The sequence below is a fragment of the Podarcis cretensis genome, assembly GCF_951804945.1.
Source record: "Podarcis cretensis genome assembly, chromosome: 6".
Classification (NCBI taxonomy): Eukaryota; Metazoa; Chordata; class Lepidosauria; order Squamata; family Lacertidae; genus Podarcis; species Podarcis cretensis.
Genome location: NC_137175.1, coordinates 2370368 through 2512156, shown reverse-complemented (window position 1 = coordinate 2512156; position 141789 = coordinate 2370368). Strand labels below are relative to the sequence as shown.

The following is a 141789-nucleotide window of genomic DNA, read 5'->3' as shown; positions in this document are numbered from 1 at the left end:
TGCTTATGGGCCGCCGCCTCAGGTCACCGCTCGACCGGCTACACCCGGACTTTGCCGTGGCTGAACCCCCAGGCTGTGCCAACGCGCCACGGTCATTTGTCCCAGGAAACCAGGTCTTTGCCCGGAACTATGTGGGGGACATTCCTTGGGTGCCAGCCACAGTAGTGGGAGTCACTGGACCTCGCTCGTACCAGGTGGCACTCGAAGACGGACGCTTGTGGCGATGGCACATAGACCAGCTTAGGCGCAGGGTTGGGGACTTGGACACTACCGTGGTGCCCCCAACTGCGCTTGCGGCTCAAGAAGAGACACGTACAGATGGCGAGGCCCCACCTACACCTCCCTCGCAAACTGCCAGCGTGGAGCCGAACCAAGCCGCTTCAGAGGGTCTGCCAGACTTACCACAGACTCAGACCACTCCACTTGCGGAGGCTCCACCCACAGCAGCGGATCCAGGGGAGTTGGTTCCAACGCCACCTAGGGTCGCACCACAGCCTCAGCAAGAACTGTGTGGCCCTCTGGACTTGGCTACCAGTCCCCGGCGGTCTGGCAGAGTTCCCAAGCGCCCAACTTATTTAAAGGACTATGTTGTTGGACATGTATCACTGTTGGTCTAAGTATGGGAAATGTAACCGATATGCTTTTGTGCCTAATTGAACCATTACGCGTAGTGCTGTATATAAGGAAACCATTACGATTGTAACTAACGCCTTATCTCGGTGGGGAGGGGTGTTATGTAGTGAAGTTTCACCCTGGGCCAGCAGGGGGATACTGTATATAGTTTTCACTCAGGTCTGTAGATAGTTTTCACTCAGGTCCACGTCAGTTATTTTAGGCGGGAACTCTGGGCTGTTGTTGCTACAATGTTGACAGCCGGCTGCCTATAAAAGCAGGCCGGCTGAGCTGTTTGCAGTCAGTTCTATTCCAGCTTACAAAATAAAGAGCTACTTGGAGAAATCGCTGTGTCGTCTGTCATGTCTACCCACTATTTAACAGTACCTATTTATCTACTTGCACTCTGACGTGCTTTTGAACTACTAGGTGGGCAAGAGCTGGGACTGAACAACAGGAGCTCACCCCATTGTGGGGATTCGAACCGCCGACCTTCTGATCGGCAAGCCCAAGGCTCAGTGGTTTAGACCACAGCACCACCCGCATCCCTGCGATCAGGAACATACCAGAGAGTAAATCCTATTGAAAGTGGGACTTACTTCTGAGTAAACATGCTTAGGATGGCAGTGTAAGGCTGCCCAATCTTTACTCAGTTACCTGGGAGTAAGCTCCATGGAATACAGTGGGACTTACTTCTGAGACAGTGTCAATAAAGGAATCGACTATCCCTGCATTTCCTCAGAAATGGCCAGCTGATGCCATGTGAGCTAGATGAATAAACACCCAGCAATAAAAGATAATGGGAGAGGATTTCCCCCAGCAAATTATTTGTCAAAATTAGAAATACCTAAATACAGATGGTCATTTACCCTCGCTAGATTCAACGTGCTGCCATCTGCCTTATTGCAGGGCAGATTCGAGGGTAAACCGTATGCGGAACGAGTCTGCCCCTGCGACTTGATGGAGGTAGAAACTGTCTCTCATGCCTTGTTACGCTGCTGTTTCTACGGCGATATACGCTCGGTATTTATTACCCCTGCTGTGCAAAAATCTCCAAATGAATCCAAACTTCAATGTCTAAAATCCCTGGTAGAGGACAGGGATCCTGAGATCACGTTACAGGTAGACAAATTCTGTGTGATTGCCATAAAACTTAGGGAACAAGCTGTGCTATTGAGTAAGGCCTTAAATGATAATTTTAGGTTATACGTTAGTGACTAAGTTTTAATTTATATATATTTTTAACTGTTGCTATAACTGTATTGTCCCTGTTATACCTAATTGCAAATTAAAATGCATCCCTATCATGTTTTATGACTTCCTTGATATTGTATGTGGGCTGGAACTGGTCTGTGACCGAAATAATAAAATAAAATAAAATTCATTCATTGCCGGCTGCTGAAGCATTGAAATTAAATAACTTAATGTGGATTGGTGACCTTTCCCTTCCAAAGTAGAGGAAGGGCTTTGTATGCTAGTTTCACCATGTCCTTCATTTGGTGCAGGGATTTTATTTTCTGTATAAACCGGACTCTGTTCTTGCGCCCCTGACTTTTTATGGTTCTCCGAGACATGGAGGGGAGGAAAAAAGAAGACTGGGACATGCCAGGATCAAATCATGAACTGGGATGGCTTCCCTGGAAAATCGGGACACTTGGACAGTATGCTATTCAGATAGGGGCATAGCTGGGCCACCAGCCTAAACTGATGGAAGGCACTCAGGACCACCGAGGCCCCCCGAACCTCAAGCCCTAGCAATGGATCCAAACTGATACCTGCTCCTTCCAAGGTCATGTAACCCCCTCAAGAGCAGGCAACCTCCGATCCATTCAGCTGAGGCAACCACCTACACTGAGAGCAGTGTGGTGTAGTGGTTAAGAGCGATAGACTCGTAATCTGGTGAACCGGGTTCGCTTCCCCGCTCCTCCACATTCATCTGCTGAGTGACCTTGGGCCAGTCACACTTCTCTGAAGTCTCTCAGCCTCACTCACCCCACAGAGTGTTTGTTGTGGGGGAGGAAGGGAAAGGAGAATGTTCGCCGCTTTGAGACTCCTTCGGGTAGTGATAAAGCGGGATACCAAATCCAAACTCTTCTTCTTCTTCTACTACTACTAACAAGGTCTCAGTCTTATCTGAGCTTCACTACCTAATCAGAGCATTTGCTTCGATCGTATTCCTTTGGCTGGTGGACGTCCAGCAATACTGTTTTGGAATTATAAGGATGGTTTTCAGATTTGACAAGGACAACATCCGAAACCTTGTCTATTAAGATGTTTCTGCTCTGGTTCTCCAGTCATTTGAGGCAGCTTATTAATATATTTTGAATTATGGTGCTGGAGGAGACTCCTGAGAGTCCCATGGACTGCAAGAAGATCAAACCTCTCCATTCTGAAGGAAATCAGTCCTGAGTGCTCACTGGAAGGACAGATCCTGAAGCTGAGGCTGCAAGACTTTCACCACCTCATGAGAAGAGAAGACTCCCTGGAAAAGACCCTGATGTTGGGAAAGATGGAGGGCACAAGGAGAAGGGGACAACAGAGGACGAGATGGTGGGACAGGGTTCTCGAAGCTACAAACAGGAGTTTGACCAAACTGTGGGAGGCAGTGGAAGACAGGAGTGCCTGGCGTGCTCTGGTCCAGGGGGGTCACGAAGAGGCGGACACGACTAAATGACTAAACAACAACAACAACATTAATATACAGTGGTACCTTGGTTTTCAAATGTCTCGGAAGTCAAACTTAATCAATGCTTTTCAGAAGTTGAACATGCCACGCAGCTTCCATATTGAGTTATCTGGAAGCAAATGCTTCCAGAAGGGAATGCTTTGGTTTTCAAACGTTTCAGAAGTCGAACGGTCTTCCGGAATGGATTACATTAAAAAACCAAGGTACCACTGTAGTGCAAACCAGGAGCGGCGCTCCTGAGACCTCCATTAGGGAAGATTTTCTGAATGTCACACACAGTCAAGGCCTAAGCCGATTTGCTCTTTGCAAACTGGACTTTGCTACCCTAACTCTTCCAGTTCCTTCTCGTTTCTGATGCCCTTTCTCTCTTTGCCCCTTTCCTCTCTCATGAGATGTTGCCAAAGCAGAGGCAAAGACCTGCTCAAAGAATATGTCAGGAAATTTAAACCACTTTCAAAACGGGCTCATTGTTGCTGCACCAATGCAAAAAAACATGGGAGATGTGAGTTGGTGAGAGATCAGTTTCTCATTTTTCTTAGAATGACAAATGTAGGGGAACTGCACCAGAACACAGCCTCCCTCTCCTGGCTTTCTCAAGACTGGAGGTGTGCTAGACCTCTTCTCCAATTTGTCCCCCCCAACAACAACAAGAAGAAGAGTTTGGATTTGATATCCTGCCTTTCACTCCCTTTAAGGAGTCTCAAAGCATCTAACATTCTCCTTCCCTTCCTCCCCCACAACAAACACTCTGTGAGGCGTGTGGGGCTGAGAGACTTCAGAGAAGTGTGACTGGCCCCAGGTCACCCAGCAGCTGCATGTGGAGGAGCGGAGACGCGAACCCGGTTCACCAGATTACGAGACTACCGCTCTTAACCACTACACTACACAACCTCCATAAACTCCCATCAGTACTGGCCTACAAATTCCTGCTTCTTGCAGATTACACAGAGCGAATCCCCTTTCCTCACCATACTACCTGTTCTTACTCTCTGAGTACATAGACAAAGCCAACAGCTGCAGCCAGGTTTCCATGACACAAGCAAAGCACGCCAAGAACCAGAGATCACTATCGCCTCTGTTGCACCACGCGCTTCCTGTGATGTTATCGTCAATAGTGCACAAGTTCAAAAGCTCCTCGGAAACAATGGGCTCTGATGTGCCACAGGAACTGCAATGCACTTCCATGCACAGATGCGGAAGCTTCATGTGCACTTGGCAGCGCGAGACGCAGACCTCTGGCCTATGATGGGTGCAAAAGATGGACGCTGCAGAGTCAGTGCCCTTGGGCTGTGTGGCTCCATGTGTGGGTTGGCTGTGGCCATTGCCTGTTGTGGATTGTGGCTGTTGCTTGATGCTGGCGGTACTGTGGGCTGCCTCTGTCATGGAGTAAAGCGAAACATTTGAGGGGTGAGGGAAGAAGGCAGGAATGTGCATCTGAGTGGTTCTGCAAGGATTCTTAAAGTGTTGGCCATAGCAAGGGGCTATGATGTTTCGGCTTCATGTTGGGACACACACATGAGCTTAGCATCTTTGAGCAAAGCTCTGTAGCTTATTGGTGGAACATCTGGTTTGCATGTGAAAAGTCTCAGGTTCCAGGAAGGGCTGGCAAGGGGCTCTGCAAGCGGTGAACAGAATGATTTAAAGCAGGATATTATTGTTATTATTTAAATTTGTACATTGTCCTGTACCTGCAGGTCTCAGTACAGTGGTATCTTGGGTTAAGTACTTAATTCATTCCGGAGGTCCGTTCTTAACCTAAAACTGTTTTTAACCTGAAGCACCACTTTAGCTAATGGGGCCTCCTGCTGCTGCTGGAGCACGATTTCTTTTCTCATCCTGAAGCAAAGTTTTTAACCTGAGGTACTATTTCTGGGTTAGCAAAGTCTGTAACCTGAAGCGCATGTAACCTGAAGAGTATGTAACCCGAGGTACCACTGTAGTTGATTTAAGGCAGCCAACTTCTAAAGTCAACCACAATGCATTTTTTACCTGACCCCTGGTCACCACCTTGGCACATTGTATTCAAGGTGCGGCAAAGAGCTAATGGCATGGATAGCCTTGTCTTCCACAGATTAGGTCTTCTTACCCACACGTTTCTGAAATAGTTCCCTGATTAAGAGAAACTGTAGCACCCTGCTTGTGGTTAACGCTTAGCTGGAATGAAATATTCAACGCAGCAATAGAGAAATTAAAATAATAATTTATTTGTCAGACAAATAAATATGAGGCACAGTGGTATATGGTTACCAAGCTCTGGCCTGGCCTCTTGCCATTCTGGCCAGCACTTATATTTCCTTAATCCAGCCCCCTTGCTCCTCCTGTGGCTGCCTCTGTCCAATCAGCCTGGTTGAAATTCCTATTGGCTATTTGCTAGAACCAATCACAAAAGATACACCCATTTCCTCTTGTCCTTTTATGGGAATCAAAAAGCTATATATTCTTCTATCTATAAATGACAAATAAGTAGTAATATATCTTACATGTGTCTCAACAAGGAATCTTAATTACCAGCTCACCTCTTGCCCTCCTTGCCCTATTGCCTTCCAAAACAGATGGTTAATCTTGAATTTTTATCTTAAACATATGTCAAGGATTTTGAGTTCACATCAACATTGAGAGATCTCCTTCATTTGAAGGTTTCTAAACAAAAGGCCTGACAACCATATATCAGGAGTGCTCGATGGCGTCTCCTGTCTGGCAGGAGGCTGGTCTGGTGGCTGACTTAATTTCAGGATAGTTACAACTCTTACAACTATATGAAATAAGAATCTAGCATTTCTTAAAACCTTTGCATAATTATATTTAAACTAATATATTTAATACATAAATAACCTTTTAAAAGGAAAAGAAATCTTAAAAGGATCTTAGTTTAAGAAAGAAACAGCTTTAGAAAAGACTTCCCAAAAATGCTCTCTTTCTGCCAGCCAGACCAATTGCTTTTCAATTTGCTCTTGGCCTTTTTAACCTTAGGAAGAAGATATGGCTCATTTTACTATTTATCAACCCTTAATTTGTAGGGTCAGTGTAACCTTGGCTCTCAGCCTGTAATTCCCTTTTTACGACTTTGAGAATTGTTTTCTGCTATAAATCAGGGGGCCCCCTTGTCTAGGAGAAAAACATTTTGCCAAGGTTCTTAGGCAGCTGCTCTTCTGCCTGGCATGAAACATTTGAAAATCTTTAAGCTCATTTTAAAATACAAGCCCTGATTAAACATATAAGCTTTAATAAAAATGCAGGCTTATGATTAGATGCCTCAAAACAGGAGCTAACTGATGGTTGGTCATAAAGACTGGAAACAATATTATATATACAACTGTTTGCAAAAGGGAAGTTTTTTTATTATGAGTGAGAGAGAGGGCTAAATGGATGTCTGGCGGCCCCCCTCTAGGGCCCGGAGGGGGGATTGGACTGGGTAGATTCCAAAGGCTAATTGCTAACTGTCTGAAATATGGCTACATTGCAAACAGTCTGCTTAAGAATAAATCAACAAGGAGTTGCAGAAGGATGTTTCTTTGATAACATCTAAACGGGAAAGATTAACGATTTGGGAGCTGCCAAAATAACAACTTTCAAAGAGCTGGACAGAAAAGTAAAAAAAGGTACAAAAATACAAACGAAAAATACAAAATACATGAAAAATAAAAAAGAATTAAAAACAAATCATTCTTTTCATGCCTTATATTTCATTTACTTATTTCCCTGACCTCCTCACACCTCCCTTTTTTGTATTCCAGTTCACATGGTTAATTCAGCAAATCCTTACCCTCTTTGTTTTTATCTTAATTCTATATCTTAACATATTATAGCTTTATATTTTCATCAATTATCAATCCATTTTTACATGTTCTTATTAACCTTGTTGCTAAGGACGCTTCATTTCAATCCAACATCATTTTAACATTCATTAATTTTACAATGTTTCTGCAAATAGTCTTTGAATTTCTTCCAGTCATCTTCTACCGACTCTTCTCCCTGGTCTCGGATTCTGCCAGTCATTTCCGCCAATTCCATGTAATCCATCACCTTCATCTGCCATTCTTCCAGAGTGGGTAGATCTTGTGGCTTCCAATACTTTGCGATGAGTATTCTTGCTGCTGTTGTGGCGTACATAAAGAAAGTTCTATTCTTCTTTAACACCAATTGGCCGACCATGCCCAGGAGAAAGGCCTCTGGTTTCTTCAAGAAGGTATATTTAAATACCTTTTTCATTTCATTATATATCATTTCCCAGAAAGCCTTAATCCTTGGGCACGTTCACCAAAGGTGAAAGAATGTACCTTCCTTTTCTTTACATTTCCAACACTTATTATCGGGCAAATGATATATTTTTGCAAGCTTGACTGGTGTCATGTACCACCTGTATATCATTTTCATAATATTCTCTCTTAAGGCATTACATGCCGTAAATTTCATACCTGTGGTCCACAACTGTTCCCAGTCAGCAAACATTATATTATGTCCAACATCTTGTGCTCATTTAATCATAGCAGATTTAACCGTTTCATCCTGCGTATTCCATTTCAACAGCAAGTTATACATCTTTGACAAATTCTTAGTTTTTGGTTCTAACAGTTCTGTTTCCAATTTTGATTTTTCCACCTGGAAGCCAATTTTTCTGTCCAAATTGTAAGCCTCCCTTATTTGATAATAATGAAGCCAGTCTCGCACTTTGTCTTTTAATTTCTCAAAACTCTGCAATTTCAATTTGTCACCTTCCTGTTCCAAAATCTCCCAATATTTCGGCCATTTGGCCTCCATATTGAGCTTTTTCTGAGCCTTCGCTTTCATCAGTGATAACCACCTTGGGGTTTTGTTTTCAAGTAAGTCTTTATATCTTATCCAGACATGTGGAATAATAAAATATAGCCAATAATACTTCCTCCTCTTTCGGTCAAGAAGGTGGGGAAGGCAGTTATTCCGTAATCTTCGCATTAGGCAAAAAGAGAGTTTTTTACACTTACAGCTCAAATGAGGTTGTTGCGACATTGTTGTTTTTAAATCCGCAGAGACCGGAAGAGGTGAAAGGGGATCTCACGATGGCACCAAATCACGCTGAAATGTTCTTGATGTCCTTACTGTACAGAGTGTTGGTGCCCAGGGACTTCCTGTCTTCGCAGAGAAGGATATGGAGTGATTGTATTACATGCCACAAAGTCATCTTTAGTGTTCTACAGAGTTCTCTTAAACCCCCGCTAATTGTGAAATCTTAAAGCCCTATCAGATAAAGGTGGAAATCTTCTAAGGTGGAATTTAAGCCACATGTTGTGCTTAGAGGAGGCAGAATGCAAAAAGTCGTTGCGGTGACTTTGGGGCTAGCAGGTACATTATGCATTGGGAGTTTGTAGGAAAGTGCTTGTTTTATCAGAGGGACAGGCAGAAGGAGGGCAGGAAGAGAGAGAGAGAGAGAGAGAGAGAGAGAGAGAGAGAGAGGAGTTGGAAGTGCAGTGGAGAATAAACCAAGCTAGTGAAAGGAGAGCAAAGGATAAAGTTGTGCAGCAATAAAACTGCAAGCACATTTGCAAAGATAAACAGGGTCTGACATAGTTGCAAATTGGATGAAGGACTGCTTGTTGAGATTCCTGCATTGCAAGGGGTTGACCAGATGACCCTCTGGGTCTCTTCTATGATTCTATGAACAGGAGTGCAGCTATATACAGCTGCAAATAAAACGTTTTGACTGTGTTGTCAAATGCAATATACAATTGTGACATTAGGTGGCAGCTCTGAGCTACAGCAAATTCAATGCATTTTTCAAAACTTTTTTTTTATTCTTTTAAAAAAGCATTTTCACAATGTTTTTAACATGCATGTAGATTCCACCCTAATTGCTGGCATATATACAAATGTGTAACATTTATCTGGGCCGCAGAACCGTCCACCCCCATCGTTCTGCCTGTACACTGAGGTCCAGCGCCGAGGGCCTTCTGGCGGTTCCCTCATTGCGAGAAGCAAAGCTACAGGGAACCAGGCAGGGGGCCTTCTCGGTAGTGGCGCCCACCCTGTGGAATACCTTCCCATCAGATGTCAAAGCGATCAACAATTACCTGACATTCAGAAGACATCTTAATGCAGCCCTGTTCAGGGAAGTTTTTAATGTGTGATTTTAGTGTATTTTTGGTTTCTGTGGAAGCCGCCCAGAGTGGCTGGGGAAACCCAGCCAGATGGGCGGGGTACAAATAATAAATAATAAATAATTAATAATTAATAATAATAATAATAAATAATAATAATAAATTATATATACATGTTGAGAATACAGTTTCTAGAGGTAGAAGAAGAAGAAGAGTTTGGATTTGATATCCCGCTTTATCACTACCCAAAGGAATCTCAAAGTGGCTAACATTCTCCTTTCCCTTCCTCCCCCACAACAAACACTCTGTGAGGTGAGTGGGGCTGAGAGACTTCAAAGAAGTGTGACTAGCCCAAGGTCACCCAGCAGCTGCATGTGGAGGAGCGGAGATGCGAACCCGGTTCCCCAGATTATGAGTCCACCTCTCTTAACCACTACACCATACTGGCTCTGGTACATGATGCAGTTCTGTTACGAATGTTAAACTGTCCAGCCCTGAACTGGGTAGGAGACCCCTGGGACTGGAACCACAACATCAGTTGCTCCAGGTTCCTTGGAGGAAGGACATGTAGGGTTGAAACAATGAAACAGTACTCCTTGAGAACATAAGGAGAGTCTTCTGGATCAGGTCATAGAATCATAGAATCATAGAGTTGGAAGAGACCACAAGGGCCATCGAGTCCAACCCCCTGCCAAGCAGGAAACACCATCAGAGCACTCCTGACATATGGTTGTCAAGCCTCTGCTTAAAGACCTCCAAAGAACGAGACTCCACCACACTCCTGGGCAGCAAATTCCACTGTCAAACAGCTCTTACTGTCAGGAAGTTCTTCCTAATGTTTAGGTGGAATCTTCTTTCTTGTAGTTTGGATCCATTGCTCCATGTCCGCTTCTCTGGAGCAGCAGAAAACAACCTTTCTCCCTCCTCTATGTGACATCCTTTTATATATTTGAACATGGCTATCATATCACCCCTTAACCTCCTCTTCTCCAGGCTAAACATGCCCAGCTCCCTTAGCCGTTCCTCATAAGGCATCGTTTCCAGGCCTTTGACCATTTTGGTTGCCCTCCTCTGGACACGTTCCAGTTTGTCAGTGTCCTTCTTAAACTGTGGTGCCCAGAACTGGACACAGTACTCAGGTCAACCAAAATGGTACACAGTACACAGGTCAACGGCCTGCAATGGTCTAGCTTTGTGTTCTCTCATGGTGACAACTAGATACCCCAAAGTGAGCACATGATCACTCTCCTTTTCTCCAATTTTCAGCGACCGGGGTTCAGAACCATTACTGCCTCTGATCTTGGAGAAACAGCCACGTTAAATGTTGGCTAATCTCACCGGGAGAATCTGCGACTAGAAAGAAGAGGACTACGAAGAAGATTGGAAGAAATTTAAAGACTATTTGAATAAATATTCTAATATTAAAGATATGTAACCACTTGAAATAACCAATCATGCCTAGGACTAAATTAGACTTAAATGTATAAATAAGTAAATGTACAATAAGAAAGGTAAAGAAATTGGAATACGACTGTAATATTGTTTTATGAAATAATGATATTGGAAACTGCTACATTCAAATTAAGAGGAAATTCAGATGGAGGAGATTAGAGGAAGTCAACTAAAATGTTTATGAAAATGGATTTTAATTAATTAATTGAGTTTCTCCCCCCCCCCTTTAGGTATGTTAAGTTTGTTATTCTTTTTTCTTCTTTTTCACTTCTTTATTGTGTTGTTGTTGTTGTTGTTGTTGTGTTGTTGCATATTCTCTTTTTTGTTATGTCTATTGAAAAATTAATAAATATTATTGTGGAAAAAAATAAATAAATGTTAAGGAGGTGGTGTCTATTTAATGTGAAACTGTTTATAGGACCAGGCTGGAGTGGGGGAAAGTGTTGGCTGCTTTCTCCGTCAAATGAAACCCCCCTTACAAGGAGGGACAGGGATGGGAAACCATAATAAGTAAACCAATAAAAACATAGCAGGGGAGAGGAGCCAGGGCTGGTGAACCCCTGGTGAGAAAGTGCGAGCCACGTGTCGCACGGTGCACGTGTGTGTTGTCCTCCTCTCTGGACAGCCCCGTTTTCCATCCATCTCCTCCTGCTGTTTTTAGCGTCACCTGCTGGGCTCCTGTGGCCTGATCCAGTCCTTTGCCTCTGTGCGCCTCCCAGAGAGTCATATGATCCCTGGCACTCGGCGACTTCTCCAAAATTTTCCAATATGTCAGTAAAAATATTTACTTTGGAAGATGCCACCGTGCGCTCACTTTGCACATCCCAGCGCTTATCGAAGCTCTGAATTGGTTCTTTCATTCCTGGTGTGAGTATATAATATCTGGCGCTTCCCTATCATCAAAGAGGAGATTAGCAGGTGAAGCTCTGTCTGCTCCTGAGGAATCTCCAGTCCAGCCGGACAGGTAAGTGAGCGATGCAGTTGCCCCAAGACACCTCTGATGGTAGGAGATCTACAAGAAAGAGAAATGTTCTGGAGACAGCCTTTGAGGCTGGAGACTTTGCTGATTTTGCATTCTCTGCACAAAAAGTCCTTTTCATCAAGTGCGATTATGAAACAAGCCTGTAATTACTACTAAATCCAAAATGGCTCGTATGTCACCATTTGCTTGCAGCTAATTCAGAGAGCCTCCAAACCGTTGTTAATTGGCAGGAGGGAAACAAGCACATATCAGAAATTTAGGTTTGCAAGATTAGTGTGGTATAAAGCGCTCTGCTACCAGTCACTTTCAGACAACTTTTTAAAAATGAACATCCGTTCTGATTTGCTTGTAGGGAGATTAGATGCTGCTGCATCAAAGGCAAGCATGCACCAGTCCAGTGCATTTCTCTGTAACTTTCCTTCTTGCAAAAGAGTCCAATCTTTTGGGGAAACAGGTTTGTTTTGCAAAAACTCCAGATCAGCTTGAATTGCCCTGAATTTGCCAGGATGTGATTGAATCCGGCTTGAAAATAGCGACAGCCCAGAAGCACCCACCCTGGTGCAACAAATCCACTTCCGCAGCTAGGAAAGTGATGTGGAAAATGTGCACAAAAGTGTGAAAATAGTGAACCGTTTACAGGAAGCCATAGAAACGCCTCACAAGGAAATTGGAACAGATGCTCAATAAAGCAAAGAGATAGTCTGACCTTAGCAGAAGCTTTGTGCAAGCGAATCAAGAAGGCTCATTCTCATATAACTGGCCCCCAAATAAACCAGAATGAATGCTCAGTAAACACAGGACTGTGTCTAATCTCCAAGTAAGCCTTAGGCAAACAAAACATGGCAAATGCAGGGTAAACAGGTCATTTGGACAAACCCTAAAATGTTGCATAAATTAGAATTTAGTTTGATTATAATAATAATAATAATATTTTTTTTTTATTTATATCCCACCCTCCCCAGCCGAAGCCGGGCTCAGTTTAGTGTGGCAGCACCTGTACTTCAGGACTTTGTGCCTTTTGACACCCACTTAAAATATTTTTGTTTAGGCAAGGCTATCTCGGCATGGAGGCACGGAGATGCTTTAATGTGCTTTTAGCTTATGGTTGATTTTAATTTCTTCTTGACTGTTTATTGCTTTATTTTTATGGAATTGTTGCATGTCATGTGCTCTAATGCAAACAGAGCTATATCTCAGTGCAAACACGTCAAACAGTTTAAAGATGAAAATGAATAAAAACCACGTTGCAAAAATCATTCTTTAAATCTTTTAAATACTTAGTTCTAACTTTCTAGTCAACAGAGTTAAGTCTTTTATTTTACATTTTTGTAAACCACTCAGAAGTGTTTTTTTTAAAAACAATCAAGTGACATATAAACCTTGCTAAATAAATAAATGAAATATGGTGGGAAATAGAAAATGGTAGTAGATAGGTCTTTCAGTCTGAACGGAGAGGTGTGCTCTGCTTTATATGGCCTGTACAGAGTGAATCTAGGACTGCAGTGATGCATTTCACGCCTATCTTATTCAGGGACTGGACCTCTACTCTGTATAGCGTTTTGAGAATTCTGTCCCATTGCATCTGGTTTTCATCTTTTTGCAAATCACTTCGAGATTCTTGTGAATATAAAGCAGTTAAGAAATATTCTAAATAAATAAATAACTTCCCCTGGGGGAAAAAGCGGAGCCGATTGATTCATAGATCTTCTCAAAAGTAATTGCGGCTGCGTAAGAGCTCATTTGCTTCTCCCCGCAGACAAGTTAAAAATACAGCAATGGTGACTTAATGTTTTTGTGACTTAGACATTTAATTGAATGAAGAAATTCCGGCGACACATTTGAACTCACTTTTTGTGCACCCTCAAAGTCCCTCATTTTGGGTTCTAAATCTCAACCACCGTAATTCATTCATAAGCCAAACTAATAAGGTGTTGTGGGTTTGTTTTTTCCACGTTTGCTCCTTCCACCTCAGGTCCTCGGGTCCCGTCTTCTCCGTCTTCTTCCGTCCGTGGTGGTGACGCATCATGGGGCTCTGTCTCAAGGCAACACAGGTCTGCCTGCTGCTGCTGTTCTGCAGCCGGGCAGCCCTTTCTGACGAAACCTCCGAGTGCCGTCAGCCCATGGTGAAAATTGATAAGCATACAATAATGGTCGGTAAGTGACATAAACTTAAACATAAAGTTGTTGGATGTACAAATATGTCTCTCCTGGGAAGCAGTCGATCTGCCATGACTCCCAAACCAGTCCCTTTCGCTACCCTGAGAAAGAAGCGGATGAGGAAGGGAACAGGCTGTTCCACTTTCAGTGGGGGAGAAAGACCCTTATCCCCTTTCCCAAGCTCCTTCTGAACCGAGGATGTAGCTTGCTCAGACTCAGAGAACCAGTTCTTCCCTTACACACCATAAACGCAACATAAACCTAGCTCCCTAGGGAGGCAGGGCCAACCACTGGATAGACGGAGTCAGCTCTTTGCTGAGACAACATCTTCTGAAGCTCAGCCATTGGGAGCTGCTCAGGGAGATCTGCCTTCACCTTTGCCTGGACTTGACTCAGCCTTCTTGCCTGGTTAGACTAGACCGGCTTGACTAGGTTTTGGCTTCCGCTTCCCCTGCAAGCCCCACGCTTCAAGAGAAAAGGAAATATACCTCCCCAAAATCACCTCCATTGCAACTCAGTTAAAATGATTTAAATGGGAATAAAACACATCTTTCTGTTTTTGTGGTCCTTTAGAGACACATCAGATTTTCATACCAGACAGGCACATTGTTGCTGTTGTTTAGTCGTGTCCGACTCTTTGTGACCCCCTGGACCAGAGCACGCCAGGCCCTCCTGTCTTCCACTGCCTCCTGCAGTTTGGTCAGACTCATGTTTGTAGCTTCAAGAACACTGTCCCACCATCTCGTCCTCTGTCGTCCCCTTCTCCTTGTGCCCTCCATCTTTCCCAACATCAGGGTCTTTTCCAGGGACTCTTCTCTTCTCATGAGGTGGCCAAAGTCTTGGAGCCTCAGCTTCACGATCTGTCCTTCCAGTGAGCACTCAGGGCTGATTTCCTTCAGAATGGAGAGGTTTGGTCTTCTTGCAGTCCATGGGACTCTCAAGAGTCTCCTCCAGTACCAGAATTCAAAAGCATCAATTCTTCGGTGATCAGCCTTCTTTATGGTCCAGCTCTCACTTCCATACATCACTACTGGGAAAACCATAGCTTTTACTATACGGACCTTTGTTGGTAAGGTGATGTCTCTGCTTTTTAAGATGCTGTCTAGGTTTGCCATCGCCTTTCTCCCAAGGAGCAGACTGCTGTCACCATCTGCAGTGATCATGGAGCCCAAGAAAGTAAAATCTCTCACTGCCTCCATTTCTTCCCCTTCTATTTGCCAGGAGGTGGTGGGACCAGTAGCCATGATCTTCATTTTTTTGATGTTGAGCTTCAAACCATATTTTGCGTTCTCCTCTTTCACCCTCAATAAAAGGTTCTTTAATTCCTCCTCACTTTCTGCCATCAAGGTTGTGTCATCTGCATATCTGAGGTTGTTGATATTTCTTCCGGCAATCTTAATTCCGGCTAGGGATTCATCCAGCCCAGCCTTTCGCATGATGAATTCTGCATATAAGTTAAATAAGCAGGGAGACAATATACAGCCTTTCCCAATTTTGAACCAATCAGTTGTTCCATATCCAGTTCTAACTGTAGCTTCTTGTCCCACATAGAGATTTCTCAGGAGACAGATGAGGTGATCAGACACTCCCATTTCTTTAAGAACTTGCCATAGTTTGCTGTGGTCGACACAGTCAAAGGCTTCTGCATAGTCAATGAAGCAGAAGTAGATGTCTTTCTGGAACTCTCTAGCTTTCTCCATAATCCAGCGCATGTTTGCATTTTGGTCTCTGGTTCTTCTGCCCCTTCGAAATCCAGCTTGCATGAAATCCAGCTCGCAAGCTGGACTTTGAAGACAGGCACATTAGCACTCTCTATTCCCTATCCTGAACAATTTCCCCATGTCTTCTGTTATATAAGGAGAAGCTTGCAATGAGCTGAATTGATCAACCCACAGTTATGGATTAGTTATTAGTTAGACATGTCTGTTCACCCCTTTGCGTGTGGCGGCATTGCGGGACGGAGGAGGCTTCACTCGGCCCCCGACGTCAGAATTCAAACTGATGCCGATCAGGAACCGAATCCTAGCCTTGGCCCATTTAAGCAGCCAGCACCTGGGGCTCAGCTTGTTTGTTCCTGCAGGCCAAAGTATTTAGATTGCCCCATGCACAAGCCAAACCTCTTTCATCTGCATTCAATAAAGTTGTGGCCTGTTTTGACCCCAAACCCAGTCTTATTGGTCTCTTATTATACGGGTTGGGGTCCAACGCCTGGTCCTGCAAGTTGTGTTGACAGTGAATGCTTTTATTAACACCGATACGTTTAGTATCCTCAAATGTGAACCCGACACATTCTCATATTAATATCATTTAGGTGTTGTTAATATGTCTATGTAACCTATCCAGATATGCTTTTTTAAAAATAGCAACTGTTTTTATTTGATGCAGTTTTATTAGATGTTGCCAAAATTATTTTTCTTGATGATAGCAGACTGTGTTTCATCAAAATAATGGCGAAAGTTGCAACACTTGTGATTTATTGGATTCTTTTGTGTAGATGGATATTTTGCGGAATGAACCCTTCGTTTCTTTATTGTTATTTTTATTGAGAAAGCTTAGAAGAATATAGCTCCTTCAGAGGCAAAAAAATTAGTATAAATATCCTTTCCTTTGAGCATCTAACCCTTTTTCTTTCAAAAGGACTCATATTGCCTTTTGTGTGTGTTCTGGCCTTGGTAACTCAGAAAACTTATGATTTAATAAGGGCTTATCAGTTCTGCACCAGTATGCTAGATTTATAGTGTTAGGTTATATTTCATAATGTATATAAGCTGTTTCATAATGCTCTTCTGATCTCCTCTTCTGTAACGCTTGATTAAGTTTTACTTAGTGAAAGTAATATATTTGCTAAGCCTATGGGTCTAAGGGGCGCGGGTGGCGCTGTGGGTTAAACCAAAGAGCCTAGGACTTGCCGATCAGAAGGTCAGCGGTTTGAATCCCCGCGACAGGGTGAGCTCCTGTTGCTCGGTCCCTGCTCCTGCCAACCTAGCAGTTCGAAAGCACGTCAAAGTGCAAGTAGATAAATAGGTACTGCTCTGGCGGGAAGGTAAATGACCCCTGACCATTAGGTCCAGTCGTGGCCGACTCTGGGGTTGCAGCGCTCATCTCGCTTTATTGGCTGAGGGAGCCGGTGTACAGCTTCCGGGTCACGTGGCCAGCATGACTAAGCCGCTTCTGGCAAACCAGAGCAGCGCACGGAAACGCCGTTTACCTTCCCGCCAGAGTGGTACCTATTTATCTACTTGCACTTTGATGTGCTTTTGAACTGCTAGGTTGGCAGGAGCAGGGACCCAGTAATGGGAGCTCACCCGTCGTGGTGATTCGAACCGATGACCTTCTGCTCGGTAAGCCCTAGGCTCTGTGGTTTAACCCACAGCGCCACCCATGTCCCTGAAGTCATCATGTACCCAAACCTTATAAGGAAGCTTTACAAAGCCTGGTTAAAAATCTTGGTTAAACAAGAACCCTGACTAGACTTAACTCTTTAAAGGGGGGAAATTTAGAGAGGGGATGTCCTGCTAATAATAAGGTAAACGGAGGCTGGATGGTGATCTGTCAAGGATTCTTTAGTTGTGATTCCTGCGTTGCAGGGGGTTAGACTAGATGACTCTTGGTGTCCCTTCCAACTGCACAGTTCTACAATTCTAATAGTAATGGAGGAATGGCCTTACCTGTGGGCTGCCTCATAGTGAGCTATGGCAACCTGGCTCTGCTGGTCTAATTCACGGGCTGGCATATCTCTTTCAGCTGCCAAGAAATCCATGACTGACAGCAACATTATGGAGGAACTGGCAGAAGCTGCGGCCAAAAACCAGGGTGGCGCGAAAGCTATCAAAGGCATCAAAGGGTGAGGCATTTTGGGGAGGGGGGGCGCTATGTCAGCCTGTACCAACTGGAAGCGGACCTGGCATGCCAGTGCGCCAGTAGAAATGTGTTGAGAAGACCTTCTCTGGCGATCCCTTGCAGCCGCGTAAGATTGTCTTCCATGAATATGGTCTTAACGGTGTGTCCGTAGGTGACTGTGGAGGCCAGTTCTGGATCCACACGTCCTTCCACAGTGGGGACATTGGTTTCTAGGTGGGAGTTGATCACGGTGTGCATTTGCCAAGTGTGTCTTCCTCTTAGCATGTTTCTCCCTTGTGTCCTGAGTTCGAGTGTCTTCAAAGCCCAGGACACCCTTGGTAAAGGCTGTTCTCCAGCTGGAGCGCTCGCAGGCCAGTGTTACCACATTATCAGTCTTTATACCACATTTTTAAAGATTTGCCCTGAGTAAGTCTTTAAAGCTCTTTTGTTGACCACCAGCATTACACTTTCCATTTTAAAGTTCGGAATAGAGTAGTTGCTTTGGAAGATGATCATCAAGTATCTGCACGGCATGACCAGTCCAACGAAGTTGATGTTGAAGAATCATTGCTTCAACACTGGTGATTTTTGCTTCTTCCAGTATACTGGTATTAGTTCGCCTGTCTTCTCAAGTGATATAAAAAAATATGAAAAATATGTAAAAGTGCAGCTTTCTCCTGTTTGAAATGCAGAGTGTTTGAGGACCGGGACATTCGCAGGGAAACCAAAATACTTGTTTACAAAGCTGTTGTACTACCAACCTTACATGGACCACTTACAAACGCCATCTCCAACTCCTCAAAAGATTCCATCAATGGTGTCTTTGAAAAATCATACATATCACTTGGGAGGACAGGCGAACTAATGCCAGTGTACTAGAAGAAGTTGAGAAGATCAACACATATTTTAACTTGGCCCACGGAATGCTGTCCCTGTATGCAAAAACTATAAGTGACAGCCTCTTGCAATGACCTGTTTTAATGTTGTATTTTAATCCTGTTTCTAAGTTGTATTTCAGTCAATTTGTTTTTATATCGGGTGTTAGCCGCCCTGAGCCCGGTCTTGGCTGGGGAGGGCGGGGTATAAATATTATTATTATTATTATTATTTGGAAAGCACTGTCCTGTCACACAAACATTTGGGTCGGTATGGGGAAGGAATTTTATTTAAAAATGTATTGACTGGGGTAACAGCGTCTATAAAAATGCATACTTTATTGGGGATGGGTAAATACAACAATGCATTATATTAGGGAAAAACTGCTTTGCCAAAAATATGTAAATTTCGCAGAAGCGCATAGAAGCCTGTGCAGATTAGGAAATTTTTTCCCCACAGTGCTGATGATTTTTTTTGAGAGGACTTTTTAAAGAATAAATAAGTGATGTGGAAAATAAAGACTAGAAATAAAGAGAAGCTGATATATTTCTCCTAATTTATTCCCCAATGAGTTGCATTTTTTTATTTTATTTTATTTATTAAATTTCTATAACGCTGTCCACCTGAGGATCCCAGGGTGGTTTACACTATAAAAAACACAAAAAATGCATAATATAGTAACCTCCCCCTACCCCCCCACCCAGTTTTTGTTTTGGGGTCCCAGCGCTTTCCCCCAGAAAACCCTCATTTTACTATTGAATCAGAGCTTTACGCGCATGGCTGCTTAGACTTCATGCCTGTTCTTTCCATGGTCTCTCTGCTTCAATGCATTGTGTCTTTTGTCCCATAGGCTGAAAGTTAAAGATATCCAGCCCCCCAAGATTGAAATACGCTTGCATGAACCTGGGAACATCGAAATGCCAGTGGAAAGTCAGATAACAATTGCTGGGAAAAGGTGAGCAAGAACCTGCTTCCAAATACGGGGCAAGGTCTCAGAGGGTGGTTCGGAGAAAGACACAGCAGCAGTCCAGTCCTTTAGGTGACCCCAAGGATGCACTAGGTCAGGGGTGGCCAACATGGTGACCCCCAGAGTTTGATGGGCTCACTTCTCATCAGCCAGTAGATTCTGAATTTAGACAACGGTTTGGTCACTGTGAAGTGTGAGGGAGGGCCAAGTATGTCAGAAACTGCTGTCCCTAAGAACCAGATTTCATTTTGTGCAGCTTTATAGGTGGCACCATGGAGATCACGGTGAGATCAAAAATGACAACAGTCAGCTGCATGGAATACGATGACAATAAAGAACTCAGGTTGAAAGCAAAGAGTTGTAATGTGGAGCTGATAAGCTGCAAAACCAACCTTCCCAGCAGGTGAGTCCCAGCAAGATTCCAAGGAAGAGCCTTGAATTCTGCTCTGGCCAGCAGTCCAGTTCTCTGCAGTCCATATTTTTCTGAGTATGCAGAATAGGGGTGTTTTCCTCCTGTGTTTTTTGATGGCAGCATCCAGTCGAAAGGTTTCCCATCGCTATTGGTCTGCAAGGCATTCCCTGAGCAGGCAAAGCTGCTCTGTGTTGCCAGTTGCCCCGTCTTAGGAGCCAGACTCCCCCTGCCAACTGCTATCAGAAGGGACAGAGAAGGAAATTGTGTTCGTCATTGTGGCGATCACACAGGGTCCCCAGACATTTGAGCTTCCTGCAGCCAATGGGAAGCCGGCCAGCGTCACCAAAGGCGGTCCCCGCTCTGCTCCACGCTGGTTTAGTGTGGTGCATGGAAGCCCATGGGCCTTAGGTTGTCAACTCCTGCCATAGATGGTTTCATTAGCCAAAGGCCTGCGAGAAGAGGGATGTTTTTGCCTGGTGTTTAAAGACATGCGATGAATACACCATGTAAACCTCCTTAGCATGCTTTCAACCAGAGGGTAGAAAACAAGTCATGATTCGCAGGAGGTACCGTATTTTTCGCTCTATAGGACACACCTTTTCCTCTCCAAAAATTAGGGGGAAATGTGTGTGCGTCCTATAGAGGGAATGCAGGCTGCGTGGCTAAGCCCAAAGCCAGAACCCCACTGCTCTGCGGAGGCTTCAAAGGCTGTGCTCTGGGAGCTCCAGGCAGCTATCTGCAAGCCTTCCAAGCGCAGCAGGAGTTCCCGCTGCACTTGGAAGGCTTGCGGATAGCTGCCTGTTCTGGGGTTTGGGGTCGGGGGAAGCTCGAGCTTCCCCCGCCCCAGCCCCGTGGCTGAAAACAAAGCCAAGACAGCAAGCGGGATCCACCCCACTCACTGTCTTGGCTTCTGCCAAAGCCGTGCGCAGCCTCTCCCGGCTGGAGAGGTTGCGCGTGGTTAAAGAGGAAGCCAAGACAGCCAGCGGGATGGATCCCACTTGCTGTCTTGGCTTCTTTGCTTTTTGGGGCTGGGGGGGGGGGAAATAAGATTCCCCCCCTTGATTTCCCCCCCTAAAAACTAGGTGCGCCCTATGGTCCGGTGCGCCTTATGGAGCGAAAAATACGGTATTTGTATTTGCTCCCCAGCAGGGATAAAAGTAGCTTCCCTGGAGACTGGGGTTGGGGTGTTGGCACAGGACAAGTGGAAGTGTGGACAAGTTGTTAGATACCCTCTGGAGGAAAAAGACCCCCAAAAAACTTCAATTCATTGGTGAACAGAAGTTCCCTGGGCATTGCTGGTCTCAAAACCTATGAGGATGGCTGTGTATCAATGGCAACTCTTATTAAAAGCAGCCGCATTCATAGGTTTTGATGCCAGGAAAGAAGCGATGGCTCTTGTTCTCAGCTCAGATCTCCCAACACCTCGTGTTCACGAAGTCCCTTTACCTCCCCACAGCATGCTTCCGAAGATTGTGAACAAATTTCTTAATTCTACCCTCACTAAAGTCCTCCCCGGCATGGTAAGTCTGATGGACCTGAAAGAGAACTTATGGGGGTGGTCTGTTGAGGTTGTGCAGAAATATGCTTGGTGCACAGCTCACATGGAAACATGTTAATAGCAGCTGAGTCCGCTTCAATGCCCTTCGGGTTTCTCTCTCTTCTAGATGTGCCCAGCAGCAGACAAAGTGCTTCTACACATAGAAGAGAAAATGAAGAAAGCATTTGGTAAGCTCAGCTGGCACCTTCTACGCCAGCCTTGGTCAACCTGTGCCCTCTGGGAGTGTTGGTCTTCAGCTCCCAGCCAGTGTAGTCCAAAATGCCTGGAGGGCACCAGGTTGACCAAGGCTGTTTGTTCTATACTGCTCCTTTTAACTCTTAAAAACTGGTGGCTCGGTTCAGGTCAGTGCCCCAGGTATGTGGCGAACTAGGACCAAGATGACCCACAAGCTTTATGAATGAAGGACCCTGTTCATTCCGCTATATATAACCCAGGTGGTTATCTGAATATGGATTTAAACAAACAGCTCCTCCAGTGGTCCTCAACCTGTCCACAGTTCTTTCCACTTTGACTTACTTGCCAAGGAAATCCTGCGCATTGCAATGGGAATCTTGCAAGTGGGCATTCGGCAGAGAATGTGCACATTCATTTTTCTCAGACTAAAGTCAGACAGAGCCGTAGCTTTGGAAAAGAGCTCAGGCACCAAAGCTACGGCCTCTGGAATCCTTCTTTCTTAGCAACCTGTTCTGGCTTATCATAGAATCTATGACAAAGTTGGAAGGGACCCCAAGAGTCATCCAGTCAACCCCCTCCCCTGTAGTAGTAGTAGTAGTAGTAGTAATAATAATAATAATAATAATAATAATAATAATAATAATAATTTATTTGCACCTTGCCCATCTGGCTGGGTTTCCCCAGCCACTCTGGGCAGCTTCCAACAAAGATTAAAAATATAGCAAAATGAAGGAATCTCAACTAAAGCATCCATGGCACCCATGGTCTTCCGACCTCTGCTTAAAAACCTCCACAACCTCCCAAGGGAGATGACACATACCTTTCCTCCATTCTTTCCAGGCACAGCCTGTGGTTTAAAGCTCAGTGTCCACGTACCCTTGTTTTTGCTCTGGGCTTTCCCCATGAAAACCTGCTCTTTAAAACTCAATCGGAGCAAACAGCAATCTGAGGGAAACCCAAAGACGTTTGCTCCAATTGAGCGCTAAAGAGCAGATTTTTGCAGGGAAAGCTCAGGGTGATGATGATGATGATGATGTTTGGACTTGGAGCTTTCAAGCATGGACCTGTGCCTGGAAAGGGCAGGGCAAAAGGTGAGTGCAAATAAGCCCCGAGTCAGATTTATTCATGGAGGAAGACATTATTCTGCCAGGGCAGTAGCCTAAGGACTTAGGAATTGCCTTGCAGGAGTGGACGGGCTTCCAGGAAGCCTCAGGCAAGGTGTGAAGGCAATAGTTACATCGCCCATGGTTATTTGCCCTGTCAGATGCTGCAAATCATTTTCCATGTCATTTCCCCAGAGGAATGCCCTATCGGTGATCGGGGAACAATGCAGTATACAATGGACGGCCTGCCAGAAGTATATGATGGCTCCTTGAACATGAAGTTCAAGGTAAGTGTGGATAGCTCTGCTGTGTGCCAGTTATATCTTCTTGCACTTAGTACCACTTTTCATGATCTTTCAGAGCCTCCCCCCTTTCTATGAATTGAAATTACCCAGTGAAGACTCTTAAAGGAGCGAACCAAGAGGTGTTCCCATTCTGCAGCCTGTACCCCTTGACTTTGAGAAAAGCAGGGGATCTGCTCAGCTGTGAAGCAGAGGCAGAAGGTTATAGGAACATGTGAAAAGCCCTGCTGGATCATACCAAAGGCCCGTCTAGTCCAACATATTGTTAGCCAGTTTTATTTGGAACCGTGGAGTCATAGAATTGTAGAGTTCAGTATATCTGAAAGAGCGTCTCCACCCCCATTGTTCTACCCAGACACTGAGGTCCAGCGCCAAGAGCCTTCTGGTGGTTCCCTCACTGTGAGAAGTGAAGTTACAGGGAACCAGGCAGAGGGCCTTCTTGGTGGCAGCATCTGCCCTGTGGAACGCCCTCCCACCAGATGTCAAAGAGAAAAACAGCTACCAGAATTTTAGAAGACATCTGAAGGCAGCCCTTTTTAGGGAAGTTTTTAATGTTTGATGTATTTTAATATTTTGTTGGAAGCCGCCCAGAGTGGCTGGGGAAGCCCAGCCAGATGGGCGGGGTATAAATTATTAACAACAACAACAACAACAACAACAACAATAATAATTATAGAGTTGGAAGGGACCCTGAGGGTCATTCAGTCGAACCGCCTGCAATGTGGGAATAACAGCTAAAGAATCCATGACAGATGGCCATCCAACCATTGCTGAAAAACCTCCAAGGAAGGTTTTTCCTTTCAAGGGAGACCATTCCACTGTCAGAAAGTTCTTCCTGACTTCAGTCAGAAACTTCTTCTTTGTAACATGAGTGCTACCCATAGAGCAGGAGAAAACAAGCTTGCTCCATCTTCCATGGGACAACCCTATAGATATTTGAAGATGGCTCTCGTACCATCTCTCAGTCTCCTCTTTTCCAGGCTAAACATTCCCAACCCCCCCCAACCATTCCTTATGATGAGAGCCAGCGTGGTGTAGTGGTTAAGAGCGGTAGACTCGTAATCTGGGGAACCAGGTTCACTTCCTTGCTTCTCCCCATGCAGCTGCTGGGTGACCTTGGGCTAGTCACACTTCTCGGTGGCCCCCCAAATTTCTTACCCAGCCTTCACCGTAAGAATAGTTTGGTTCCTGAAAATATGTATCTGAAGTGTCAAAGGCCAGGGCAAATAGGTTCATGTTCAGCATGCAATGGAAACTAGATAATGAAGGAGCCAGGTTCACCTCTGTGGGGAGGGAATGCCACAACTCAGGGGCTGCCACAGAGAAGGCCCTGTCAAGGAGGATGTAATTCACCCACATACTTGGAAATGACCAAAAGAACAAAGAAAAAAGAAGGTGGCCAAGGTCCTACATCCCATTGAATGTAAATGTGGATTATGCTTTTGGGTTGTTTTCAAATGATGCAACCATTATTCTTACCTTCTCCTTTAGCCAGTGGTCCGTGACAGAGATGGAAATGAAATTCCAAATGTCTGTGAAGCACCAGGTTCTGAAGGTTCTTCCGCAAGACCTGATGGCATTACTGAAGTCATCATACCAACGGGTATCCTGAACACTGTGCTGGAACTATTCAAGAAAGACATGGACTGCGACGCTACTAGTGACTCGGTGAGTGAGCAGATATTTGATTCCTTGAATCTGTTGGCGTGTCCACTTCTGTGCCTGTGACAGAATTTCCTCTAAAGGTGATGCACCATTAATTCTGACTGGAGAACGTCAGCGGTGGCTGCTGTCAGAGCAGAGGTTCTCCTATCCTCCTGACAGTGGCGTTTCTGCAGCTCACCTGGATGGGGCAAAGAAGACCAGTGCTGAGGTCAAGGCTATATGGATGAACCAGTGGAATTGGCTCTGTTGGTTCCGACTTTGCCGCTGCCCCGCCTAGGGATGGGAGTTAATTTCAGTTTCTTGTAGGTTCTCATATTTCTGGTCTTCAGTCTTCAGACACAGCCAGAGATCAGGGATATCAAGAGGTAGGAAGTAGGTGGAGATTTGCTGAGTGGCACTTTGAGGCAAGCAAGAGTGGATCATTTGAAAGCGTTCACAACTAGAACTGCTGGTTTTAGGTTCCCTTTTGTTACTGGAGCCATCTGGCTGCTTGCAAGCTTTCCGGAATTTGCCATTGGATGATGAGTTTGTACCTTTGAAAAAGAAACATTTCCACTTGCATTTGCAAATAATGATTTCCACTGACCAAGCCTAGGCTCCACCACTACTGAAAGCAGAATTCCCTGCTTTTGTGGCATCTCTTCACATTGCTCCCCTGGGCTCTGCCTTTGAAACAAGCTGTTCCGACTTTTGGATGGAGCCACTGCTGCGTTTAAAGCTGTCCATTCATGTGGTTTTTCCTCACTCTTTTGGCAGATTTCTGATCTAACAGTGGGCAAGATGAAAGAAATGATACCAGGGGTGAGTTCTCACTGCTTATCGCAACGCTTCTGTCAGGCAACTGCCATCAGGTCAGAGGTGAGAGGGGGGAGGGCAGTTGTGTTATGGGGAACCTCTGAAGGTCTTGCGAAGCAGCTCCTCCTCTGGCGAGGAGGAAAGACCCACCTCCAGTGGAGAGGAGGTGGTGGGACCAGGGGATGCTAGGGAGAGCCCCAGCACCGAGGCTGAGCAAGCCGGAGAAGAGGGAAGTACCCCTTTGCCAGTGCCCAGTCTGCGCAGTAGGTTTCGGCACAAGGAGGGGAGGAGAAGGATGGGGGTCACAAGACTGTTATGCTGGAGGAGGTACAAGGACTGCCCACTCCCAGACATGAACTTGTGACGCTCTTCACTGTAAATTGGTAAAGGTAAAGGGACCCCTGACCATTAGGTTGTGAGCTCATTTCGCTTTATTGGCCGAGGGAGCCAGTGTACAGATGTCATGTGGCCAGCATGACTAAGCCGCTTCTGGCGAACCAGAGCAGCGCACGGAAACACCGTTTACCTTCCCGCCAGAGTGGTACCTATTTATCTACTGGCACTTTGACGTGCTTTCGAACTGCTAGGTTGGCAGGAGCAGGGACTGAACAACGGGAGCTCACCCTGTCGCGGGGATTCGAACCGCCGACCTTCTGATCGGCAAGTCCTAGGCTCTGTGGTTTAGCCCACAGTGCCACCCGCATCCCTTCACTGTAAATAGGTTGTACTAATAATAAAGCCTGGAAAAGACAGGTTGGAGTCTTGCCTGTTTGCTCTCGAGCAACCACACCACCACCTGACAACTGCCATTGAGAGATCTGTCTGGGGGAAGAAAGGCTGCGTCTGGTCGTTCTTCAGGAAGGTTGAATTCTGAGGGGGCAGAAACCCCTGTGAAACAACCCTTTGATTTGCAGCCATAACAGGGGTGCCAACCTGACTAAAATATTAGGGGGTCAGGTAAGCCCCACCCCACACAATCAATCACATGATGTAGTGTTCACACACCATTAGAGTGGCCATGCCCATCAACTTTGGGGTGACTCAGCCACCTCAAATATTTTTTCCCTTTTCTTTTTTATTGGTTTTCACATATTACATTACAATACAGATGTACCAAAGCCAACACCATTTCCTCCCCATCCCCCCATACATTTACATTTATAGTTTCTCAATCCATCATATTATTCTTTTATCCTTCCTCTCACTTCCCTCCGTCCCCACTTGATTTCCTCCAATACAATTCACAATAATCTTTGCATTCTACAATCTTCTCAAATCATCTATATATTCTTATTATCTTTCCTTACTAATTTTTCTTCCATCCAGTACTTCACATTTTAATCTAGGCAGTATCTTTTTTTGAGCAATATTTTGCCATATATTCATCAAAACATTTCCACTCCTTTTTAAATTTTTGATTCGACTGATTTGATTTGACGGACTCTCACAAGCGGGTTGGGGAAAGTGCTCTGACACTGACACCCACCCACCCCTCAAATATTTTAGTGGGGCTGAATACCCCATGGCCCCTAGGCACTGGCTCCTATGAGCCACAGTGTGATTGGGTGAAAAATTTATTCCCTTGACGTTCTGCTGCAGATTCATTGTGAAGGCCTCACATCTTCTCAACCAATTAACAAATGATCCGAAGAACTCAGTATAAGAAGAGCATCTGCTGATCAGGCCAATGGCCCATTTGGTCAAGCATCCTGTTTTCACAGGGGCCAGCCCATTATGGAAAACCTGGAAACTCTTCCACTTGCCCCACCACTTCCCTCCCGGAATCGGAACATAACGTCTGCAGAAACCGGGGTCAGGGACAGCAGCCAAGCAAACTACGTATATCAGAGCCTTAGAGAAGCATCTTCAGACAACACAAGCTTAATGATAGGTTCCCAAGAACAAACGTAGCGCATGTTCTCAGAATGCACTCAATATCCCACCCCCAAACAGAAAGTGCCAGAACACTGGCCCTTCTTAGTTCAAGAATGACCAGCATCTTAAATATAAATGTAATGGGGCAGTTGAAAGTTGTTCAGGGCTGAGAGGATGACACCCTGTGATTTTCTTTGGTCTTTGATAACATTTGATATCCCCCACTACAGTGGTACCTCCGGGTGCAAACGGGATCCGTTCCGGAGCCCCGGTCGCATCCTGAAGCGAAAGCAACCTGCGTCTGCACGTGTGCGGCTCGCGTTTTGCCACTTCCGCACATGCGTGTGACATCATTTAGACCGCCTGCGCATGCGCGAGCGGCAAAACCAGGAAGTAACGCACTCCGTTGCTTCTGGGTCGCCGCAGAACGCAACCTGAAAATACTTAACTTGAAGCACATATATCCCAAGGTATGACTGTATTTAAAAAAGGCCTTTGGGAAATATTGAATGGGTGGCAATACCTGAGTCGACAGAGGAGGAGGAGGAGGAAGAGGAGGAGGACTAGACTTGGAATAAGAATACCTGCAAGAGCTTTTGGTTCTCTCCTCCCTTACACTGCTGCTTTTAATTGCATTCTGACTTCCTGCAGCTTCCAGATATGGACCCCTCAAAGAAAGTGAAGTTGGAAATCAGATCTGTAGAAACACCCAAGGTTCGCATTGAAGACGGCAAAAGTGTCATGGCAATCCATTCGACAATAGACGTCAAAACAGACCCAGACAACGAACCCGTCTGCACCATAGACATGGTAGGCAGAATTTATGTCTCACTCCCAGGGGCCAGCAGTTCCTGACATGTTTTCCTTGCGCTGCCTCCCCTGCTGGGCTTTCCCCCCACAAGCCCCCCCTGCCCCCTCCCCAAAACATATTCAGGATTTGAATGAACTGAGCAGGTATTTCACCCCAGGTTTTCCAGACGCCTGGTGCCACATTTTAGAAACTGGCTGATAAAGTTAAAAAAAGTCACTAGGATTTCTGGCCTCATTGCTAGTTTGCACATCAACAGCTGGACATTTCTCCCTCCCTCGCACACACACACACCCCTTTAAAACATTTGCAAAGGGTGGAGCCTTTGTCATTTTCTCCCTCTGCTGCAGACTTGCATCACTTTGGAGGGCAATGTGTTCACTTGGGCTTCCTTCTGTTGTTCCATTGCAGGAGCACAAATGGGATGCTGGCTATGAGCAGCTCAACGATACCATGAAAGTCTTCTTGCAACCGGAAGCGGGCAGGTACTGAGCTGAGTATTCTTCCCGTCCTTCAACAAATCCTCAGTTGAAGAAGATGGTCTGCGGGCCTTTTCCAAGTCTATGGCTGTTTTTTTACATGAGGTTTAAAACATTGTTTTTTCTAGGGATGTAAGAAGCAGCCCTGGGCCCATTCAAACCCCTTAAACATTCTCGTTTCTTTTATTCCATTTCTTTTATCACATTTCTTGTTATGTGAAATTTCAGTGGCGGGTCTGAACATGTGCACTTAAAACCTTGATTAGTCATTCTGCTCATCTGCTCATTAGAATCACAATTGCTGCTTCCTTTCAGTAGCAGAGAGGGCACAGTTCATGGCATTTTCCTCTCACACTCATGAAGACCGCCCCCCCCCCCATTTTGGTGGCATACATGAGGCTGGGCTTTTCCCCCACAAGGCATCCCTTCCAGATCCATATTTAAGCTCAGAATGAGCTGAGCAGGTATTTCCACCCTGTTTCAGTTTTGCTGGCATCCAATCAGTGATCTGTTCCATTGCATCCTGTCGTTTGCATTTTCTGTATACAGTACAAGATACATGCCGTACTCTTTACACCAGGCATGGCCAAACTTGGCCCTCCGGCTGTTTTGGGACTACAATTCCCAGCATCACTGATCCTGTTAGCTAGGGGTGATGGGAGTTGTAGTCCCAAAACATCTGGAGGGCAAAGTTTGGCCATGCCTCCTTTACACCAAATAGACACTTTTCAATTCTGTTTGGTGCGTTCACTAGGGTGACACAATTTATGGGTGAATCTCTTATGAAGTACAGTCATACCTCGGGTTGAAGTAGCTTCGGGTTAAGCATTTTTGGGTTGCGACCCAGAAGTATGGATCCCGTTCGCATCCGGAGGTACCACTCTACATGTATTTTCACATGTACTTCTTGTACACCAAAAACCCAAAGCAAAATGTGTGCTGTCCGACTGGGGGTTCTAGTCCAATCCAAAAGCTAGTTTGGGAATATAGTGGTGCCTCGCAAGACGAAATTAATCCGTTCCACGAGTCTCTTCGTCTTGCGGTTTTTTCATCTTGCGAAGCACGGCTATTAGTGGCTTAGTGGCTTAGCAGCTATTAGCGGCTTAGCGGCTTAGCGGCTATTAACGGCTTAGCGGCTTAGTGGCTTAGCGGCTATTAACGGCTTAGCGGCTTTAAGAAAAAGGAAACAAACTCGCAAGAACTCGCAAGACGTTTCGTCTTGCGAAGCAAGCCCATAGGGAAATTTGTCTTGCGGAACGACTCAAAAAACGGAAAACCCTTTCGTCTAGCGAGTTTTTCGTCTTGCAAGGCATTCGTCTTGTGGGGCACCACTGTATGTGGATCAGGTTGGTCCTCTCCAAAAATGGAAGGAAATGAATTCCTTCCTCTCTCAAGCTCCCTGCAACTTCCCCTGCATCACATGAAGGGGAGAGGGCCTTTCTTTTGTCCGTCTTGAATCTACAGCCCTTTTGTGGAAGAAGTACGGGGCGTTGAGGAAGGATTTGAAGGGAGGTGAGAGGAGGAAAGCAGTAGTGGAAACCTTCAATACGACAAATAATGAAATATCACTAAGCACAAGAAAGCAGCCAAGGAGGAAGCGATGGAGACACTGGCATGTCCTCACCTGCTGCCTTTCTTTCGTTTTGCAGGACAACAGCAATATCTGTGACTTCTCCCTCAGTCGGCGACATAAATGTAAGTGTGAGGTTGTCTTGGGATACTCAAGAGGACACACGGAATTGCTGTCTTATCTTTTGAAGTATTTAAGGCATGGTGGGGAACTTCAGGTCCTGGAACCAAATATGGCCTTTCAGAAACATCGCCTAGACCACCCCACCTCTGCTCTTCTCCACACCCTCCTTGAGATAGAAATTCTTCATGAAATAGTGGCTTTAGCCCTGTGAGAGATTCTCTGGTATACAATTGCATGCAGCCTGAACAGGAATTCTTCAAGATGGCAGGTCCCAGGAGGTTGTGCCTCAACATCTCAAGAGGCTTTCTAGAGAATTCCCACATTGTGCTCTGGGAACTTTTTCCCTTCTAACGTTTGCTCCATCCTGATCAGTGATCCGAACACCTGCCTTGCCTGTGTGTAAGGTCTCATGTTTGATCTCCGCTGTTGAAAGGATCTCAGGTTGTGGATCTCAACCATGGGAGGGAGGTAGTCCATTCATTTGTCCTCCAGCACAAAGCAACTTCCCCTCTTATAATAATGATCCATACTTAAAGGTAAAGGGACCCCTGACCATTAGGTCCAGTTGTGGCCGACTCTGGGGTTGCGGCGCTCATCTCGCTTTGTTGGCCGAGGGAGCCGGCATGCAGCTTCCGGGTCATGTGGCCAGAATGACTAAGCCACTTCTGGCGAACCAGAGCAGCGCACGGAAACACCGTTTACCTTCCCGCCGGAGCGGTACCTATTTATCTACTTGCACTTTGAGGTGCTTTCAAACTGCTAGGTTGGCAGGAGCAGGGACCGAGCAACGGGAGCTCACCTCGTTGTGGGGATTTGAACCACCGACCTTCTGATCAGCAAGCCCTAGGCTCTGTGGTTTAACCCACAGCGCCACCCGCGTCCCATACTTAGGGATCCATACTTAGGGGCCATCAACTCACCAAGAAACTTGCCTGGCTCCTTCAGCAATGGAAACACCCCAGACTCAGTACAGTATTTCAATAGAGTAGGTTTTGTAAATATTGTTTTAATTCTAAAGAGCACATATTGATATAGGAATGTATTAGATAAAATGTAAAGTAATATACAATAATAAGAGTACATTCATTTGTAAAAAAGGAATATACAACAGGATAGACAGGAAGTCTAGTGTGTTGGTATGTATATGATTTTTTTGGGGGGGATTTGTTTTTGTTTTTTCTCTTTCTTTTTTCTTTTTTGTTGTTTCATTTTCTTTCTAGGTATATAAAATTTTATATAATTTTTGTATACATGTTGGAAATTATATTATAGAAAGTCCTGTAATGTAATATGACAACATTTACCAATGTAATATAAGAATGTTAACAAAGAAATAAAATGCATACTCAAATAATAATAATAATAATAATAATAATAATAATAATAATAATTCTATTAGAGTTTAATTGCTTTTCAATTGTTTTCATATTTTATCCATGTTGTTTTATTTTCTGTGAGCCATCTTGATTCCTGGTTTAAGAAAAGGGCAGGATAGATAGAAATGTTGTTGTTGTTGTTGTCGTCCCCTTACTTGAGTGTGGAGGACTAACACTGATTTCATATGCAGTTTGTGTATCAACCATAATGTTTTTTTTTTAATAATATTTATTAAATTTTATATAACCAATAAAAGACATTCATAATAACATAATATTTTCCATTATCCACATTTCATTCTCCACTTTGGACTTCCTCACATCTCTTGTTCCTGCTTTCTAAACATAAATTTTACCAGCAAATTATTAACTTGATTTAATTCATATAATATAATTTTCCAATATTTAATGTCTCAAATTTTGAGATTTAACATACTCTTATTAAAACTTAATCATAATATATTAATTATCCCAAATTTAACTTTTCATCTTCCGATTGAATTTAAATTTATATTCTTTATAACTAGTTTGTTGAAGCCATGTTTTTGCTAATCTTACATCTTTCATAACAATCATACAATTTACAATATTTTTGTAAATAGTCCTTGAATTTCTTCCAGTCTTCCTCCACCAGTTCTTCTCCCAGGTCTCGGATTCTGCCCGTCATCTCCGCCAGTTCCATATAGTCTATCAGTTGCATCTGCCATTCTTCCAGTGTGGGTAATGTGTATCAACCATAATGAAGACTTCCTCTTCCTCTTGTTTTAGGAAGACCAACTAAAGGAATATATGCAGAATGCCATAGCCAGCAATTGCGTCCCAGGGATGAATGGTAAGATGATAATAATAATAATAATAATTAATAATAATTTATTTATTTATACCCTGCCCATCTGGCTGGGTTTCCAGCAACTCTGGGCGACTTCCAACAAAATATTAAAATACAACAGTCCTTCAGATATTAAAAGCTCCCCAAATCAGCACTGCCTTCACATGTGATGTTTGCTTAGGGTGGTTGCCATATTTCAAACAGTGAAAATCTGGACAGAAAAGCTGTAGATCTTTTTTTTTATTTTTAGTTTTGCACAAAGTTGTTGAGCTGTGTTGGCAAATTCCCTGTTTTTGAGGGAAATCACCAAAAACTACACTGCTGACATGCGTTGCCATACGTACCGATTTCCCCAGACATTTTTGCAATTCGCACCCAGATGCTGCTTCTGACTGCAGTATTCTGGATATGTCCGGAAGGGCTCATTCCTACGTACGTTTTGTTCCCTCCATGCTTTCCAGGCCCAGGTCCACGTTTTCCCCAGTCTGTGTCTGAGTGCTCCTTGCCCCTCCAATCTCCCTAGAAAAACCTGCTCTTTAACTCTGAATCAGAACAAATGGCAACTTGGGTTTTCCGCCTGAAGGTGCTGCATAGGCAGGAGAAGGGTTTTGGCAGTACAATGACTTCAGCCTTCAGAAGAAAGACCTTAAAAATAAGGGATCAGCAGCCAAAATAAGGGATTTTCCAAGCACAGATATGTTCAACTTCTGAGCCCCTCCAAGCCAAAGGCAGAAAGCCCAGCCAGCAGCCAAACGAAGCCTCAGGTGGTGGTTCCCACAGCGCAGCAACCCGGCAAAGGGGATGCAGCAAGGAAAACCACCGTCACCTCTCCGCTGGGAAGCGCTGAGCAAAGGCGAGTCCCCTGGCAACGCAGCCGATTTGATTGGCACAAGGCATGCAAGCTCCACCCCCCAGTCGTTCTTAGACTCCTTATTGGGTGAACAATGCAGCCAAGCAACACAGTTGGCCGGCAGGGAGGGAGGGAGAGGAGTTGCTTCCTTCAAAACTCGGGAAATTTAAGGGACATCATTAATAAGGGACAGCAGCGGGACACAGTGCTGGGATAAGGGACTTTCCCGCCTGATAAGGGACGGTTGACAGCTATGAGTAAGACTTCCTGCCACTCTCTCTAAAGCCAACGCGACTTTCTTCTTTGCACTTTCCAGGTGCCCTGGAAAAGAACCAGATGAAAATGCCCAACCTGATGGGGGCTGACTATAATCATTCTGCATTCAAGATGGTGGAGGTCAGTGTGGGGCAATGCGCTTGCCAGCCTTGCGTTGGCTTTTCCTTCCTGCGTGGTTGTCTGATGAACAAGCAGGCTGGTTTAAGTTTGAGCTATGAGATCCCTGCATTGCAGAGGGGTTGGACTAGATGACCCCCAGGGTCCCTTCCAACTCAACCGTCCTACGATTCCATGACCCCTGTACTCCAGCCACTTGGAAACAGCCTGAACTTTGTGTGTTGTGTCCCGTTGGTGTCATGGTGGTGGCATTTGTGCCCCCTTTTTGATAAAAAATACTCTGCAGAGGTGAGGGGGGCAAAAAAATAGGGGGTCAAGGAGTTGGGATACTGCCGGGGAGATGGGGGCATTTGGCAGGCCTCCAGCTGGCTCCAGCCACCAGCCACCAGCCGGGCGATCTCCAATTCCCGGTACAGCATCAATCAGCAACACGAGCCTCAGATATGTTTAGAGACTCGGCACGCTCTTATCAGCAGAGTGAATAAATCCTCACAACAGAAGTGGCGGACAGAGACATGTGTGCACATTATTTACAGCAATTTATTCAGCATAGTTCAGGAACAAAGGAAAAACATGTCTGCTTCCCTTCGTCTCCAGCAAGCAGCAACAGCAAAAGCAATATACAAACAGAAGTTCCCAGCAGACTTGTGCTGGAAGTAAACAGGCATGTGACACAACAGTCATGCCTGTTCCTCTTAAGGTGGAACAGAACTATATCCTAACACAAGGAGGGTCAGTTGGCGAAAGAGTGAGAAATGTCCCTATTTCCATTTGAGGAATGTTGGAGGATATGATATTAGCTGTGCCCCCCAAACAGATTCAGGACAAGATCTGAGTTGGTCCAGCATGGGTTGGCCTGATTTTTTGGGTGAGAGACAGATTGAGGCCATGGGACAGATTGGGTTGTGGTTGAAAGGACATACAGAGCCCTTGTTTTTTTAAAAAATGTGGCAATCCTAATGGCTTCCCCCCGCCACCTTTGCAGGGTGTCGTGATCATTGAAGTGGACCACAGCAACGTTGAGGACGATTCCATGGTGCACTTGGAGAAGTTTAAAAACATGTCTGTTTAAAAAGAGGCCAGAGACCTGCACCTGCATCCCAGAGGATCCCACTTGATCCAAAACAAAAACAGTACATCCACCTAGAATGGGTCCCTCCCAACTCTACAATTCGATCTGGAGTGGGCAGTGATTGGAGAACTCTTCTTCCTCGCCTGCCTGATAAACACTCACCCCCATTCCCAGCTCTCTAGGCTGTAGCTCTCTGTCCAGAGGCTCGGTATGATATTTTGCGGGTTCCTTCAATAAAATAACCCATGTTTCCTCTTCTGCATTTCTTTTGTTTTCCTTTGGCCAGAAGCATGCCAGGAATCTGTGGATGTTCAGAAACATGAACGTCATGTCAATGAGTTGGGCTGAGTGTCCACGCAATTCTGAAGACAGAAGCAGGCAAGCTTTTCCAGCGGTTCACTATAGGCTGCTTCCTGTGAGATTTTGCTCTGTTATTTATTTTTTAAAAGACATTCACATATTGCTTAATCCCTCACACTTCTAAGCTGTGGACAGAAAGACAAATCATGCATGAAACGAACTGAAAAAACTATATTGTAAACTGAAACACTACCTTAAAATGCCTGATGGAACAAGATCCACAGGCTTTGGTCCACAACACTGAACAGATGGCCGCTAGCAGTTACAAAACATATTTCAAAAAGTAAAGGACCAGGACACTCCAAAATTGTTGAATTCTTATTTATTTAAAGGATACACCAAAAGCACACACAATTGATTGACTTGCCTAAGATCCAGGATAAAGTGCCACCTTTCGGAAACCCACCCAGATGTCAATTCCGCCTTTGAAATCCCGGTAATGTCCAGGAAAACCTGGATGCATGGCAGCATTGCGACACATGCATTTGGGCCATGGGTGCCACAAACAGAGACAGCCCCAAAGGTCTCAGTTATTGGATGGGATATAAGGGATCAGGTAGTCTTGAAAAGAAGAACGTTAAAAAACAAGAGCATAAGAACATGATGATGATGATGATGATGATGATGATGATGATGATGATTAATCATTTATACCTCGCCCATCTGGCTGTGTTTCCGCAGCTACTCTGGGTGGCTTCCAACAAAACTTTAAAATACAGTGGTCTGTTAAACATTAAAAGCTTCCCTAAAGAGGGCTGCCATCAGATGTCTTCTAAAAGATGGGAATTGTTGTTTATCTCTTTGACATCTGGTGGGAGGGCGTTCTACAGGGCGGGTGCCACTACCGAGAAGGCCCTCTGCCAGCTTCCCTGTAACTTAGCTTCTCGCAGTGAGGGAACTGCCAGAAGGCCCTCAGCGCTTGACCTCGGTGTCTGGGCTGAATGATGGGGGTGGAGACGCTCCTTCAGGTATACTGGATCGAGGCCGTTTAGGGCTTTAAGAGTCAGCACCAACACTTTGAATTGTGCTGGGAAACGTACTGAGAAACGTACTCAGAAACATCAGAAGAACATCTGCTGAGTCAGGTCAATGGTCCATCTAGTTCAGCACCCTCTTCTCACAGTGGCCAACCAGAACCCATAAATGGGATTCCTAGCACAAGACCAACTCTCCCCAGCTGTAGTTTCCAGGAACTGGGATCCAGAAGCATTTCTGCCTCCAACGGTGGAAGCAGAGCAGAGCCACCTTGGGTAGTATCCATCAATTGTCCTCTCCTCCTCCATAAATTTGTCTCATCCTCTTTTAAAGCCATCCAGATTCATAGCCATCACTGGGGGAGGGAGTTCCAAAGCTTAACGATGCATAAAATCAACACCATTTGGATCCCTTCCAGTCGGGATTCAGGCCTCACCATGGGACTGAAACTGCCTTGGTCACACTGGTCGATGATCTCCGGCGGGCTAGGGACAAAGGTGAGAGCTGTTTCCTAGTTCTGCTGGATCTCTCAGCGGGTTTGATACCAGCGACCATAACATCCTTCTGGACCGTCTAGAGGGGCTGGGAGCTGGGGGCACTGTTTCGCTCCTTCCTCCTGGGCCGTGTTCAGAAAGTGGGGGGGGATGAGTGTTCAGACCCCTGGGCTCTCACTTGTGGGGGGCCTCAGGGTTCTGTCCTCTCCCCCATGCTTTTTAACATCTACATGCAGCCGCTGGGCTGAGGTCCAGCGCCGAGGGCCTTCTGGCGGTTCCCTCCCTGCGAGAAGCCAAGTTACAGGGAACCAGGCAGAGGGCCTTCTCAATGGTGGCGCCCGCCCTGTGGAACTCCCTCCCACCAGATGTCAAAGAGAACAACAACTACCAGACTTTTAGAAGACATCTGAAGGCAGCCCCGCTTAGGGAAGCTTTTAATGTTTAAGAGACCACTGTATTTTAATACTCTGTTGGAAGCCACCCAGAGTGGCTGGGGAAACCCAGCCAGATGGGCGGGGTATAAATAATAAATTCTATTCTATTCTAACACCACATCAAATCAACAATAAACTAAAAACAGATTAAAACATACACCCACATCCTGGGTGACTTTCTGTTGTCAGGAGGAGTTTTTGCAGACGCTGAGCTAGGACCGCGATCCAAATCTGCCCCTTCTTTCCCATTCTGCTGTTGAGCCGGCCCTTAGCTGGTGCCCTTGAAGGCTTCCTCTCTTTGAAAAGGTCTTTGCGTATGATTCGCCAGAAAGCTCTCACGGCGTAACACAGAGAACTATCTCGTTGCTTCTGTGTCATGGAGAAGCATTATTTGAAAATTATGCAACTACTTTTTCAGAGGAGGAACGTACGAGAGACAACTTCTGCAACTCATTTGGGCACAGTTACGGTTACTGTCACAGTTCTTTTGTTTCCTTTGACTGATTTGCGCAGCTGTATTCTTGAAAATTAATAAAGACATATATTTTTTTTAAAAAAAATGAAGGACTCAAAAGGATGACGTTGAAAATTTTTTTGCCCTTGGGAATATACGGAAGCAGTGCCTAAAAAATCCAGAGAAACCATCCTTAAACCTTCCTGCCTGTATATTTATTATTATTTATTTATTTTATTTTTTACAAAATTGTATACTACCCTTCATCCTAAGATCACAGGGCTGTTCATGACATAAAAATACAAAACGAGAACACAAAATACATAATAAGGCAAAGACAAAGACCAGCTAATAACTCTTCTAGGGGGCAAGGCCAGGCTCAAGCGAGAAGATGGACTCTTGGCTCTTTCTCTAGTTATTGCTCATTTATTTGGTTTTCAGTTGCTGCCTGCCTTCTCCCCTTTCACACCATTACCATGGACCCTCCCCATTTTTTTATATGTTTTAGGGCAAAATAAAGTCAAGATACATATAGGGCCATTAAATAACTCATCCTTTTTTTGATATTGTGCATAAGCTACAGAGGAATAGAAATTGCTCCACCTGATAGTTGTTGTTGTTGTTTAGTCGTTTAGTCGTGTCTGCCTCTTCGTGACCCCCTGGACCAGAGCATGCCAGGCACTCCTGTCTTCCACTGCCTCCCACAGTTTGGTCAAACTCATGCTGGTAGCTTCGACAACACCGTCCAACCATCTTGTCCTCTGTCGTCCCCTTCTCCTTTCCCAACATCAGGGTCTTTTCCAGGGAGTCTTCTCTTCTCATGAGGTGGCCAAAGTCTTGGAGCCTCAGCTTCAGGATCTGTCCTTCCAGTGAGCCCTCAGGGCTGATTTCCTTCAGAGTGGAGAGGTTTGATCTTGCAGTCCATGGGACTCTCAAAAGTCTCCTCCAGCACCAGAATTCAAAAGCACTTACATAACTAGCAAGACCTTTTTCCAGCTCCGTGGAGCACCTTGAACCTGTGGACCTGGAAGCAGGCACTGTTACCCTTGGCACCGTGGTGGTAGCTCACACGTGGCAGGAGATGCCAGCCTTTTCTCTAATGCCCTGCGGCACCACCAAGACGGATGGCCAGAGGACAGTATTTCAGCCGCAAGAAACCTGATAGTATTCTCTCTTTACTGGCCGAGGGAGCTGGCGTACATTTATGGTCATCAAGGAGCAACAGGGCCCCTCCACAAACCCTCACTCAGTGGAGAGAAGAGTACGGGCTTCACCACCACAAATAACATAAATGAAAAAAGGAAACCAGGTGTCACCAAAATCATGCTTCTTGCCTGCACCCCTCACTAGCCACCTACATTCTGCTATGCGCCCAGACAGAACTGTGTCTCATATATATGTTTATTCGGGTGTCAAAGAATCATTTGGAGTTGGATTTCCTCGCCTCTGCAATTATGAGTCCAGCGGCTGTAAGGAGAAAATGAACCAATCCTTTGCAGCTAAGCGTAGTGTTCATAATAATAACAATAATTTTTATTATTTCTGTCTCACCCATTTGGCTGGGTTGCCCCAGCCTCTCTGGGCAGCTTCCAACATGTATAAAAACATAAGAAAACATCAAACTTTAAAAACCTCCCCACACAGAGCTGCCTTCAGATGCCTTCTAAAACTTGTGTAGTTCTTTATTTCCTTGACATCTGACGGGAGAGTGTTCCTCAGGGAGGGTGACACCACCAAGAAGGCCCTGTAACACCACTTCTCGCAGTGCGGAAGCCAGCAGAAGACTCTGGGAGGGTCCAGGCTGAATGATGGGGGTGGAGATGCTCCTTCAGGTATACAGGGCCAACTCTTTGAACCGTGCTCGGAAACGTACTGGGAGCGAATGTAGGATCAGTGTTATGTGGTCCCAGTGCTGTGGATCTTTTTCAGCCCAGCTCCTTCGCACAGAGTTTCCCCTTTGCGAAGCCTTTGCCCAGGCCTCTGACTCTTCAAAGTGGCTTCTCCAAACAGGAGCTGCTTCCCAGGAAGACCTTGGAAAGGTCACCACCGGGGAGGGACAGGACATTCCGCTTTTGCAACGGGGCGTCATCGCCTCCATCATCACACACGCCATGCCAGAGCTTGTAAGCAACCCGGTGACCTTTATCGCAGGACTTCTGACAGTGGCCTCCCCCTTCTTACGTGGATCTGGCTCCAATCCTGATGGGGATCAAAGGCCTCGATAACATGATACGGCCCTTGTCAACAAACCATTGTGCGCCTCTCTCTCTCTCTCCTGCTCTGGCACCGAAACTCATGGAGCTTGCAACGTCTCAGCTGGGACAATGGCTTCCTTAATAAGCTCCTTGTCACCTGAGCAGAACCTTGTGGCGGCAGCAGCGGCAAGGCTTGTTTGCCCGGAAGATCAGCTGTTCCTCTGAGCCAGAAAGCGGTTGGGTACAAGCCAATGCTTTGCGTATCAGCCCTGCTGTCCATCAGAAGCAGAACAAGGCATAGCTGTCTATTCCCTTTTTAAAAGGGAAATTCCCTTATTCCAAATAGGATTCCTTGCAAGAAAAGGGAAAGGTTGACAGCTATGGAAGAAGTCCCTGCCATCTCCGGGGTATAGGGATTGGGAAAGAGTAACTCTAAAGGGGGGCCGGAGAAAGGATTGACTGAATAAATGATTGCTCCCCTTTCTATACTGCCCTTCCTCCCGTCAAAGTGCAGAGCGACGAACCACAGAGAAATGCAATCTAAAAATCACATTTCTAAAATGAAAAATGAAAAGCAATGCCAGCTGCTGAAATTCCAGTAAACATGTGAAACATCTAATCTTATATTTTATTAGAAAATTTTATTTACAAACAAACACATAGACACGAAACAAATTTCATATTACCCTACCACCCTAAATTACAGACATTAAAACACCCTTGTGACTTCCCTTCACTGTCCCTCACCCTCCTAAATATTATATTATAATATTTCACGTTGCAATTTTTATCTAAATTTATATTTCTTAACTCTTTTAACTATTTTTTTTAACCAGCTTTACAAACATTAATCCAAACATATCAACATGTTAGTTTTTGAGCAGTACTTACTTGGACATATAATCTTCAAACCATTTCCATTGTATTTTTATTTTCTGGTTTGATCGGTACCTTAATCCTGCAGTTAATCTTGCTGATTCTATAAATTCAATTAGTTTATTCATCCACTCATCCTTTGTGGGTATATATTTCCCTTTCCAGTTTTGTGCAAGGAGTAGAATAATAATTTCCCATCTTTACTCATTATACTCAGTAAATATGCCTCTAGTTTTTTCTCAAAAAAAAAACTAGAGAAAAAACATGTGAAACATCTATGTATTTATACATATATCCATATTGCAGAGTTGGAAGGGACCCTGAGGATCATCTAGTCCAACCCCTTGCAGTGCAGGAATCTTTTGAGCAACATGGGACTCGAACCCACAACCTTAAGAGTCTCATGCTCTACTGACTGAGCTATCCCAGTATGTGTGTATCTATAACTTCTTTTAAAAAGGGCCTCCCCTCTTAGAACTCAGGATAGTTCAGTCGGAAGAGCACGAGACACTTAATCTTAGGGTTGTGGGTTCAAAACCCATGTTGCTCAAAAGATTGCTGGGCTTTGGGCTAGATGAGCCTCGGGAGGACCCATTTCACCTCTACAGTTCTATCATCCCACAGGCCTTCAAACTGTCCCAGGGCAAGAAAAGAACAGCTCCCTAGTTGGTGTCGTTTGCTTGGCAGATGCAAAACTTTGAGCAGGGCACCGACCCACCTGCCCCCAAATTTCTATCTGAGGATGTGTCAGTGATGCACCCAGCCAGGTTCCCAAGGGCTCTGCGATGCCCAAGAGAAGGCTAATGCCAGCCCTTCTGCATGAGGTAAAGGTAAAGGTAAAGGGACCCCTGACCATTAGGTCCAGTCGTGACCGACTCTGGGGTTGCGGTGCTCATCTCGCTTTCTTGGCCAAGGGAGCCGGCGTACAGCTTCCGGGTCATGTGGCCAGCATGACTAAGCCACTTCTGGCGAACCAGAGCAGCGCACAGAAACACCGTTTACCTTCCTGCCAGAGCGGCACCTATTTATCTACTTGCACTTTGACGTGCTTTCAAACTGCTAGGTTGGCAGGAGCAGGGACTGAGCAACGGGAGCTCACCCCGTCACGGGGATTTGAACCGCTGACCTCCTAGGCTCTGCGGTTTAACCCACAGCGCCACCCACGTCCCATTTCTGCATGAGGCTGTGTGGCAAAAGGGGAGGAAGCAAAGTGAGAAATCCAAGGGGAAGCAACTGTGTGCCAGGAGGAGAAGGAGGCGGAGTTGGCCAACCTGACAATTTGGGTTTCTCTCCATTTCTTGGCTTTCTAAATTCATAAATGTAGGTTGTCTGCCCAAGGGCAGGGATTGCCTTATTACTTATTTTTGTCAGTTGCTCTGAGAGCCTTCTTTGGCTAAGCAAGGAGACAGAAATGCAGTAGTAGAGTTTGGATTTGATATCCCGCCTTTCACTCCCCTTCAGGAGTCTCAAAGCGGCTAACATTCTCCTTTCCCTTCCTCCCCCACAACTAACACTCTGTGAGGTGAGTGGGGCTGAGAGACTTCAAAGAAGTGTGACTGGCCCAAGGTCACCCAGCAGCTGCATGTGGAGGAGCGGGGAATCGAACTCGGTTCACCAGATTATGAGTCTACAGCTCTTAACCACTACACCACACTGGCTCCAAGCAGAGTGACTTCCACTAACAGACCTGCCTTTGGAGTTGCCACCTGCTCCTTTTACTGGCCCTGATTTTCCTGGAATGCAGGAAAAAAAGGAGGTGAAGCTGATCCCTGCCTTGCAGATTCATCTCCCTGCCAGGAAAAGCTTCTGTTTAGTTTCTGCATGGCTGGTTGCTCTCAAAGGTGCAGGAGCAGAGCTCCCTTTAAAAGGTTAAGAGGTATAATCAATAAAGCAGATTTATTGAGAGGCATGTTTAGTTTTCACATTTTTGAATGACAATGCAAATGGTGATTTTTTTTTTTTCAATCTGTTCACTGTACTATAGAGGGTCCCCATCCCTCCCCCCGCCATTGCCCCTTTCTTCCTTCACTTGTCATTTTTCACTTCACTCGGTTTCTTTTTTCCTGGACAAGCAAGGTTGTTTGACACACCATAAGACACACCTAGTTTTTAGAGGAGGAAAACAAGAAAAAAAGTATTCTGAATGAAGCAGTGGATGTATGATTTTTGTGGTTTGTGCTGTGGCCACAGACATGGGATTTGACGGTGAGTTTGCAGGTGGCGCTGTGGGTTAAAGCCTCAGCGCCTAGGACTTGCCGATCGAAAGGTCGGCGGTTCGAATCCCTGCGGCGGGGTGCGCTCCCGCTGCTCGGTCCCAGCGCCTGCCAACCTAGCAGTTTGAAAGCACCTCCGGGTGCAAGTAGATAAATAGGGACCGCTTACCAGCGGGAAGGTAAACGGCGTTTCCGTGTGCGGCTCTGGCTCGCCAGAGCAGCGATGTCACGCTGGCCACGTGACCCGGAAGTGTCTCCGGACAGCGCTGGCCCCTGGCCTCTTAAGTGAGATGGGCGCACAACCCCAGAGTCTGTCAAGACTGGCCCATACGGGCAGGGGTACCTTTACCTTTACCTTGGGGTAGCCCAATGCAAAAATCCTGAGGATCCATGTGGATCCGTGCTTTGTAATCACATTTTTGGGCCATTGCGGCCCCACACAACAGTGGGTGCGTGATTTTTTTTTTTTAGTGCAGGCTGTAGCCATGGGCATGCTATGTGATCTGATGGTGAAATTGGGGTGACCCAATGCAAAAATCCTGAGGTTCCATGGGCTTTTACCTCCCCCCTCCCAGGCAGCCTCCTTTATCTCTAGTGTCCCTTATCTCTCTTCCGATCCCAGCGATCAGCTGCTTCCTTTCAACACTCCCTTCCCTTCTTGTTTGCCTTTGTTGTTGTTGTTGTTTAGTCGTTTAGTTGTGTCCGACTCTTCGTGACCCCATGGACCAGAGAACGCCAGGCACTCCTGTCCTCCACTGCCCCCCGCAGCTTGGTCAGACTCATGCTGGTAACCTCGAAAACACTATAAGCCACTATGCGTAAGGCATATTATATGAGTAATATATAATCAATAAAGCATTTGCCATCCATAAAACAGTACTAAATAAATAGCAATTAAAAATAAGCTAAACCGCTATTATGTTCGTAGACGCACAAACATTGTTGTTGTTTAGTCATTTAGTCGTGTCTGCCTCTTTGTGACCCCCTGGACCACAGCATGCCAGGCCCTCCTGTCTTCCACTGCCTCCCGCAGTTTGGTCAAACTCATGCGGGCAGCTTCGAGAACACTGTCCCACCATCTCGTCCTCCGTCATCCCCTTCTCCTTGTGCCCTCCATCTTTCCCAACATCAGGGGCTTTTCCAGGGAGTCTTCTTTTCTCATGAGGTGGCCAAAGTCTTGGAGCCTCAGCTTCAGGATCTGTCCTTCCAGTGAACACTCAGGGCTGATTTCCTTAAGAATGGAGAGGTTTGATCTTCTTGCAGTCCATGGGACTCTCAAGAGTCTCCTCCAGCACCAGAATTCAAAAGCATCAATTCTTCGGCGATCAGCCTTCTTTATGGTCCAGCTCTCACTTCCATACATCACGACTGGGAAAACCATAGCTTTAACTATACGGACCTTTGTTGGCAAGGTGATGTCTCTACTTCTCAAGATGCTGTCTAGGCCTGTCATTGCCCTTCTCCCAAGAAGCAGGCGTCTTTTAATTTCATGGCTGCTGTCACCATCTGCAGTGATCATGGAGCCCAAGAAAGTAAAATCTCTCACTGCCTCCATTTCTTCCCCTTCTATTTGCCAGGAGGTGATGGGACCAGTAGCCATGATCTTCGTTTTTTTGATGTTGAGCTTCAGACCATATTTTGCACTCTCCTCTTTCACCCTCAATAAAAGGTTGCCTTACTTAGTGTCTTTTCCTTAGCTGGAGCAATTTTTTGCTCCTCCTTTTCTTCTAATTTCTCTCCTCGTTGATTTAGCCTCCTCTCCTTGCAAGTTCACTGTCTTTACCTTCCCACTCCCAGGCAGCCTCCTTTATTGCTAGCGTCCCTTATCTCGCTTCCAATCGCTTGCGATCAGCGACTTTGTTTTAACACCCACTTACCTCTTTCAAAAATAAAAGCATGATCTGCTTTTTGCCCCTGGGCAATTCAGCTCCAGGGACCACACATTCACTCCATAAGATGCACAGACATTTCCCCTTACTTTTTGAAATAAAAAAAATGTGTCTTATGGAGCAAAAAAAACGGTATATTTGGATCAGGGTAATAGCCCATGGAGTGCAGCCTCCTGTTTTCCCAGTGGTCAATCAGATCCCTGTCGGAAACCCGCAGACAGGATTCAAACACAGGATAGCTCTCGCCTCCTGTGGTTTCCAGCAACTCTCATTTTGGAAGGACTACTGCCTCCAGCTGTTGAGGCAGAGCATAGCCATCCTGGCTAGCAGCTACTGATAATTCCTTTTGCTTAAGGCCACAGTGCATTATGGATCTCTGAGGGCTGTTGCGCAGAAAGCATGAAATCAATGCTTGACCCCATCCTGCATAAGCCCTGGTGCAAACAAGGCCATAATCCCTTAAGTATTGTGGTCAACGTCTGATGCGAACTCTTGCTTCACCAACGCCTAGCATGGAACACACAATCTTGGCTTTTCCCTAGGTAGGCAGGAATGATTGACTTGGCCCCTCAGGAAGTGGCACCCCAGATTAACGTTGAACCAAATACACCTCCTTAGATGTTCAATACACATTGCTCAACGATTTGCACAGCTTTTCAGATTTCTAAGGAAATGTTTGCATTGGACATAAATCGCAAACCACTTGCTATTTTACACCCGAGCAAATATCATGAGTTGTCCACAAACAATCCAGTTTTCCTCATTCCTGACACAGATATTAGATATATAAGGACCACAAGCCGTGGGTCTGAAGCATCTTCCTCAGACAGCAACAGGTGAGGAGCATCTTGGGACGCCTCAAGCTGAGCAAGGTAAGAGATGAGACGCCAAGGTTCGCTTCTCCCAAAGTAACCACCGAGTTTGATTTCACAGCTTGGAAAGGATCTTGCAGGCGTTGGTGCTCTCAGGCCATGATCAGTTCAGTTCCGTTCACATTTGGATGTGAATCTAACCCATTCACACATCTCAAAATGATATGGGAACTGAAACAGAGCTGTCTTTGAGATGGCCACTTTTGTGACACAGTGCAAAAATTAGGGAACAGGGCGCAGAAGGATACCTATATTAGTGAAGAAAAACGTACAAAATGCATTAAGGTAAGGGAAATTGCTTGCAAAAATGTGTCTCTTGGGCAAAATGGCATACCAAAATGTGCATGGAGGAATGCACAATAGAATGCGAAAGAGTTATGAAAACTTCAAAAAATGGCAAAATGATGTAGGAATGTGCCAGCTTAAGACTGAAAAAGAAGAAGAGAAAAACCGAGAGACCCCTAAACTGACAGATTTGTCAATCCTTACTCTTACATGGAATATGTCTCATTTAACTCAATGGGACTCGCTTCTGGGAGACATTTATGCAAAGTGGTCTGTCAAATTCATTTCATGAAGGTTGGGCTTAATAAGTTGAATTGTTAACCAAACAGAGTTTGGCTTTTGTGGGGAAAGCTTTTCCGGTGGGGAAAACACCAGATCCAATAGTCCTGCTCCAGTCGAGAGGCTGTAACTGAGCAGCAGAATACCTGTGGCTGCTTTGCATGCAGGATTCAACCCTTGGGGTCTCCAGCCATCAGGACTGTGGGGTGAGGATGGAGATGTGCTGTGTGTCAGAATTAGGCATCCCCAGTTAAGATGGCCCAAAGGTCCGGCTCAGCATAAGGCAGGTTTGCACACAACAACAACAGCTAGAAGCTATGATGAATTTGTGTGGGGACAGCCCCCAAGTCAGGGTTTTAAATTCAAATATTCTCAATTATAGAAATAGCTGGTTTCAGGGCTTAGAAAAATATTACAAGATATAATCAGCTGCACTTAGCTAGTCAATGCATAAAATGGTTTTCTTAAAAATGCACGGACAAATCTTCCTTCCTTCCTTCTGACAACCAGTAATATTTTCTCAGGTACCAGGTCAAGATGCTAAAGGCTTGGACTGTTCTCCTCCTTTGCGGCCTCCTGCCCTCCACCCAGGCTCTCGCTGATGATGTCCTTTCGATGGCCCGGCTGCATAAGGATGTCCTGGAGAATGGTGAGCTCTGGAACTTTCTGATTTTTCTAAAATATGAAAATTCAGAGAAATGGCCAAGGGAACCACCCGACTCTTGAATGAGCATTTGCAGAGAAGCAGGAACTGGCAGCCTCCTCTTCTAAACAGGAGTGGGTACAGTGGTCTTGGCGCTTGTGTGCCCAGGTGTGTCTCTGCTATGGGCTTCATCCCCTGATGGGCCAGCACAGCCACTGAGACCCTCAGATCTGCACAGGTGTTTCATAGGATTGCAGAGCTGGAAGGTACACCAAGGGCCATCTAGCCCAACCCCCCTGCCATGCAGAAATAAAAAGTGAACAGGATAACGCTTGCACAGCGGATGTGATGTGCGCCTCCCCAGGCTGCCATTCAGGTTTATACAACCTCCATTTCTAAAATTAGGAGGACCGTCTCAAGCCAATTGCATTGTCCCATCCCATCAGTTTATTTATTCAGCAATTAAAATATTTATATACCACTACGCGGGTGGCGCTGTGGCTTAAACCACAGAGCCTAGGACTTGCTGATCTGAAGGTCGGCGGTTCGAATCCCCGCGACGGGGTGAGCTCCTGTTGCTCGGTCTCTGCTCCTGCCAACCTAGCAGTTTGAAAGCACGTCAAAGTGCAAGTAGATAAATAGTTACAGCTCTGGCGGGAAGGTAAACGGCGTTTCCATGCGCTGCTCTGGTATGCCAGAAGCAGCTTAGTCATGCTGGCCATGTGACTGTATGCCGGCTCCCTGGGCCAATAAAGCGAGATGAGCGCCGCAACCCCAGAGTTAGCCACGACAGGACCTAATGGTCAGGGGCCCCTTTACTTTTACCTTTATTCAGTAAAAAAAATCAGGGTGGTTTACAACACCAGTGCATAAAACCATACAAATATTAGAATCAGAAATCGGCTACCTATTGTCAGTTCCTGATACAGTGGTACGTCGGGCTAAGTACTTAATTCGTTCCAGAGGTCTGTTCTTAACCTGAAGCACCTCTTTAGCTAATGGGGCCTCCTGCTGCTGCCATACCGCCGTGGCGCGATTTCTGTTCTCATCCTGAAGCAAAGTTCTTAACCCAAGGTACTATTTCTGGGTTAGCGGAGTCTGTAACCTGAAGCGTCTGTAACCCGAGGTACCAGTGTATGTGAATGGTAATTGCGATATGAAAGGAGATTCTGAGTCAACATCTGGAAGAATTTTCTAATGGTAAAAGCTGTTAGACAATGGAACAGGCTCCCTTGGGAGGTGGTGGACTGTTTCGTTGGAGGTTTTAAGCAGAGGCTGGGTAGCCATGGGTCAGGGATTTGTTCGCTACGACTCCTGCATCGCAGGGGGCTGAAGTAGAAGTCCGCTTGAGGGTCACTTGCAACTCTATGAAATGTCCTTGCCTGGACTCATACAGTCGAAGGATCCAGGCAGTTTATTGCTTGGGACGTGGAAAGAGGCAGGCTTAATAAACCAGGTTCAGTCCACCCAACCTCTGGTGGAAAAGGATGCTAATGAGATAGTTGTTTGTTTTGTGTCCTTGTATAGAGTTGATGAGGACAGTGTCAATGCTGACTTGTATTTCCTTGTCTTCTGTCCCCTGTGCTCAATGCTGTCTCTTCCTTCCAGGCATCTCAGATACGCTGGCCAAAGGCAACCTGCTCCAGGGTCTCTTGGGGCAAGTGCTTGGTGGTGGAGACCTTCTAGGAGGGATCCTTGGAGGCCAAGGAGGAGGTCCTCTCGGCTTGGTAGGAGGCTTGGCTGGAGGTGCCCTTGGAGGCCAAGGAGGAGGTCCTCTTGGCTTGGTTGGAGGCTTGGCTGGAGATGCCCTTGGAGGCCAAGGAGGAGGTCCTCTTGGCTTGGTTGGAGGCTTGGCTGGAGATGCCCTTGGAGGCCAAGGAGGAGGTCCTCTTGGCTTGGTAGGAGGCTTGGCTGGTGGTGCCCTTGGAGGCCAAGGAGGAGGTCCTCTTGGCTTGGTAGGAGGCTTGGCTGGAGGTGCCCATGGAGGCCAAGGAGGAGGTCCTCTCGGCTTGGTCGGAGGCTTGGCTGGAGGAGTTCTTGGAGGCCAAGGCGGAGGACCTCTTGGGATTGTCGGCGGTGCCCTGGGAGGCAAAGGAGGTCTCCTCGGTGGTGTCCTTGGACGTGAAGGTCTCCTTGGGTGAGTTATCTCTTTTACTGAGAAAAACACAGGGGGTAGAACTCAAAGCTTCCCTATGGCAAGATGTAGACGTTGCTTTGTGGATTTAGCTTCTGCTCCTGACTGTCTCTCCTTCACCCTCCAGCTTGAAGTTGGTGGACGTCGTCCTTCCTAAGGTCTCACTGAAATTCTTGAAAGGCGTTGGGGTCGGACTGAACATCTACACCAAAGTTGCTCTCAAGGGAGATACGTGAGTTGACCTCCATGGGACGTAGCAAGCGGGGAGAGCAATAGCTCAGTGGCTGAGCACCTGCTTTTTAGGCAGAAGAATCCAAGTTCATTCTCTAGCAGCATCTCCAGGTTGGGCTGAGAAACCCTGGAGAGCCACTGCCAGTCAGTGTAGGCAAAGCTGAGTAGATGGACCAATGGCCATGACTCTGCATAAGGCAGCCTTCCATGTTCCTGTTGAGAAGTCCCAAGAATTTTCACCTCTTATTCATCGTCCAAAAGCGTACGAGGATTTTAATTTCATCAGGAATTACCCAGGTGTTCTCCTATCCTAGCCAGTTCAAGATAGAGTCTTTGATGGTGATGATGATTGTAAAAAAACCTTAAACAGCATTGAAGTATCCTGAAGATTTATTTGGGACACAGTCTCCTTCAAATACATGGTTGGGTTGCTTGGGTTGGGTTGCATCTTAGTGTATTTTTGGTCTTTGTTGGAAGCTGCCCAGAGTGGCTGGGGAAACTCAGCCAGATGGGCGGGGTACAAATTATAAATTGTTGTTGTTGTTGTTGTTATTGCTTGGGTCGGGGGATAGGCTTCCATGTACGATCCTTCACTCAAAGCAGCTCCCTCATTCACTTCTATGGAACAAGCCAATGTAGCTGCTCGTTCACGGATTGGGTTCCCATCACTGAATGTGGATCACCATATCTATGAGCGATTCCATGAGCACATCTATGCACACACATATCTCTGGATCCAATTTCCATTCTACTTAAGTGCCCATGTGCACAGGACATAGACTCATAGACGTGTGACATCAGGAGGGACACACAGGATCATCTAGTTCTGCCTCCTGCAGTGCAGGAATCACAAGAGGTTGCTTCTTGATTTCCACAGGGGGAGAAAGAGGGTAGCCAACCTTTTCCACGTGAAAAGTAAAATCTGCAGAGAGTAGCATCTGTACAGAACTCACAGATAGTGTGCAAAAGGGATCTGCAACACAATATTGTAGTTCTAGCCAGCCAGCCCCCATGCTCTATCCAGGATACTCCACCCCCCTTCCCTCAGTTCCCCAACCCTCCCTTCCAGCTGTCAGTCATCATTCTATGGCCACTGAGCACAGTCATTCCTTCTCATTGAGCTGTTGGGGGGGGGGTCTCACCCAGCTTCAATTTATATTTCTGTCTCTAAACCATTTGTGAACTTGGGTTCACCAAGCATTCATAGCTGGTGCCATTTCGGATACTTAAAGACCTATACTTGGGAGAACTGAGACGGCAGTTACACAGTGTAATGGGAGATAACTTCCATTATCCGTCTTTGTCAAAATAATAGATTTCAAAACTTGCTGGGGAAAACAAAACCACACCCAGGATAGGAGTCATACGACCTGCAGGGCATTTTTGATATTTGTGCCCCAAGCAAAGCCTGACAAAGAAGCCATTGCGATCTGAGTACCTGCAGAGTACATTTTGAAACTGGACCTGGTTCGGTGATCGATCTCATCTCCACCTCTTCTCTGTCTTCCAGGCTTTTGGGTGGGCTGCTGAATCTTCTGGTGGAAGTGAACATCACCGCAAACGCACGTCTGGTCCAGGACAAGTCAGGCACTCCCATCCTAGTTGTGGAAAACTGCAAGACCAACCTGGGTAACATTCAGATCCTGTCTGGGTGAGTGACCAGAGGTCCTGAGGAACACAGCCCCTGTGGCTACTAGCCACTGAAACAGCTTAAAGACTCATGGTCCCCAATTATTTTCTTCCTTAGGTTCCTTCCACTCAACTTGGACAGGGTCTTGACTAATCTCCTGAGCAATGTCCTCCCTGGAGTGGTGAGTCTTCCGAGAATTTGCCAGCTCCAAATGGTTGTCTATCACTTTCTTTGCATCATAGTTTTGCTGAATTTAGGAGAGGCATTGCTATTCAGAGTAGACTGCAGTGGATGAGATGGAGCAACAAACATAGTTAAGGCGGCTGTAAATACTGATACAAGGCAAAAGGATACCCTAGGAATTTTATTTGTTTATTTATTATTGCAATTATGCCCCACCTTCTTCTGCAAGAAGCCCAAGCTGGCACACAGGGTTCTCCTCTTCTTCGTTGAATCCCAACAATCCTGTGAGGTAGGCTAGGCTGAGAGGCAGTGACTGGGCCAAGGTTGTACCCAGTGAGCTTCATGGTTGAGCAGGAATTCGAACCCTGGTCTCTCAGGTCCTAGTCCAACACTCTAACCACTACACCACACTGGCTGAGTGGAGAATGCCAATATGGGGAACCTTTGGCTCTCCAGCTGTTCCTGAACGACAACTCCCAAAGGTTCCCTACCTCTGAGTTAGAGTTTTACCCTTCTGGCAATCAGGATGACCAATGGCTGCTGCAAGTAAAAGATGACTCTTCACCCCTTGTTGTCCTTGTTGTCTGCCATTGCATCTCTGGGATGCCACCAGAATAAGCAGATGAGAATTTCTTTCTTGCAAACGGCCGGCATGCTGCACAGGGAGATTTATTTTTCAGATAACACAACAAAGGATGTGGGGACCATTCAGTTCTGTGGCTTCACTCCTGCTCCTTTCCCTTTGTTGCAGCTGTGTCCAGTTGTAGATCTTGTGTTGAATATTGTGAACACCCTGCTTGGCACGGTCAACAGTAAGTTTTCCATGACCTCCACCTTCCCCATCTCCTTTGGATCATCAACTAGCGTATATAATGTTGCACAACTTGCTGTCTCCCCACTTTGAAGTGTCAGAGCGCCCCACCACCACTGCTGCTTCCCCCAGGAACAAACGGCAGTTGGGGTTTTCTGCAATTTGGGTTTGCTCTGATTCAGCGCTATAAAGCAGGTTTTCGCAGGGCAAGTGCTGGGGCAAAAAAACCAAAACCAAAACAAATGCTTGGGTGCAGAGCTTTAAAGTGAGGACCTGTGCTTAGAAATGAGGCACAAAACAAGACAGGATGATGATCCCTTAATGTACAGGGTTGTTTGTACAGGCCTTTGGTCAGGGCGCAGCCTGACTCCCTCCTTTGGCAATCTTTACAAAACTTTAGTTTATGGTTGCCATCAATTTTGATTTTAATTAATTTTTATAATGTTTTTATAATGTTGCCTATTTTAGTGTTGTTAGCCGCCCTGAGCCCGGCTTCGGCTGGGGAGGGCGGGATATAAATACAATTTATTATTATTATTATTATTATTATTATTATTATTATTATTATTATTATTGCATTGTTGGCTGAGACATTGCTTGCAAAAGGGTTTGAGCCGTCTAAAAGCACAAGTGAAATGCTTAGCTATGTGTTGTGTAAAGTCCCACCTCGTTTTGTTGTTGTTGTTTAGTCGTTTAGTCGTGTCTGGCTCTTCATGACCCCATGGACCAGAGCATGCCAGGCACTCCTGTCTTCCACTGCCTCCCGCAGTTTGGTCAAACTCATGCTGGTAGCTTTGAGAACACTATCCCACCATCTCGTCCTCTGTCGTCCCCTTCTCCTTGGGCCCTCCATCTTTCCCAACATCAGGGTCTTTCCCAGGGAGTCTTCTCTTCTCATGAGGTGGCCAGAGTATTGGAGCCTCAGCTTCAGGATCTGTCCTTCCAGTGAGCACTCAGGGCTGATTTCCTTCAGAATGGAGAGGATTGATCTTCTTGCAGTGCATGGGACTCTCAAGAGTCTCCTCCAGCACCAGAATTCAAAAGCATCCATTCTTCAGCGATCAGCCTTCTTTATGGTCCAGCTCTCATTTCCATACATCACTACTGGGAAAACCAGAGCTTTAACTATACTTGTTGGCAAGTTGATGTCTCTGCTTTTTAAGATGCTGTCTAGGTTTGTCATTGCTTTTCTACAAAGTCTAGTACCTTGCTTCATTTAAAGATTTTCAGAGACTTTGAAACTAAAGATTTCATTTTGTACTTGTTATGGTTTGAAGGAATTCTACAAAGATTGTCCATTGCATATGTACATGGTCATCGTGTTGCCTAGACATTGCCGACGTTCTCTTTGCAACACAGGGGTTTGTTTGGTTACTTGCTCCTTACTCTTTTATATTTCCTCCACAGGCGTCTGCCCATTCGGTACGCTGGGAAAACTACATTACACCCTAGCTGGCCTGCCGTGGTTCAGTGATGAACAACAAATCGTGCTGAATCTGAATGTAAGGCACCTTGATTGATTGATTGATTGATTGCATTTATATCCCACCTCTTCCTCCAAGCCGCTCAAGGTGGCCTACATGCTTCTCCTCCCCCCCCCATTTGAGTCTCAGAACAACAACCCTGTGAGGTAGGCTAGGCTGAGAGAGAAGCAGAGAATAACAACAGCTAGTTATCAACCCATCTAGCAGCTGAGCCCCAGGGAAAATCCTGATGTGAAAGCCTTCACATTAAGCCATTCCCCATTTCGGTGTCAATTAAACAATTCCAGGCATAGGCAAACTCGGCCCTCCAGATGTTTTGGGACTACAACTCCCATCATCCCTGACCACTAGTCCTCTTAGCTAGGGCTGATGGGAGTTGTAGTCCCAAAACATCTGGAGGGCCGAGCATCTTTCATTACATACCGATATGATGCTTTGCAGGGTTAAAGAAAGAGAAAAATTGTGTAAAAAAGTATAAAGATAGAGGTAATCTACGTTTAGATTAGATTAGAATGATGATATGGTTTTATTTGTAGATGTGTGTTTTGTTTTTTGTGTTTTTGTGTTCTTTTTTCTGTTCTGTTTTGTTTTGTTTTTTTTTTGCTTCACCGTTCTTTTTATTAATTGATTCCATGAAAGAAAATGAAGACTAACACACATGTAAGAAAGAAAAGATACACAAAAAAGAAAAAAGAAGGAATACACAAAAAAGAGAAGATAAAAGATACACAAAATTGTAACTTTCACATCAACAATATTACATAGCCATCCCTTTCAAGACTTCCTTCAGCTTGTCCATAAATCATTCGAAGCGATAATTAAGATTACGCGTTTCTTTGCTTATATTGTCATTGTACCTATCCCAGTCTCCTATTTGCTTTACACAATAACTCATAGTCTTTCACAGTGCGTCTCTGAATCCCTTTAGCGTTGTTTGTCCCTCACTAATACATTCCAGATAATCTGCGTACTTTCCCCAATCCTTGATGAACACTTGGTCTCTTATATACCTAACTTTTCCTGTTAATTTATCCAACTCTGCGTAGTCCAACAGCTTAGATCTCCACTCCTCCACCGTTGGTATTTCCTGCTGTTTCCACTTCTGGGCTAGTACTACCCTTGCTGCTGTAACTGCATAATATACTAGTCTACGATCTTCCTTTTTTATCTCTTGCCCTAATATCCCTAATAGGAAAATTTCTGATTTCTTTATGAACGTATATTTTAAGATCTTCTTTAGTTCAATGTATATTTTCTCCCAAAACTGTTTCACCCTTCCACACTCCCACCACATATGGTAGAAGGAGCCCTCTTTATCTTTACATTTCCAGCACTTGTTGTCCACCTTATACATTTTTGATAGTTTCATAGGTGTTAGATACCACCTATAGAACATCTTCATGACATTTTCCTTTATCGTTATACACGCCGTAAAATTTAACCCATCCTTCCAAAGTTTTTCCCAGTCCTCAAATTGTATACTATGACCTATATCCCTTGCCCAGCAGATCATCACTGATTTGACTTCCTCATCACCTAGGTTCCAGTCTAGCAACATCCTATACATTTTAGATATGATTTTCACTTCATTATTTATTATCTCCGTCTGGAATTTAGAATCTTTATCTGCATAGCCTCTTTCTTTAATATCTTTACTAAACATCTGATTCACCTGAAAATGATGTAGCCAGTCATAAACATGCTCTTTTACTTGCTCATACGGTTTTAGCTTCCATTTCCCATCAACCTTAATTAGTAGCTGGCTATATGTTGCCCAGTTGCTTCTCATATTAATAGCCTTTATACTCATTACTTCAAGAGGTGATAGCCAATGTGGTGTTTTCAGCTCTAACAAATTTTTATATTTTTCCCATATTTCAATTAGCGGCCCTCTAAAAATATGATTTTCAAATCCCTTATGTACTTTCCTTTTGTTCTTCCATAGATAGGCATGCCAGCCGAACCTATTATCGAAGCCCTCCAAATCGAGTAGCTCTGTGTTCACCAACTTTACCCAATCTTTTATCCAGCAGAGGCATGAAGCCTCATAATATAGTTTCAAGTCTGGCAGGGCAAAGCCCCCCCTTTCCTTTATATCTGTCAGTAATTTAAACTGAATTCTAGGTTTTTTGCCCTGCCATATGTATCTTGAAAGTATTCTTTGCCACTCTTTAAAGATTCGGCTCCCCTTGATTATAGGAATGGTCTGGAATAGAAACATTAGCCTTGATAGGACATTCATCTTAATTGTATTAATCCTTCCCCAAAATGACAGTTTCAGCCCTCCCCATTTTTCCAGATCTTTCCTTATTTCCCTCCACATCGGCTCGTAGTTGTTTTTAAATAAGTCTATATTTTTAGGTGTTAACCAAATACCGAGATATTTGACTTTTTTGACCACCTCTATCTGTGATTGCGGGGGACGCAGGTGGCGCTGTGGGTTAAAGCCTCAGCGCCTAGGACTTGCCGATCGAAAGGTCGGCGGTTCGAATCCCTGCGGCGGGGTGCGCTCCCGCTGCTCGGTCCCAGCGCCTGCCAACCTAGCAGTTCGAAAGCACCTCCGGGTGCAAGTAGATAAATAGGGACCGCTTACCAGCGGGAAGGTAAACGGCGTTTCCGTGTGCGGCTCTGGCTCGCCAGAGCAGCGATGTCACGCTGGCCACGTGACCCGGAAGTGTCTCCGGACAGCGCTGGCCCCTGGCCTCTTAAGTGAGATGGGCGCACAACCCCAGAGTCTGTCAAGACTGGCCCGTACGGGCAGGGGTACCTTTACCTTTACCTTTATCTGTGATTGCTGTTGAATTGTTTCTATTGTCTTTGGGTCCACATTTTTACCTATCATTTTCGTTTTTGTCTTATTTAATTTAAAGCCTGCTAGTTCTCCAAATTGTTCTATTTCCTTTAATATTTCTTCTATTGCAGTTGTTGGTTCTTCTGTCATTATTACCACGTCGTCAGCAAAGGCTTTAGTCTTATACACGTTCTGTCCTAATGACACTCCTTTTATTTTTCCATTTTGTCTTATTGAGTTCAAGAGGACTTCTAATACTATTATAAATAGTAGCGGGGAGAGTGGACAACCCTGTTTTGTTCCTTTCTGTATCTTTATCTCTTCTGTCACCGTACTATTTATAATCAGTTTGGCCTTCTGCTCTGTGTATATTGCTTTTACCCCATTAAAGAAATCGTTACCCACATCCATATGTTCCAGGTTTTTCAACATAAAGTCCCATATCACATTATCGAATGCCTTCTCAGCATCCACGAACATCATTATAACTTGTTTGTCAATCATAACAGATAGGTATTCTAGCATATTAATTATGTTTCTTGTGTTGTCTCTCATCTGCCGACCTGGCAGAAATCCCGCCTGGTCCTTATGAATAATTTCTGATAACAAATTCTTCAACCTTCTTGCAAGAATTCCTGCAAATATTTTATAATCTGTATTTAATAGTGAAATTGGTCTATAATTTTTAACTTGAGTTAAATCTGCATCCTGTTTGGGGATAAACGTAATATATGCCTATTTCCAAGTCTCTGGGATTTCTCCTTTTTTAAAAATGTTATTCATAGTCTCTTTCAGAGGTCTCACTAAAACAGATTTCATCTCTTTGTAATAACCAGCAGTGAATCCATCAGGACCTGGTGCTTTACCCCTCTTTAAATCTTTAATTACTTCCTCTATCTCCTCATTTCCAATTGGTATATTCAATCGTTGCTTTTCCTCTGTTGAGATTTTCTGCACCCTTTTATCCTTCAGAAATCTCTCTATCCTCCTTAGACCAACTCTCTCTTTATCCTTATACAGACTTCTATAGTAGTTGAGGAACTCACTCCTAATTCCTTTGGGGTCAGTTCTTTCTCTCCCCCCCCCTACTATTATTTTATTTATTGTACCCTGTTCCTTCCTTTTTTTAATTTGCCAGGCAAGCCATTTGCCTGATTTGTTCGAAAATTCAAAAAATTTTTGTCTTAATTTTTTGATGTTCCACTCCACCTCTCTGTTTATTATTGTAGCAAACTGAGCTTGTAAAATTTTTATTCTTTCTTTTGCTTTTTGGCAGTTAGGTTTTTGAGATAATTTTTGTTCGTTTACCATTATCTGTTTTAGAATTTCCTCTTTATTTTTCTCTCTGTTCCTATTTTTACTTGTGTTCTGTTGGATAAAGTATCCTCTTATTACTGCCTTGCTTGCGTCCCATATTACATTAACCTTTGTTCCTTTACCACAATTGTCCGCAAAGTAATCTGTCAATTTTTTCCGAGCATTTTCTGCAATTTTCTGGTCGTCTAGAAGATAGTCTTTCAGTCTCCATCTGAAAGTTCTTGTCTCTAGGCTTTCCAATTCCAACTCTATCGGACTATGGTCCGAGATTACTTTCGGTCTTATTTCTATTAATTTAGCTCTTGGGCATAATTCACTTGAGACCCATATCTGATCTATGCGTGACATCGATTGGTTGGGCTCAGAATGAAAGGTGAATTGTTTATCTAGTGGATGTCTGATGCGCCAAATGTCCGTCAAGTTACAGTTTTCTACCATTGAGAAGAAGGATTTTGGTAATTTTCCTTCTTTGTTTACTCCTTCCCTAAGTCTATCCACTTCTAGCGAAACGACCCCATTCATATCACCCATTAGAATTATTTTTTGGTCTACGTATTCCAATAGCTTCTCTTCTAGTTTTTTGAAGAATTCGGTTTTGCTACCATTTGGGGCATATACCCCTACTACCACCAACTTTTCTCCTTGCCAATTAATACTAACCCCTATCATCCTCCCCTCTTCGTCTTTAAATATTGTTTTGGCTTCCATCTTATTTTTAATGTACAATACCACCCCTCTTTTCTTTTCCTTATCTGAGGATTCAAATTCATTTCCCAATCTTTTGTTAATTAACACTTTTCTATGCCTTCTAGCTACATGCGTTTCCTGAAGACAGATAATGTCCAGATTTTTCTTTTTCAGATATTGCTCAATTTTATTTCTCCTTTTTTTTTCGTTCATCCCATTAATATTCCAGTTCCAGATTTTTAATCCCATAGTGCTTAACTTTCACTTAGATTTTCTTTACGTTCTCCTTTCCTTTATAAATTCCCTGGGTCCTCTTCTTCTTCCTCTGCCTCTTCGCCTGATCTGCTTCCTCCCCCCTCCTCCTCCTCCCCTACTCCTGGTTCTCCTGGTGGTCCTCCCTCTGCACCCCCAGTTCCATTCGCCTCCGCTCTCAATTCCTTGTATTTCCTCAGAAATTTCCCGGTTTCTTCCTGGTTTGATAACCTGTGTCTCTTGCCTCTATACGTAAATGATAACCCTTCCGGGAATTCCCATCTAAATTCGATCTTATTTTTCTTCAGAGCCTGCGCCAAAGATTTATAGGAGTCTCTTCGTTTAAGTAATCTGATTGGGATATCTTTAAAGATAATTATATAGTTCCCATCTATGTTCAACCTCTCTTCTCTATTCCTTTGAAGAATCCTATTTCTCATTTCTTTATCCTTAAATGTAATCAGACAGTCGCCTGTAAGTTTCCTTACTCTTGTTGTGTTAACGCGCATTCTAAATGCATTCTGTATATTATTGGCCATTTCCTCAGCTGGTAAACCCAGCCATTCCGCTAGCTCCATTGTCAATCTCTCTTTAATGTTTTCATTTTGTATCTCTGGCACAGCTCTAAACCTCAGATTCACCTCCCTCTGCCTCAGTTCATTCATTGCTATAATATCCTTCATCTCTTCCTGTGTCTTATTTAAATCCATCACTTCTGCTTTAATCCTTTCCTTATCCCTTTTGATATCCTTTAATTCCAACCTTGTCCTCTTTAATCCTTCCTCTGTGAGCTGCGTTCTCCTAAATATTTCTTTTATTTGGCCCTTAAGTTCGTTAACAGTTTCATCCATTTTTTTATCCATTTTCCCAATCCTATTATCCACCTGCTCTAGTTTATGTTCTAAATTGGTTTGGCTCTGTTTGATCTCCGCAAACATCTTCAAAATTTCTGACTTAAAGTCTACCTCTTGTTTAGAGCCCCTCCTATCCCCCGGAGTCCCACCATTCGTTCCTTTCTTCCCTGTATGTGACATCTTATACACTTATGTCTCCCCCGATCCCGGATGATATCTTTCCCACCGTGGTTGTTTCTAATACTTTCCTTTATATCTCCCGCTTTGTCCGTTTTCCTTATATCCACTTTCCTTTGTTAATATTACTAGTCAGAGTTACCAATCCCTTATGTATATATGTTTTCAAAAAGTCAATATAAAAAGTCAATATAAGGTTCTTGCTACGAAATCCTCTTTCTTCAACGCGGGGTGCTCCAATACCGGGGGTTCTTCCCACCTCCGATCAGGCTAATCCATGTTGCTGGCTAGGCATACGGGGGAGCTTAATAAAAGGGAGATAAAACGAAGTAATAGATAGAAGAAGGAGAGGAAAAAGGAAGAGAGCAGGAGGAGCAGAGGCCGGTCAAAGATCACACAGACTCCATCTTGTCGCTAGAGGTCCCCAAATCTCTATAAACTAGCGTTGATTCTAGAGGTGTGCCGGCGTCTTGTTTCCCCAAAATTTTAGCCTTTCCTATAAATTAAAAATCCCCAGATTTCAGGTCCCAGTCTCAAACCAAGGGAGAAAAGGTAGAGATCATATGCATATATGTCCCAATATAGATGTATATAGCTGTCCTCTTTTTACTTTTCACAATCCCCACGCACAGAGATTCCTAATGGTGGCGGAGCTTTCTCTTCCGGGTTTGCTATCTCTTGTGTTCTAACGCTGGGATAGAGAAACGCCCCTTCTCCTCTTCGCACCCTCCGGTTCACCAAGAACGCCGAGTCCCGATACTTTGTCTCTGCCCCCTTCCTCCTCCCTCCTTTCTTTCAGCGTAACGTTCCTACTTTTAGACTTATTTTTTTGGGGGGAAGATACTTGAGGGGAAACAACGTAACCGCTAAGGCGACTCACTCTCACTTTCTCCCGCACTGGTGTCGCGCTGCATCTGGGTGGATTTCGGCTGTCAGCTAAACTCCGTTTACATCTCTTTGTTGCTCCGAGACTTCCTTGTTCTTTTGTTCTTTAGCCACAAAGTTCCAAGTATTTTACGTTCGGAGTCCTTTAATCTGAGAGCGTACCGCTCTCCCTGCAAGCGCAGGGCTTCGCTATCTGAAGGCAAGTAATGGCTTCCCTCGACCCGCTAGACCTCTCCGCCACACTCTTCACCTCTTCCGAGGCTACCTGGCGGCCGGTTTGGTCGTTCTCTGGCCGTGCCGGGAACCAGACCCTCTGAACACCCTTCAGAAGAGTTTTGGGGGGTCTCCGCGCCCTGGAGTTGCCCCTATCCTTCAAAATAGCTTGGGTTCTCCCTCCCGGTGAGAACCCTGCTTGCGCTGGGATCACGGTGCACCAGAAGTCTCCCTGTTTTGTTTTCTTCTTTGTACTGTTTTATTTTGGATTCAATGTTTGTAATTTTTGTTGTAATTTTGCATTGAAATTTTTTTTAAAAAAAACACACAAAAACATCTGGAGGGCCAAGTTTGCCTATGCCTGAATTATACTTAACAGATGTCCAGTTCTGTGGACCCAAAATGTCTCTGATCTTCTGATTTTTTCTTTTATGTTTCTTCCAGGTCTTAGTGCTTGATAATGAAGGCAACTCCATCAAGCGTCCCCCAAGCAAGCTGCCATCTCTTCCTCCAGCTGGGGACCACACTTCCCAGTTGCTTCTCTCTGGTGACCTCATTTCCTCCTTGCTGCAGCTGGTAATGAAGAACGGGCAACTCAACGTAGACATCACTGACCAAGCGGTGAGTTGCCTGCCCCAGAAATGATAGTCCTTGAAGAGTCTGCAAAGGATAATAATAATAATAATAATAATAATAATAATAATAATTTAATATTTATAAATAATATAAATAATTTATAAATAATATAAATAATTTATAAATAATATAAATAATTTATAAATAATATAAATAATTTTGTTGGGCGTCTTCCAACAAAATACTAAAATACCGTAATACATCAAACATTAAGAGCTTCCCTGAACATGGCTGCCTTCAGATGTCTTGTAAAAGTCTGGTAGTTGTTCTTCTCTTTGACATCTGGTGGGAGGGCGTTTCACAGGGCAGTGCCACTACCGAGAAGGCCCTGTTATGTACTGAGTTGCTCTGGGCTCCTTGGGAGGAGTGGAGGGATATAAATTTAACAAATAAACACACAATTTAACAAATAAGTAAATATGCTGTAGTTAGGGAGAACATTCCTGTTATGTACTGAGTTGAATAGGATCCAAAAGGTAGCAGTCTGATTGGTCCTAGAACAATAGGACCCAGAATGCAGCAGTCTGATTGGTCCACAGGAGCCACCCAATCCAGCTCCAGGTGGAAGTGAATCCACAACCTGATTGGCCTACAGGAGCATCCCGGAATTAGCCAATCACTTGGGGGCCATTGTGTAAAGAATGTATATAAAGCAGACATTCTGGGGGAACTTCCATTCCTCCTCACCACTATGAGCTGAATAAAGAGCATGAAATCCACTCTCAACTCCGAGTATATTTCAGCCCTCTGCCTGGTTCCCTGTAACTTGGCTTCTCACAGTGAGGGAACCGCCAGAAGGCCCTCGGCGCTGGACCTCAGTGTCCAGGCAGAACGATGGGAGTGGAGACGCTCCTTCAGGTATACAGTGGTGCCTCGCAAGACGAAATTAATCCGTTCTGTGAGGCTCTTCGTATAGCGGTTTTTTCGTCTTGTGAAGCAAGCCCATTGACAGCTTAGCGGATTAGCGCTATTAGCGGTTTAGCGGCTTTTAGCGGATCAGCATTTAAGCGGCTTATCAGCGGATCAGCTGATAAGCGGCTTAGCGGCTTAGGAAAAGGGGGGGGGAGGGAAAAAAAAACCTGCAGGAACTCGCAAGACGTTTTCGTCTTGCGAAGCAAGCCCATAGGGAAATTTGTTTTGCGAAGCACCTCCAAAACGGAAAACCCTTTCGTCTAGCGGGTTTTCCATCTTGCGAGGCGTTCATCTTGCGGGGCACCACTGTACTGGGCTGAGGCCATTTATGGACTGAGGATATGGCCCAGGCAGATGGAAAGGAAGAGCCTGGAAGCTAAATGGCCAAACACTCAAACAGCATGGGGTGGGGGAGACGGGGTTTCTTGACCCCCTTCTCCTCCAGAGCTTTCCCCACTAAAATAATATGTACATGATTTCTGCTGGATGGGGCCAGAAGCCCATTTGGGCCAGCATCCTGTTCTCACAGGGGCTGAGCAGTTGTCTGTGAGAAGCCAGCGATCAGGATTTGAACACAAGAGTAACTCTCCCCTCCTGTCATTTCCAGGAAGAGGCATTCAGAAGCATCGCTGCCTCCCATTGTGGAGGCAGAGGTGAGCCATTCATAATAATAATAATAATAATAATAATAATAATAATAATAATAATTTATTATTTATACCCCACCCATCTGGCTGAGTTTCCCCAGCCACTCTGGGCGGCTCCCAATCAAATGTTAAAAACAATACAGCATTAAATATTAAAAACTTCCCTAAACAGGGCTGCCTTCAGGTGTCTTTTAAAAATAGGATAGAATAATAATAATTCAGCTGCATTGGATTCCCATGAGTTTTAGTGCTAAGGGGGTGGGGAAAGAAAAACCTTTTCTCTATCCACTTTTCCGTTCCGTCCATCATGGCATAAGCTTCGATCCTATCTCCTCTTACTTGTCTTTGAACTAAAAAATCCCCAAATGCTGCAACCTTTGGGGTTGCCCTTTTCTGAACCTTTTCCAACTCTACAATATCCTTCTTTTTTTAAAAAAAAAACAAAACTTCTTTTATTCAAAATTTTTAAAAAACATATTATCCAGAAACGTATCATCCTTATTCCCTCCCCTCCCTCCCCCCACAGAACCCCCCACCCCCCGACTTCCCTCAGTTCCAGTCTTAGATTTCTCTAAAAATGCTGTTTTCTGCATGTTACACAGTTGTAGAGATCCTCAAACTATTTAGCTGATTATTATCAATAAAAAGCTTGTGAATGTTTATTCAAAGCCAGCCAAGGAGTCCAATTCGCTTTGTTGCATCTTCAGATACTTTGTAAAGGGTTCCCATTCATCTTTAATGATGAATGTCCCGTAGCTTATATGTCCGTTTTGCCAGTTCTGCAGAGTCCGTCAATTTTTCTTGCCATGATTCTTTAGTTGGGGTTTCTTCAGTCTTCCATCCTTGTGCTAATAGTACAATATCCTTTTTGAGGTGGGGTGACCGGAATTGTAGACCGTATTCTACATGTGGTCAAGCCCAGAGCTTTTTTCAGCCAGAACTCACCTGAACTCAGTGGTGGCACATCTCAGATGGGCACCATTGCCATTGATTTGTATAATGGACCAGCTGTGGAGCCTCAGTCCCACCTAAGCCACTATGCGTAAGGCATATTATATGAGTAATATATAATCAATAAAGCATTTGCCATCCATAAAACAGTACTAAATAAATAGCAATTAAAAATAAGCTAATCCGCTATTATGTTCGTAGGCGCACAAACATTGTTGTTGTTTAGTCATTTAGTCGTGTCTGCCTCTTTGTGACCCCCTGGACCACAGCATGCCAGGCCCTCCTGTCTTCCACTGCCTCCCGCAGTTTGGTCAAACTCATGCTGGCAGCTTCGAGAACACTGTCCCACCATCTCGTCCTCCGTCATCCCCTTCTCCTTGTGCCCTCCATCTTTCCCAACATCAGGGGCTTTTCCAGGGAGTCTTCTTTTCTCATGAGGTGGCCAAAGTCTTGGAGCCTCAGCTTCAGGATCTGTCCTTCCAGTGAGCACTCAGGGCTGATTTCCTTCAGAATGGAGAGGTTTGATCTTCTTGCAGTCCATGGGACTCTCAAGAGTCTCCTCCAGCACCAGAATTCAAAAGCATCCATTCTTTGGCGATCAGCCTTCTTTATGGTCCAGCTCTCACTTCCATAGATCACTACTGGGAAAATAATAGCTTTAACTAGACGGACCTTTGTTGGCAAGGTGATGTCTCTGCTTTTTAAGATGCTGTCTAGGTTTGTCATTGCTTTTCTCCCAAGAAGCAGGCATCTTTTAATTTCGTGACACAAACATATATACCCATGAATTCTCAGCCTCAGTTTTGCACCTATAAATTGGGAACAACCCCTCTCCCCGTCTTTCTTTGTTTTGAGAGGATGAACACGAAGGAAATCACCACGTCAGGCTGAATGGGAAAAGATTAGGGTGGCACTTAGAAGACATTCCCCTTTTAAAATTCTTTGCATCCATCTTGCTTTCCCCCAGCTCCGTGGAGCCGTCCCACTGACAACGTCTGCACTTCAATCTGTGCTACCTCAGGTAAGGATGCCCTATTGGGCATATCGCTTTTGGTGTGTGTATGTGAAGTGATTTGCCCCTGCGCCCTGAGTGCGAATCATTCTCCCTGTCCCATTTTTTACAGCTGTCCCGGCTGCTGCCAACAAGCCTGCCCCTGGTGGTCAAGATCCGGATCAGCGACCTTCCGGGAGTGTCTTTGCAAAACGGGAAGCTCACGGTGACCCTCGCTGCTGCCGTTGATGTTTTCGCCCTCGCAGACTCCGGCCCTGAGCTTCTCTTTGGGTTGAATGCTGTAAGTAATGGGCTGGGGTGAATGGCGCATGGCTTGAAACTCCAACGCCTGGCCTGCCCTGGGTATCTAGCCGATGCAGTTGAAAATTCGTAAGAACATCAGAACAGCTTTGCCGGATCAGGCCGGTGACCCATCTAGTCCAGCATCCCGTTCTCACAGTGGCTGACCAGATGCCTTTGGGAAATTCGCAAGCAGGATTCGAACGCAAGACTCCTCTCCCTTCCTGTGGTTTCCAGCAACTGATATTCAGAAGCATTGTGGAGGCAAAGGTGGTAGTCATTGCTAGCACTCTTGGCTCAATATTTCTTTTCAAAGAACCTTTGCTTAGGTGTCAGTAATCCCATCCCACCCCCAATTGTCTCTGTGTTGGGTTTATTTTTTTTTTAAATGATACTTAGGTGTCCTTGAAAGGCACCCAGATTCCTCTTTCTAGGTGTGGCAGTTCCTTTTAGCCAAAAGGAAGGAGGGCACGCAACAGAGAGCATTCCCTGACCTCAGTGAGGCATAGAAGTCGGGAACAGAACAGAGCAGAATCGTAGAATCATAGAAGGGACCTGACTCTAGTCACCTAGTTCAACCCCCTTCAATGCAGGAATTTCAACCCAAAGCTGGTTTTGCAAAAGCGAAAGGAAAGGGGCCAGTCTCTTACCCAGTCATCTTGCATTTACAGCAAATCGACTTGAGTGGATCTGTCCGCATTTCAGGAGCAAAATTGGCCGTCTCCTTATCTCTTGACAAGTAAGTGGATCTTGATGCTCTAGATCAGGGGTCAGCAAACTTTTTCAGCAGGGGGCTGGTCCACTGTCCCTCAGACCTTGTGGGGGGCTGGACTGTATATCTCTATCTATCTATCTATCTATCTATCTATCTATCTATCTATCTATCTATCATCTATCTATCATCTGTCTATCTATCTATCTATCTATCTATCTATCTATCTATCTATCTATCTATCTATCATCTATCTCTATCTCTATCTATCTATCTATCTATCTATCTATCTATCATCTATCTAATCTATCTATCTATCTATCTATCTATCTATCTATCTACCATCTATCATCTATCTATCTATCATCTATCTATCTATCTATCTATCTATCTATCTATCTATCTATCATCTATCTATCTATCATCTATCATCTATCATCTATCTCATCTATATCTATCTATCATCTATCTATCTATCTATCTATCTATCTATCTATCTATCATCTATCATCTATCTATCTATCTATCTATCTATCTATCTATCTATCTATCTATCATCTATCTCTATCTATCTATCTATCTATCTATCTATCTATCTATCTATCATCTATCTATCTATCTATCTATCTATCTATCTATCTACCTATCTATCTATCATCTATCTATCATCTATCTCTATCTATCTATCTATCATCTATCTATCTATCTATCTATCTATCTATCTATCATCTATCTATCTATCTATCATCTATCTATCTATCTATCTATCTATCTATCTATCTATCTATATCTATCTATCATCTATATCTATCTATCTATCTATCTATCTATCATCTATCTATCATCTATCTATCTATCTATCTATCTATCATCTATCTATCTATCTATCTATCTATCTATCTATCTATCTATCATCTATCTATCTATCTATCTATCTATCATCTATCTATCTATCATCTATCTATCTATCTATCTATCTATCTATCTATCTATCTATCATCTATCTATCATCTATCATCTATCTATCTATCTATCTATCATCTATCTATCTATCTATCTATCTATCTATCTATCTATCATCTATCTATCTATCATCTATCATCTTATCATCTATCTATCTATACGAATTCCTATGCCCCACAAATAACCCAGAGATGCATTTTAAATTAAAGCACACATTCTACTCATGTTAAAAAACGCTGATTCCTGGACCATCCACCGGCCGGATTTAGGTGTTTGGGCCGGATCCAGCCCCCGGGCCTTAGTTTGCCTACCCATGCTCTAGATCCCTAGGTTATGGTGCAGAATAACAAACGACATTTGGACAGGACTGGAGTTAAGGTGATGTCGGTGGTTCTTCCACACAGGGACACTGAGCCGAGGGTGGGGTGGGGGGCGCCAAAATAGTAGTAGTAGTAGTAGTAGTAGCAGCAAAACCTATGTTTATATGGGTACCTAATGAGAAGATCCATTAAAAAGCAACTGTACCAAAAGGAATTGTGAAAATAAGAAATGTTTAGGGGGCTCATCAAATTTTGTCCTTGCTTGGGGCCACATTACCAAAATCCGTCCCTAATTTGGAGAAAGTCTCCCTTTAGACCAATGGTTCCCAAAGTGGGTGATGCTGCCCCCTGGAGGGCAGTGGGATTACCTAGGGGTTGCTAAGAGGTAAGGGGGGGCGCAGGGGGGGGGGAACCAGAGGTGTAGTCCATGATTCTCAATTCTGCACTGTGTTTATAGTCCCCTTTCTTCCTGATCTTTTCTCGGCCGTGCTCTGGAAGCTCTGCAGACCAGCCTCCCCCAACACGATGTCCTCTACATGTCTTGGACTACAGTTCCCATCAGTCCCAAACAGTTGTAGTCCAAGATGACTAGGGGACTTCTCTGTGCCAGATGTGCAACCTAGCACCCAATGCTTTCCTTTCCTTTCCCTTCACAGCGTCAGCCTCAACGTCTCGTCTTCACAGATCGGCTCCTTTGATGTAAGACTCCCTTCCACCAAATACTGCAGTGGACCCCTTGGAGAAGATTTTGAGGGAGCAGGGCAGGGTGGAGTGGGGAGAAGAAGTCCTGTCCCATGAGCAGAACTCCCAAGGTCTCTGCATCTCACCTGGAACTTGAAAGAGAAAGAGATGGCTGAACTCGTCCAGGATTGGGGGTTTCTGCTGGAGCAGAGGTGGAGACAACATCTGGGGCAGCCACACAAACCCTTGGGTGCTTGAGCTACAAAGGGTGAAGTCCCATCATAGAATTGTGAAGTTGGAAGGTTCCTCCAGGGTCCTCCAGTCCAACCCCCTACAATGCAGGAATCTCAGCCAGAGAATCCCTGGCAGATGGATGGCCACCCAACCTCTGCTTAGGAACCTCCAATGAAGGGGAGCTCATCACCTCCTGAAGAAGTCATACAGTCATACCTCAGGTTACAGACACTTTGGGTTGTGTGATTTCAGGTTGTGCACTGCGCCGAACCCGAAAGTACCGGAACTGGTTACTTCCGGGTTTCGGCGCTTTCGCATGTGCAGAAGCACTAAATCACTCTTTGCGCATGTGCAGAAGCGCCAAATCGCAACCCTCATATGGGCAGATGTGGCGCTGCGGGTTGTGAACGTGCTTCCCACACAGATCACATTTGCAACCCGAGCGCCCACTGTACTGTCAGAAAGTTCTTCCTAATGTTTAGCTGGGAAATATTTGAAGTAAGCAACCCAGCAGGTCACATCTCCATAGCTGTCGGCTTTTCCCTTTTCTTGCGAGGAATCCTATTCGGAATAAGGGAATTTCCCTTAAAAAAAGGGAAACGTTGACAGCTATGCACATCTCTTTCTCTCACCAACTGATGATGCAGAAGTTTCTCTTTCTTTTGCAGGTTGCCGTACTCAAAACCTGGATCACAAACCTTCTCAGAATTGGATACCTGCCTGTGATCAACGGTAAAAGAGCCATATTTGTACCAATAGGTGTTCCATTTCAGCATTGCCTTTGGGATACAACAACCATTCTGCATGTCTAGCGTTGTTTCTTGGTTTTCTTCCAGGTGCCCTGGAGATAGGAATCCCACTCCCTAACCTCTTCAACCTGAACTTCGCCGCTGGGGATGTCAACATAGTTGATGTAAGATCTCAGCTGCTCATTTCTTGAAAACCGGGCTTTAACGTGGGCTGAGCACCACCTTGAACAAATCTGTAACATGTTCCACAATGCGCCTGGGAACCCGCAACTTAGTGGGTTTTATTCAATGCTAAAGGACCCCTGACCATTAGGTCCAGTCGTGGCCGACTCTGGGGTTGCGGTGCTCATCTCGCTTTACTGGCCGAGGGAGCCGGCGTACAGCTTTCGTGTCATGTGGCCAGCATGACTAAGACGCTTCTGGCGAACCAGAGCAGCGCACGGAAACGCCGTTTACCTTCCCGCCAGAGCGGTACCTATTTATCTACTTGCACTTTGATGTGCTTTGGAACTGCTAGGTTGGCAGGAGCAGGGACTGAGCAATGGGAGCTCACCCTGTTGCGGAGATTCGAACCACTGACCTTCGGATTGGCAAGTCCTAGGCTCTGTGGTTTAACCCACAGCGCCACCCGCGTCCTGCAGTGCTACTTCTGACTCAAAGTAAACTCCATTGAGGCCAATGGATGTGACGTTCCTTAATTTCAATGGGGTTTACTCTAAATAGGGCTCAGTTTAAAACGGTCCAGTGATTGACACATGACCTGCATGACAGGGGAGGAAGAGGGGCAGAGGAAAGCATGCTTTCTACTGCTCGAGAATGGAGAGCAGGTGGCTTACGATGTAAGGAGCTTTGTATGTCTTTATTTGATGAGGTTGACTGATGTGATAGTAGGAGGAGAAATGTAACAGGAGGCAAAGAAAATCAAAGGGATTTCAGATTCAGGAGCAAAGCATGCTTTTAATTCAGTCAGGACTGATCTATCCCTTCCAGTGTTTCTGTTTCTATTTTCTCCAGTCTTAAATCCAGTTCTCCATGTTGGGATACTGCCAGGGAGACAAAGGCCATCATGCCTCCACGCCGGTCTCCTGTAGAACAGTATCGGTCAATTAGCGACACGAGCCTCAGAAATAACTGTCCACATTCCAGGACTCATGCACGCCCTTTTCGCAGAGTTCGCACAATGAAAGATTCACCCAGGAGAGCAGCATATTTACAGCTTTATTCAGTGTTGGTCAGAACAAAGGAAAAAACATGACTGCCTGCCTGCATGTCAAGGCGACAGAGAGAGAACAAAAGCTATATACAAAACAGAAACTTCTTGTGAGCAGGAAATACGCAGGCTGTGACTCACAACAGCCTGTCCCCTTTTTAAGGTGGAATGGAAATATCCTAACATCCTCCCCCTTTCCGTGTAACCTGTAGTACCTGTGGTTCAACCCAATTGCAACCTCTGTACATAAACCTTAAGTTGTTCTCTGTTAACAACCTTAGACAACAGATCAGCAGGAATTTCATTTCCTGCCATGTAGGACACCTGAATGAGTCCTTTCTGAATACACTCTCTTGCACGATGTAGCTTAATCTGCAAGTACTTGGTTCTTTGCTTGCAACTCTCTGAGTTCAGCAAAGCCAAACAGGATCTATTGTCTTGATACACTTGTATAGGACATTTCAGAGAAACTCTGATGTCCAGAGCCATTGAGCCTCCCTGACAGTATCCCAACACTCCATAGTTCCACAGCAGGTTTTCTTAAAACTGATAACTTAATTAATGAATTGTATGCCTTTCACTGCTGCTTTCTCTTAATACTGCCATTTGTAATGGAGTTCTGACTAATACACACATATTAGTATGCTATGTTCAAGAACATATGCCTTTTTCGCACACTTTCCTCCAATATATGCAGTTTCTGTTATTTTGCTGGAGAACTGCACCACGAAACTGGGGTATGTGCAAATTTAGCAGGATAGCCATGTGTTGGGCTCACATAGTGATTGGAGATGTTCCAGTTTCTCATTGAAATGCAGCCAAGTTTCTTCCGTAACTGTGATGCTTTTCTTCTTGGCAGAATGCATTGCTGGCGAGCGTGACTCCTAAACTCCTCTAGAGTAAACGTATCCGCACAGCTGCAGAAATGAGCTCCGAGGCAGAAGTCTCCTCCTCGCTCTTTGCTGTTCCCGGTGACATCTTGGCCCAGGAATCTGACTGCAGAAGAGTCTTCTCTCATCCTCCTTCATCGTCTCAATGAGCTGCAGAGCTGCCTTTAGAATGACCTCAGCAATGTTTCCTCTAGTTCTGCCTTGGCAAGAACTCTGGGCTGCTTGTGTACTGTCTGGGGTGCTTCTTGACTGCCTCGCTCAGTAAAAATATGTCACTTTCTCAGCATTTATAGCATGTCTGTGTTTTTCTTCCACTTTCAATACAATTTGAACACCTTCCAAAGAGTGCCTCTGGATAACTTTTGCACCTCTCCTCCCTGCTACAGTTTTAGCCAAACCATCCCTCCTCACCCGTAGCCCGCTAAAATATTAGTAAAGGGAGACACGGGACCACTGCTACTTCTCCATATTAATTTTATTCCGTAAAACTTATATACCACTTGATTACAGAAAAACAACAACACCCTAACAACACTCAAAGTGGTTTACAAAGCAGAGCTGCTTCAAAGAGCACTTTTGCAAAGGGCTTCGACCCCCACTCATCAGCAGAAGAGCAAGGATTGAATCCTGCTGGGCGCAGTGGGCATAGCTAATTCAGGATCAAACCCTGTCCTCCTGCCCATCAGCTGGCATCACCAGTGATGTGGTGTGGTGTAATGGTTAGAGTATTGGACTGTTAGGACCTGGGAAACCATCACAGTACACAGCCATTATGGGTGGTAGCCATTGATGGCTTCCATTTTAAAGCAGTCCAAATTAGTGGCCTTCTCCATTTTCTTCAACCTCAAACTTCCAACATTTGCTTTGTTCAGTGAAAAGGCAATTTTGTGAATGTGATGCCAGGTTCTTTAATATTCACACCCAACTTGTCCTAGTGTAGTGCAACGCTGAGTCAAACAAAGAAGGAATCTCCAAAGGGACCAGTTTCTGCGTGGAATTTATTTGGGTGGCAATACAGTACCTGGTCCTTGGAAGAAACTCATCCCAGGGTGCCTTCACCTCCCCTGTGATTTGCTCCATGGTCTTGTTGTGAACAAAAATCTGCCCTTTTCCCCTTATGGGGTGTCCAAAAGCCCGTATAGAGTCCTTACGTAGGTTCCCTATTGGTAGGAGAAAATAAAAGAGGCCAACCAGAGAATACTGAGAAGCAAAGCAGCTAGTAAGCCTGATCTTTATTGATCTGTTGCAACAGGGTCCTCACTCACCACACGCAGGAGGGAGGAGGAACCCAGAACAAAGGTGTACCTTCCCCTATATAGAAATTTTAAATTCCCTGCCCTGGAGCTCCAGACCACCCCTCCATACATCATACATACCTCACAGAAGGGGTGTAACCCAAGACCCCCCCCCCCATAAACATCATACCTACATCACAGAAAAGGCAGTCTACAGCAGAAATCTGAGTGCATTGTTTATCTTGTTTATCTCGTCTGACAGGTTACCTGTTAATGCTTACTTGGATACCCTGGGGAGCCTGGCCAGTATTTTGTAATGATAAATACTTAGTTCCTGAGCCAGGTCACAGAATCACCCTATTCAAACACAGGCAGACATACCCTTAAGACAGGATTTGTGAAGGAAAAGACAATGGGGAGGCTTTTCCATTTTCCTTTGACCTTGCAGAGAAAACATTTGGTCAGTTTGGGAATCCAAAATGGTTTCAGGTCGGTCTTCCTGTGCTGATCTATATACATGCTTGGTTGGTACACTTATGAACATTTATTATATATCTAAGACTTTAAAATTCTTATCACAGTCTCCCCCAGTGCACAGCCATTTAGGTCACCTAGGAATTTGCCTCTCTTTGTCCTGACTCCAGTCTATGTGCAGATAACTGAAGTCACCTATTACTAGATCACTTCCTCCCTTGGATGCCTCCTGGATTTCAGGACAAATGAAAGACAGTACGTCTTCACACAATGGACAGTTAAACTATGGAACTCACTGCCACAGGAGACAGTGATGGCCACCAAGGCAGATGCCTTTAAAATTGGATTGGACAAATTCACTGAGGAGGAGAGGGCTATTGATGGCTACTAGAATCATAGAATCATAGAATCATAGAGTTGGAAGGGACCACAAGGGCCATCGAGTCCAACCCCCTGCCCAGCAGGAAACACCATCAGAGCACTCCTGACATATGGTTGTCAAGCCTCTGCTTAAAGACCTCCAAAGAAGGAGACTCCACCACACTCCTTGGCAGCAAATTCCACTGTCAAACAGCTCTTACTGTCAGGAAGTTCTTCCTAATGTTTAGGTGGAATCTTCTTTCTTGTAGTTTGGAAACATTGCTCCGTGTCCGCTTCTCTGGAGCAGTAGAAAACAACCTTTCTCCCTCCTCTATGTGACATCCTTTTATATATTTGAACATGGCTATCATATCACCCCTTAACCTCCTCTTCTCCAGGCTAAACATGCCCAGCTCCCTTAGCCGTTCCTCATAAGGCATCGTTTCCAGGCCTTTGACCATTTTGGTTGCCCTCTTCTGGACACGTTCCAGTTTGTCAGTGTCCTTCTTGAACTGTGGTGCCCAGAACTGGACACAGTACTCCAGGTGAGGTCTGACCAGAGCAGAATACAGTGGCACTATTACTTCCCTTGATCTAGATGCAATACTCCTATTGATGCAGCCCAGAATTGCATTGGCTTTTTTAGCTGCCGCGTCACACTGTTGGCTCATGTCAAGTTTGTGGTCAACCAAGACTCCTAGATCCTTTTCACATGTACTGCTCTCAAGCCAGGTGTCACCCATCTTGTATTTGTGCCTCTCATTTTTTTTTGCCCAAGTGCAATACTTTACATTTCTCCCTATTAAAATTCATCTTGTTTGTTTTGGCCCAGTTCTCTAATCTGTCAAGGTCGTTTTGAAGTGTGATCCTGTCCTCTGGGGTGTTAGCCACCCCTCCCAGTTTGGTGTCATCTGCAAATTTGATCAGGATGCCCTTGAGTCCATCATCCAAGTCGTTGATAAAGATGTTGAATAAGACCGGGCCCAAGACAGAACCCTGTGGCACCCCACTAGTCACTCTTCTCCAGGATGAAGAGGAACCATTGATGAGCACCCTTTGGGTTTGGTCAGTCAGCCAGTTACAAATCCACTGAGTGGCAGCATAGTCAAGGCCGCATTTTACTAGGCAGAAGGGCTCTGCTGTGCCTCCACAATCAGGGGCAGTGATGCTTCTGAATGCCAGTTGCTGAAACCACAGGAGGGGACCCTGCTTGTGGGTTTCCCATAAGGGGCATCTGGTTGGCCACTTGTGCTGGGCCCAGAGGTAACCTGCGTAGCATGGTCCAGGTCCGGTCCCAAATCCAGGGGTTCCACGAGGAGTCAGTCTGGCAGGGCCAAAGCAGGACACAAGGTGGATAACCAGGCAGGGTCAGGCACAAGATCACAGGCAGGTTCTGGCAAACAGCAATGTTGCTCCCACAACCTGGGGCAGGGCCCAGCAGCCTTTTATCTTTGTTGGGGTAGCGGCCGGTCCTGATCCCCCAGCGACTCACCTCCATAGCTGTCAACCATCCCTTATCTGGTGGGAAACTCCCGTATCCCAGTGCCGTGTCCTGCTGCTGTCCCTTATTGATGATGTCCCTTAAATTTCCCGGGTTTTGAAGGAAGCAGCTCCTCTCCCTCCCTCCCTCCCTGCCGGCCAGGGAGGAGGGACACTCCAACTGTGTTGCTTGGCTGCGTTGCTCACCCAATAAGGAGTCTAAGAACGACTGGGGGGTGGAGCTTGCATGCCTTGTGCCGATCAAATCAGCTACGTTGCCTGGGGACTCACCTTTGCTCAGCGCTTCCCAGCGGAGAGGTGACGGTGGTTTTCCTTGCTGCATCCCCTTTGCCGGGTTGCTGCGCTGTGGGAACACCGCTTGAGGCTTTGTTTGGCTGCTGGCTGGGCTTTCTGCCTTTGGCTCGGAGGGGCTCAGAAGTTGAACATACCTGTGCTTGGAAAATCCCTTATTTTGGCTGCTGGTCCCTTATTTTCAAATCTGTAAGTTGACAGCTATGCTCACCTCTCTGTCTCGCCCGAAGGCGAGCACTCCTCCTCCAAGTACTCAGGTCTCTCCTTCTCTCAGACCTCAGTTTCTGCAGCTCAGGAGACGTTGGTGGGTTACTAGACCCAGGGGCCACCTCAGCCTCCCCTGACCCAACCGGTAGTGGAGCAGCTGTAAGTGATGGCCCAGCTGGAGGCAACGAGGTCATCCCCACATCTGGAGCCAGGGCAGCTCAGGCCTCTGACCCGCCCCAGCTGGTGCTTGTTGCAGGGGAACCTGTGCAGACTGGGACTCTTCAGGATCAGGCCCCAGACTTAGTTCAGGTGATGCCTGAGGCAAAGGATCCAGTGCAGATGAGACTCCTCTGGTTCCGAGTCTGAGCCCAAGTCCCAGGCCATCACACCACTGTGAGAACAGGGTGCTGGGCTAAATGGGCCACTGGTCTCATCCAGTAGGTACTTCTTATGTTCATTCTCCATCTCAGAATCCCCCTAGGCATTATGGTCAGGAGGATAAAAATATGGTAACACAGTAATAATAATAATAATGATAATAATAATAATAATAATAATAATAATAATAATAATAATTTATTATTTATACCCCGCCTATCTGTCTGGGCTTCTCCAGCCACTCTGGGCGGCTTCCCAAAAAAATATGTTAAAATAATATAATACATCAAACATTAAAAGCTTCTCTAAACAGGGCTGCCTTCAGATGTCTTCTAAAAGACTGGTAGTTGTTGTTCTCTTTGACAGGGCGTTCCACAGGGAGGGCGCCACCACCGAGAAGGCCCTCTGCCTGGTTCCCTGTAACTTGGCTTCTCGCAGCGAGGGAACCACCAGAAGGCCCTCGGAGCTGGACCTCAGTGTCTGGGCTGAACGATGGGGGTGGAGATGTTCCTTCAGGTATACTGGGTCGAGGCCGTTTGTGGCTTTAAAGGTCAGCACCAACACTTTGAATTGTGCTCAGAAATGTACTGGGAGCCAATGTAGGTCTTTCAAGACCAGTGTTATGTGGTCTCGGCGGCCGCTCCCAGTCACCAGCCTAGCTGCCGCATTCTGGATTAGTTAATGGTGATGTGATTATAGCCTGTCTTGTCTTGGTGTGCTGTGGTCCACTGGCCCATTTCAATGTGCTTTCTCTCAGAATTAAAGTCAGTATTCACCAGCCTCTCCCACAGATCTTCTTACGTGGAGAAAAGGAGCTGATGAGCTTTGAAAATGCTTTTTGTTTGGGAAGGTAATTCACGCTCCGCCCCCCCCCCCCACAACCCCTGTTGTGTAACCCTCATTTGATCAGGGAACTAAGTGCTGGGTTTTATCTTGCCGGGGTATTAACTGTTCATTTCGCCAGGACAAGGATATCATTATGGTCTGGTGGCAGTTTGCAGCTGACGCTAATCTCAGCATCTCTCTGAGAACGGCCTTTGCAGGGACTGGAACCCAAAGCTGTCAAAACAGGGCGTCAGCTTTATCAGCGCTGGGCTACAGACTTGAGATCCTCTCAGGCTAATCTTTAGGAAAAGGCCACTCAGGTTCAAGGACAGGAAATCCCTGAAATGAGACACCCAGGGTGGACATCACAGCTGGGGGGCGGGGAGGAGATTTTCAGCTCTGAGTCTAGTTCTTTATTTTAGGATCATAGCTGCCAACTTACAGATTTGAAAATAAGGGACCAGCAGCCTTGAAAATAAGGGATCAGCAGCCAAAATAAGGGATCAATGATTACTTTGATAAAATACATATTTTGTTGCGTGCAAATGGCTTTAAGTACCTATTAGGTCCATAAATTACCATATAGCATATATTCAACACAAAAAAACAGCAACAATTTGTTGTTGACAAAGGACAGCTGGACCCATAGAAAGGGCCCCATTTCCTTCAGTAGCTTATTTAAGAGACATCATCAATAAGGGACAGCAGCGGGACATGGCGCTGGGATAAGGGACTGTCCCGCCAAATAAGGAACGCTTGACAGCTATGATTAGGATTCATCCATATTATTTAATATTTTTCAACAATTGCTCTCTCCTGATCCTATGTATCATTTCCCACTCCTTAAGGTCCACAAATGACAACATTTTGTAGGTCCCAGGTTGCAAGGTGCTTAGATTGGTCTCAACTAGGGCCAGGGCCTTTTCAGTACTGGCCCTGACTTGGTGGAATGCTCTGTCACAAGAGACCAGGGCCCTGCGGGACTTGACATCTTTCCACAGGCCTGCAAGACAGAGCTGTTCTGCCTGGCGTTTGGTTTGGACTCGGTCTGACCCTTATGTTTCCCTCCCCTTATGGTCTTGATTTATCAGCTATTTTAAAATGAGGCTGCATTTTAAATTGCATTTTAACCTGTATTTTAAATTGGTTGTTTTCTTCTTCTTTCCCCTATTATGTTTTTACTGCAATTTTACTGGTGTTAGCCATCCTGAGCCCGGCTCTGGCCAGGGAGGGGGGGGGGTATAAATAAAATTTATCATCATCATCATCATCATCAATATCCCTCTCCTCCTCCATGAATTTGTCTCATCCCTGTTTAAAGGTTTTTAAAGACTGGTGGCCACCAATCCTGTGGCAGTGAGTTCCCTAGTTCAAAAGCACTTTCTTTTATCAGTCCTGGATTTTCCATCTTCTTTTCTGTAATAACATGCAATGATATCCAGTAAGCAGCTCTCTGGGGAAAGTAAAAACCTTTAACCAGCAAACTATGTGAATTCCATCACTATGTGGTTTGTTAAGGAGAGCCAATACAGCCATACCTTGGTTTTCAAACAGCTTAGTTCTCAAACGTTTTTGCTCCCGAATGTTGCAAACCCGGAAGTGGCTGTTTGTGAAATATTTTTGGAAGCCGAATGTCCGACAGGGCTTCTGCGGCTTCCAATTGGCTGCAGGAGCTTCTTGCAGCCAATCAGAAGGCGTGCTTTGGTTTCTGACCATTTTGGAAGTCGAACAGACTTCCGGAACGGACTCTGTTCGACTTCCAAGGTACAGACTGTACTCTGAATATAAAGCAGTGTGAGGGTTGAGTTCCTTCCAACTCTACCATTAAATGATTCTATGAGACTTGGAGCACCGGAACTGTCTTCCTAATCTCCATAATCAGCAGTGCCATCAGGGCATAAATTGGGCACAGAAGTCCCCACCTGGAGAATGAGTAGGAGGCCTCTAAGCACAGCAGCGTTGACTTACCAAATTCCAAAGTAAGTGAAATAAAACTCCTGACCTTACAAAGACAAGAACAAGACCATTAAGTCCAAAGTCTTAAATTACCCAAATGTGCCACTGTCCACAATGAGATCTATCTAGATAAGCCCTGAAAGGCGATAACTATTTGCCTGCCCTGTGCGAAGCAGAAAGAGATTGCAGAAACGAGAATCCCTGTGGGCTGAGAGACGGTTCCTCCTCCATCGTTCCTGCCAAACGCGAAGAAGGACATCCTGGAACCTGGAGTGAGGGCACTTGATCCCTCTTGCTTAACTCCTGTTCCAGATTTGCAAATAATTATTTTTACTGGAATATGGCAAACCGCATACTGAGCCCGTTATCTCCACGTTCCTGGCGCTGGTTTCATGCCCGCCCCGCCGCTCGCCGCTGATATAAATGGCCTTTGCCACCTCTGCTTTTTCAGAGCCAGGAGAAGGCAAGAGCGAAGAGGCAATGGGCAACACCAAACACTCTCCGTGATCGAGAATTGGCAGAAGCAGGGCTGATTTCTCTCCTTTAGCCCTTAGTTTCAGAAAGGTGCACTCAGGTAACTCAGATCTGGTCTGCAAGAACACCCTCTGCAGAGTTTAACCAATTTGCCTTTTAATTAGTTTATTTTGTAAATAAATAAATAAATAAATAAATAAATAAATAAATAAATAAATTATGCACCGCTTGCTTGTAAACAACAACAACCCTCAAAGTGGGTTGCAAGAAAGGTAAAACAATGAAATTATCTCAGCAGGTGTGGCAGCTTCAGCCAAGATGTTATCCGTCTGGTGTGCTGCCATCTTCAGCTGCCTGCTGATGCGATCAGAGAGTCAGCTGCTTCCAACAGATGCTGTCATCCGGGTCAATAAGGGAGTATTGCATAACGGTAAGTCTATCCATGCTAGGATTGGAATGGACCTCACAGACCAAGGTCCACCAGTTTATCTCCTACCCTAAGAAATTCTGGATGTGCAAATATCCTAAGAAAAGTGTTGACCTTACTAAGGTTTCCAAAATTCCTTGGCTGCATTACCTGAGCCAGAATTGCCAGTATTTAGTGTAAGGTTTCACTTTGGGTGAGTTTTGCGGTCACTCTAAGGAGCACCACCTGGGTCGACTTCCAGGCTGCCGTGAAGCCACGTGGCAGATTCAGAGCATTCAGGAGCCTGCAAAACGACGAACCTCAAAGGGTTCAGACAAGAGTGAGCAAAGGCCTAGAGGCAGCGTTGGCTGAATGTGGGCCAAAAACTGAATGCAGACAAGACAGAGGTGTTCTGTGTTTTTGTTTGTTTATAAAAAATATTTATATGTTGCTATACAGTCATACCTCGGGTTGAATGTGCTTCAGGTTGAGCGCTTTTGGGTTGCGCTCCGTGGCAACCCGGAAGTAACAGAGCGCATTACTTCCGGGTTTTGCCGCTCGCGCAGACGCTCAAAATGATGTCATGCAGATGCGCGGAAGCGGCAAAACTCGACCCGCGCACGCGCAGATGTGCTGTCACGTCTTACGTTCTATTCAGGATGCAAACGGGGCTCCGGAATGGATCCTGTTCACATCCTGAGGTACCACTGTATTGCCGAAACGTATAGAAGAGGTTTTTAACAGTAAAAAGAGGACAAAACCATACAATAAAAGCACAAGAAGTTAAAAACAGCAAAGTTAAGAAAACAAAAACCAGTAATCCACTCTTAATTGCCTGCCTGGGCTTGGCGGAACAGAAAAGTTGTCAGCAGGCAGTTAAAAGGTGGCACAGAAGGAGCCTGGTGAATCTCTAGTGGCAGAGAGTTCCGCAGCCCTGGGCTGATGACGCTAAAGGCTCGGTTTCTCATTGTTGACAAACGAGCCTCACTAGGGATGCTCCTGCCATAACAGAAAAAAAAAGCAAAATACAAATTCAAATTACATCCTCTCATTAACTTGTTTCTTGGACCTCCTCACACCTCCCTTTTTGTATTCTAATTTATTCATTATTTCAGCAAATTCTTCCCATACTTCTCAATTTTTATTTAAATAATTTATCTTAACAATCTGTCTCTATTTAGCATTAATTTCATTAACCTTATCTTACCTTCAAAACCATAGAATTTCAAAATTTAAACCATATTTATATTTAACTCCTTCAAACCTTTGTACTAAAGCCAATTAATTCCTTTCCAGCACATTCTGATATTTCATTAGTATCACACTAAATGCAAAAATAAAAAGATATATAAAAAGAAGTTCTCTTCTAATTTTATCCAACGTCCCTTCTTCCTGGTTTCGGGTTATGTCAGTCCTTTCTACCCATTACATCATGTCCATCAATCTGGTGTTCTGATGTCCGAGGCTCTCAGGTCTCTTCTATGCCTCCTCTGCAGGTTTTCTTGTTCTTGTTTGTGGTTACACAGCTCCTTGTCCCTTCTTGGATTCTTTCGTAGCTTCTTCCCTTTCTCCTTGGGGAGTGGGTCTCCGGGGGATTCCATACAGTAATAATCTCCATTTTCTTTCATCAGGTTATTCCATTCCCCACAATCCCACTCCCCTATGTTAATTTTGTAATCCAAAAGGTAGTTGTTCCAGAAGTAATTAACTTGTTTCACAGTCTCACCAGAGCTAAGAACTTCCTTAACTCCAGAGACTTGCAGACACTCTCCAAATTCAATCTTCCAATGTTGCAGCTTTTGGTCATGTAAGACTTTGGATCTCTCCCTTTGTATCTTTTGAGGTACAATCACGGCCTCTCCCATCTTCATCTGCCCTTGGACTTGCTTTATTGAGTCAAATTCCTGAGTTAGTTGTTGTGAAGTTTCTTTGTCTTCGTTTCCTGTCAGTTCATATTTACTGGCTACAGCAGTCATAAAATCCAACTTTCCATTCATCAAGTTCATTTTCTCGTGCAACTGCTGCAGCATAGCATTTACTTTGCCAAGGGCAGAGGGTAAAACTTCCTCTCTGCTCATTTCTGTTCAAGGTCAAGTATCTGGTCCCATGCTGATTTTCACAGCTGTTATGTCTCCCTGTGAACTGCAGTAAAGAAACTAACAAGCTCCCTCTAGGGGGACACAGTTTCTATTTAACGTCCATCTTTAAAATGTATCCAACAAAAGGAAATTTACTTTCGATTTTCAAATACTTTGTTTCCTTACAATACAAAAAGCAGAAAGCAGCATTGAAGTTAATTTGTTTCTCTTTTATTTCTATTTGTCAAAAGTGTTCCGTTTTCAATTGATGGGCATCTCCAAAAATTTCTGTCCTGACGTCCCGTCCCCAGGTTTGGGACGATGGAAACTTATATTCCTTTGCTCTCTCTGCAGGATTAGGCGGTCAAAGTTTCTTCCCCCCTTTTCTCCTGCTGTCAAGAGGGTTTTGATAGTTATAGGTGCAGGAAATTTCAATCTTAAAATCAATTTTCCAGGCTATTTAGCTTGTACGATCTTTGCTTCAATCTATCTACAAAAGGCGGAAGGCGGACTTCCTGTTTAAACCTTCCCGCTTTGTTGCCTAATTCACAAATTTTCTTGCTCAAATCTTCCGTTTTTACTCACGGGTACTTGTTTAGAGTCCAATTGTCATCAGGAAAAAGTCAGCGCTCTCCGGCGATGGCTGTGTGGCTTCCCTCCATGAAAGTAGCAATCGGTTCGCTGCACCGCGCTGCTCACCCCGCTCCGCTCCGGAGCCCCAAAAAGGGGTTTCCCCGCGAGTAGGGGAGGCACTCTTGGTGCTCTGCCGAATCCCACGTTCCCAGGCTTCTCCGCCTGGGATTTCTAGCGGGCCCCCGTCTTCGCCACGACGGGAAGACCCAGTTTCCACGGAGCCCCTTCCTCCAATCGGAGGAACTCCGCCATTCGCCGATGGCGCTAACCCGGAAGTCCTGATAAGTTGCTAGTTCTCAAGCATATACAGAAGCTCTGTTGGGATGCTTCCAAAGAAACGGGGGCAACTGGCAGGCCCCTAGGTGGCTCCAGCCCAGCGGCCGGTAGCCGGAAGATCTCTGGTCCTTGGATGTAACTGCGATTTGAGCTTCAGAAGCTGAGATACGCAAGCCAGCTGAGTAAAAAAAAAACCTCTTCGCAACAGAAGGGCAGATAGAGGCTGTGTAAAGCATATTTACAAGCAGTTTATTTTAGGACAAACAAAACATGTCTGCTCTCCTTCATGTCCAACAAGAAGCATAAGCAAAAGCTATACACAAAACGGAAGTTCCCAGCAAGCTGTGCTGGAGTGTAAACAGGCATGTGGCATACAACAATTCCACACGTCTGTTAAGGTGGAACGGAATATCGTAACAAGCTCTCTCCCCCCCCCCCCAAAGTCAAGGGAAGCAAAGCCCACCCCATCTCTGCTGAATTATAATGTGCTCTTCTCTCTTCCTTAGCATGTCATGCAAGCCACTATTTTGAATAATGCTGTTTTTGTAGGGCAGGGGGCCCTGGAGCCGAGTTTATGGAACCAATGTGGGGGGAGTTTGGGAGCCCCTAATCTAACCCGTCGAGCTCTGCCCTTTGCAACCCAGCCAGCCTGTGCCGTTCGTGGAAGAGCTTCCCTCGCAACACGGCAGGGAAACCCTCCGTATCCACCGTGCTGCCTGTCCTGACCTCTTTTTCCCACTTGCTTCCACAGCCGTCTCCAGCTCAATGGCGCAGAGCAACGCCCTCCAAGGAGCCATGAGAGAACTTCCAGTCGGAGGCGGTGGCGGCGGGGACGGTGGCTTGCTGGGCGGAGTCCTTGGTGGCGGTGGCGGAGGGGGTCTCCTGGGAGGTGTCACTGGGGGCTTACTTGGAGGAGGTGGCGGTGGCGGCCTTCTGGGAGGCGTCCTTGGTGGTGGCGGCGGTGGGGGTCTCCTGGGTGGGGTCACCGGAGGCTTGCTTGGTGGCGGAGGAGGTGGTGGTGACCCTGTGGGGGTGCAAGCTGCCTATGCTGCCCCTCCGGTTCCTGGGGGCAATGGCGGCGCTGGCAGTGGTCCGGGTGCCAGTGGGCTGCTCGCTCCGGGAGGTCTGCTGGGCAGCGGAGGTCTGCTTGGCACTGCAGGGATTCTGGGCGGCGGTGGCGGGCTCCTGGGCAACGGGGGCCTCCTGGGCAACGGAGGGCTTCTTGGAGGCGGAGGCGTGCTTGGCATCCTGGGAGAAGGAGGCTTACTCAGCACCGTCCAGGGACTCACAGGGTAAGCAGGAGAGTTGTAATCCTCGCAACAATTAATCGGCGGCTTGTACAGGGTGGCTACATGGGAACAGGGCCTTTTCTGCAGTGGCTCCCGGTTTGGGGAATCCTCTTCCCAGGCAGAGCCCCATGCTGCCAGAGTTATATATCTTTAGGTGCCTCTGTAACCAGGCCTTTGTCCCTTAACTATCTGTGGCCTTTTAGAAGTGGGTAGGATGTTTGCAGTGTATTGCCCACCCTGGTTTTAGTTTATCTGTGGCTGGATCTACACGCATGGTTTTTAACACTAAGAAAAAGTTAAGGAATGGTTCTGATAACCATATAGCCACATGGCGTTCTGCTCTTCGACGTTATTAAAATGTGTCACCAGAGGGCACTGCAGAGCACCCAGAAACCAGCGAGGCAGAGGGGAGAAAGCAAAAGAGAATGTTTCCTGTTTTGATGTTTTAGAACGATATTCCTACTACCGTTCTCATAACGTTTAAAAGGTGAGTGTAGATCCAGCCTATGTGGCGGGTTTGTTAGTTTGTAAGTAGCTTTGTGTTGCCTTGGGCAAGGTAAATCAACTGACAAATACTAATACTACTACTACTAATAATAATACTACAGTATGTGAGTCACCCTGCTAAAGTCACAGGAAAGTCACACTATATCAATCAAGGTAGTGGCAGCGAATGTGGTGTGGCCACATTTGGAATATTGGGTACAGTTCTGGTTGCCTCAGCTCAAAAAGGATATGTGCCACCAACTTGGATGTCTTTAAACAAGGACAAGTGAAATTCATGGTGGAGAGAGTGATCAAAGGCTACTAGCCACAGCTGGAACCAGCAATGCTTCTGAATACCAGTTGCTGGAAATTGCAGGAGGGAAGAGGGATCCTGTGCTTGGATCCTGCTTCTGGGTTTCACATAAGAAGCATCTGATTGGCCACAGTGAGAGCAGGATGATGGACGAGGTGGGACCCCTTGGGCCTGATCCAGCAGGCAGCTCTTCTTCCGTTCTCATCTTCTAGTAAAATATTGTCTACACCAGTAGTTCCCAAGCCTTTCTTCCTACGGACCACTTTCAAATTATTGAGGGTCTTGGAGGAGCACCTAATCTAAGCTGACTGGCTGTCAGTGGCTCCTGCATAGCCATGTTGACTGCAGACTGCCTCCAGCGTGAGAGGAGAGCTGAATGACCCTCAAGGCCGGTTTCTGGGTACCACTAGCAGGAGTTGACCTGCTACTCCAAGCCCTACCTGTAATAATAATAATAATAATAATAATAATAATAATAATAATAACAATAATAACAACTTTTTTATTTATACCCCACCCTCCCCAGCCAGAGCCGGGCTAAGGGTGGCTAACACCAATAAAATCACAGTAAAAACATAATAGGGGAACCAAATTTAAAATACAGGTTAAAATGCAATTTAAAATGCAGCCTCATTTTAAAGTAGCCGATAAATCAAGACCACAAGGGGAGGGAAACATAAGGGTCAGACCGAGTCCAAACCAAAGGCCAGGCGGAACAGCTCTGTCTTGCAGGCCCTGCGGAAAGATGTCAAGTCCCACAGGGCCCTGGTCTCTTGTGACAGAGCGTTCCACCAAGTCGGGGCCAGTACTGAAAAGGCCCTGGCCCTAGTTGAGACCAGTCTAACCTCCTTGAGGCTTGGGACCTCCAAAGTGTTGTCATTTGTGGACCTTAAGGTCCTCCGTGGGACATACCAGGAGAGGCGGTCCCGTGGGTACGAGGGTCCTAGGCCGCATAGGACTTTAAAGGTCAAAACCAACACCTTAAACCTGACCCTGGACTCCACCGGGAGCCAGTACAGTTGATAAAGCACTGGATTTGAGCTTCCTGGAAGCACCTAGGGAAACAGGATGCTCATCTAGAGGAGCATTTGGTCTGATCCAGTAGGGTCTTCTCCTTGCATGCTTACAATTAGGAGGTAAAACCTTTTTCTGATCTCCAGTCCAAATGTGTCCACATCCATTTTTTTAGAGAGTGGTTCTCGTAGGGCATAAGAGAGAGCTTTGTCCGGATGACCTCACTGCCTGCTTCTTCCTTGTAGGCTACGAATTGTGGAGCTGACCCTTCCCAGGATCAACCTAAGACTCTTGCCTGGAATTGGAGTCCACTTGGATTTATATACCAGGGTAGCGCTCAACGGTAAGAGGTAAGCAGAGCAACTTGACCCATGCACTTCAATGCACATGTTTCTGGCAGCTTCCTGGCTCTGGCTGAGGTTAATTATTATTATTATTATTATTATTATTATTATTATTATTATTATTTATTTGTACCCCACCCATCTGGCTGGGTCTCCCCAGCCACTCCGGGAGGCTTCCAACAAAGATTAAAAATACATTAAAATGTCACACATTAAAAACTTCCCTGAAGTTTTCTAAATATCAGGTAGTTGTTTATCTCTTTGACATCTGCTGGGAGGGCATTCCTCAGGGCGGGTGCCACCACCAAGAAGGCCCTCTGCCAGGTTCCCTGTAGCTTTGCTTCTTGCAGTGAGGGAACCGCCAGAAGGCCCTCGGTGCTGGACCTCAGTGTCCGGGCTGAATGATGGGGGTGGAGACACTCCTTCTTCTAACCATTACTGCAGAGGATTTTGTTTGCCCAAAGGCTCCCTAGTTTCTTAACCATATGGTGCAGGAAGGTGGAGATGCACAATACCAGCTGCTCTTTAGGCTGGCCAGAGGTTTACACTGGGCTGCTTGCACTCCTCCGGCCTCCAGCTCTTGAGTTGTGCTGGTCTCCATTCTGGACTCGCTTTCAGGAGCTAGGAGAAAGAATGACTCTGAATATAGCAGTTTGGGGGGAGCAACCATGGGAGTGGGTAATTTCAGGAAGACCTGGCAGTGGGCTTCCTGAATGCATCTGTTGTTGGCCAGTGAGGGAAACAGGATTCTTATGGCCTGATCCAGTAGCTGGGCTCTTCTTCTGTTCTTCTGTTAGCTACAGTACAGAAAAGGGTCAATTTACACTCCACACAATGAGCTTTAGGTATTTACTAGTAGACTTGTACCCAGTGTTGCTTGGAAATTATAAGAACAAACAAACCTCAGTGGTTAAAATCAGTGCAATTTTGAAAGGTTTGATCTGCCATCTTGATTCAAGCTGGCACTCATTTGTATTCAAGCACAGAAGAAAACCTGCGCCTTGATCTGAGGAACCACCATGATAAATTCGGTTATGATATCTTACGAAGTGTCAGCTTTTCGCAATATATAGTAGGTTAGTTTAGAAACCCCCGGAGCAATCCACGAATCAAATTGTCAAACACATAACAGAATGTAACATAAAAATCATCTTCAACCTTGAAACAGCAAGTTGGAACAATTCCATATAGACTGTTTTCCCGTTTTCCTCAGCCTAATTGGCAATAACCTCAAAGGCTGAGTGAAAAATAATGTCCTCAATAGCCACAATATGTCCACAATATTTGTGGTGACTGATGGATCTCCAGAGGCAAAGAGTTTCACACGAGGGGAAGGCAACAGAAAAGGCCTTTGACCGGCTTGCTGGTCCTTGACCTTCACCTAGTGGTGTCATCCCAAGCAGACCTCCCTCCAATGAAAAAGCTTCGACTGGCTCATTCATCTTACAGATGTGGGAAGTGCAACCTCCTCCCAACAACTAAAAAGCAGCCTTCCCTGACCTAGTGCCCTCCAGATGTTTTGAACCACAGCTGCTTCAGTCAGCATGGCTGTATGATGATAGGGATGGTGGGAGATGTCATCCAAAACCTTTGGAGGACCCCAGGATGGGGAAGGCTATTAAAAGCATCATGCAAAGAAATTTCACCAGACTCTCTCTTTTCGTTCCAATGCAGCCTCCTTGGGTTCCTTGACATCGCAGTGGAGGTGAACCTCACAGCCATTGTCCGCCTGACCATGGATGGCACCGGCTACCCCAAGCTGGTGATCGACCATTGTGACACCCTTCTTGGAGGCATTAAAGTCAGGCTCCTTAGAGGGTGAGCTGCACCCATCAGGCCAACCTGACGTCTTATGGGGTTGGGGATGGAGCGACTCCCCTTATTTATTCCAGGGATGAGGTTGGTGGGCCAGATCCTGATTTCCCCTTATGTCCCCTGGGTGGGTGTTATCTACTGAGTTGAAGAGGATCCAGAATGCAGCAGTCTGATTGGTCTTAGAACAATAGGATTCAGAATGCAGCAGTCTGATTGGTCTTAGAACAATAGGATTCAGAATGCAGCAGTCTGATTGGTCCTGGAACAATAGGAGACACAATGCAGCAGTCTGATTGGTCCTAGAACAATAGGAGACAGAATGCAGCAGTCTGATTGGTTCTAGCACTATAGGAGACAGAATGCAGCAGTCTGATTGGTCCTAGAACAATAGGATTCAGAATGCAGCAGTCTGATTGGTCCTAGAACAATAGGATTCAGAATGCAGCAGTCTGATTGGTCCTAGAACAATAGGATTCAGAATGCAGCAGTCTGATTGGTCCTAGAACAATAGGATCCAGAATGCAACAGTCTGATTGGTCCACAGGAGCCACCCAATCCAGCTCCAGGTGGAAGTGAATCCACAACCTGATTGGCCTACAGGAGAATCCCGGAATTAGCCAGTCACGTGGGGCCCCTTGTGTAAATAATGTAAATAAAGCAGACATTTTGGGGAACTTCCATTCCTCCTCACCACTATGAGCTGAATAAAGACCATGAAATCCACTCTCGACTCTGAGTATATTTCGGTCACTTTGACGCAGTAGCGGATGAAGCACTCCCCTTTGCATACTGGCTTTAAACTCAAGCTGGTTTGCAAAGGAAAAAGTTCCCTTTGCCCATGCTTAGGGGTATTCGAGAATTTCGGTAACACTCTTGCAGTTTTCATGCCCATCTGTGTTCAGGACTGAAAATCAGTCAAGCAAATTCGTTGGTTTTCATTCACACCTTGCTTGTTTTTAAGACTGCAGACAATACTTAATTAATTACTTTTTTTTTTTTTACACTGTTTGGGTGGTTTTTTGGTGGATAATTTTTTCCTTTCTCTCCCCCACCCCCCAGCCTACTCCCTATTGTGGATAATTTATTGGCACGTGTCCTTAACAAGCTCCTTCCAGAACTGGTAAGTGATCAGCCGGGGCAGGTTTCATCCAATGTGCAATGGGATCTGGCTCAGGAAATGCATTAGGATAGAAATATGCTTGTAGAAATCCAATGTAGTTCCTGGCTTGGGGAGCAAACTCTGTCCTTGTGGGATAAGTCTTTGATGTCTGGAGAAATGAGATGAATAAAGACAGCTGTAAGATGCACGTATTAAATTTTGGAAAATGCATAAATAAAAATAATAAAAAAGAGATAGTCTTTGATGAAACTTAAAAGGAGGAAGAAAAAAAATAACTGTGAGCACAATTGCTTTGCATGTATTACAATTTGATTCCTGACATTTTGCCACAAATGTCTCATTAGAACATTGAATTTTTCAGCTGTGTCCAGTCCTAGACATCACCCTGGGCCTAGTGAACGATCAGCTGGGACTTGTGAACTGTAAGTTTCTCTTGTTTTTCCTTCTGTCTTCCCATTCTTTCATATGGATGATCTCACTGCATCTTCCCATACCCTCCAACATTTCTCCAACGAAAATAGGGACGTCCCATTCCATAATGCTATTTTTACTATTTATACCCCACACATCTGACTGGGTTGCCCCAGCCCCTCTGGGCAGCTTCCAACATATATAAAGACACAATAAAACATTAAACATTAAAAACAACAACCCCACTTCCCTGTACAGGATTGCCTTCAGACGGCTCAGAAGTCGAATAACTCTATACCCTCCGACATTTCTCCAATGAAAATAGGGACGTCCTATGGAAAAGCGGGACATTCTGGGGTCAAATCAGAAACTGGGACGGCTTCTCTAAATAAGAGACGTCCCTGGAAAATAGGGGCGCTTGGAGGGTCTGCCTTCCATCCCCAAAACAGACTCAATGCTGTTCTCCAAAGTGAATGACCAAACATTTTCCTTCCCTGCTCACGGGATGGTGATGATAATATTTGAGGGCTGAATTGCAACTGAGCTATCTGTTTTGAGTGAGGCGTTCCCAGAATTCCTTGAGTTTTTTGGAGAGAGAGAATTTCCTTGGTCTGAATTCTAGAGCTACGCAACTGATGGCGCCGGATCTTGCAGCCTTTTTTGTGTGTGGGGATTTGGGCTTTGGCCAAGTCAGGTGGAGAAACAGCACTGTGCAGGATTGAACCATCCTGACTGTAATAATAATAATAATAATAATAATAATAATAATAATAATAATAAATTTATTTATACCCTGCCCTTCCTGGTTCAAAAAACCGGGCTCAGGGCAGCTAACAACAAATTTAAAACACTTAATTGATGCAACAAAAACCAGCATAAAATACGGTATAAAATATGAATAACAATAAATTTAGAATTCAAAAATCAATTTAGGGGGAAATCCATCCAATAAACATTAGATGGCTAAATTAGTCCTATTTGGGCCAGCGAGGAGACCATGGGAGAATTAGCTGTGGGATCCCAGAGCGGGTAATCGTCATAAAAAGGGGAGGGGGAGGGAAGGAAGGGGAATAAAAGATCAGGCTAAGTTCAGATTGAAAGCCAGGCAGAATAGCTCTGTCTTACAGGCCCTGTGGAAGGAAGTTAAATCCTGCAGGGTCCTGGTCTCATGGGACAGAGCATTCCACCAGGTCGGAGCCATCACTGAGAAGACCCTGGCTCTGGTGGAGGATAGTCTGACTTCCTTAGGGCCCGGGATCTCTAAACTATGATTATTCATGGACCTTAAGGCTCTCCGTGGGGCAGACCAGGAGAGGCGGTCCCGTAGGTATGTGGGTCTTAGGCTGCGTAGGGCTTTAAAGGTCAAAACCAGCACCTTAAACCTGACCCTGTACTCCACTGGGAGCCAGTGCAGCTGGTAAAGCACTGGATGAATGTGATCCCGCAGCAAGGACCCCGTAAGGAGTCTCGCCGCAGCTTTCTGCACCCGCTGGAGTTTCTGGGTCAGCTTCAAGGGCAGCCCCACGTAGAGCGAGTTACAATAATCAAGCCTGGAGGTGACCATCGCGTGGATCACTGTGACCAAATAATGGGAGAGGTGGAGGAAGAAGAGGAACTACCAGGAGGCTGACAGCTGACAGACACAGCGTCTTTAGAAAGCATTCCAGACCACCACCATCTCCGCTCCCAGAACCCGGCGAGCCTTGAAAGTAGGAGAGCAAAGGCTCAGAAGCAAAGTGCCCTCAGACCACCCGTGGAGGAGATGGTGATGAATAAGGAAGTGGGAGGAAAATGGGGTGGACAACACCATTATTACAAGAGGCTGTGTTCCAAGCCTCTCTCCGTAAATATTGAATAAAATGCAGGTGGTCAGAACTTTTCCTTGTCTTATCCGTTCCTAGCAACCTGCAGTGCAGGTTATTTCCTCTGCCGCCTGACAGCCCACCACCTTCCCAGGGGTGTCTATTCCACTGTCAAGCAGCTCTTGCCATCAGAAAGTTCTTCCTAATGTCACGTCAGAATACCCTGATTATGAGAAGCCTGGGGAGCTATTGACAATCCAAAGCATGAGAAATCCTAAATTCTTCCTCCTTCCCTTCCCTTTCTCTTTCCTCCCAGCTCTGGTCCCTCTGGGTATATTGGGAAGTGTCCAGTACACTGTCTCCAGCCTTCCACTCGTGACGGGACATTTCCTGGAAATTGATTTGAATGTAAGTCCAAGTTGAGATGGATCTTGAGGTGGGGTGGCCCTTGCGTGGATTGGCTCGGACTCCGCAAAGTCACCTGCTTTGCTTGGCTGTGAGTCTTGGCCAACTTCCCCCATGGGAGTGGACTTTGAATCTGGCTCTCCTTGCTCTGCTTTTATTGAACTCACCGGAGAAGATGACAATGGGTCCTTCGTCCTATTAGTTTCCTCTGTCACTGTTTGCAAAACACAGTCATACCTCATGGTTTGCTTCAGGTAGAGCATTTTCAGGTTGCATCCCACGGTGGCCTGGAAGTAACGGAACGGGTTACTTCCGGGTTTCGCCGCTTGCGCATGAGCAGACGCGCAAAATGACGTCACGTGCAAGCGCAGAAGCGGCAAATCGCAACCCGCGCATGAGCAGATGTGCAGGCGCAGGTTTTGTTCTATTCAGGTTGTGAACAGGCCTCCAGAATGGATCCCATTCGCAACCAGAGGTACCACTGTATCAGGCAATGGATAGGAACACCAGGGAACATGGATGCATTGGGTGTCATGAGCCAAAGACTAAGGCAGAGAGTCTCAAACTTTCAGTCTTGCTAAATGAAAGCCACGACCCTGTCTCAGCTCTCATGAATCCCAGGGTATGTTTCAGAGCCTTGATCCTGGAGAAGCACAGAACATGGATGGTGGCTTAAGGGCAAGGTGCGAGTACCAGGTCCTTCTTCCTCAGAGTCTCAGATAAAATTTTGCAGTTGTTGTTTCAAGTGTCAGAAAAGATTTGCAGATGATGCCCAGCTACACTGGATTATGAAAACTCAAAACAAAAAATTCCTTCCAGTAGCACCTTAAAGACCAACTAAGTTAGTTCTAGGTATGAGCTTTCGTGTGCATGCACACTTCTTCAGGCCCTGCGGAAAGATGTCAAGTCCCGCAGGGCCCTGGTCTCTTATGACAGAATGTTCCACCAGATCGGGGCCACGGCCAAAAAGGCCCTGGCTCTGGTTGAGGCCCGTCTGATCTCCCTGTGGCTCAGGACCTCCAAGATGTTTTTGTTTGAAGACCGTAAGGTCCTCCGCGGGACATACCAGGAGAGGCGGTCCCGTAGGTACGAGGGTCCTAGGCTGTATAGGGCTTTAAACAAGGAGGTGGGGAGTGTTGGGGAGGCCATTCCTTCTTTCACTTCCAGGTGTGTGTGTGTGTGAGAGAGAAGCTTTGTGTCTCTTTTTTCTTCCTTTCCTTCCTCCAAGGAGAGAGCAAAGCTTTCTTTCTCTCCCCTGAGGATGGAGAGAGGGAAATCTAAGCACAAAGGTGGAAGGGAAGGAAGGAAGTCAATGGGATTCACACAGTGCGAAGTTCCTCAAGGTTTGGGAACCCGATGCCCTAAACCCATCTGCCTATTTCCGGGTGGAAATCTTCTCTATTCCTGTTTTGCAGCATGCTTTTGGGGGGGGGGAGAAGTGATAGCAAATGGTGCATATGTTTTGTTGTGTGTGTGTGTGTGTGTGTGTGTGTGTGTGTGTGTACAGGCACCGATGAAGAAAGTAGGGCCAGGTCCACAAGCAGACAGAGGGGTGGAGGGAATGAAAACCAAGATAAAGCCATTGAAGCCCTAACTCCAGGTTTCAAAACTTTTGTTATCTGTGCACAAAGCGGTCAGGTATGGACCTGTGGAGGTCAGCAGAGGACAAAAGGAAAGCAGAAAACGTGGATGTTCAGGTGCGGTGAGGATGAGCCCTAGGAAAGGGGTGTGATAAGCAGTTCTTTGCCTAGCACTTCAAGTCACAGATCTCCTTCTAGGCTGGCTCTGGACAAATTTGTGACACCTCGGCCGGTTGCATTGCCTGAGGACAGAGAATGTCCCAGCCTGGGATGCAGCTGTTTATTCCATGCAGTTGCATGGCATCTTTTGCCCTTTTGCAAAGGATAACGGAATAATCTCCCCCTTAAGTAAGAACATAAGGATAGCCTGTTGGATCAGGCCAATGGCCAATCTAGTCTAGAGTCCTGTTCTCACAGTAGCCAACCAGATGCCCATTATGGGAAACTCACGAGGAGGACCCACGGGCAAGAGCAAATTTCTCCTCTCCTGTGGTGTTCAGAAGCATCGCTGCCTTCAACTGTGGAGGGCAGAGCAGAGCCATTGTGGTTAGTAGCCAAAGACAGTGCAAGACTTCACTTGCACCCCAAGAAATTTAGCAGCTCTGGGCAAAAAGCCTGGGTTGACTGTGGAGATGAGCCAGGCTGGGAAATTTCACATCCAGGCCTTCAGCTGCCAGGATTATTAGACTAGTGTTTCCTCCCACCTTCCTTAAAAAGGTAAGGGGACCCCTGACCGTTAGGTCCAGTCGTGGCTGACTCTGGGGTTGCGGCGCTCATCTCGCTCTATTGGCCGAGGGAGCCGGCGTACAGCTTCCGGGTCATGTGGCCAGCATGACTAAGCCGCTTCTGGCGAACCAGAGCAGCGCACGGAAACGCCATTTACCTATTTATCTACTTGCACTTTGACGTGCTTTCGAACTGCTAGGTTGGCAGGAGCAGGGACCGAGCAATGGGAGCTCACCCCATTGCGGGGTTTCGAACCGCCAACCTTCTGATCGGCAAGTCCTAGGCTCTGTGGTTTAACCCACAGCGCCACCTGTGTCCCTGCCACCTTCCTTAGATGACCTTGAAAACCTCCTCAAAGCTAGGATTCCATCACCATCACGCACGCAGAAAAATGGGACCGCCTGCCTCACATCCTTGTTCCTTCCCTCTAGACTGTGGTTGGGCAGGTGGCCGGACCCCTCCTCAACTACCCGCTGGGCAAGCCGGAAGCTCCCCCCATGCCGCCAAGGGTGCCTATGCCCCCCATGCCCCCCATGGCCGACACAACCAACTCCCAGCTGGGGCTCTCGGTGAACTTCCTCAGCTCCGTCGTGGCTGTTCTGCAGAAGCAAGAGGCCCTCAACATCGACATCTCGGATGGGATGGTGAGTTGGGAAGCGGATGCTGGGGGGGGGGGGCCGCATCTCTTGGCACCTCCCAGCCAGGGTGGGAAACTGAAGGCACAGGGGGTGAAATCTACTCAGAGTCGAGAGTGGATTTCGTGCTTTTTATTCAGCTCATAGTGGTGAGGAGGAATGGAAGTTCCCCCAGAATGTCTGCTTTATATACATTATTTACACAATGGGCCCCATGTGATTGGCTAATTCTGGGGTTGTCCTGCAGGCCAATCAGGTCACGGATTCACTTCCACCTGGAGTTGGATTGGGTGGCTCCTGTGGACCAATCAGACAGCTGCATTCTGGAGCCTATTGTTCTAGGACCAATCAGACTGCTGCATTCTGGATCCTATTGTTCTAGGACCAATCAGACTGCTGCATTCTGGATCCTATTGTTCTAGGACCAATCAGACTGCTGCCTTTTGGATCCTATTCAACTCAGTACATAACAGGGGGGAATTCAGAAAATTTAGAACCTTGTTTTCCAAATTCGCCTGCCTCAAATTTGCCAAGTGCCAGATCTTTGCTTTTGGTTAGGTAGTTGCAAGGCAAGGCACTCTGCAGTGTGGAAATCTACTTCTCATTTTAATGTGAAGCTACTTAGTACTCCCCAAAACAGTATGTGAACTGGAGCACACCATTCCTTTGAAATTCACCTTTGCTCTAATTTTGGGGAGCACAAAAAGTGCAGCAAGAGTTGGTGTTGTGTACTGGTTAGAGTGTCATACTAGTACCTGGGAGACCGGAGTTCAAATCCCCGTTTGGCCGTGAAGCCCAATTGGTGTAACCTTGAGCCAGTCGATGCCTCTCAGCCTAACGTCCCTCTCTGGGAAGTTGTGGGGATTACAGGAGGTGGAGGAGAACCACGTATTATGTCTTTAGCTCCTCAGAGAAAAATGTGGGGTGCAGGTACTACTACTAATAATAATAATAATAATATAGATGCATTCTATTGCGTGGACAGGCGGAGTCCCCAGATCCCGAGTGGTCCCCCCCGTCATGTGGAATAACGACTCTAGACAACGTGCTATGGGATTAAATTGGGCACAACTTTATTAAATTTCAAATGTGGGTAGACCTTGGATCAGGCATTGGGCGTTCTCCCTCCCCAGTCCCCAGCCGGGGACCTAGGGAGCATCAGGGTTATCCAGTGTGTGTGGGGGGGATGGGCCGGCTCTGGAGAACATATGTTCAAGCAGAGATAGCCGCCCCCGTTACGCCGCCGCAGGGGAGAGCAATGACGACCTTTCGGCGTACGGCCAAAGCCTCCCTTCAAAAACCCCTTTAACGGGGAACCCTGGTATCGCCGCCGCAAAGAGGAAGATGGACTAAAGGATTCCGCCCAAGGCCTGATACCGCCAAAGTTGTGACGTTTTGCTACGGGAAAGGCGAAACCTGCCAATGCAGGGGAATTCTTTTCTGGCCCTTTAACAGCGACCTTATCGTAGCAGCGCCCGCATACCTGTGGAGAGGTTAACCTGCAAAACCTATGAAGAAAAGTTAACCTGCAAAAGAAGACATTAACTGAGGGTGGGTAGGGTGGGAGAAGCTCTGGAGCCAAGTGAGGATTAACAAGTAAGATCCACCCTCTATTGTGTGGGCAGGTAATCCCTCCCCTTACCTGGCCTGGTTTCCCTGGCAACGCTTCCCCCAGGTGGGATTGGACAACTCACTGGGGTTAGGCGGGGACCTCCAGGTATCCCACCTGAGGGAAGGCAAAGCCTATGCTGATGGGGCCACTCCAGATCCAGGGCTGCACGCGTCCACGCAAAAGGCGCCCCCCGTTTTAAGTGGGGAGCGGTCATTAGGGGAAGCTGTGCATGAAAAGGTAGAGGTTTGTGAACACAGCACACTCAAATCCATCGTATTAAATAAAATTGCTTGCAAAAAATGTGTATCTGAAGCAAAACTGCATGCTGAGCTATGTACATATATTAATGGAAATATACACTAAACGCTGGTGAATTTTGTGTGATCGTTCTTTTAAATGCAAACTCCTGCAGAACTGTGGGGAACTAAACCTGAGTTGGGAAAAATGGAAACAAAAATATATATGACAGATCGGTCCATCTTTTGCACTCTTTGTGAGTCCAAAAGCCCTCTCCTCTTTGCAGGATATTGAGGTTTCTCCCTGGCAAATAACTCCAGAGCCTGAGGGTAATTCTTGGCAAGGCTGTGTCCCCATTGAGCCCCATGTGGCTGAGGAATAACTAAATGTAAGAAGAGCTGGCTGCTGAATCAGGCCAACAGCCCGTCTAGTTTAGCATCCTGTTCTCACCTCTATGGGAAGCCCACAAGCAGCAGGACTCGAACCCAAGACCCCCCCTTCCCTCCTGTGGTTTTCCAGCAACTGGGATTCAGAAGCACTGGTGCCTCCAGCTGTGGAGGGCAGAGCAGAGACAACCTGGCTAGTGAAAGTGAAGGGACCCCTGACCATTAGGTCCAGTCGTGGCTGACTCTGGGGTTGCGGCGCTCATCTTGCCTTACTGGCCGAGGGAGCCGGCGTACAGCTTCCGGGTCATGCGGCCAGCAGGACTAAGCCGCTTCAGGCGAACCAGAGCAGCGCACGGAAACACCGTTCACCTTCCTGCCAGAGCGGTATCTATTTATCTACTTGCACTTTGACGTGCTTTCAAACTGCTAGGTTGGCAGGAGCTAGAACTGAGCAATGGGAGCTCACCTGTCGCGGGGATTCGAACCGCCGACCTTCTGATCGGCAAGTCCTAGGCTCTGTTGTTTAACCCATAGCACCACCTGCATCTCACTTGGCTAGTAGCCATTGATAATAATAATAATAATAATAATAATAATAATAATAGTAATAGTAATTTTTATTTATTCCCCACCCTCCCTGGCCAGAGCCTGGCTCAGGGCAGCTAACACCAGTAAAATTACAATAAAAACATAAGGGGGGGGGGAACAATTTAAAATACAGGTTAAAAATACAATTTAAACTGCAGCCTCGTTTTAATAGTAGCCCATAGATCAAGACCACAAGGAGAGGGCAACATAAGGGTCAGACTGAGTCCAAGCCAAAGGCCAGGCGGAACAGCGCCATCTTGCAGGCCCTGCGGAAAGATGTCAAGTCCCACAGGGCCCTGGTCTCTTGTGACAGAGCATTCCACCAAGTCGGGGCCAGTACTGAAAAGGCCCTGGCCCTAGTTGAGACCAATCTAACCTCCTTGAGGCTCGGGACCTCCAAAGTGTTGTCATTTGTGGACCTTAAGGTCCTCTGTGGGGCATACCAGGAGAGGCAGTCTCGTAGGTACGAGGGTCCTAGGCCGCATAGGGCTTGAAAGGTCAAAACCAGCACCTTCAACCTGACCCTGTACTCCACCGGGAGCCAGTGCAGTTGGTAAAGCACTGGATGAATGTGACCCCGCAGCAAGGACCCCATATGGAGCCTCGCCGCGGCATTCTGCACCCACTGGAGTTTTTGGGTCAGCCTCAAGGGCAGCCCCGTGTAGAGCGAGTTACAATAATCAAGCCTGGAGGTGACTGTCGCATGGATCACAGTGGCCAGATAGCTCTCTTCTCCTTTGTGAATTTGTCCCGTTCTCTTTGGAAGCTGTCCACCTTAGTCACCATCACTGCCTCCAGTGGCAGGGAGTTCCATAGTTTAACGGTGCGCTGCATGAAGTAAAATAACTAGCAAAGAACCAGGGAGTCTGTATTATCATTTGCCCATTTTCTTTTCCTCTTCTTTCTCCCCAGTTCCCCGAGCTTCCTCCTCTGACGACATCGACTCTCGGGGCCTTGATTCCTTCGGTGAGTCCACACAATTGATGCTGTGCTGCCTGGATCTGAGCTCTGCTTCAGCTTAGTTTTACCTGCACAAGTGAACTTTTGAATTGAAATATACTCGGACTCGAGTGTGGATTTCATGCTCTTTATTCAGCTCATAGTGGTGAGGAGGAATGGAAGTTCCCCCATAATGTCTGCTTTATATACAGTTACAGATAGGTAGCCGTGTTGGTCTGCCATAGTCAAAACAAAATAATATAAAATAAAAAAATTCCTTCCAGTAGCACCTTAAAGACCAACTAAGTTAGTTCTTGGTATGAGCTTAAAAGCTCATACCAAGAACTAACTTAGTTGGTCTTTAAGGTGCTACTGGAAGGAATTTTTTTGCTTTATATACATTATTTACACAATGGGCCCCACATGATTGGCTAATTCCGGGGTTGTCCTGTAGGCCAATCAGGTTGTGGATTCACTTCCACCTGGAGCTGGATTGGGTGGCTTCTGTGGACCAATCATACTGCTGCATTTTGGATCCTATTCAACTCAGTACATAACATGAATCCAAGCAGCCTCAGGTGGAGAAAGCTGTGAAAAGCGCACTGCAATAATTCCATTGGCACCCAGTTAAAAACAACAAGATTCTCCATTGCCTGGTTCCTGCATAAAACATAACAAATAACTGCAAGAGCAAAAGGACTGTTTGCCACTAAGATGCCATTGCAAAAATACCTGTACAGGTATCATAAATTCAAAGAAAACCACAAAGCAAATGCACCCATTAGACCTTTAAAGGTAAAGGTACCCCTGCCCACACGGGCCAGTCTTGACAGACTCTGGGGTTGTGCGCCCATCTCACTTAAGAGGCCAGGGGCCAGCGCTGTCCGGAGACACTTCCGGGTCACGTGGCCAGCGTGACATCGCTGCTCTGGCCAGAGCCAGAGCCAGAGCCAGAGCCGCACACGGAAACGCCGTTTACCTTCCCGCCGGTAAGCGGTCCCTATTTATCTACTTGCACCCGGAGGTGCTTTCGAACTGCTAGGTTGGCAGGCGCTGGGACCGAGCAGCGGGAGCGCACCCCGCCGCAGGGATTCGAACCGCTGACCTTTCGATCGGCAAGTCCTAGGCGCTGAGGCTTTAACCCACAGTGCCACCTGCCCTACATAAATTCTTTCACTTCAGTCTCAAGAGATTTTAAGGGATATCTACAGCACGCTTCCCCAACCCGGTGCCCTCCTGACACAGGTGGGCTATAAACACAACAAGCAAGTAATAAAGCGAACATGGTTTGCAGGTGTTCCAGATGTTCCCAGAGCCGCGCTCCCTCCTTCTGAAGGTGTCGGTCCCTGATGTTCCAACAGTGAAGCTGCAGAAAGACAAGGGCCTGATCCACCTCATGGCCAGCGCTGAAATACTGGCGTCAAAGCCAAATGACGCTCATCAAACTCTCTGCACCCTGGAAATTGTGAGTATCAAGAAATGACGGCATCACTCCTTCCCACTTTCACTCCCTCCCTCTGGAATAGGCTTCCTTTTTTAAAAAAAAATCTTTTTTGTTGTGTTTTACAATACAAATTTAAATTCAAACAATAAACATCATCATCATTTAGGATTCCCTGAATGCTTTGATTCCCCTTTGCCCTTCCATGGTTACTATTTTCAGTCTTTTCCCAGTGCTTCCCTTATTTTCCCTGTTTTTCTTGAATAATCCAATTTTATCTTATTTTTTGGTACGTTACTAATGTTACTCAAGTCCTGCCAAAGTTTTTAGTTCTTTACAGTGTCAGTTTCCCCTATTCCTTCTTAAAAGTTCTTCTCTTCCTGGTTTCTGATTTTCCCCTGTCAATTTTGCCATTTCGGCATAGTCCATCATCTTCATCAGCCATTCATCTCTGGTCAGGACATTATCTTCTTTCCATCTCTGGGCCAGTAGTTGTTTTTCTTCCAAATAATATTTATTAAGTTTTCCAATTTAATAATCCAATAGAAACCACATTAAAACATTCCAATTTGGTTTGGTTTGGCTTGCACTTTCTACTTGCACTTTCAACGTGCTTTCGAACTGCTAGGTTGGCAGGAGCTGGGACCGATTAAAGCACAATAAAACATCAAACATTAGAAACTTCCCTAAACAGGGCTGCCTTCAGATGTCTTCTAAAAGTCAGATAGTTTACCTCCTTGACATCTGCTGGGAGGGCGTTCCAACAGGGCGGGCGCCACCACCGAGAAGGCCCTCGGCCTGGTTGCTTGTAACTTCACATCTCGCAGGGAGGGAGCCGCCAGAAGGCCCTCAGCGCTGGACCTCAGGCTGAACGATGGGGTGGAGTTGCTCCTTCAGGTATACTTGCTTGTCATACATGCTTGTCCCCATGTGGTCCTTACATCAGCTCCACCCCTAGGACCACAACGAACTTCTAAAATATTGCCCAAATTTATATAGGGATACACATTCTGTGTTTCAGGCTCCGGCCGAGGAACTTAGCAGTGCTAGAAACACTATAATTATGGCCATTTGGCAAGTATTTATCTGACACTGGCAGTGTGATATGGACAGATTGAAGATGTGATGGAGCCACCACCGGTGTGGCCCTGTAATCGGAAAGTCAAGTCAGGGAGTGGCTCTGGAGTCATGGTTAGGGGACCCAGACTTTTCTAGGGCTTACGGGGAATCAGGAAGGGCTTGGTTAAGAAACGAACCATTTCCCAATTTTTCACCGCAGGACACAACTTTGCTGGCCTCCTTTTCTGTTGAGGACAACAAACTGAAAATCAGTGTTGCTCTTGAGAAGTAAGTGTGGCATTTCTTAACTTACAGACACTTATATTTTAAGTGCAATATTGGGATTATTTTATTACACGTTTTAATTAGGGATGTTTATATTTCAACATTTGTGGAATCGGTTTTTAAACTTGTAAACTGCTTAGAAGCCTGTTTTGTTTTTAAATGGTTTTTATTAATAAAAACAACACTTGAAGATCTCTCTCCTCATTCCTTCCCTGAATTGTACTTCCTCCCTCCAGAGGGAATGTGGGAAAGTCCATTTGCATCTGATCTCTATTTCCCTCCCTGGAGCCAACTAAGGTTGACTGCTCTCAATTTTCTTCTTTTTCTGCAGGTCACATCTCTCAGTGGCTTCCTCGTCCATTGGGAAATTTGATGTAAGAACATATTATATCTATTTATTTATTCAGAACATTTGTACCCCACTCTGCAGCCAAAAAAGGCTCCCAGAGTGGCTTATGTACAATCAAAACAAGATGGTCCCTAAATCTAAAAAAAGAGAGAAATGAACACGACACAAAAGGAGAAAGGGACAAGGAGGGAAGAGGAAAAATAAAAGCTCAGGCACCAATTTCTAAGCTGTGGTTCCTGATGGGGCTGACTTGTCACTGCAGAGCTGATGGAAAGAACTCTGCTTCCCAGCTCTCCCACATCTCGAAACCACTTATTATTTAAAAATTCCTAAGCAGTATGCAAATATACAACATGAATAAATAAAATAGTATTATAAAAATGGAAACACTACATAAAAACAGTATAACCGGTACAGTGGACGCTCGGGTAGCGAATGTGATCCATACGGGAGGCATGTTCGCAACCCGCAGCGCCGCGTCTGTGCATGCGCGGGTTGCAATTCAGTGCTTCTGCGCATGCGCAAAGCACGATTTAGCACTTCTGCACATGCGCGACTGCCGAAAACCGGAAGTAACCTTTTCCGGTACTTCCGGGTTCCGGTGGGTCCGTAACCTGAAAAAATGCAACCTGAAGTGTCTTGTAACCGGAGGTATGACTGTATATATATTATTTTATTGATGCTATTGCTACAGGTTTCTCGTAGTCTTTGAAGAGAACAATAAACTTATCAACTGAACTGAAATCACTTCTTTTGTTGACGCAGGTCTCCCTCATGGAGGGGTTGGTCAGCAAGATTTTTGATGTTGCGTTCCTTCCCGCTATGAATGGTAAGGACGTTCTACAAAAACCGTGATTTGATATTCCATCAACTTTCTTTCGTGCTGCGTGAAAATTCAGAGCGGAACTCATTGCGTGGCAAGCCATGGGCAGTTCAGACTGTAGTCTTGGCAACATCTTTTGCTCAGAGAGCTGAAATGAGATGGGAGTGGAGTGCAGGGATGTCGCAGGTAGCCTTGATTTTGGATCCCTGGATAAAAATTGCTTTGCTGCAGGGATGGAGAAGAGCCACAGCTCAGTGAAATGAAATAAATAGAGGTGATTGGTTGCGAAATAAAAAATAAAAATGTTGGGGAAATGTAGGTTGTTTCATAGAAGAAGGTTGGACGTGAAAGCGTCCAGCTTAGCAGCAGGTGTAATAGCAATCTGGACAGTATTTTGACAGAGAACAGCCGTGATCATTCGTAAATGTGCAAAGGTCTTTCACTCCCAAGTGGAACACTTATTCCAAGAAATGTTGACAATCTTGTTCTTTTTTATAAATAGGGTAAGGTTACCAGATGTCTCCATTTCCCGGGGACAGTCCCCGGATTTACAAATCAGCCCCCATACAAAATCCTATTGTTCCTTCCAATTTCTCCCATTGTTTTGGATATATTGTAATACTCCAATAATTTGGCAAGCCACTCTGTTTTTGTCGATAATATACCACTTTTCCAATTTTTGGAAAAGGATCTCAAAAGAGAAGATAGACAAGGACTGGAAGGTGTTTAAAGGATATTTGCAAAAAAAAACAGAACTCCTATTAGAATAAACAAGTTCTGTTATAAATACTGAAATACTAAATAAGATGGATAACAATGTGTAACCGAAAAAGAAGTAGAAAGTTGGTTTGAAAGTGTGTGAAAGTAATAGAAGTGGAAAGAAATTGCAATTGAGCAGATTGGGAGTCTAGCACAAGAGTGGGTGGAGGGGGGAGGGATGGTGGTGGGACAAGGAAGTATGTGTGGGATTGAGTGTGGGTATGTATGAATATTTCTAAGGATTGTATGAAATGTATGTTTGCCTGCATATTTGTAATATGTATGCATTAATGTTGAATTATTTTAATAATTTTTTTTTTTAAAAAAAACCCTATCATTCCTACTAAAGTTGAAAAGTGTCCCCGGATTCATTGGAAAAAAATCTGGTAACCTTAAAATAGGGGCAGGTGTGAACCAGAAAGAATGCAAAATAGAGAAATTTGTTCTTGGAAGGCCCAGCTCATATTTGCTACATTTTGGAGACTCTGGTTTCCTCTTCAGGAGAAATCTGAAACTCCCAATTTCTGCAGAAGCCGCTTGCACAAATCTTGCTGCTCATCTGACACCAGGGACAGGCAGCTCCATTCCTACAACCTGCTTTAGGGATCCCACAGAATTCAAAAGCTTTAGATCACTCCTGGAAAAGAAGACTCTCCCATCCCGAAAGATGCTGACCTATTGGTCTTCCCAAATCTTGTTACATTTCTCTTTTGTGGGATGTGAAACACAAGAGCAGTCAAGTACAACATTCCTGGAGTGAACATGTTTACACATGGGGAGGAATGTTTGTCCAGCCAGCAGGTAAACTTCCTGTTTCCTTCTGGGCTGGGACAGACTTCCTCTGCAGGTGACTAGAGGTGGGCGGGGCCTCACCTGTGCAGGTAATGACAAAAGCACAGGGCAGCCATCTCTCTGTGTGTGACTACATGCATCGAAGAAGCAACATCTGCTTAGCCAAAGATGCTCTCTGTCTCCTTATGAGATAGTTTCCAGGTGTATGTTACTTTTCTAAGCGAAGTCTGCCTTCTGGGATCCTATTGTGAACAGAATGGTGTGTGAGTAAACCTTTTTATACTTTTATAGAAGACTGTGTCGTGTCTTATCTTTTATGAGGGAATAAGGGGAAAATACCAGAATAGTTATTATAGAGGCTTTAGTGACCCTGAGTAAATGCATCCGCTGCAAGTTTAAAAAGGGGGATGTTACTCTGCTAAATTGTGACCTTGTTTACACAAGTTGGAAAAGCTATAATCAAACAATATATCCTCTCCTGCATCCATGAACATTCCCACACCTTTGGGATCCCTCGTTCCTTCTCTCCCGGAGGGAATAATCAAATCTGCCTCTTTCTGCAGGTGATATTTTGTGGCAGATATCAGAACAAAACAATATTTATCAAAAAAACAGCTATACTTCCAACATTGTGGGGAAATACCACGGATGCGAACAGCAGAAAATCAGCAGTAAAATTGCATTTGTGAAGCAAGTACAAGATAAATAAGATGAGACAGCCTCGTCGCATATAGTTTCCCCTTCATACTAGAAAACTAATATTTTTCTCCTTTCTGGCTGCAGGTGTGTTAGGTAATGGAGTTCCTCTCCCCAAGTTGCTGAATATAGACTTTGACAATGCTGACATTGATGTCATTGAAGTAAGTGCACCAAATCTGATCATTCCTGGTGGTATTCTGTCACAAGGCTTAATTGTCATGACAGGCTTAAGCTCATTCCCAAAGAAGCATTTGCCACCTGAAGACTTTTAAACTGACTTACTAGCAGAAAGTGCCTGGAGTTCTTTGAGAATTCTTAGAAACCAAAAAGTACAGTTTGGAAATCAGTGGTTAAAATCAGTGGGGCTCTGAAAGATTCAGTCCACCATCTTGCTCCAAAATGGCACCCAATCGTATCAAGACATGGAGAAAATCCTGCTCCTTGATCTCAGGAACCGTCATGCAAATTTCGGTTACGGTTTCTTAAATTTGGTTAAATTTGGGGTTTTGAAAGGTTCCGCCCGCCATCTTGATTCAAAATGGCATCCAGTTATATCCAAACACAGACAAAAATTTGTCCCTTGATGTCAGGAACCATCATGCTGAATTTGGTCACAATGTCTTGAAATATTGCTATATCCTGGATTAGGTCGGCCTTTGCTCTGGTCCAGAGTCTGGGCTCTTTTTGTGTTCTTATGGGAAGAAGTTTTTAATGTGTGACACTTTAATGTATTTTTAATCTTTGTTGGAAGTCGCCCAGAGTAGCTGGGGAAACCCGGTCAGATGGGCGGGGTACAAATAATAAATTTTTTATTATTATTATTATTATTATTATTATTATTATTATTATTATTAATCCACTAACGAGGGCATTAGACCAGAGCTGAGGGGGTCCCAGAAATGAGAACTGAAGCTCTCGGTTTCACCCTTTTTTGCAGGATCTGCTTGTGTTGTCTGCGTGAGTCAAAGAGGAGACCAGAAGGTACTCAGTGGAGCGCAAGGGCAGTCGGAGAAGAGGCCAGCTAGTTCCAGACCAATTTGCCCCACAACATCGTCTTTCAAACTGTACAATGCATTTGAATCAGGCCGGGCTCCTTCCAGGAAAACACAGACTGGGTTTTGAGTGCAGGAGGATTCCAGCAAGACCCTATCACTCACAAGATTGTGGCATTTCCTCCGTTCCCTTCAGCTTTGCCATTTCTGAGAGGGTGCACACACATAAACACACAAACTACATTTCCTGCATTGTTTTAATAAAACGTTTCTCCTTTCCACTGCATTTGGAGTGACCTTGAGTCTCTTTAGAGTCATTGCAACAACAACAACAACAACAACAACAACAACAACAACAACAACAAATTTTATTTATACCCCGCCCTCCCCAGCCAAGACTGGGCTCAGGGCGGCTAACACCAAATATAAAACAAATTGATTGAAATACAACTTAAAAACAAGATTAAAATACAACATTAAAACATTAAAATGCAGTCTCATTTCAGCAGAAACTCAAAAACTTTTTGGGGATGAAAACGTCAAGCCTTCACCAAGGCCAACCATCCAGAATGGTCCTACATGGGCCAGAAAAAAGTCAGGGAAGTCCCCAAATAGGAGTTCAGTGGTGCCCCGCAAGACGAACGCCTTGCAAGATGGAAAACCTGCGAGACGAAAGGGTTTTCCGTTTTGGAGGCGCTTCGCAAAACGAATTTCCCTATGGGCTTGCTTCGCAAGACGAAATGTCTTGCGAGTTTTTCCGACTTTTTTCCCCTCCCCCCCTTTTTCTAAGCCGCTAAGCTGCTTATCAGCTGATCCGATAAGCCGATAAGCCGCTAAAAGCCGCTAAAAGCCGCTAAAAGCCGCTAAACCGCTAATAGCGCTAATCCGCTAAGCCGTCAATGGGCTTGCTTCGCAAGACGAAAAAACCGCTAGATGAATTGAATTGCGGAACGGATTCTTTTCGTCTTGCGAGGCACCACTGTTCCATCAGAGGAGGAGAAAGGGAAAAAGAGGGGGGGGAGGGGATCAAGTTGATTCCAAGCCAAAGGCCAGGCGGAACAACAACCAAGCAAACATCTGGCAGCGATGAAATGAGGACAAATGGATTATCACTGGGAGGGCCTGTTGATAGCAAAGAGAAGGATCTGTGCCAATAATGCAGCTCTTTTGTTCTTCTAAAACTTGCTTCTTTTAGTGATAGAATCATAGACTGGAGTTGGAAGGGACCCGAGGGTCATCTAGTCCAACCCCCTGCCGTGCCATGACTAGATGGGCCATTGACTTGATCCAACAGGCTCTTTTTACCTTCTGTAGCACAGTGGCAGAGCCCCTCCTTTGCGTGCAGATGGTCCCACATTCAGTCCCCTGCATCTCTGGTTAGAAAGATCAGACAGTGTGTGATGATGGGGGAATATCTTTCCCTCTGTCTACAACCCTGGAGAGCCATTACAAGTCAGAGTAATGAGCTAGAGGGGCAAATGGTCAGTGTAATGGATGTATGGGGGTTGCTCGTGCGTAAGTTGCCACCACTCCTGGCTAGGTAGCCTGGTTAAACCTTTCCTGACTGGACAGCACATCACTTCGTGGCTGTTCAGTCGCTAGCAGAATCCGTCAGTGGGCGTTTCTTAAACTTCTTCCAGCACAGAAGCTCTTTGACGCCAAGTCTACACCTACTTTCCCTGCGCGGAAGTCTTCTGCGCAGGGTGGGTGTGGGCAGAGGAGGACCTGTGCTCTCCCCGCTGGTCTCCAGTGAAGAGTCCTGGAGACCCCTCTCTGATTCCCCCAACCGCCCCCCTTTATCCCTGGTGTTACGCTGATTTCCTTCCCCAGCCGATGAATTCCCTCTCTCCCTGCTTGGCCCTTCTCCGGCATCGCTTGGGAGCCCTGCCTCCACTTCTGGCTCCGATGTCAGTTCCCTAACAGTCAGGAATAGCATCTTTCCAAGTTCCTTTCTCACCACCTCACTCTTGTATCTGGCTCAGGTGCTGGGTGCCACATGGACAAAGCATTGAGAAAGGAGTAAGGGACACCAGCGAGCTCAGCTGAGCCCCTCGGTGTTCAGAAGCATACAAGGATGTTTTAGGTCCCTCCTTGCAAGTCACTGCCTGGATAGGCTCTGACCTTAGATCAGCATTTGTCTACCTTGCGATGGGCTGCAACTCCCACCTGCCCCAACATGAGCACATCGGGATCGAGTTTGGACTGGCAGGTTCAGGGGGGGGGGGCATGGGGGCAGGAATGGTGGGAACTTGAGTCCTAGCTCCTGCCCTAAATCACAAAATCAGAGGCTCTCATGTGTAAGTAAGAAGGATCTTTATTCAGGCAAGTAATTTTACAGGCAGGGAGACAATATACAGCCTTGTTGTACTTCTTTCCCAATTTTGAACCAATCAGTTGTCCCATATCCAGTTCTAACTGTAGCTTCTTGTCCCACATAGAGATTTCTCAGGAGACAGATGAGGTGATCAGGCATGGACCAGAGCACGCCAGGCCCTCCTGTCTTCCTCTGCCTCCCGCAGTTGGGTCAAACTCATGCTGGTAGCTTTGAGAACACTGTCCCACTCTCTCGTCCTCTGTTGTCCCCTTCTCCTTGTGCCCTCCATCTTTCCCAACATCAGGGTCTTTTCCAGGGAGTCTTCTCTTCTCCTGAGGTGGCCAAAGTCTTGGAGCCTCAGCTTCAGGATCTGTCCTTCCAGTGAGCACTCAAGGCTGATTTCTTTCAGAATGGAGAGGTTTGATCTTCTTGCAGTCCATGGGACTCTCAAGAGTCTCCTCCAGCACCAGAATACAAAAGCGTCCATTCTTTGGCGATCAGTGGAGTGCCTGGCATGCTCTGGTCCAGGAGGTTACGAAGAGTCGGACACGACTAAATGACTAAACAACAACAACAAAAGCTTTATAGACTCAGGGACACCTAGAGAGCACCAGGTTGCAAAGACTGGCTGAGATTGAGTCTGGATTTTTTACTTTTATTTTGAAGAGGTGGGTATATTTCAAAAACGGGCACCCTGACCCGTAGATAATTTTTCAGCTTTTCTCTGTAGCCTTGGGTTTACTTGTATGAAGGCCAACCATGAGAACATCTTCTTGAGCATCTCACTCCTTGACCAACAAGAGAAAAACAGACTGAAGAGACGTATCGTACAAAACTGGCATTCCCGCTACCAGCCACAAGAGGGCAGTCCCACCCTCTAATACTTCCCTCTGCCATGCTGAGTGGTTTAAAAATAAAATAAAAATCTGTGTGTTAAATTTGAGGTTTTTAAAGGCAAATATTTGAAATGATGCTTGTGCCTTCTGGGAACTGTGATAAGTGCCATATTTAATAGGTTAAATTAATTTAATTGTCTGCTGGTGCAAAGTTGGGTTATGACTCTATTAAGCTGGGTAGTTTGCTTAAGGTTACAATTAATTCAGGCAAAAGCTTTGACTCTGTTTAAAAGTCTGGTGTGTGGAGGCAGAAGCAAACAGAGGGAAAGTCCAGTGGATCTTATTACAGGAAGTGGTGGGCGTGAAAAAGGCAAATTCCATGCTAGGGATTGTCAGGAAATAGACTGAAAATAAAAGTGCCAATAGCATAATGAGGTTGTACAAATTTATGGTGCAGCCACATTTAGAGAACTGTGTTCAGTTCTGGTAGCCTCACCTCAAGAAGGACATTGCAGAGTTGGAAAAGGTTTGGATAAGGGTCACCGAAATGGTGAGACACTCTGTGGAGAAAGGGGGGCATCATTTGGGATTTTTTTAGTTTGGAGAAAATGCAAGTCCAAGGCGACAGGATAGAAGTTTATAACAATGTACATTTCATGGAGAAAGTGGAAAGAGAAAAGTTTTTTTTTCTCTCTCTCTCATACCACTAAAACTTGTGGACACCCAGCGAAGTCGAATGTCAGCAAGTTAAGACAGATAAAGGAAAGTAGTTCTTTGCAGAATGCTTCAAACTATGGAACTCACAGCTGCAGGAGGCAGAAATGTTTAGGGAAGCTTTTGATGTTTAATAGGCTATTGTATTTTAGTGTTCTGTTGGAAGCCGCCCAGAGTGGCTGGGGAAACCCAGCCAGATGGGCGGGGTATAAATAAATATTATTATTATTATTATTATTAGTTGTTTAGTCGTTTAGTCATGTCCGCCTCTTCGTGACCCCCTGGACCAGAGCACGCCAGGCCCTCCTGTCTTCTACTGCCTCCCACACTTTGGTCAAACTCATGCTGGTCGCTTCGAGAACACTGTCCAACCATCTCGTCCCCTGTCGTCCCCTTCTCCTTGAGCCCTCCACCTTTTCCAGCATCAGGGTCTCAGCATCAACATCAACATCATCATCATTATCATCATTATTATTAAATGGCCACCAACCTGGATGGAAGTACGTTTTCACACAGTGCATAGTTGACCTACGGAACTCACTGCCACAGGAGGGATTGGTGGCCACCAACCTTTAAACCCTTTAAACGGGGTTGAGACAGACTCATGGCGGAAGAGAGGGCTATTGATGGTTGATCGCCAGGATGATTCTCCTCTGTCTCCACAGCTGGTGGCAGAAATGCTTCTGAATCCCAGTTTCCGGAAGCCACAGGAAGAGAGCGGGCTCTTGTGCTCAGACCCTGTTTCCAGGTTTCCCATTGAGGCATCTGGCTGCCTACACCATGGATCAGAGAAGCCAATCCTGACTTCTGTTTTGAATTCCAGATGCCCCTTTCTTGGTCTGGTGCTCTGGCGCAAATCCTCATGTCCAGAGTGCTGGACCAAAAGACTCTCACTCTGCAGGTAGCACACTCCCAAGGTAGGGAATTTCATAGAGAATACTATCTGCTAAGCAAATCAGTCTCTTAAGCTTAAGCTCAGAAATAGTATTCTCTATGAAATTGAATGTCATACATATCAAGGCTTTGAGATTAGACCACTGAAGAAGCCTGGAAAATTACCGTATTTTTTGCTCCATAAGACATACTTTTCCCCTCCTAAAAAGTAAGGGGGAATGTGTGAGCGTCTTATGGAGCGAATGCAGGTGGGAGGCTCTGCTCAGCGCTCCCTTTAAAGAGCCGTGTGGAGTGTGTGTACGGCTCTTGGGGGCTTTTCCCCAAGGAGGGAAAAACACACACTCTGCACACTCTTTAAAGGGAGTGCAGCTCTTGGGGGAGCCTTCATCCCGCTGCCCTGAAGAGGCTTCGCACGGCTATCCCAGAAGCCAGAACAGCAAGAGGCTATCCCAAAAGCCAGATCCCTCTTGCTCTTCCGGCTTCTGGGATTCAGAATATTTATTTTCTTGTTTTCCTCCTCCAAAAACTAGGTGCAAACTATGGTCTGGTGCGTCTTATAGAGCGAAAAATACAGTACCTTGGGAGTGTGCTACCTGCAAGCCCCAGTAAAAGGGCCCCATTGGGGGCAAACAGTGGCCTTACTGGGACTGCCAGGGCGGAACTGGTGCAAAACGCTGGCACCCTGTCTCCAACTTCATCAACATCCATCTACAACTTCACTAGCATCTCTCAGTATTGTGAACAACACTGAACTTACCCTTTGTTGGTTTCTTCATGGACTTACCTAAAAAGATAAAGAAAACAAAAGACTGAGTTAAGCACTTGAAAAATCCATTGAAAGCAGACATTATAAGTTCATCATAGGTTGGGTAGTTCGCAAGCCTCTGTGGCTTTGCATAAGTTTGTGTATTTTTCTCAGAAGATTGATAAAGAATGAGTAATTATTGTGTCTATCTTTAAGGAGTTGGCAGGCAATAGCACCATTATTACTTATTTCAGGTTCCCAGGAATTACACTTCAGATTCAGCATGAAAGCCTTTCTGGCAGTTTCAGAGTCGCTCTTTTCTCTCAAGTTGCATCGCTGAGATTAATGGGAAGAAGTAAGATTGCGAATGCCGGGCAAATATTGTTCGTGACGTTCCAAGAAGGCAGAAAGGGCAAATGATCAGGAAATGGCCCTAAATTCAGACTCTCTTCAGTTTTGTCCCTCCAGAAGAAGAAAAAAAGACTTTCTAGTCCCTCTGGTACTTGAGAGACCACTTGAGGAAGTTGAAGTTGTGCTTTTAGGTGAGCACAGGATCATGTCTGTTTTATTTGGCCGTACATCATGTTCCCTTTTTCTCTGTCACAGTATCCAAGTGTCTTCCCAGGATTCAGGAAATTCCTGCTTCGGGCTTTTGTTTTTGACTCCACGATCTTCCTCTAGACTAGAGCATGGGTAGGCAAGCTAAGGCCCGGGGGCCAGATCCGGCCCAATCACCTTCTAAATCTGGCCCAGGGATGGTCCGGGAATCAGCGTGTTTTTACATGAATAGAATGTGTGCTCTTATTTAAAATGCATCTCTGGGTTATTTATGGGGCATAGGAATTCGTTCATTTTGGTTTTTTCCAAAATATAGTCCGGCCCCCCACAAGGTCTGCAGGACAGTGGACCGGACCCTTGCTGAAAAAGTTTCTGACCCCTGATTTAGAGGTTGCAGCTGATTCCCATCATTCTTTTGTGTTCTGGCGTGGTCCAGAAGCAGAGGGAGGAAGAGCCCCTGGGATCACAGGAAACAGGGAGGGGGTTCTTTGCATTGACAAAAACACACTGGGAACAATTTTGCCCCTGCTCTAGATCCCAGAAAAGATCACTCACCATCCAATAAGCAGATGCTACTTGCCTTTAAAAATAAAACAACACACTGAATGCAAAGATGTGGTTCCTGCATTGATCTGCGATTCCTACATTTCAGAGGGCTGGACCAGAGTCTTTTCCAGGGAGTCTTCTCTTCTCATGAGGTGGTGAAAGTCTTGGAGCCTCAGCTTCAGGATCTGTCCTTCCAGGGAGCACTCATGGCTGATTTCCTTAAGAATGGAGAGGTTTGATCTTCTTGCAGTCCATGGGACTCTCAAGAGTCTCCTCCAGCACCATAATTCAAAAGCATCAATTCTTCGGCCATCAGCCTTCTTTATGGTCCAGCTCTCACTTCCATACATCACTACTGGGAAAACCATAGCTTTAACTATACGGACCTTTGTTGGCAAGGTGAAGTTTCTGCTTTTTAAGATGCTGTCTAGGCCTGTCATTGCCCTTCTCCCAAGAAGCAGGCGTCTTTTAATTTCGTGGCTGCTGTCACAATCTGCAGTGATCATGGAGCCCAAGAAAGTAAAATCTCTCACTGCCTCCATTTCTTCCCCTTCTATTTGCCAGGAGGTGATGGGACCAGTAGCCATGATCTTCGTTTTTTTGATGTTGAGCTTCAGACCATATTTTGCGCTCTCCTCTTTCACCCTCAATAAAAGGTTCTTTAATTCCTCCTCACTTTCTGCCATCAAGGTTGTGTCATCTGCATATCTGAGGTTGTGAGTAAACGACTAAACAACAACAACAACAACAACAAAGTTATGTAAGATCTCCAGGAAGCAGAAGTCCAGGTGCTGAAGGAGGCATCCCAGAGCGGTTTCAAGTGCCTCCTGTTTGCTTCTGAGTGTCGAAATCCATCCTTTGTGCAGGGCCTTGATACCATCTCCGAATGCTGCCAACCCAGAACCCTCTTTCCCCCCTTATACCAGCCCTGGGCTTGGCTATATAAGGGCTCTTGTGCCAGAGCAGCAGCGGCAGCAGATAAGGCAGCCCCGGAGACCTGTTTGCAAATGTCAAGGCATCCCAGGTAAGAGACACAAAACTCCTAACCCTTTTGCTGCAGCATTTTCCGCTTCTGCCCCAAGCAAGGCATAGCGGGGTTGGCTTGGCTTGTTCTGCTTCCAAAGAGCAGCTGGGGGGGGGGGCAGTGTGCGTAGGAATGCCTAAAGGGGATCAGTTTTGCCTGTGAAATTGCCTCACCCCAGATGTGCCCACTCAGCCACTTTGATCAACAGAATTGGCACTGCTGCATAACCCCCATTCTGCATTGGTAAGAACTCAATTGTGGAGTGTCTACACTTTGGAACTCCCTGCCACATGAGGTCTTTGTGGCGCCTGCTAAAAACAGTCTTGTTTAGACAAGCCTGCCCAGGTTTTAGTATTCTAACTTTTTGTAGGTTTTAATCATAAAAATAATATTTTTTATATTTATTTTTTAAAGTACTGCTGTATTTTTAAAAATTGTTTTATATTTTTGTAAACTACTTTGAGGTTGTTGTTTTTTACAGTCAAATAGTGTACAGATGGTTTGGAAATGTACTTTCAATCTGCTCCTGGAGATCGAATTGGCAAAAACAGCAATCGTCCCGAGCAATTGGAGTAATGGCGGATATGAAATAAAATCAATAGTAGTAAAAAAAAAGAGAGAGATATGGGTGATTCCAAGCAGAGGGGAGATGGAAAGGTGATTCTTGACATGGTGGTGGGTTTTTCAAAAAGGAAGGTCAATTTTCAGCGCTTAGACCTGGGAGACCTGGGTTCAAATTCTCCGCTCGGCCATGAAACTCACCGGGTGATTGGGGGTGGGCAAGTCCCTGCCGTTCTCAGCCTAACATACCTCAAAGGGCTGTTGTTGTGGGGGTTAAGTAAGGAAGGGGGGAACCAGGGGTGTCACCTCGATCCCCTGGGCGGGGGGAAGGTGGGATTCTGCAATGTGGCATCTCTACGGAAACCAACAAAGGTTCCTTTCATCCCACATGACAAGGAAGTGCCCTTTGGAATGTCTAATATTTTGGAAAGCTCAGTTTGCGTGTGAATGAACACTCCGCACCCAAAGGGCTCTCTCTTTTCTTTTCTTTTCTTTTCTTTTCTTTTCTTTTCTTTTCTTTTCTTTTCGCTGGTAAGATTTTTTTATTGAAATTTCCTCACGGTACAATAAAATTGCAACTTCTAAAGATGCAAAAGAAGGAAAAGAAACATGAAAAGAAAGGGACAACAGGGATAAAAAGAGTAACGAGAAAAACAAAGAAAGCAAAAGAAGAGAAACTTCAAGAGAGGAACTTCCAATTTTCCACCTGCCATTTACCGTATATAAAAGAAGGAGATAAGATAATTTAGAACCTTTGGTCAATGCGAGCATCCAGCAACTCCACTTTCTGTTAAACCATCTTTCCTCCAAGTTAAGGTGTCTCAGATTCATTTCCTTTTCTCACAGAAAGTCCGAGATGGGTCCCCTAATTGTTAATATTATTAATAAACCTTAACCACGTTCTTTCTTTTAATTTTACTTCTGTTAATTCCCACCACCATGACTCCAAATGGAATAACGCTAGATTTTCCCCCATCCATGTTTGTATTAAAGTCTCTGCTGTGATCGCTATCCATTCCCTTCTTTAAGGGGCTGGAGCAGCCGGTTCCTCTATTGCAGGGGGTTGGAATGGATGACCTTTAGGGTCCCTCCCCATTCTGCAGTTCTGTGAACCTGTGAGTTCATGAGTCCTTTTTCCCATTTTCCTTTTCCTTCTGATATTGCATCACTCCCGGAGGCCGCTGATCATGAGGGGTCATCGTGGAGATCTCCCTTCCCCCTTTTGCTCCTTTAGAAAAAAGGGAAATGCCCCCCCCTTGCATACCTTGGGGTTCACTCTTTTGCGCCAGCCCTTCGTTCTTCCTTCTTCTTTCTCTGTCGCTCAGGCTTGCCTCCATCCTTTTCGGCACTCAACCACTTGACTTCACTGTTAGCGAGAATGATAAAGTCACACCTGTTTGCCCCAAAGACCCATCCCACTGGTGGAAACTGAGCAGAAAGATGATAATCAGCCAGTCTAAATGAGCATCTTAAAAAGAAGAGACATCACCTTGCCAACAAAGGTCCGTATAGTGAAAGCCATGGTTTTCCCAGTAGTGATGTACGGAAGTGAGAGCTGGACCATAAAGAAGGCTGATTGCCGAAGAATTGATGCTTTTGAATTATGGTGCTGGAGGAGACTCTTGAGAGTCCCATGGACTGCAAGAAGATCAAACCTCTCCATTCTGAAGGAAATCAGCCCTGAGTGCTCACTGGAAGGACAGATCCCGAAGCTGAGGCTCCAAGACGTCATGAGAAGAGAAGATTCCATGGAAAAGACCCTGATGTTGGGAAAGATGGAGGGCACAAGGACGACAGAGGATGAGATGGTGGGACAGTGTTCTCGAAGCTACCAGCGTGAGTTTGGCCAAACTGCGGGAGGCAGTGGAAGACAGGAGGGCCTGGCGTGCTCTGGTCCAGGGGGTCACGAAGAGGCAGACACGACTAAATGACTAAACAACAAAAATGAGCACAGTAACCTTTCTGCATCATCTCAGAAGCCTGGCTCCACAAGGAGACCATGCAGTCACTTGTCCATATCTATTATGGAGGTAGGCTTGGGGTTTTTTCCTTTTAAGCCCTGCATGTTACAAGCGGCACGTTAAATTGAGCAGGAAATAGCAGCGCTTATTTTTATACCGAATAACTTCACGTCCCGCCCCCCCCCCCAAAGGCAGGCTTCAAAGATTTCAAAGGAGCCAATTTTGTTCCATGGCATGTCTGCAAAAGAGATGCCAGCAAACCCCTTTGATTATATCCTGCACTGAAGGCTGCTGCCCGAATCCTGGCCTTCCTCTCTCTTTCAGTAGTCATGGCAATGAGTCCACACGTGTGCGCTGATCAAAGGCAGGACGCGAGAGACATTCTAGCAAGTCAGAATCTCAGTTAATGATGCCAGGAACTGCTATGATTGAGGGTCATCTTCAACAATAATGAAGTTATGTGGCACAGACCAAACTCTGCTGTTCGGCAGGGTGGAAATTATCAGGCTTGACTCGCCTTGTTCTTCGGCTCGTAATTCAGAGAATGAAAGTACAGTGGTACCTCAGGTTAAGAACTTAATTCATTCTGGAGGTCCGTTCTTAACCTGAAACTGTTCTTAACCTGAAGCACCACTTTAGCTAATGGGGCCTCCTGCTACCGCCGCACCGCCGCCACTCGATTTCTGTTCTCATCCTGAGGCAAAGTTCTTAACTTTGCTCCATCTGGTATGCAGGATGAGACCCTATCTGCCCGTGGACTGTCTCGCCCAAGTGGTGCATGCTCTAGTTATCTCTTGCTTGGACTACTACAATGCGCTCTGTGGGGGGCTACTTTTGAAGGTGACCCGGAAACTACAACTAATCCAGAATGCGGCAGCTAGACTGGTGACTGGGAGCGGCCGCCGAGACCACATAACACTGGTCCTGAAAGACCTGCATTGGCTCCCAGTACATTTCCAGGCACAATTCAAAGTGTTGGTGCTGACCTTTAAAGCCCTAAACGGCCTCGGCCCAGTATATCTGAAGGAGCGTCTCCACCTCCATCGTTCTGCCCGGACACTGAGGTCCAGCGCCGAGGGCTTTTTGGCGGTTCCCTCCCTGCAAGAAGCAAAGCTACAGGGAACCAGGCAGAGGGTCTTCTTGGTAGTGGCTCCCGCCCTGTGGAACGCCCTCCCACCAGATGTCAAAGAGAAACACAACTACCAGACTTTTAAGAAGACATCTGAAGGCAGCCCTGTTTAGGGAAGCTTTTAATGTTTAACAGACCACTGTATTTTCATACTTTGTTTAAAGCTGCCCGGAGTGGCTGGGGAAACCCAGCCAGATGGGCAGGGTATAAATAAATTATTATTATTATTATTATTATTATTATTATTATTATTATCCTGAGGTACTATTTCTGGGTTAGTGGAGTCTGTAACCTGAAGCGTCTGTAACCCGAAGTATCTGTAACCTGAGGTACCACTGTATACCATTAACATCTCATCCAAAGAAATCTTAAAATCATAGAATTATAAAGTTGGAAGGGACCTCTGAGGGCCATCTAGTCCAACCCCCTCCAATGCAAGAATTATAGGTGTCCCGGGGGGGGGGGCTCGAACCACCAACCTTCCAGAGTAGCGTCCATACAATCAAAACACAACACTCTCTACTGCAGGCTTACAATAGAAAAAAGACATACAAGAAAACCCAGAAGCCACACACCTTGAGCAGAAAATGTGGCTGTTCCTATCACATCTGGCTTGCTCCCTTCACACCTGAGCGCCCCTCCACCTGCTCCAGCTGCCTTGCCCCTCTCTCTTTCGCAGATGCAAGGAGGATGAAGACCTTGACAGTGGTGAAGACATGGTGCCTGGTTGCCATCTTCTGCAGGTCCTTGGTTCCCTCGCAATGTCTTGGGCTGGGCGGTCTTCTTGGTTCAAGCTCAGCAAAGACTGAAAAAGGTGAGTTGGACCTCAAACGGGTGACACGAGGGGCAGCTGAAGAGGCGGCACCAGCCCAGCTCCCACACTTTCCATGGGTTATATGACAGCAAAGATGAAATTCCTTGGGAAACACATTTCTAAGAAACTTCTGCCCTTAAGGTCTTCAACGCCAAAATTATAGCTCAATTGTACTATGGTATTCCAGTTTGGCTGCCAGGGTTTACCCAGTTGGTAGAATGAGTCCAAGCAGTTTTCCTCCTCAAGATCTTTACTGTCTCATGCTGTGTACCCTATGGAGCCTTGTGTCTAGAGGGAGGTCAACACAAGGTAGAGACTGTCGCCTGGGCGAGATTTCTTCTATGCTGGTAAAGATGCTCTCCTCAGCAAAAGTTTTCTTAGACCCCTTTCTTCCCCCAGGGCCACAACAGTTTAACAAGAAGGTACAGCAACTCAGGCTGTCAGTGGAACTTTTGCAGTCAATGTCCCTACCATCTGCCAAGGCTATAATAAAAATTAGGTTGTGAGATATTGAGCGCCAGGAACTAACAGTAGCAGCAGAGAAAACATGCTCCCCTCTTAACTTTCAGCTTTCTTGGGCACATGAAATTAATCACAATTATCTTGAATTTTTGCTTAATCCTCAAGAAAGAAGGGCATTTTCACTGGCCAGGTTTAATTCAAATCCATCTAACCTCCTTTGGGGAAGGTTCTCAGGCAGGGTGGAAGGAGAAAGAACTTGCCCAGGTGAAGACCACTGGGTGGAAACCCTCACACATATGGTTCTTAATCGTAAACTATATGCTGATCTTTGTCAGCAATTTCTAGATCAACTCTGCATCCCCAAATGGAAGCCAGAGTTGGAGGCCATACATTTTCTATTACTGGGGAATGATCAGGAGCTCACCAAGTTAGTGGCTAAATATCTCTATTTGGTTTTTTGTCAATGAAATACACTGCAGACGCCTGATCTCCCTGGAGACATAGAGATGTGACGATAGACTGCTCTGCCTCCTTTCTTTTAGCAAAGGTTTTGTGCCACTGGTACAGGGACGCGGGTGGCACTGTGGGTTAAACCACTGAGCCTAGGACATGCCAATCAGAAGGACGGCGGTTCGAATCCCCGCGACGGGGTGAGCTCCCGTTGCTCGGTCCCTGCTCCTGCCAACCTAGCAGTTTGAAAGCATGCCAGTGCAAGTAGATAAATAGGTACCGCTCCGGCGGGAAGGTAAAGAAGTTCACCAGAAGCGGCTTAGTCATGCTGGCCACATGACCCGGAAGCTGTACGCCGGCTCCCTCGGCCAGTAAAGGGAGATGAGCACCGCAACCCCAGACTGGACCTCATGGTCAGGGGTCCTTTTACCTTTACCTTTATGTAGTTAAACTATGGAACTCACTCCTGCAGGAGGCAGCAACAGTCGCCAACCTGGACGACTTTCAAAGAGGTTTGGCAAAATCACGGAGGAGAAAAGGGCTGCCATTAATGGCTGCTAGACACAATGGCTCTACTCTGTCTCCAAAGTTGGAGGCAGTGATGTTTCTGAATCCCAGTTTCTGGAAGCCACAGTAGGAGAGAGGGCTCTTGTGCTTGGATCCAGCTTGTAGGATTCCCATTGGGGCAACTGGCCGGTCACTGCGAGAACAGGACCTTGAGCCATTGGCCTGATCCAGCAGGTTCTTCTTGTAAGCCACTTTGATTGTGGTTTAGTCGTTTAGTTGTGTCCGACTCTTCGTGACCCCATGGACCAGAGCACGCCAGGCACTCCTGTCTTCCACTGCCTCCCGCAGTTTGGTCAAACTCATGCTGGTAGCTTCGAAGACACTGTCCCACCATCTCGTCCTCTTCCGTCCCCTTCTCCTTGTGCCCTCCATCTTTCCCCACATCAGGGTCTTTTCCAGGGAGTCTTCTCTTCTCATGAGGTGGCCAAAGTCTTGGAGCCTCAGCTTCAGGATCTGTTCTTCCACTTAAATAGCATCTGTATTGACAATATACTTGGCCCAGGAGGTCTATTTTACACAGACATTGCTGGTGAAAAGGGGCTTCTGCGACCATGTCTCCTGGGATGGTTCTCACTATCCCAGAAAGAGCTGGTGATAGGGTGGGGTTTAGGACCTGGGAGACCAGGGTTCAAATCCCCACGCAGCCATGAATTGCTGGGTGGCCTGGCTCCACTCCCTGCCTCTCAGCCCAACCTACCCCACAGGGTTGTTCTGGGGATTGAAGGATAAGCAGGAGAACAATGCAGGCCACCTTGAGCTCCTTGGGAAGAGAAGGTGGGCTATAAGTGTAATATATAAATAACGGGGATCTTCTTGGTGCAGGAAGTGATTCTGGCAAAGGTGGTCTCCTCGGTGGTCTTGGAGGCGGCCTGCTCGGTGCTGTAGGAGGAGGAGCAGTAGATGGAGTACTTGGAGCTGTTGGTGGTGGAGGCGACAGCAAAGGTGGCGGCGGCTTGCTTGGAGCTGATGGTGGTGGAGGAGGAGAAGGTGGAGGTGGTCTCCTTGGTGCTGTTGGAGGTGGCGATGGAGGTGGCCTGCTCGGCGCTGTTGCTGGAGGAGATGGCCTGCTCGGTGGTGGAGGAGGCCTTCTTGGCAATGCCACCGGAGGTCTACTTGGTGGTGGTGGTGAATCTGGAGGTGGCGGCCTGCTCGGTGGTGCTCTGGGCGGCGATCTCCTCGGCAAAAATGGCCTCCTAGGTGGTGATCTTCTTGGTGGAGAGAACGGCCTTCTTGGTGGAAACCTACTTGGTCTGGGAGGTCTCCTCGGCGGTGGAGGATCCAAGGAGCCGTTCCAATGGTGAGTTGGTGTGGGCAAGGGAGCAGCCGTTGCAGTTGACAGACCACGTCCCCATCCAGAATGAGAGGCTGTAGGTCCATCACCATCCCTAATTCTGGACCTGGTTGCACTACAGGCCAATTCTGTTGTCATTCTCTTCCCTTCTACCACCAAGAAGGGTATTGATAAGCTGGAAGGGGTGCAGAGGAGGGTGACCAAGGTGACCAAGGGTCTGGAAACCAAGTCTTGTGAGGAATGGTTGAGAGAGTTGGGCATGTTTAGCCTGGAAAAGAGGAGACTGAGAAGAGATATGACAGCCAACTTCAAATACCTAAAGGGCTGCCACATGGAAGTGGGAACAAGCTTGTTTTCTCCTGCTCTGGAGAATAGGACACGAACCAGTAGATTCAAGTTACAAAAAGGGAGATTTCGACTAAACATTAGGAAGACCATCCTGAGGGTAACAGCCATTTGTCAGAGGGATGGATTCCCTCAGAAGATGGTGGGCTCTCCTTCATTTGAAGTTTTTAAGCAGAGATTGGATGGCCATCTGTCATGGATGCTTTAGTTGAGATTCCTGCATTGTGGGGTGTTGGAATAGATGATCATTGGGATCTCTTCAAACTCTACAATTCTATGATTCTAAGAGCATCTTATTAGGCAAAATCTATCATCTTGTTGGGGTTGAACCACATCAGTGCCATTAGGAGGAGAGAGTGGGATGGATACATGACTTTGCAATGTGTGCCGACCATTCTGGGGTCTCCATGCATCTTCTCCCTTCTGTTATGTTGCTCAATTCGCAGGTTTAATGCTGTGAACCTTGAGGTTATTGGAGGGTCCTGGAAGGTCATCCGTGGAAATGAGCTACAGCTCAACCTACATGCAACCATTACTACTAATTTGCCAGGGTGAGTCATGAGAGCGAGAGCTGCTTCCTTCACATTCAGCTTGTTCTGAAATTAACATGAGCAGGAAAGGCCAAAACTCCAGTAGCAGAAGACATATTTTGCACCTCTAAGCATCCTTCCCCAACCTTCTCTTTTCCTAGATGTTGCCAGACTACATCTCCCATCAGCCCCGGCATCATATAGCTGTGCTGATGGGAGTTATAGTGCAAAATACAGGGAGAGCACCAGGTCAGTGAAGGCTAGTCCCTAACATCTCCAGCTGAAGGAATTCCAATAAGCAGGAGGGCTAGGAAGGATCTCTGCCTGAGATTTTGCAGAGATGTTTCCATACCAAGTCGAGGTGGCCAAAAAGGATGGGCCGGTTGCCTGGTTTCTTCCAAGGTAGCTTCTTCCCACCACAAAAACCTTAATGAGGATTTGTTGACTATGGTCAATGCCTCTCCTTGTCCAGATGCTTCTGAGTTTCCCCAGGTTCTCCTTCACTGTCCCACTCAGCTGCCCCAACCAGCTCTTGTTGTTGTTTAGTCATTTAGTCGTGTCCGACTTTTCGTGACCCCCTGGACCAGAGCACGCCAGGCCCTCCTGTCTTCCACTGCCTCCCACAGTTTGGTCAAACTCATGCTGGTCGCTTCGAGAACACTGTCCAACCATCTCGTCCTCCGTCGTCCCCTTCTCCTTGTGCCCTCCATCTTTCCCAACATCAGGGTCTTTTCCAGGGAGTCTTCTCTTCTCCTGAGGTGGCCAAAGTCTTGGAGCCTCAGCTTCACGATCTGTCCTTCCAGTGAGCACTCAGGGCTGATTTCCTTCAGAATGGAGAGGTTTGATCTTCTTGCAGTCCATGGGACTCTCAAGAGTCTCCTCCAGCACCATAACCAGCTCTAGGCAGCCCCAAAGCTCTGCAGTTAAACCAATGTCAACCAGAAGGGCTGAGATGCCCTTGTGGGACTTCCCCCTTGCTCCTGGATAACCTTCAGGAGGGAGATGCAGAGGAGAGTCTAAGCATGCATGGTCTGGTCCTGCCTTATGTGCTGTGGGTGGCCTGCACTGAGTTGCAACACTATATTCTCATCCAGCCTTTCTACAAAGAGACATCCCCAGAGCATGGCATGCTCCACAATGTCTTAACCTAAGAATATAGGAAGAGCTGGCTGCTGGATCAGGCCAATGGCCCATCTAGTCCAGCATCCTATCCTTATTGTGGACAACCAGGTGTCCCCCCTGGGAACCCTGCAAGGGAACCGAGCATGGGGTTCCTCTCCACTGCTGCAACTGGTTTCCAGCAACTGGTATTCAGAACCATCACTGCCCCCAACTGTGGAGGGAGAACATAGCCACCCTGACTAGTAGCCACCAATAGCCTTCTCCTCCTCCATGAATTTGTCCAATCCTCTTTCAAAGCTACCCAGGTTCGTGGCCTCCTGTGGGAACGAGTTCAACAGCTTGGCCATGCGCTACATGAAGAAGGACTTTCGTAGATCTGTCCTGAATCTTCCAACATCCAGCTTCATTCGATGCCCATAAGTTTTAGTGCTACGGAATAGAGGTCTTCAACCTATGACCCAGGTGTTTCTCAAAAGCTGGTTGACAAGAGAGGTAGCTTGCCTGCCACTGCGGTTATTCTTTTGCAACCCACAGCTGCCAGAGAGCATTGAGCATGTTCTGGGCCACGCTTCCAGTTTAGTTCATGCTGAGCACCTCTGCAAGGCCCTACAGCCTCTGGCCATTCCCCACATGAGCTGATGCCACATCCCAGAACACTCTCTGGCCCCTGCAGGTCCCTTCCCAACACTCAAAGCCCAGTACCCCTGTCTGACTTTGTCTCCCAGGGTGCTCAGTTTTCTCAGCGGAACTTCCGTGGTGATGGACATCAGCCCTCACCTGGCGTTAACCCAAGACAAACCGGGAGATCTCAAGCTGGTCCTTAAGAACTGCCAGGATATGGTCGCTGGCTTCAGCATCAAGCTGCCAAGCAGGTGAGCATTAAAGGTTTGGGGGGCTTATCTGGGTGGTTTCCTTATCATTTTGGGAAGTGTAAATAAATCAGACTAAAATTAAATCTTTCCCCAATTTCTCCTCCATCCTTACCCATTCTGACTTCACCTCATCCACTCTGCCTCTCTGAGAATCACTGCGGTGTTTGAAAAGGTGGCATCTCTCATTTCATTAGCGCAAGTATTTCTGCTTCCACAGTAAAACTCCCCATTATGTGCACCCTGCGTCCTCCCCCAAATCTTCCCCAAAGGGTTGGATGAACCCCCAGATCAGATTTAGGGGGGGTATGGGGACAGAGGAGCAAGGGGAACGTTCATTTGTGGAAGCAGAAGTCCTTGTGCTAATGGAATCAGTGACTGGATGTAAACCAGATTGGCCAACCAGCTCTTATTGCTTCCACTCAAAGCTTATCCACACTTTGCTTTCCTCCACTCTTTCAAGGCAAAGTTTTTAACTTAATGCTCTGTGCCCGAGGAACTTTTCTTTTCCTTTTGCTATGAAGTTTTTGCCGCAAAAAATCTATTCTTTAAAGCTCAGTTGGAACAAATTTCAATACATGGAAAACCCGAACAGACGTTCATTCCGTTTCAGCTTTTCGTGGGGAAAGCTCAGGGCAGAAACAAAACAAAAAACCAAACAAAACAATTCTCATCCATGGACCAGATCTCTATCTGGAATGAGTTGGGCAAAGTGTGGATGAGCCCCTGGAGTTCAGTGGGACTAACTTCATTCCGTTTCCATTTTGAATCCTTCCCATTTCCCCCCTTCATTTCTTGTCTTGTTCAGAATTATAGGGCTTGTTCCAATATTCTAACAGTATGCAAGGGGGCAGAGAAATCCTCTCACTGTTAGGAAAAGAGGAAATTGCAGATTTATTGCTGCACCACCCTCCTAGTGGTGCAGCAATAGAACTGTTAGTACATTTGCAGAGCTAGGCAGGGTCCAGTATGGGTTCAAATTGGATGAGGGACCACTTGTTGAGATTCCGGCATTGCAGGGGGTTGGACAATATGTCCCTCAGGGTCCCTTCCAACTCTACAATTCTACGGTTCTTATTGGCTACCAGACACCTGCATCTTTATAATGTCCACTGCACAACCTACTCCTGGATCAAGGCCAAAGTAGCCCTAAGCAACCATCATAATCAAAAGTCAAATCCCTTATCACCTTCCCTGGTGATAAGAGCAGGAGACACATTGTGGCATTGTGGGATCCAGCCCTGAAATCTGACTGGGGTTGTATTGTCTCTTTCTCTTGTCTCTTATGGCCTAGGACCCTCGTACCTACGGGACCACCTCTCCTGGTATGTCCCACGGAGGACCTTAGGGTCTTCAAACAAAAACATCTTGGAGGTCCCGGGCCACAGGAAGGTTAAGCTGGCCTCAACCAGAGCCAGGGCTTTTTCGGCTGTGGCCCTGACTTGGTGGAACACTCTGTCACCAGAGACCAGGACCCTGCGGGACTTGACATCTTTCCGCAGGGCCTGCAAGACGGAGCTGTTCCACCAGGCCTTTGGCCAAGGCACAGTCTCACCCCCTCCTTTGGTAATCCTCACAGAACTCTAGCCCAATGGTTGCCATGAATTTGATTCTGAATTGATTATAAAATGAATTGATTTTAGAATGTTGTGTTGGGGAGGGCGGGATATTAATAAAATTTATTATTATTATTAATGTTATTATTTCCTCCTTAGCTTGCTTGCAAACCTGTTGAGTGGCGTCATCAATTCTGGCCTCCGTACCCTCCTGCCTTCAGTGGTGAGTAGCCAATTGTCTACATGTATTGGGGCAAAATGCTGACAAATGGAAGAATGGAAACTGGAGAGCAAGTAGTTGGGGAAGATCCATGGCTCAGTGGCAGAGCATCTGACATTATTTCCATGTTAATAATGATGATGATGATGATGATGATGATGATGATGATGATGATGATAGGGACCCAAAGGGTCATCTAGTCCAGTGTTCTTCAAACTTGGGTCCCCAGATGTTCTTGGACTACGTCCCATCATCCCTATTGGCAAAGATGACTGGGAACCCAAGGTTGAAGAACTCTGATCTTGTGATATCTCAGAAGTTGGCATTGTTCTTCTTTGCAGATGTGCCCAGTGTTCCAACTCTGGTTCAATGTTGTCAACATGCAACTCCAAGCTCTCAACAGTAAGCTTCCTTTCTAAACCTTCCTCTTGTTTGCAAGCTTGTGGGGAGCTGCTGATGGCGTAATCCTGCCCCATCCCAGCTTCCAATGGACTCTCTCGTGGTCTGCCTGCCCTCACTCCTGCCTCTCTCCCCTCCCTGTTCAGAATACGCCTCCTTTGGGCTCCTTGGGAAACTCCAGACAGCTCTCTCCAGCGTGCCAATTTCAACGGGACAGTTTTCTGAAATGGACTTGAAGGTGTGTTCTCCACATGCATTGGCTTTCTTCCACCTCCTGCTCCACCTGGGGTGCTTCCGTGTTCTAAGGACTTCTTCTGCCCAAGCTTCTCTTGGACAAAGCTCCCCTCCCCAGGGACCTCAAGCTTTTACGATTAGCCTTAAGTGGAGAGAAATATGGATCACAGCTTCAACTTCCATAGACACCCAGGGGTGCATTTCCCACAATCGTGGGGTCTTTGCCTGTCTTCCCATCTCTGCCTCCTCTTTTATAAAAGTGACCTCATGTGGGGTGTGGAGATGCATGAGATTCAGCCCAAGGACAGAGTGAGTCACACAATTGGCCCAGCTAGTTATATTGTCAACACCAGTGGTTTCCAACCTTTTTGAGTCCACGGCTGCCTTGATCTATTACATTAGGTGGAGATTCCCCACTTCCGCCAAGCCCCTTTTGGCACCACTTTTTGCATGCGTGTAAGTGGGAGCACGGATGGCGCTGTGAGTTAAACCACAGAGCCTAGGACTTGCCGATCAGAAGGTCGGCAGTTCAAATCCCCGCGACGGAGTGAGCTCCCGTTGCTCGGTCCCTGCTCCTGCAAACCTAGCAGTACGAAAGCACGCCAAAGTGCAAGTAGATAAATAGGTACCGCTCCGACGGGAAGGTAAATGGTGTTTCCGTGCGCTGCTCTGGTTCGCCAGAAGCGGCTTATTCCTGCTGGCCACATGACCCGGAAGCTGTATGCTGGCTCCCTTGGCCAATAAAGCGAGATGAGCGCCACAACCCCAGAGTCGGCCGCGACTGGACCTAATGGTCAGGGGTCCCTTTACCTTTAAGTGGGAGCACCTGTCTTGATGGGAACCCAAGCAATGCCACCGCTTTGCAGGGCCAAGCTGACGCCACCCCCCTTTCCCGAAATTAGTGTGCCCAAGGGGGCTGGAGAGGGCAAAACAAGATTGAGACCAGAAGCAGAAATATTTTGTTATTGTGGGGAAGGAAAAAGAGAAGCACACAGCAGAGGGAACACATGCAGACATGGTCCTTCCGTGATCCAGCAGGCTATTTCTGCATCCTTATGAAGAAAGCAGAACTTTCTTCATGGAGTGATCTCTCCCAGTCCCTGGAGAAGTGTGTCATGTTTTATCTGACTCTCTTTCTTCCCCTCTCGTAGGACAAGCCTTTTCCGGGAGCCTTCCTCAAGTGGCTACTCGACTGTAAGTTTCCCCTCCTTCCCAACATCCCTACAGGTTGTGATTCTTAAGAATCATGATGTTTCCTTTTGTTGGGTTCTGGCGCCTGTCTGGGCCAAGGGCCAAACCAGACAGGATGGGGGCAACCCCATTTATTCATGGACATGTCTGCCTTATTCACATGCGAGGTGAAAGGTCCAGGCTTATTTTTGCAGCAAAAGGTGTACACACAGGTGTGGTGTGCTGAACCCACTGCTCGGAACCACCTTACCTGGCCGTGCCCAATACCTGCTTCAGGCACTTCCTGTTTCAGATCTGAGCTGGGAGAAAAGGGTTTGCATTAGGGAAGAGAGGAGGGTAATTCTCCACTCACCCATTAAGACTTTTGCATCTGTTTGTGGGTTAAAAAAGAAAAAAAGGCTTTGGACGTCAACAGGGGAAGGAAACATAGCTGCTCCACATTGCAACTAGTTTGACTGCATTTCTTTAGTTATTTCATAAAAATGTGTTCACCCTTTGATTATAAAATAAAACCTCCAAGCATTTTACAAAAGAGATAAAACCACAAAATCATCAGTGGGATGAATAAACAAGAAGAACTTAAGTTAAAATAGCAACGGACTGCAAACAGATTAAAACTTGCATTCACTTTCTAAAGATCCGGGTGGTTCGTCTAAACAAAAAATGTTTTTAGCATGCCCCAAAAGCGAAGGCGCTGATGACAACAGGCAGGGAGTTCCAAAGTGTAGGTTGCCCTTAACTTTATAAAGGGAGCGCCCAATGTGAAGGATGCTGTTGAGGCTGCAAGAGTGATCACCTATGGACACAACACACCCTTTGATGTCCCAGGAACCAGGCCAGCCCCAGCCATGCGAGATCAAATGGGTGGGGGCGGAAGGCAATGGTTGTGCTGCCCACTTGGGAATCAATAACCAGCTTGCTTCTCTGCAGTTTCCCGTTCTTTTGGTGGACACAAGACTCGCTGACGGGCTTCTGCAAACATCTGGTGAGTAAAGATCCCCAAGACCTTCTGTTCTCCTGAAACTCTCATGGCCTCCATTCCCTGCTGTGGCTTCATGGCTGCATGGCAGTTTCACAAGGAACCATAGATGGTCACTGCCATCCATGCACCCTTGCACGGATTTTCTGTGCAACCTCAGTGAAGGACTTCGCTTTGCTGCAGGGGCTGCCAACAACCCAATTCCAGCCTTTAAGCCCCCCATGAAAGGTGGCAGTGTGGGCTATCAGCCCCTGAAAACAGCCAGTGTGATAGAACAGGGTCCCGTCAGCCTGTCCCACGATGCGATTGGCAGTTCACTCGCTGAACCTGCGACAGGAGGCCCCGCCCCTAACATGGATCTCCATTCTGCGGAAAAAGCTGTTCATTCGCTGCTGGCCAGTGGGGGTGAGAGGGTCGGACTAATAATAATAATAATAATTTATTATTTGTACCCCGCCCATCTGGCTGGGTTTCCCCAGCCACTCTGGGCAGCTTCCAACAAAGATTAAAAATACATCAAAATATTAAAAACTTCCCTGAACAGGGCTATCTTCAGATGTCTTCTGAATGTCAGGTAGTTGTTTATCTCTTTGACGTCTGGTGGGAGGGCGTTCCACAGGGCGGGCGCCACTACCAAGAAGGCCCTCTGCCTGGATCCCTGTAACTTGGCTTCTCGCAGGGAGGGAACTACCAGAAGGCCCTCGGAGCTGGACCTCAGTGTCCAGGCTGAACGATGGGGGTGGAGACGCTCCTTCAGGTATACAGGACTGAGGCCATTTAGGGCTTTAAAGGTCAGGACCAACACTTTGAATTGTGCTTGGAAATGTACTGGGAGCCAATGTAGGTCTTTCAGGATTGGTGTTATATGGCCTCAGCAGCCGCTCCCAGTCACCAGTCTACCTGCCGCATTCTGGATTAGTTGTAGTTTCCGGGTCATCTTCAAAGGTAGCCCCACATAAAGCACATTGCAGTAGTCCAAGCGAGAGATAACTAGAGCATGCACCACTCTGGCGAGACAGTCAGCGGGCAGGTAGGGTCTCATCCTGCGTACCAGATGGAGCTAATAAACAGCTGCCCTGGACCTGCACCTCCATGGACAGCTGTGAGTCCAGAATGACTCCCAGGCTGCGCACCTGGTCCTTCAGGGGCACAGTTGCCCCATTCAGGACCAGGGAGTCCTCCACACCTGCCCACCTCCTGTACCCCCAAAGCAATACTAGGGCTTGGCAGAGACCAGGGTTCAAATCCCCACTCATCATGAAGTGCATTGGCTGACCTTGGAAATCAGTCACTGCCTCTCAGCCTAACCTGCCTCACAGGGTTGTTGTGGGCATTAAATGTGGAGGGGGAGGAGAACCACATAGGCCCCCTTGGAGAGAAAAAAGGTGGGATCTAAGTGCCATAAATAAGCAATAAATAAACCCTGGTCTTCGTGGAGGAGTCTCTTGTTAGTTCCTAAAGCTGGACGCATTCCTGATGAATTAACGTTCCTCAGGTTTCAGTCCCCTCCCTGTAATTCAAACCCGCCACTTCACCTGGTGTTCCACTTCACTGAAAGGTGTGCTAATGTTCCCTCTTCTAATTACCTTTTAAAGCATGCAGATGCTCGGCCGCACCTTTGATCTTGTGTTTTCTTTAGGATGAAGCTTGCCAGCAGCTCCTTTGGCTTCTCGGCTCACGACCTGCCTCACAGACCTTTCATTGTCTTCGCAAGGTGCCTCTGGACAAAATCCAGTTTGTGAACAGCACCCTTCTTGGCAGATGGAGCTGAATTGAGGGGTGAATCCTTAACTCATCTCTCCTCATCTTCTCCATGCTGCTGATGGATGATGTTCCTCAACTTCTCTAGAGCAGCTCCCAAAATGCCAGGAGACCATATTCTCCCTTGAACTTGCATATACCTTGGCCAGCTTTCCCCAACCTGGTGCTCTCAAGATATTTAGGATATTTACAACTTTCAGTCCCAGCCAGTGCAGGTGTGCTGGGAATTGTAGTCAGGAGGTCCTTAGCTCAGCACCTGCCTTGCAAGAAGAAGGTTCCAGGGTCTACCCTAGAGAGCAGCTCTAGGCAGGCTTGGAAGAGACTTCTTCCTGAAGTCCTGGAAAGCTACTGAGCTAGATGGCTGGTGGCCTGAGTCTGCATAAAGCAGTTTCCTATGTTCCTATGTAGTCCAAAACATATTGAGGGCACCAGGTGGAGAAAGACTTGGATAGACCAGAGCGATTTGGTCAAACACCCAGAGTGAGAGGTTCAGGTCCAATTCAAACCCCTAAAATTTGGCTTCAGGTCAGTATAGAATTTCTATACTGCCCTTCATCTGAGAATCACGGGGCAGTTTGCAATATAAAAACATAGGTTTGTTTTCATTTCCTTGAGGTCTATCAGCACAAAAGGATCAGATAAGAGCGAGGATGTGAATAAGGTATCTTTTCAATTATAACATTAATTCAGTTCTGCAAGGGACACAAATTACTTGCATAGAAATTGCCAGTGTGAGAAGACAACATCTCCTACTTAGACGAAAACCAGAACTCCCTAGAGAGAGAGAAAACCATTGCTTTAGGGACCCGGAACAATTAATTGATTGGAAGGGTTGACAGGTAATCAATTTGTAGCCTGAATGAGGAACAGAAAAACCTGGACCTGCAGAAATGCTTGCTCAGTTGTCCGTTTGATCATGCAAGTATTCAGACGTTTTCTAATTTAAGAATAAAAAATATGCAATCATTAAAATTCAGCAGTGCATAAAAATCTATTAATTTTGCACTGAACTCATCCATATCTAACTTTAAAAATCCAACTTAAGAAGTCCTCCAGTTAGCTGAATATTGGGTTTTTGGGATGAATACTAAGAAGACAGAATCCCATAGGCTTATACCCCCTTCTGAATTGCCTGCATATCTCTCTTTCTCTCGGGGGGGGGGGGCTCAAGTCCCTGTCCATGGGGTTCCAAGGAGCCCAGAAACTGATCTGCTTAGCTTCAACGGGGTCACCCCATCATGTGTCTTTGGACTATGCGTGCTATTCAGTGTTCCTCATGCTCAGAGTAGAACCACTGAAATCAGTCGCACCCATTGATTTCCATGGACCTACATGACTGTGGCTTGCACCCACACGCATGCCTACTTGGAAGTTTGAACAACTTAAATGTTCAATAGACTTGGGGCTGATCCGGACTTCCTTCTGCCCCGCACTTCCCAGGCACAGATCTGTGTTTTCCAGGTCTGTATCTTCCACCACCACTTTCCCCAGGAAAACTGGCTGCTTACTGCTGAAACAGAATGAACATCAATCGGATTTTCTGTGGGTTGCCGTTTGTTCTGATTCAGCGGGTTTTCCAGGATGAAAGCTGGAAGACAAAAAAAATGCTTGGATACAGACCTGGAACTGAGGGACATGGGTGGTGCTGTGGGTTAAACCACAGAGCCTAGGACTTGCTGATCAGAAGGTTGGCGGTTCGAATCCCCGCGACAGGGTGAGCTCCTGTTGCTCGGTCCCTGCTCCTGCCAACCTAGCAGTTCAAAAGCACGTCAAAGTGCAAGTGGATAAATAGGTACCACTTCGGTGGGAAGGTAAACGGCATTTCCGTGCGCTGCTCTGGTTCGCCAGAAGCGGCTTAGTCATGCTGGCCACATGACCCGGAAGCTGTACGCCGGCTCCCTCGGCCAGTAAAGTGAGATGAGCGCTGCAACCCCAGAATCAGCCACGACTGGACCTAATGGTCAGGGGTCCCTTTACCTTACAGACCTGGAAAGCATAGAGCTGTGTCTGGAAAGTGTGGCACAAAAGGAATCTGGATGAGTCCTTGCTCTTGGGGAAATGTGTAGAGGATTGCAGCCTTAACCAACATTAAGGAATGAACAGCGGAAGACTTGCTTTGGACAAAGAACTTCCCAGATCTGATCTTTGGCATAACTAGTTAGGGAGACGAAAGACCCCTTTCTGGTGCCCTGGAGAGCTTCTGCCTACTTTTGCAAAGGTGGTTCCCTCCAGATGTTTTGCATCACAACTCCCGTCAGCCCCTGAGAACACGCCTTCATCGTCCTTTTCTTGCAAAGTTAAGTCATTTCCTTTTTTTTATGTTCCCAAGCTTTATGGTTTGCAGTTGGATCTTGCTGCTTGTTTTATGCTGCCTTTTGTCATTTTGTGGCCTTTTGCTTCTGCTGTTTCATTTTGTCCTTATATTCTTTATTATTTTCATCTTCCGTAAACTGCCTCGAGGATATGATTGATCAGGCTAGAACCTAGAGCAAAACACTTTGCTCGCAACATGTTTAAAGTTTTAGTGCTCTTATGACTTTCAAAGCTATTTCCTTTGGTCATGTTTCTACTTATGATTCTGTGTTGTCATGAGTCACAAGAGAGCCAATTATTCGTAATGGGTCTTGATTTTCCTTTAAATTAGTTGCAGTACAACTGTAACAGGTGTAGATTTGTTTTGTAAGGAGCTATATATAAATACTTTATGCTATTAATTTCCTACTATGTGTTTGTTAGTAAGAATGTGTAAAAATTTTTTTTTTTTCCACTAGATCAAGTCCATCATTTTTGTTGCATTAATTAAATTGTTTGAAATGGAATTTGGAATAAATGCACAATTAATTCCTACTGTTTTGAATGTCATCATGCGATTATTCCCCTTAGTGGGTCATGCAAACCACTGTTCTGAATAATGTCTTTAGTAGGGTAGAGGGCACAAGTCATCCAAAAAGTGTGGGAAATACTGTCTTAAATGTATATAATAAATAAATAAGCTGGACCTGAGTTGGCATAAGCATTTTCCTATGTTCTTAATTGTCTCCCCAATTCAAGAAGGCAGTTTCTTGTTCCTTCTACAATTTGAATGAAGTTATGCAACTGCATGTGTCCCACCAGAGGCATCCTTTGTGAGTCTTCTCTCTCAGCAGCTTGACGCGCCACGACTGTGTCCTCGTCACAGTGTAAACCGAGACGCGAGCCAAGGGGCCGATTGAGTTACCAGTTTTTGTGGCTAGACAATAACTGCTGGCGATAATCTGCAAAGGGCGTGAGAAGACCTGGCACCTCCAAAGGGCAAAAGAATTACTGTCTTGGGAGCCTGACCACTATCTAATGACCGCAACGCAGGGAAACGGCACTCCCAGAAGGAGAGGGTTTTGTATTTGGGGCCACGCTGTGTTTGCGTAGATTGAAGGAGAAAAGCCAAGGTCATGGTTTAGTGCCTTTAAATATTTGTTGTTCTGAGAAAACCCTCCGCAGCCTTCTATTATGGGGAAAGATGAGTATCTCTAGGGCGACTGCAGGATAAAGAAAAACCAAAAGCAAACAGATTTCATTTCAGTGGAGAAGAAAGGAAGAAAGGTTTTGAGTTGAAGAGAGAGGCCAGCTTCAGATGTTCATGATGGAGACCTCAGTGCTCTTGACACTGATACATATCACTGCACAGAATCATAACATTGTTGAGCTGGAAGGGACACGGAAACATTTAGTGGGGAGGCTGCTGTGGCTCAATGATGGAGTGGTGTTTTTGAGGCTGGAATTCATAGCTGTCAACTTTTCCCTTTTCTTGCGAGGAATCCTATTCGGAAAGAGGGAATTTCCCTTTAAAAAAAAAGGAAACGTTGACAGCTATGCTGAATGAAATATACTCGGAGTTGTGAGTGGATTTCATGCTCTTTATTCAGCTCATAGTGGTGAGGAGGAATGGAAGTTCCCCCAGAATGTCTGCTTTATGAACATTATTTACACAATGGGCCCCACGTGATTGGCTAATTCCGGGATTCTCCTGTAGGCCAATCAGGTTGCGGATTCACTTCCACCTGGAGTTGGATTGGGTGGCTCCTGCGGACCAATCAGACTGCTGCATTCCGGGCCGTATTGTTCTAGGACCAATCAGACTGCTGCATTCTGAATCCTGTTGTTCTAGGACCAATCAGACTGCTGCATTCTGGATCCTATTGTTCTTGGGCCAACCAGACTGCTGCATTCTGAATCCTATTGTTCTAGGACCAACCAGACTGCTGCATTTTGGATCCTATTCAACTCAGTACATAACACTGGAAGTTCAATCAGTCCCCAACTTCGGCAGTTGAATCTCAGAATTGTAGAGCTGGCCCTGGGCTTTAGGGGGGCTCCATAGGATGTCATAATTATGACATAGTGAATTGGGCAGAATGGAAGGTGAGAGGTATCAAATTTTGGCCTCGCACAGGATGCTGCTGAAATGTGGAAGACCAAAGACTGCCCGTGTCTGTCTCCAGGGTCAGAGACAGCAGTGCTTCTAAAGAACCGTTGCAGGAGAGTTTTCCACGAGCATCTGGGTGGCCACTGGGGGAAGAGGATACTGGCCTTGGGTAGGCTGTGGGCCTGATGCAGCAGGTACTTCTTATGTTCTTAACATGATCCAAGCATGAAGGAGCGTCTCCACCCCTGTCGTTCTGCCTGGACACTGAGGTCCAGCTCCGAGGGTCTTCTGGCGGTCCCCTCATTGCGAGAAGTGAGGTTACAGGGCACCAGACAGAGGGCCTTCTTGGTGGTGGCACCCGCCCTGTGGAACGCCCTCCCATCAGATGTGAAGGAAATAAGCAGCTATCTTCTCTTTAAAAGACATCTGAAGGCAGCTCTGTTTAGGGAAGTTTTTAATATTTAATGCTGTATTGTTTTTAACACTCGATTGGGAGCCGCCCAGAGTGGCTGGGGAAACTCAGCCAGATGGGTGGGGTATAAATAATAAATCATCATCATCATCATCATCATCACCACCACATTTTGGACACATGATCCAAGATCATGCCCCACAACGCTCTCTGACAGCTCAGGGGTCCTTTTGGGCCACATGCCGAGAGATACTCTTAGAGTTTGCATCAGCCTTGTTTTAGCAAAACACCCTGGGCGGCCTTTGCCCTGTTGGCATATCAGATTCTTCCTGGTCTCTGCGATTAGTTTCAGTCAACGGTTGAGGACAAAAGGCTATGCAATGGGAAGAGCGTTCAAGGGAGGTCACAGCCAGTGTGCGCAACCATCACGCCACTTTAAAAATGTTCTTCTGCTTGCCAGATATTAACAAAAGAGGGGAAAGGGAAAAGAAAACCACAAAGAAGGTTATTTGATGAACTGAGAGATACTGAGCCAATTGTGTCCTTGGAAGGAAGCGTCAGTTATGTGTTTGACAGCAGGAGATAATTTTTGCTGGGGTGCCAAAAAGGTCCTTTTAACGCTAACATTTCTATCAGGATCAGTTAATGGAACTGTCCGTTGCGGAAATAAGAGCTCCTTGGTCAATACAAGAATGGTTCTACTGGACCGCACACCAAACTTAGTCTAGCCCAACACTCTCACCCCATATGCATCTAGGGAGGCTGCAAACAGTTCCCAGGGTCTGCAGGGGGGAAATTCACAGATTTTCTGCCCCTGAACATGGAGGTCCCTGAAGTGTATGTGGCTTCTCAGAAGGCAAGACACAGCGATCACAGCCAGAACCTTTACTGAACTACATAATAATAATAATAATAATAATAATAATAATAATAATATTTTATTTATATCCTGCCCTCCCCAGCCAAAGCCGGGCTCAGGGCGGCTAACAACAATAAAATAATACATTCTAAAACCATTTCATTATAAAATTAATTCAAATCAAATTAATGGCAACCATTGGGCTAAGGAGGGAGTCAGGCTGTGCCCTGGCCAAAGGCCTGGTGGAACAGCTCTGTCTTGCAGGCCCTGCGGAAAGATGTCAAGTCCCGCAGGGCCCTGGTCTCTGGTGACAGAGCGTTCCACCAGATTGGGGCCACAGCCAAAAAAGCCCTGGCTCTGGTTGAGGCCAGCCTAACCTCCCTGTGGCCCGGGACCTCCAAGATGTTTTTGTTTGAAGACTGCAAGTTCCTCTGTGGGGCATACCAGGAGAGGCGGTCCCGTGGGTACAAGGGTCCTAGGTCGCATAGGGCTTTAAAGGTCAAAACCAGCACCTTAAACCTGACCCTGTACTCCACCGGGAGGCAGTGCAGTTGGTAAAGCACTGGATGAATGTGATCCTGTGGCAAGGACCCTGTAAGGAGTCTCGCCGCGGCATTCTGCACCCGCTGGAGTTTCTGGGTCAGTCTCAAGGGCAGCCCCACATAGAGCGAGTTACAATAATCCAGTCTGGAGGTGACCACCACATGGATCACAGTGGATCATAACTGGGAAACAGGGGCAAAGCAACTGCTTATATGCATTCCTGGAAGTCTGGGCCACTCCCACTGGCAACGTGATTGGCTGTCTAAACTTCCAAGCTGCGAATCATGACTCAGAGATTAAGGGCCAATGGCAGAGGCCCAAATCCTGAAATGTTCTGTGACTGCACATCATGTCTCAAATCAGAACACAGGAGCTCAGAATCCTTAGCCCAGATTCAAGCTCAGGCAAACACAAACCACTGGATACATAACAGTCGCATTCATGGTTCACCAACACATCAACCATCTAAGCTTCTGGCCATGGAAGGACCTTGTGGTGGTAGTAGTGGTAGTAGTAGTAGTAGTAATAATAATAATAATAATAATAATAATAATTTATTATTTATACCCTGCCCATCTGGCTGGGTTTCCCCAGCCACTCTGGGCAGCTTTCAACAAAGTATTAAAATACAGTGGTCTGTTAAACATTAAAAGCTTCCCTGAACAGGGCTGCCTTTAGATGTCTTCTAAAAGTCTGGTAGTTGTTTTTCTCTTTGACATCTGGTGGGAGGGTGTTCCACAGGGTGGGTGCCACTACCGAGAAGGCCCTCTGCCTGGTTCCCTGTAATTTGGCTTCTCGCAGCGAGGGAACCGCCAGAAGGCCCTCAGTTCTGGACCTCACTGTCCGGGCAGAAAGATGGGGGTGGAGACGCTCCTTCAGGTCTACTGGACCGAGGCCATTTAGGGCTTTAAAGGTCAGGACAAACACTTTGAATTGTGCTCGGAAATGTACTTTTTAATGCGATTGCCCCCTAAATTTGTTGGCCCAGAGATAGAAAGAAGATAAAGTCCCTACCAAAGAAGAATGGCAGATCAAGTTGATGGATTATGCCGAAACGGCTATAAAATGAGTGGAAGAATCAGAAATAATTAATAATAATAATAATAATAATAATAATAATAATAATACCTTTATTGTCAATGTACAACCTGTGTACAATGAAACGGTAAGACCAGGAGTCAGGAAGAACAAAATTTTAATAAGGAATGGGGAAAATTTATAACTTGTCTTAAATACCATTGTAAACAGTAAAAATCATTAGTAGGATTGGAATATCACTTGTAGTTTAATGGTGAATTTTGCACACTATGGAGAGGTAAAAGATTTGGGTTGTCATAAAAGATGCAGGAAGAAGTGATTAACAGCAGGACCCACAAAGGGCAGGAGGGAAGTCCAAGAGAAAAAGTTTGGGAACCACTGATCTAAACAAAAGTCCATCCACATTTTTAAGAAACTCAGACCCTTCTCCCTAAGTGTCCAGGGGTGTTTGAATAAGAAGGTTTTCCCAGTAGTGATGTATGGAAGTGAGAGCTGGACCATAAAGAAGGCTGATTGCCAAAGAACTGATGCTTTTGAATTCTGGTGCTGGAGGAGACTCTGGAGAGTCCCATGGACTGCAAGAAGATCAAACCTCTCCATTCTGAAGGAAATCAGCCCTGAGTGCTCACTGGAAGGACAGATCCTGAAGCTGAGGCTCCAAGACTTTGGCCACCTCATGAGAAGAGAAGACTCCCTGGAAAAGACCCTGATGTTGGGAAAGATGGAGGGCACAAGGAGAAGGGGACGACAGAGGACGAGATGGTGGGGCAGTGTTCTCGAAGTGACCAGCATGAGTTTGACCAAACTGCGGGAGGCAGTGGAAGACAGGAATGCCTGGCGTGCTCTGGTCCAGGGGGTCACGAAGAGTCAGACATGACTAAACAACTAAACAACAACAAATGGACAGACACATTTTTCTAAATTCCAAGTACATACATCTTTGGCAAATGTAGAAAGAGATTTGAATGGCCGTTTACCTCTGGGTGAATGCATGAAGCATAATGGACCCAGAGGTCAGCTTGCTGAATCCAGTTCCATTTGAAGTTGAGGATATATTAACACCCCAATACCCCTTTTCTTCATTAGGAAACCGTTGGCAGAATATCGACAGACCCAACACAGCCTGTGAGTACCAGAAAGCGAAGGAGGCACAAATCGGGGGCAGAAGAAATGAAGAAGCCATCCAGACTCACAACTCATTTGATCCCTTCTGGGCAAACTAGGCCAGCCGGGACTCCCAATTCCCAAAGGTACACAAATTTGGGCCACTGGGTACCCAGTTTCTTATTCATGATGTTTTTAAGCAGAGATTTGATGGCCATCTGTTCTGGATACTTTAGCTGAGCTGCAGCTCCATTGCAGCAAATGGGGCTGGAGGGTCTTTTCCAACTCTACGATCTATGATTCAATGAGATTTCAGCTAGGCCATAACCAGAAGCTTCGTCTTGCCAGAAATCCCCAAGCACAGTCCTGTTTCGGGACTTGCTTTTGAACTTGACACCTGCTCGCCGGGATGATCAATATTTGTTTATTTGGGAGGATTCAACCTATAGACAAATATTTGGTGATTGGTAACAGCGGAATCCATTGCACGGGCCCTCGCTTTTCCTCCTTGGTGGGGTATATAAATGCCACCCGGTTTTCGTGAGACAGACGGAGGAGAAAGTGAGGGAGACGAGACTTTCTACGCAATCTAGGTAGGAAACGTCCGCGTGCACAAAAAGTGGCAGATTGTCACTCGGGAAAATATTCCTCAGTCGTGCTAAGTGGAAGAATTCCACTTGCTTAATTGTGTTACTTTGGTATGGCATTGGAAGGGGGGGGGGAAATTCCAGATAATACAAAGATACGGGTCACCAGGGGGTCATCTAGTCTGACCCGCTCTGGAACAGCAGAAAGCAAGCCTGCCTCTCCTCCTCCTCCTCCTCCTCCCTCTCTCTTCTGTTTCTTATCACACCGACGCCATCCTTTTCAACAGCTCCAAGGACAGAAGATGTTTCCGGTTTTGGCCCTCGCCATCTTCTGCGGCCTCCTGGCCCAGAACACCCAAGGATATGCCAGCCCTCAGGCCGTTGTCAATCTTGGACCAGAAATGCTTCAGCGCTGTAAGTCAAGGGTTTGCGCAAGGGACTTTAGGGGGCTCTTCCCTGACCTTGCCTGGCACTGCTTCCCTTTGCTGCATTGATCCAGACGGCACACGGATGCTCTGCACATTGCAATCCAACACCCATTTTCTCTCCTCATGTACAAGCCTCAGCCTATACAAGTCTGCGCCCCTTAACCCTCAGCTTCCAAGCAGGAACTAAGAAGTGCCTGAGCCACTGCCTCCATTCATATTCAAGAATTGGCTGCATTTATTAGGAAAAGGAGGGACGAGGGTGGCGCTGTGGGTTAAACCACAGAGCCTAGGACTTGCTGATCAGAAGGTTGGCGGTTCGAATCCCTGCGACGGGGTGAGCTTCCGTTGCTCGGTCCCTGCTCCTGCTTACCTAGCAGTTCGAAAGCACAAAGTGCAAGTAGATCAATAGGTACCGCTCCAACAGGAAGGTAAACGGCGTTTCCGTGCACTGCTCTGGTTTGCCAGAAGTGGCTTATTCATGCTGGCCACATGATCCGGAAGCTGTACGCTGGCTCCCCCAGCCAATAAAGCGAGATGAGCACCGCAACCCCAGAGTCGGCCACGAATGGACCTAATGGTCAGGGGTCCCTTTACCTTTTTACCGTTATTAGGAAAAGGACTTCCTTCTTTTGCGTTGTATACCTGACTCTTGGCTATAGACATAATTTTCATTTGAGCAACGATGGTTAAAAAGTCCCTTCCCTCTCCTTTTTAAACTGCTTGGTCTACACAAGAGGGCGGCGTTCCCCTCCCTAAAAAGTTTGGGAACTGCTGCTCTGGGTTCGGAAGCCCACAAGCAGAATAGTCCCTCTGACCCATCAATCTCTAACTTGCCCTTTTCACATTGGCTTGCAGTGATTTCCCACCGGTTGGACAGCCAGGCTCTGGTCGGCCGTCTCCAGAATTTGCCCATCCAGAGCATCTTGCAAGGCGGTTCCGGCGGATTGCTGGGCCTGGGAAACCTCCCCGTCCTCGGAGGCCTGGTGGACGGGCTTCTGGGCAACATCTTGGGGTGAGCTGTGGGATGTGACAGGTGGAATCTGGAGTGCACTACCAAAAAATGACAACTTAAAATGTTGCGCCTTCTCTGCAAGGTCCAGAGCTTGGCAACAGGAGAACAGGCCTTTTCTGTGGTGGCTCCCCATCTGTGGGATGCTCTGCCCAGAGAAACTTGCCTGGCACCATCCTTGAGGCACAAGGCAAAAGCATAATTCTTTACCCAGGGCTTCAACCATTAAATAATCTATGGTCTGTTAAAGCTGGGGACACGGGGGACCGGTGTTATGATTTTATTATTATGCCGTCTGTTATTATTCTGTTTATTATGCTTTATGTCTGTGCTCCATAAAATGCGTTCTAAATGTTGTGCCCTTCCCATTCTGAGCAGGGTGAAGATCAGAAACATAGAGCTTCTCCGACTCGACATCCGTTTGGATGAGGTAGCAAAGCACATTATTGTGACCGTCCCAGCAGATGTGGAGATTGAAATAAATCTGTGAGTGCTTCCCCACGGTTCTTTAAGGGTGGCTGGGTGGCACAGAACACAGGCGGACTGATAGGGGAGCCTGGGTTTTTCAAAGAAGAAGATCAGTGCATTCCAACACAGAAAGATTTGTGGATTCCGTCCCTTGTTGTTGCTGTTGTTTAGTCATTTAGTCGTTTAGTCGTGTCCGCCTCTTCGTGACCCCCTGGACCAGAACTCACCTGAATTCACTGCCGGCACATCTCAGATGGGCACCATTGCCATTGATTTTTAAATTGGACCAGCTGTGGGGCCCCGGTCCCACCTAAGCCACTATGCTAAGGCATATTATATGATTAATATACAATCAATAAAGCATTTGCCATCTATAAAACAGTACTAAATAAATAGCAATTAAAAATAAGCTAAACCGCTATTATGTTTGTAGACATACAAACGTTGTTGTTTAGTCGTTTAGTGGTGTCCAACTCTTCATGACCCCCTGGACCAGAGCACGCCAGGCCCTCCTGTCTTCCACTGCCTCCTGCAGTTTGGTCAAACTCATGCTGGTACCATCTAGTCCTCCGTCGTCCCCTTCTCCTTGTGCCCTCCATCTTTCCCAACATCAGGGTCTTTTCCAGGGAGTCTTCTCTTCTCATGAGGTGGCCAAAGTCTTGGAGCCTCAGCTTCAGGATCTGACCTTCCAGTGAGCACTCAGGGCTGATTTCCTTAAGAATGGAGAGGTTTGATCTTCTTGCAGTCCATGGGACTCTCAAGAGTCTCCTCCAGCACCAGAATTCAAAAGCATCCATTCTTTGGCAATCGGCCTTCTTTATGGTCCAGCTCTCACTTCTCACTTCCATACATCACTAATTCCATCCCTAAAACCTTGTAAAGCCCCCGCCCCCAAGGATGAAGAGGAACCTAAGGAACTGCCGTGTACCATTGACCCATCTATCTTAGTATTGTCTACACTGACTGGCAGCAGCAATGGTTCTCCAGGTTGCAGACAGCGGCTGCCTCCCAGGCCTGCCTGGATTGAGCCTTCTGCATGCGGAGCAGGTGTTCCACCACGGAGCTACCCTTTGGGTCACAAGCCAAAAGAAGCAAGCCAAGTTTGCTCTGGAGGACACAGTTGTACCAGGAGAAGGTCTCCCAGTTGTGCTGCAAGGGAAACGGTGTGCTTTGTCAATTGTCTAGATTTTAGAGAATCTTCGTAGAGTTGGGAGGGACCCCAAGGGTCATCTAGTCCAACCCCCACAAAGCAGGAATTGCAACAAAAGCATTCCTGACAGATGGCCCTGGGAGGTGGTGTCTTACCTAAAGTATGTCTTAACGCCCCTTTCCTTCCCCGTTTTTAGGCCACTCAATCTAGGCAGGCTCCTTCACGTGAAGCTGTACCTGGACATCCAGGTTGCAGTTCGAATCCTGACAGACCCAGTGAGCGGCCATGTGAAACTGGTTGTTGGAAATTGCCACAATAACCCTGGCCACCTTAGAATCACCCTCCTCAACAAGTGAGTATGGAGTCACAGAACTGGATAGATGCCAATCCTTTTGGATAAAGAAGGAGACTGGGAGGAAAGGCGGTGCCTTCAAGATCATAGAAATGTCGAGCTGGAAGGGCCCTCTCATTCAGCCCCCCGCAACGCAAGAATCAAGGACTCCTCTGTTCCTTTATGCATCAGTTGCCTTAGATCATGGGTAGGCAAACCAAGGCTCGGGGTCCGGATCTGGCCCAATCGCCTTCTAAATCTGGCCCGCATATGGTCCAGGAATCAGTGTGTTTTTACATGAGTAGAATGTGCCCTTTTATTTAAAATGCATCTCTGGGTTATTTGGGGGGCATAGGAATTCGTTCATATTTTTTCCCAAAAAATATAGTCTGGCCCCCACAAGGTCTGCGGGACAGTGGACCGGTCCCCTGCTGAAAAAGTTTGCTGACCCCTGCCTTGGATAGCCACTCCTCTCTGCCTAACAGTAGAGCCGGCGCTGTTCTGTCCTCGCTGCCCCACACCTGTTACAGGGCAAATATGACCATGGGTGG

General features: G+C 46.1%; 5 protein-coding genes across 6 annotated transcripts in view; all 5 read left to right on the top strand.

Moving 5' to 3' along the window:
• The first annotated feature begins 13775 nt into the window (after positions 1–13775).
• On the top strand, positions 13776–35289 carry LOC307217748 (BPI fold-containing family B member 6-like). Its single transcript, XM_079979576.1, has 15 exons — positions 13776–13957; positions 17705–17804; positions 19527–19631; positions 19900–20046; positions 21512–21575; positions 21720–21780; positions 23086–23177; positions 24684–24860; positions 25614–25658; positions 28179–28337; positions 28747–28820; positions 30464–30509; positions 32652–32715; positions 33879–33958; positions 34941–35289. Exons 1-15 carry the CDS (start codon positions 13828–13830, stop codon positions 35025–35027), a joined length of 1431 nt encoding a protein of 476 aa, XP_079835702.1. The 5' UTR covers positions 13776–13827; the 3' UTR covers positions 35028–35289.
• A 10434-nt stretch (positions 35290–45723) lies between these two features.
• Positions 45724–71127, top strand: LOC307217669 (BPI fold-containing family B member 3-like). The gene is made up of 16 exons (XM_079979329.1): positions 45724–45789; positions 46878–47002; positions 48605–49133; positions 49258–49362; positions 50872–51012; positions 51109–51172; positions 51926–51986; positions 53393–53487; positions 61090–61266; positions 64759–64812; positions 64916–65083; positions 65754–65821; positions 67734–67776; positions 68661–68724; positions 68829–68905; positions 70811–71127. Exons 2-16 carry the CDS (start codon positions 46891–46893, stop codon positions 70847–70849), a joined length of 1797 nt encoding a protein of 598 aa, XP_079835455.1. The 5' UTR covers positions 45724–45789; positions 46878–46890; the 3' UTR covers positions 70850–71127.
• Positions 71128–78517: 7390 nt separating this feature from the next.
• On the top strand, positions 78518–105131 carry LOC307217659 (BPI fold-containing family B member 4-like). 2 transcript variants are annotated; one of them, XM_079979315.1, is made up of 16 exons: positions 78518–78641; positions 78840–78971; positions 82686–83226; positions 85282–85386; positions 87055–87198; positions 88255–88315; positions 88677–88737; positions 90845–90936; positions 93671–93883; positions 97610–97663; positions 98931–99101; positions 100357–100424; positions 100753–100795; positions 101536–101599; positions 103928–104004; positions 104781–105131. In XM_079979315.1, the coding sequence occupies exons 2-16, from the start codon at positions 78860–78862 to the stop codon at positions 104802–104804; spliced, it is 1830 nt and encodes a 609-aa protein (XP_079835441.1). In that variant the 5' UTR covers positions 78518–78641; positions 78840–78859; the 3' UTR covers positions 104805–105131. The 2 variants fall into 2 exon arrangements, with proteins under 2 accessions (XP_079835441.1, XP_079835442.1); XM_079979316.1 differs by having other exon boundaries at positions 78837–78971.
• Positions 105132–112328: 7197 nt separating this feature from the next.
• LOC307217813 (uncharacterized protein) lies at positions 112329–129429 on the top strand. The gene is made up of 11 exons (XM_079979751.1): positions 112329–112466; positions 116797–116931; positions 119233–119707; positions 120493–120597; positions 122424–122570; positions 124283–124346; positions 124685–124745; positions 124889–124980; positions 126128–126170; positions 127098–127152; positions 128786–129429. Exons 2-10 carry the CDS (start codon positions 116808–116810, stop codon positions 127130–127132), a joined length of 1146 nt encoding a protein of 381 aa, XP_079835877.1. The 5' UTR covers positions 112329–112466; positions 116797–116807; the 3' UTR covers positions 127133–127152; positions 128786–129429.
• An 8366-nt stretch (positions 129430–137795) lies between these two features.
• LOC307217753 (BPI fold-containing family B member 1-like) overlaps positions 137796–141789 on the top strand; it is an 18616-nt gene continuing 14622 nt past the window's right edge. The window contains exons 1-5 of the mRNA XM_079979588.1: positions 137796–137858; positions 138140–138266; positions 139136–139292; positions 139668–139775; positions 141104–141259. Coding sequence (XP_079835714.1) covers positions 138155–138266; positions 139136–139292; positions 139668–139775; positions 141104–141259 — 533 coding nt within the window. The 5' untranslated portion in view covers positions 137796–137858; positions 138140–138154. The remainder of the gene's footprint in view (positions 137859–138139; positions 138267–139135; positions 139293–139667; positions 139776–141103; positions 141260–141789) is intronic.

What these genes read in the sequence shown, in the direction of transcription:
- LOC307217748 (XM_079979576.1), top strand. Translation starts at nt 13,828, where the DNA reads ATGGGGCTCTGTCTCAAGGCAACACAGGTCTGCCTGCTGCTGCTGTTC. An exon ending in GCTATCAAAGGCATCAAAGG is followed by an intron (nt 17,805 to 19,526) that starts GTGAGGCATTTT and finishes TTTGTCCCATAG; the next exon opens with GCTGAAAGTTAAAGATATCC. An exon ending in CTGCATTCAAGATGGTGGAG is followed by an intron (nt 33,959 to 34,940) that starts GTCAGTGTGGGG and finishes CCACCTTTGCAG; the next exon opens with GGTGTCGTGATCATTGAAGT.
- LOC307217669 (XM_079979329.1), top strand. Translation starts at nt 46,891, where the DNA reads ATGCTAAAGGCTTGGACTGTTCTCCTCCTTTGCGGCCTCCTGCCCTCC. An exon ending in GGACGTGAAGGTCTCCTTGG is followed by an intron (nt 49,134 to 49,257) that starts GTGAGTTATCTC and finishes TTCACCCTCCAG; the next exon opens with CTTGAAGTTGGTGGACGTCG. An exon ending in CCTGCTTGGCACGGTCAACA is followed by an intron (nt 51,987 to 53,392) that starts GTAAGTTTTCCA and finishes TTTCCTCCACAG; the next exon opens with GCGTCTGCCCATTCGGTACG.
- LOC307217659 (XM_079979315.1), top strand. Translation starts at nt 78,860, where the DNA reads ATGTTATCCGTCTGGTGTGCTGCCATCTTCAGCTGCCTGCTGATGCGA. An exon ending in GTAGCGCTCAACGGTAAGAG is followed by an intron (nt 85,387 to 87,054) that starts GTAAGCAGAGCA and finishes GTTCCAATGCAG; the next exon opens with CCTCCTTGGGTTCCTTGACA. An exon ending in AAAGTCAGGCTCCTTAGAGG is followed by an intron (nt 87,199 to 88,254) that starts GTGAGCTGCACC and finishes CCCACCCCCCAG; the next exon opens with CCTACTCCCTATTGTGGATA.
- LOC307217813 (XM_079979751.1), top strand. Translation starts at nt 116,808, where the DNA reads ATGAAGACCTTGACAGTGGTGAAGACATGGTGCCTGGTTGCCATCTTC. An exon ending in GCAACTCCAAGCTCTCAACA is followed by an intron (nt 124,746 to 124,888) that starts GTAAGCTTCCTT and finishes CTCCCTGTTCAG; the next exon opens with AATACGCCTCCTTTGGGCTC. An exon ending in TTTCTGAAATGGACTTGAAG is followed by an intron (nt 124,981 to 126,127) that starts GTGTGTTCTCCA and finishes CCCCTCTCGTAG; the next exon opens with GACAAGCCTTTTCCGGGAGC.